The sequence below is a fragment of the Psittacula echo genome (genome assembly GCF_963264785.1).
Source record: "Psittacula echo genome assembly, chromosome: 18".
In the NCBI taxonomy this organism is placed as follows: Eukaryota; Metazoa; Chordata; class Aves; order Psittaciformes; family Psittacidae; genus Psittacula; species Psittacula echo.
Window position 1 is genome coordinate 5040114 of NC_137754.1, and position 119160 is coordinate 5159273.

The following is a 119160-nucleotide window of genomic DNA, read 5'->3' on the forward strand; positions in this document are numbered from 1 at the left end:
GCAGGATCTCTCTGCCATCTCCTTCTTCCAGTTCCAGCTACACAGGGAAGAAAGTCTATTGAGAAATATCCCAGCAGACAAACTTCTTGCACCTGATGAAAATGGCAACAGGTCTCCAATTTTTCTGTTGAAATATATTGATTCCTATTTCCTGGGGCACCTCTTGTCCTGAGGCTTCAGCTGCTAGTTTTGGACATACCCGTAGCAAAGGCTTCCTTGCTCATTGGGAAGCTCAAACTTGCCTCAGTACCCTCAGTTGTAGGCAGATAGTAAAAATAGAAAGATTCCTTATTCACAGTAGTATTGCCAAACTACAGCTGATATCAGGACAAATTCAAAGTGCTAACAATATTAAAGGCTGAGTTCTATATGTAGGTGTTCACAAGAAAATAGGAATCAAGCAAAACAAGTAACGGCTACTGAAAAAAAAGAAAGATATGCAAAAGAGATCTTTTCCATGATGCAGACACTCTCAGGATAATTACTTGTGTTATTAGTTGGTAATAAAAACGGGTGGGAGGATTACACCAAAACATACATATGCTGGTAGTCTAGAGCATAGACTTCCAAAGAACTAGGAGTGGCTGTTTTGATAGAAATGAAAGCAAAGGTTTTACTGATTCCATTCTCCCTAGAAGAGAAAATAGCTGTCCGTAAAAAATATATATATATATATATATATGCACACACACACTTAAATTTTTTATTAGGTTCCATGCAGTTCAGCCAGTTTGGGGAAGCTGGTACCAAATCAGGTTGACAGAAAGCATGACACAAACTATCCTAGTCTTGGTGGGAAAAAGATTAATTCCTGTTCCCATAGACAATCCTGTTTTCCCAATTTAATGTATTTACAACCAACCTAGGGAAGCTAAACACCGCATTGTCCTCTTCCATGAAGTACCACGTTTAATTCACAATCATTATTTTCAGTGCAATAATAAGATTAGAGACTTCACTTCAGCAGTAATGTAATAAAGTTACAATAAGCCACTCACTGCCATATTTCCTGCATGTTTTTAAGCAATACAGAAAAAAGATTCTCACACATGAACAAATTGAACCACAATTAAGAAGCTCAGACATTACTATTACCATGTTTATGTAATAGTCACATAAAACTTCCAGCAGCCCGCTTACCTTCATGAAATATTTAAACATCAGATTACATGCTCAAAAGAACATACAAAGGCAGGATAACACACCAAATAAGCTAATTTCATTTCTACTGGATGGTGAACGATATTAGTTACGTGTCAACATCCCCTCTCTTTTGGCCCCTTCGCCCCCCGCCCCCCCAAAAAATAGCAAACAGCAATAAGCATCAGTTATTCAGACTTACTCAAGGATACGCTACAAGACAAGGGAGAAATAAATACATAAAATCAATGCCTGCATTATGTTTTCTTCCAGGAGGAAAAGAAGACATGCCCAAATTTACAAGGAAGGGGGGGAATTAATCTTTTTCAGGATTAAATTCAGGAGAAACACTTGTAATATTTTGAGCAGTTCAGAGAGTCTGGATACATAGAAGATATTGAGCTGCCCTCCTCCCTTCTCTTGATTTTTCAGTATCTTATACTCTTTTCCCTGTACTGAAGGATGGTTTAAAAAAGGAGGAGGAAATAGAGGTTGTTAGCAAAAAGGAATAATACAGTCACTCATGGAGAGGAGAGGAATGGCATAATAGTAAGAAGGGAAGACCAAGAAATCTTGACAGATAAAATCAGCAACTCTGTTATTTATATAGAGACTAAACAAATCAAGCACTTAAATATCCCAAGATATTGGCATTTGCAAACCTTAACATTTCATGCCTTAAAATATATTCTCACTCTGATTTTGAAGTATTTTAACCACTGCTTTGTCTCCTATTCTTTTAAAACTCTGTTCTATTCCAGGCTGCTGCACAAGGCTGTTGCTCAGGGTAAAAGAGCTCTGACTTACGCACTTGCACAGAGATTTGCAACTCTAAATAAGATCAACGAGAAGGATGCAGAGAAACGGGTAGGATGCTAACTTGCCAAGACAGCGGCATTTTCTATCACATACAAACATCTTTCAAACCCCAGTCAAGCACCAAGCATCCTTTTGGACAGGGTGTGTCTACTGTCCTTGCAAAGACAGGAAAATAGGAACAGGGAGAAAGTACCCTGCAAATTTTTGCCTTTAACACTGATTTTCTCCCATTCTTCTCTTCTTAGACTGCATTACATCTTGCTGCAGAAAAGAACCAACATCTGATGGTGAGTGACCTGATATCCCTAGGAGCTGACGTCAACGAACGGGACAGTTTAGGGAAAACTCCACTCCACCTGTGTGCAGAGAACGGATATTTGAGAGTTCTAGAGGTAAGTTGGTAATTTCTGTTGTACAAATATATGTGAAAAGCCAGAGCAAAGACAACAAATGCATGTTCTTGTTTTAAAAATATACGAGGGTTTTCTGTGCCTGAAAATTAGCTTTGGGCTGATGTGATTAAAGTAAGATGGAGTTGGAGGAGGGGGTATTCTGGCACTGTCAAAGATGAGCACTTATCTCAGTCTTCTCCGTTTCAGGTTTTGAAAAACTGCAAAAACAATGGGGTGTGTGTGGAAGTGAATCTGACTGACCATTATGGTAAGACGAAAAGCTTAACTGCACAGATGATTAGTGCAGACTTCAAAAGTCTCAGATTACAGATTTTATCTGGGCCAAAGTATGTTCAAATTCATGTTTAAAACGGAAAGGTCTAGGAGCAGAGTCAATCAGTTTTAACAGAGCACTCCCTTATTATTAGCCCAGTGTGGAACAGTTTACTCTGGTGAGGTGCTCAAGCACGGGATGTTTTGACTTCTCTGTGGTCTGTTCTGTTCAGGTTTAACACCGCTGCACTGTGCTGCTCTTGCCCACACTGTCTTAGTAACCGAATCTCAAAAGACTGATACCGATACCGACATGGGAAGGTTTATCAGACTACGCAAAGATCAAATTCTGGAAGGAATTAACTGCTTATTACAAATGGGAGGAAAGCCTGAGTTACAGGTGAGGACCAGCAGCGGGCTGCTTGCTGTGGCCTTAAGTTTTCTTTTTTCTATAGCAATCACGGGTTTTGCTGTCATTTGCAGGTACTAAATTCATGTCAAATTACCACTTCCTATTTAAAAATTGAGGAGAATACAGAACTTATGTGTTTGCTTCAGAGTCATAAACCTAACGGGCAGAACATTCTTCAAAAGGTAACTATAGCTACTTTTACACAGGCTCTAGTATTTGTACCAAAGAAACTAAATGCAGTAGTGTAAGCTGTGCCACCTTATAAACACATTAGATGATGCTTCCAACTTTGCCTTATCTTGCATAGGGCAGGAAATCCCCTGGGAATTCCTGGGGAAAAAGCACTTATGAGCTCTTACTACATTTGGTTCCGTCACAGCTCTAGGGACTGCTATATTTGCTATTATTTAGAGCAATCTAGTTGCATGCAAGTGCTGCCAGCATACTGCTCACGCCTGTCCCCAGTCCAAACTCCTCCTAGCAACAATACCTTCATTTCCAACATTTTACAGCACACCAAGCCAGATAGAGGTCTCTCTGAAGCAACACCAGAGAAATTCTTCTCATGTTAATAAAGGAATGCTACAGGCCCAAGTATTGCCACTATATCCAATTACCTTCAGCAGCTTCTTAAAAGAGAAAGAGGTAATTTTCTCTGTCCCCTGGCACATACATTCAACACCAAAACTAACCAAAATCTGCATTACAGAGCCAAAAGTTAACCAGATTATCCAATGAGTATCAGCATTTCTTGCTAAAGTTTTGGTGGAGGAAACAAAACACAAACACTGAAAAGCAGAAGCTTCGAGTGCTTAACAGAGGACTAAGTTTCAAGGGTGAAATTTTGCTCTACTGAAATGTACTGAATGTATTATATGCCATAGATTCTGGTATTCTTGTTCAAGATCAAGCAAATATGCAGTGCTTAAAAGCTGCCGCCCTTCTACTTTTTCTAGGGTCTTTTTTCATTCTGTGAGATAAGAGTTCCCACCAGTGTACATATACAGACACCAATAGTATAATAAGACTTCGATTAGCAATACAAACTTAAAGCTACATTTCAAGTCATTTAGGAACTTATCTTCTTAACAGTTATGCTCTGTAGGAGATAAAACATAGTACAAACAAATAATTTCAATCCAGCTCATTACTGACTGGACTGCTAAGGTGCTACACTCTCCAATCTTATTTACGGTAAGGAGAAGAATCTAGGCTTCACATGTCAAAACCAGTACAAGTTCTTGACACAAAGCCTACATCACTGTTAATGCTGGAAGTTTACTATTCTGGTTTCCTTATCTGTATAGAGTTACGGTTTGCTGGATGCTCCAAGAAGAATGCCTAGTCCCTCGTCAGCAGATAACTTTTCTGAGCTTTTTTCCATACCATCTTTGGACCTCTGACATCATTCTTAAAGGTATTTCATGGTAGGAAATTCATTTATCTAGTTAGCATCTTTGCAACTCAACCACGGTAATACAGTAGCTAGCTCCACCACCTTCCCTGAATTGCTATATAACTATCATATGGAACTGATGGGAAAGATGCCCAGTGATTTATAATACACTTCAGACTAACTCCGGCATTCTGGTCAGAATCTCTTTTGCTTGCAAAACTCCTTACTCATCCAAAACCAAGTAGAAAATAGGGCAATAAATATGTGGCATTAAAGAAACACTTAGCATATAGATTGAGCTGAATATTTGTTGGTTTATTGCCTTCCAGGGAAATGCTGCCAAAGTTCATTATCTGCACCTTGTGGTCCGTGTGCTCCAACTGTTGCTGAAGTACAGACAGAGAACAGACATCAAAATTCTTCAAATGTATTATAGCTTAAATTGACTGTTGTATATATCTCTTCAGTGCCGAGAATTAAAGAGTAAACCAATAAATGGGGAAAACCCTTGAGCCAGGTTTCAGCAGTATTAGGCATTCAGTGTTAGATGCTCCAGTAAATGAATAGGTTGTAATTTTCTCACGAAGCTGATCACTTGCACTTCTCTTCTGAAGTTCATTTGAGTTGCAGGTGTTTTACATTGTGAAGCTCTAACAAATCGTTAATGCAGGTGCCTGGCTCAAAAAAACCCAATCAACTTGGATGGATTGATCCTAGTCTTAAAGGTACCAGTGTAAGATTATTCCTTACAGTCCACATTCAATGTTCAGATGTGCTGGAAATCACAGGCACTATGTAATTCTAAACATGAGCTATGGGAACACAGAATCTGATGGGCTAGCTTTAATACTTCTGGCAGACTGGCTCAATTTGTCCAGGGCTGAAGTTGTTACACTTTCAGGCAATCCTGCTGGGGAAAAAAAAAAAGTCCCTCCAAAAAACATACCCACACAATGTAACTGAGCATGTTCTCTCAACAAAAATTGAGCTCTTTATTTATACAATCAGAATTTGCCACCAATAATGGATTGTAGGTGAAGTCTGGGACAGAAAGTGTTTCGAATCAATTCCTTGCACTCTGGGTGATCTAACAAATGAATACACTTGCACAAAATTTAAGTATACAATGACAGTTTAAAAGGCCATTGTTTATATTAAGCAATATTGCAAGTTGAAAGGATAACAAGGAGCTAAAATTATTCCATGCTGCCAGATAGCCAAGTATTCAGTAGAATTCCTATAAATTAGATAATAATTGTCAAAAAATATCTTCCCAGACTTAATATCATTTTATTTTAACTTCTGATTGTGAATTAGCTGGTTTCTATGAAACTTCCCTGTTTGCTACATATGGAGCAATCTACATTTACATAACCTACAAAGTCACTGATCCAGCAGTCAGCCCACATGTGTACCTTCTGTTGAAGTAAATGGGAGATTTTTCATGTGTAGCCGATGCAGGATCCAGTATTGAGTACTCAGCATGTTTGGGGAATATTTTTTAATGAACCCTTTGCTTTTTCTTCTTGTAAAAAAGGTTACTTTCCTGTTATCGGATATCCTTAAGTGTTAAGCTCCACGAGCTATGTTGCACAGCAGAAATTAGCTTTTACTGAAAAATGACAGTGTTTTAGTTAATTCCACTGGGATTTGGGTCATATCCTATGATTCTTCTGCCCTGAACACCTAAATACCACTCTCCTCTCTAGTATTTTCTCTGGTCAGAATGAGACACGATACTTAAAAGCTTCCGAAGTATTTCATAAAATAAATATTATATTGTTATTCCCATGATGAATTACAGAACACTGCAGAATATTCAACCACCTCCTTCCATAGGTGCCTCCATGTTTTAATTATGTGAATTTTTCTTTTCTTCACTTTTTGTCCCAGGTTTTACTTGAAATAAAAACCTTTTCTTCTTCTCTAATGATTTTTTTCTGCTCTCCCCCGTCCCTTCATCACTGACTCTTCCTTCATGTTTGCATTTTAACTCACATCCGTGCTTACAGAACTTTCTATGCTTTTGAAGAGAATTAATGACAATCTTCCAGGTTACCCAGCTTCCATTCATGCGGTTTTAAGGATCAGATCGAACACCCACTGAAATTAAAGTCTCCCTATTTACAGTGAAAACCGACCAAGAAATTCCGCATCAATTACAGAACCAAGAATGAAGCAGTATGGTGAACTAATAGAGAAGTGTATCAATAAGCATTCTTAGTGAAGAATTTGCTTACAGGATATCTCAAAGTATAGAAAGCCATCATATAAGAATGAATTATTAATCAAATGGAAACCATTCAGGTAAAAGAACAGGAATCTTCAGCTATTAGTATGTATCATTTATTCAATATACTCAAAGCTGAACTAGCTTGTAAAGTATAATCTACAACAGTTATACATTTATCGCATTGACATTAGTAAGTATGCTTTACATTGTTTCATTGCTTCTTCCTGTCAATAAATGTATTATTTCATGCAGTATGTAACTTATTGATTTTTATGTACTAGTAATAGCCATGCTACACTCACAACAGAAACAACTATCATGAAAAAGAGCAAATTAAGCAGACTTTAGAAGCTGACAAGTAGGAAGGGTATTTTGCTGTTGCTTTGTCTTCAAGAGTCCAGAGGTGCCTGTGTAGAAGCACCAGCTTTACCACAGAAAGCTGGGGAAAAAGATGATTTCTTCAATAAAAGATAAAATCCCCTCCTTGTTTTCAAGGCCAGCACTGAAATTAGCTCTGGCCTTTATGTACAGTACTAGATAGGCCTAGAGATCTTGATGGCTCAGATGAAAGGCTGTTGCTTCACTTATCATGAAAGGAAAACCTTCTCTGGCAAAGCAGCTTCTTAACCTGGGCCTGTTACTAATTCAGGACCGCCTCAAAGAAATGAATAGCTTTTACCGAAGCATTAGTTTTACTTCCTTCAGTCCCACACACACTGTGCAAGTCTGCCCACAGATCTCTAGACAGTCCCAGCTCAACACTCCTCAGCTAACAGTGCTAACAGGATCTTAGCAGAAGATTTTACAATGTTCAGAATTAACTCCATAGCTTCACCCACAACTGTCTTTAAACTGAAGTTTTGAATATGTACACGTGAACACCAGCCTATCGTTATGGAAATACCCTTTTGTTCCCACGAAATCATCTTTCCCATTAATTATAGAAACTGGCTTCCATGGTCCTGGTGCCAAAAAGATTTCAGGTCACTGAACTCCAAGGAAAGACTTCTTGACCTCAAGACATGTCCTATGGTTTATTCACACAGGCTCTACCACCATACTTATAGCAGAGGGAAAAGAGTTACCATGCTGCACATGCAGCAGGACACGGCGGGAGCATTCCCAGGACTAAATCTGTCCAACACACAGCAGAGAGCAGACGTCTTCTGAGCAGCATTTACATTATCAGCCTGGCTCAAAACTACCCAACCCTGGGCCCTTTTTTAAATCAGCAACCACAGCAGCATAAGGTTCAGGGTGCACATCTATCCCTGGGACCTAAATGCTGTGCTTCTGACACTTCAGTACCAGTTATGGTGGCCAGGCTAGTAATTGTGGTATAACTCCTACAGCTAATTCATTCTAAATCAGATCACATGTGCTCCCCACAAGCTATAGTCATGCCTTTGAACTGTGGCACAAGCCATACTTAGAGAAGATGCTTGCCTTCTTCACCTCGCTTCTCGCCCCATATTACAAGATGAGTGCCATTCACTGGTTTATGCGGTTACTCAGGTTCCCTGCTCCTTCAAAGATACATGAGTATTGGCATGCATAATTGTTTTTGAAAGCAGTGTGAAAGCGTTGCCACTGAATTAATAGCAATTCAGCAAAGAAAGATAAGAATAAACAGATCAGATTCAGCACTTCCAGCAGTTCTGAGGGATGCTCCTGATCAGGAAAGAGGAAACTCATGAGATACCTGTTGCAGATTTGAAATGGCTTGAAGAAGGCCCTGACAAGGATGAAGGCTTTATTTTCCTGGCAGGACTCTGATGGATGCTGCATGTATTTGTTATCAGCGATAGTCACAAGGCCACAGACCCTGCACATTAAGTGAATGACCGAGCAACCGTGGACTTCAAATGGATGTACAGAATCCTATGGTATTCCTGCCAGTTTTCTAGGTTTTCCTCACTAAGAATTGAGTGAAAAGAAGTATCTGAACCAGAGCCCTAAAAGCTGAGGTTCACTAGGACTTCAGCTGAATATTAGATCTTTCTCCTGTAAGATCAACATCTTAAGGTTCTGGAAGGAAACACAAGCACAGATGCTTGGATGCTGCTACTACACAGTCAACAAGTAAGAGCAATCCTGAGAGGAAAGGCCTGCAATGATAAGTCATTGAGCTCTACTGGACAGCTTTTCTGGTGCACACAGATGTATTTCCACTTGCTGTCAGAAGGTATCGGCAACACAATTACTTAGTATAGGCTACTATAAAATGCTGTGACAAAACACAAGCCTAGCGACCAAGCAGCTCACCTGTATCTATGAAATGTACACAGAATAAATTGTAGGGCTGACAAACAGCATTGTAAGAGATGAAAAGATTACGGAAGACATGTTATGGATAAGCAAGAATTTTTAAGGCAATTAAGGCAAACACATGGAAACTCTTCTAGGTGTTATATAAACTGAAAGAATAGAAATAACACAGGAATCAGAGCAGAGGGGGTCTGGCCCAGATATTCAGCAGCACAAAAGTCTGCAAGCAGTGAGAAAACCTGTTACAGACCATTAACTGTGGAAGGTGTCTTAAGCAAACAGCTCCTCTGAGAGCTGCTTTCAGTAGCTAATGATGGGAGAAATGCTCCAGCATTCTTCTTTACTGCTTGTGCCAAATGGAACAACAGGACCAAAATTCTTTTTGGCATAAGTGTGTGAAAATCTGCAGGGATCCAACAGCTTTCTGACCCTGTCACCTCAGCTTGGTACCAACCAAGTCTGAGCACAGCAGAAAATTCACCTCCTGGTTTGTTTTTATCCCCTAAAATGTGTTCTTGAAATCATGCTTTGTTGCATATCCACAATTACTGCATCAAAGACTGCCTAAGGCTGCTGGATTTTGCTTAAACAAGCCATCATCTCCCAGATCCAAGAAAACTTAGCTGAGAAGCGTATGAACTGTTTGCTCACTTGAACAGAGAACAATGCCATGGCTGTAAGTAAAACACACAGAAGAAAATAAATTACATTAACAAAAATAAAAAATCCTCCTAGCACATAAACAAAATGAATTAAATGCTTTAGATGATGAAGCAAGAGAAGAGTCAGTGGGATGCTGGACACCAGACTCTCTCCACAGCCCATTTGAGGATATGGATCAACAGCTGCCATTCAAGAAAAAACATTGACATTTCCTGCACACCACTCTGCATCCTGTTTCCCATAACTCCCCATCTCTCTCCATGTGATGGCAAGCAGGCTGACTTGCAAGTAGAGCTGGAGGAGCCAAGTTTCTGAGCCAAACAAGAGGGAGAGGCTGAGCTCTCGGCTGATTCAGATTCTTTTAGCACAGTCTCACCCATCAAGTTTTATTTTTCCTACTTTCTTTGTGGCTAGAGAAACTTGGAAACCAAATGGTTTAATTTAAAACAAGACATGTTTCTGCAGCTGTGCTGAACAGGACAGATGAAATTCAATTTAGAGAAAGGAGTCCCACTAACCAAAAAATTGCGTGTCACAAGCACTTTGAAGAGGGATCGCAGAGGGGGAGGCAAGGAAAGAGGAAACTATACTGGCTTCCACTTAATCTGGAGAGGAGATCTCTCAAGCTGTAGCAATCACTATGACCCCCATTGTCCCAGCCACATATGGACAAAAGCTAGGACCTGCAGTTCAGTGTTGCTGCACGCTTCATCAGTCTGTTTACTCAGAAGTTTCACTTGTCCTGAGGATAAACATGCTATGCTCCTGAGCATCCGGAGATTGCAGAATTCCCTTCTGTCCTGAGACAGTCTACGTGGGCTGGAGTTTCAGGCACCCTACTTGCCCTAGTTACTTAAATCCATGAAGAGATGGTCATATGGCACCTGTGCCCGAAGTACCACACCATCATTTTCCTGACTTTTTTTTCCTCTATCCCCCATTCCATGTGGTTTCTAAGAGGAGAAAGGATTTTAAACTGAGGTTACCAGGAAGTGTTTTTCCTGAAGACAGACATTGAGGGGAAGGGGGTTCTTGTTGAGCTTCTTGCAATCCCCAGGAAATGATGCCTATTCCCTCTTCCCTCGGTTTCCATGTTACAGTTTTTTATTTGGCATCTGCTTTGAAGCCGCTTCACGTTTAATTGAGTCACACAGTTTGGGGGTTAGCTTAGATTAGCAGCAAGAGTTTGGGCTCCAGGGGATAAACCCCCACTTTTCAGGTATAAAAACCCAAGAAGGTGTTAACCAGTTGATATCAGGAAGGCTCCAGGCACTGCTCTGCTCCATGCTTAGACATACTTCACTGCTACACCCATAAGAAGCCAGTCTGGGTAGGTCCCAGCTCTTGATAATCTCTATTTGTTATCTCTACCTATCAGTGCTAGCCAAATAAGTTTACAGAAGTCTCATTTCTTGAGATATAACAAGATCTCTGAACACAAATACTGAAATGTGTGTGGTGTGATAAGTACATGTACAAATCATAACACTGAGTAACCAGAGGGTTGCTGTGTAACCCAGAACAAATACTCACTTCAGAAGTAAAGCAAAGGATGCAGCAGGAATTAATACAACAGAAATCTAGTGGCAGATTTTAAATATTAAGATTGCCTTGATTTTGTGTTGTTTTAAATAAACCCCTCTGGATCCCCTTGCTGCTGATGAGTAACCAGGTTTTGAATCCTTCACAATTACTTCTAGAAAGGTATTCACAGCTAATTGTTCGCTAGCGGCACAAAACACACAAGAACCTGCCTTCAAAGGTATACACAAAGGCCAAAAAATATTTCCATCCTCACAAACCCTGACACTTAACAAAGCATTTTAGAGTCCACAAAGTACAGCCCCTTAAAACTTCAGCTTTCATTTTCTTCACTAGATTCTTAGGCATCTTTCTGATCCTTTTCTTTAGGGAGCTGGAATAAAAGGTATGGTTACACCTCTACTCAAGCCATAATGAAATCACATCTCAATTAATCAAGAAATATCTTCCTGCTGGAACAACTCTAGGATATACCAATGAACAGAAATTAAATTACTAGGATTTTAAGTTCTTGGACAGTTTCTGGTTTCATTTTCTAATGCTTCCAAGTGTGTGCTTTGAGTCCTAGCTAGCACGACCTTTCCATTTCACTGGAATTATTACTCACACACAAAGGCAATCCCTTTCCTGATATTAAAAAAAGATAAGGTTCTACAGAACCCAGCAGTTTTTCAAGTTCACAGCCAAGTAGAACGCTTGCACAGCATGTACACTATTGAAGTCCACCTTGATGATATTTATGTACGTAATAGACATCATTTCAATAGTGGATTTTTATTTCCTATGCTCATTATTTCCAATGAAATACTTGTCTATTTGTATAGGAAGAAAATTAAAGCTGAAACAAGGGCAATATTGTAAAACAAAACCTCAGCTCCTTCTCTTACAGATTAAACTTTGTATTTTAATTCCCTGAGGAAGCAAAAGCCATGTGACACTATACTCCCTACATTACCTCCTCTCCCAGAATCAGAGCTCAGCTGCAGAGATGCTAATTTACATCCTCCAAGGTTTTAATCTACCTAGCTGTAAGACGTTGCTACTGCAAAATAGAAAGTCAAAGCAAAAAACCCTAGTCTCTGCATTGTCCCTGGGACATGAAAATGTTTGGGCTCTCTTGGGCCTGTATTTTCATTTGTTTAAATTACGATTCATCTGGTTTTTCAGGATTATCTCAGAATAACTAGTCTCCAAGTTTTTTGTTTTCCAACACTGCAGCTGGGTCCCAAGCACTCCAAGCCTTTTGCTCCTTTGACTACCCAGAAAGAACCAACTAGATGAGCAGTAAATAGGGAAGAATAAAGAGAAATACACCAAAGAAGGCATGGAAAGAGAAATGAAAATAAAATGAGAGCCTTCCATACATTGGATCACTTTCACTACTTCAATTTAATGGGTGGTGTTTGTTTTCTGAAGATGACAAATACCCCTAACAAAGCTCCGGGTTGTGCTGTCACATGCTTGTATTTTATGTGGGGAAAGATGCCTTCCTCTTTTGCAGGGATTAAGTACGTTGCAAACAAACAAACCCAAAACAGCCCAACAAATCACCTCACCTAACAAGACAACCCAAAACACAGCCAACAAAACACACACACACAAAATTAAAGACAACCATAAAACAAAGAAAACCCAAGCACAATAAAATAAATACATGTTGTATGTTACAACTCCTACTTCTTCAAGGAGGTCTGCAGGAACCAGTTGTAAGTCTTCTGACTTTTTCTCACATTGGGGTCATATAATTACCCTCACCCTCCTCTCCCCGTTCAGCCAGCTGTAAAACTGAAAGGGAGCACCATGAATACTGCAAGTTTGTCATTATGTCCTAACCCTGGAGCAAGGTGCAAAGGCTCAAGATAAGCCGTAGTTTTTAGAGTAATAAGTCCCCTGAGAATTAGTTATGGCTAATGCCCTCAAAAACTATCAGTACCTTGGTGTGCCAACTGCCACAGCCCAGCCTTTCACTGGAATTCTTTAAAGCTATTTCAGCATTTGCGTAAGTTTCTCTTCCAAGAACCCATGAGATTGTAGAGCAACCATTATCTAAAGGTAACTGGCCTCCTTTAGCAGAGTCACAGTCTACTGTAAACATTATCTGGAAATAAACTTTATGTGGAAAAGAAATAATCTGTGTAACTCTGGAGTATGTTGGTCAAATATTTGCAGAGGAACAACCACCACCCATGGCTGTGTGACCACAGCCTTCCCTTTGTTTAGAAACCTTTGCTCAACTGCACAGAGAAAAAAGCCCCAAATTTTTCCTGACTGCCTTACTATGATTCATAAAATCATATTAGTACCTACTTATTCTGATACCATGTAATTAACATACCAAATAATTCTCAAACACAGATGCCCAGGAAGAAAAATAGCTAGCAATAACATACAGCTTGAAAGATGAATCTGGAGTTTCTTAGATCAGAACCACCGATGATTAAGTTCACCGTATGTGCATCAGGGATGGTTTTACAAGTCCCATACCCGAAAAGTACAGTAAGAGACTGCTTTGCTCTCTTCAGAAGGTTTGAATCCTCCAATTTCCATCTTTGATATGATGCTTTTAAAGGCTATTTACCCAATAGGGTTTATTTTTCTATCTTATTAAAAAAATAAATAGAAAAACTGGAGTTTCCTGTGTTTGGCCTCCCCCTTTTTTTCTGTTCTTTTGCTGTACTGAAGAGTTAAGATAGGTAATGACTAAGGGTCATCATGTCGTCCAGGACTTCGAAAATGACTCAGGCACCTATTTTGGGGCTTTATTGCAGTCACGAAATGTTTTATGGGGATATTAAACTCCAACCCCCACCAGGAAAATGGCCGCTTGACACACACAGAGCAACACTGTATATCAGTTCTGTGGAAAAAGGAAGTTGTGCATCTGCTCATGACAGAGAGCAATCACTAACCCAAGATTCAATAGGGACAATGATACCACAACCTGTTTCCTTATTCCAGACCCATTACCATGGGATGCTGGTTTTGTAGCAAATCAGTCAGATACATGACTATAAAATACTTCCTATGTGAAGGAAAGCTACTAAACTTCCTCTCATATGCTTTACCTATGAAACCTAATGACTAAGGGAATTCCTGTGGTCATTTTCACAATGCTCTGAAAGCTGCATTCCCTCAATCTGAACTCTATCAGACCCAGGAATGGGATGTTTGCCCAACCTCATCTTCCCTAGAACTGAAAAAAAGAAAAAGGAATATTCCAGAGCTTTAGAGCAGCTGGTTGAAATACAGATGCACTGCTGGAAAGAAGGAGCTGAATATGAACGACTCCCTGCTTTCCCTAGACAACAACATTAGCAGACGCACAGAGCACCTAGATTAGGCAGTCATTCCTCTATTATCTCCCTTTTGCTTCCCACCCACTGCTCACAGATACCGATTGGCAGCAACGCACTAGCTTATGAGGTAAGAGATGTGGATTGAAACCTCTCTGGGAAAGAAAGGAACTGAAAGTACATTTCTGATTTCTGTGTGAGTGTTCCAGCTCCATGGATGCTGGCTGGCAGATGGCTCTGGCTTTATCTGTGATTTAAAGAGAGAGGCAGACAGACTACAAAGAAGAAGAAGAAATGGCTGCCCTTAATTCGGCAATTACCAGAATTTACTAGGTGTGCTCTGAGACTAGGCACCAAAGCAAAGCCCTGCAGGGACAGGAGAATAGGCAGAATCACAGCTAGTTCCTGCATTCCAATCTGTTTTAGGCAGACCTATGCACAGGATTTCTCCAATGGAGGCAATTCCAGGCATGCTCAGAGACAGAGATCTCTATGCTTGGGGAATGCAAACTCAAACAAGGAGGGAAGTTTAGGCACTTCCAGCATTAGGCAGCCACTGAATGGGAATGTTTTGGATTGTAATTTAAAGTGCAGGCAATTCATATCTAAATGAATCACGCTTTAAGAACCCAACGTTTTAGTGGATACTGTATCATACATTCCCCTATAAAGCACAACCTTTGGCTGGGGACTCCAGCCGTTACTACCCATATAAAACAAAACTGTATACCAAGTAACCCTTCATTGTAAAATCAGGTATTTATCAAAGGAACAGCAACAATTTCTGGCAACCCACACACTGGCAAGTAAGACACACTCCTAACTTCTGCAAAACCAGGAATAAACATCTCTTCTCTCTGAATGACCCTCTCTTCACATTTATTTTCACATTGAACAGTGACCGCCATTCCAAATATACCTGGAAATCACTCATTTATTGTATCCCTAGAAAGGCCAGCCCAAATACAGCTTTTCGAATGAGTAGTTGTGTGAAAGATCTTTAAGAAATGCGCGTGCATCTACTATTGCCACAGAAGGCACAAACCAAGGAGAGCAGCGGGAAGCATCATCCAGAAATGCTCTTGAATATTTGATTACACACTTCACAACAGAAGCCTCTGCTAGATATATGACACAGCCTTCATGACACATGGGGAGCTGCCTTTTACTGATTAAGAGGGCGAAGGCTTCAGAACTGCCTCCAATGCCCATTAATCCAAGACCCGACGCTACCTTCCCTCGCCCACAACTCACCGCACCGGGCGGCAGGAGGAGCCCGACTGCCCTCTGCTGTGGGACAGGGGTGCCTGCGGCAGGACGGAGCCCTGCGCTCCCGGTGGCGGGTTCACCGGTGCTTGCGGGTTTTCCCACCTTTTAAAACCCCCACGAAGAACGCAAAAAAGCGGAGCGCACTCCAAAGCGGGGCCCTGAACTGCATTCTAGGAGCTGCCACAGATCTTGAGAAACAGAGCCGTGCATCGTCACATTTTCTGCTGTAAACACGCAAAAGACACCAATTGCTTTGTAGTTTTTTGGTTTATGCCCATCATAAACTATGCAGCCTATCCCCAAAATAAAACCCCATGTACACCATACTAGCTGATGGTCCTTTCTGGTAAACACGGATTCACAGACTTTGAAAGATCACAGCTGCTGAAAACTTGATATCACAAAGTACAGTAGCAAATTTTCTATAGCCATAAATAAACCCTTATCTGTGCTGCAACAGTCATATTTCATGTAAATTCTTTATAGACTGGACAGAGTACAGCTTCTGTTATATGACCTGTAGGGGAGCACAATAGGCTCAAATAACTTCCATGAATATTTTACACCACTACATTAGCATGTTTTAACTCTCACTTACCATTAAATATTCAGTGGCTGAAAGGAAAACTCTCCTTATGCATGTTTGTTACTTACCCGCATTTGGCAAATCAAGCTAGTCAGTACGATAGATAAATGGCCTTCTGCCTGTTCATTTTCTCTGTTTTTTCAAGCTTGCCTTGTGGCAATGGGAAACTACAACTTCAAAATGATGACAACTGTCAAAGTGGACTTTATTGCAACAGAAGAGACGAGAATATGCCAATTTGCCCAGCAGGTATTTGTAGATAACAGAGATTATTAGCTTCTTTAGAATGCTTCTCAGTCATATTCTGCTCAATACAAATGCAGTCAGACTTCTATTTCGTTGAATGCTACAGGAGATCTTAGATAATAATTTGGTTCGCTGAAATTCCTATTATAAAAGGTAAGTAAGCTTAAACAACAAGAACAGAGCATGCAGGGTAATCAGATTTAGACATCAGAAGACTTCCCTTCTGTGCTGCATAGTAAAACAATAATGAAATGGACAAATGTTTTTGTTGAAGCAGGATTCATTTAACTGATTTAAGTGGTTTATGATGACATAAATAAGCTGCATTGTAGAAGAAAATTTGACAAGCATTTCTGTTGTTGTTCAAAGGCTTTTTCTGCCCTGAAGGAAGCATCGCACCAGTTCCATGCCCACCCGGAACTTTTCGTTCAGATAGAGTAGCACTGACATCGCACAGCTGCTTGGCATGCCCAGTGGATTTCTTCAATCCCATGCCCGGCCAAAATGCATGTCTTCCATGTGGCTCAGAGGCAATGCAGCCTGCAGAAGGGCAAGAGACATGTATCTGTCTTGGAAAAGGTCAGGTGTTTCAGGTACAGAAGCAGTCCTGCAAAAGCTTTTCAGCCTTCACACATATGAATTTCTGTATACTTTGTTCTTCATTTTCTTCAGCTCACCTGCACTGCTCTCTTCAGCCTCTTTCTCTCTTTAGCATTGACAATCTTTAATTCTACACCTCATTTACAATTATGTAGGGAAGGGGACACCAGGTCCCCATACGCTCCGAGTTTCTTCAGGGCTACATCAAACCTCCTCCCTTGCTGGAAGATAAAGTGTATGTGCATGGACATCCAAGTTTCCTCTGACCCTGGTCAGATAATGTGCAGTGCTTAACACAGCAAGGTGCAGAATAGTATCCGCATGAGACTGCAGGTTCCTAAGTAAATGCCTGCTTTTTCTTCCAGCCCCGTGATGCTCACTGCACATGCCCTCCAGGTTATTGGAGGTCCTTAAATGACGGAAGACACTGTGTCAGACAAGCTTATGATATTTGTCGAGATTCAGCTTCCCGAAATCAGGAAGGACAGTGTTTAACCAAGGAAGGATGGGTTCATTATTGCTCAGAGAAGGTATTTCAGTTTTTACGTTAGTTAAATCCACAGATCATGCAGAAACTACCCTAAAGGCTCAAACTCTTCCTTCAGAAGGCACAGAGAGCATGGCAACCAAGTGTTACTGGCATTTTCGCAGGAGGCTTTGCCTCTTCTCCAACCTGAAACAGGAAGCCCAGATTCCCTTCCTCACTTAAGCAACACCTGGACATTATGTGTACTGCTATTTTATCCCTTTTTTTCCTTCTGCAGGTTTGCACTGTCCCCAGAGATTATCAAGGATATGACAAGGTTCTTGGCCTCTGCATTTGTCAAACTGACAGTCTGGAGAGTGTGTGTAATTCTCAGTGCAGAAGACAACAAAGAGATATTCTGCAGGTCACCTGTACAGACAAAACTGCTCAGCTTTTTATCACTTATAGAAATGGGAGCAAGGTAAGAGATGCAGTCATTTTCACAATCCACCTATTTTGCTAGGCTTTCTAGACTTCTATTAATGCTTTAACCGAAGAACACCTCATTCCTTTTTTCTTGGGAAATTACAGAAAGCAAGAAACAAAACCCCCAGACACTGTTCTATGCATAGCATATTTCTGTATGTGATCTTATATTGCAGCTGTGTGCAAAATTAGTGTAAAAAAAGAAATCTTTGAACTCTTTTTCTATTAGACTGCTGTTTTCTTAGAAGAATTAAGAGGAGTTCTACTAAGACCGTATTTCTCTTTAAAAGACATCTGCACTTCCGAACAAAGCAAATATACCCATCCAACATTCATCGTGAAAATGAGTGGTAAGGGATAGGATAACAACAGCTGTAGTATTATCTGTATATTAAGTGGCTTTTATACACACAAGCCTTTCCATGACATTTATAACACAAACAATAAGAAATCTTGATGCATATAACCTGATAGCATGCAGCAATACAAACTAATTACTCCACTCAAAAATCATCCTTCTCAATCCCAGAATAATCACCTGAAATCTGTATATTTTGAAGAGTACAGGAAAGGACAGATAGTCACAAATTTCCTTCCATTCCCAAAATTATGATAAACAGATTTGCCTGAACTCCTTTCTCAGGTCCTTTGTCCATAAAGATTTTCCCTTGGGCTTCAGATTTCAATGGGTGTTTACCAAGTAGAATTAGAAGTAGCTAAACGCATTTTTCTCCTGAACAAAGCCATAATCCAAAAGCACTATTTGCACAACCATGTGAAAGTTTAGTAATAACAATAAGATGTAATAATTTGCTCAGTTTCATTGACTTCAGCCAAGGTAAACCAGCTGTTATTTAAGCAACAGGTCTTGCAATACCAAACAAAACCTAAAGGCTTTGAGTGAGGCCCAATCAAAGCGCTGCTCAAAAATAAGAGGAAAGAACTAAAAAGTATAACATTTGGGTTTAGATTTTTAAGTGTTATTTGGGGTCTTCGGTGAGCAGGTGCTCTATAAACTAGCAGGAAAAGCACTGCCCAGCATATTGAAAACAAGAAGTGACCAATGCTTTTTATACCACTTCAGGAAAAGGATTTTTAGGAGTGTATGATCCTGACCCACAACTATTTCACAACTTCATCATGCTAAATGAGGCTTCATCACATGACAAGAATAGGCCTTCTTCAGCAACAGATTCAGGTAAGTTCTCCCACAAAGCTCCAAAGCAAGTATTTATTACAGCTTCTCTAAGATTTAATTGTGCTTTGTCCCATCAACCATCTGCAGCACTGGCTTAACTAGAAAATAACAACGGTTAAATCAAACAGACCTCACCATCTTCAAATTCCTGGAGAAACTGTTCACATTGAGCAAAGTCAAACATAAAGCTTTACCTTCTCTGAACTGCAAGTCAGATCCTCTGCAGTCACAGCCCAAACCCACCGGTCAGCAGACTGCTTCTCTCTAGCTCCCTGCCTTTGCCCCAGGGGCAATGAGAAACAACTGTGTGGGCAAGAGTTGCCTCCACCTGTGTGTGCTACCACCACCACCTGGACAGTTACGCAGGGAGGGCAAAGCTCAGGAGCAACTAGCAGAGTTGAGCTTCCTTCATTTCCTCTTGCAATCCTCCTTTGGCTTAGTAGTCCCGATCCACAGTTTAGCTCTATTCTTCAGCTCTATACATCCTCTTTTTAGTTTTGGGCATGTGAGATCACTTCCTTATCATCCCTCCTTCCACTTGCATTCCTCTTGGAAAGCAGGACTTGAGTCCCTCTTTAGCAGTTGCAGAGATATCCTCAAATCTATAGCAAGCCAGCGGCATGTTTGCATGTTGTCCTGACAGTAAGCCTTATTTTTGAAACAAAATTTGAAGAACGTATAAAGCTTAGTCATATAAAGTAAAAGCAAATGCTATATCTTGCAGTTGTTCTGTAGACAGAATATGATCAGTAATGATCCAAACTTAAGGTTTGTCCTTTTACAGTTAAGTCTGGCCATGAAGAACATTCCCGGGTACAAAGTCTGAAACTTTCGAACTCCACATCAAAAATCATGTTTACTGGCATCTTAAATCCCATCACATGCATTAATGTTAATGTTACTATCATGTTCATTGTCTCCAAGGAGCATTATCCTGTTTATGATGTGTAAGTACAAATGATGAATGTAGAACATTTCTAATGCACTTAAGCTACAGAGAACAAGACTGAAGTTTTCTTGGTTTTCAACATAGAATTAAGAGAACATATGATTAGGAAGAGTGTAAATCTCATTAGTAAACATACTTTAATGTCTTTCGACAGAGAAGACATTGTGGCACAGTAGGAAACAGCAAGAAAGTTAAGAAAACAACTTTCACTTATTAAAATAAGAGAAATTAAATACATACATACTGATCTGTTGTCTTGCTGATGCTATTTCTGACCTCTGTTCACACTCCCTACAACTTGACTTTTCACTGACTTATGCTGTATAATCCCTCTAGTCGACCTTAAGTTCTCTTTCCTTTCTTGTAGTTACTGAGTTTTGTGATCTAATTGGAGCTATGGTTTAGGTTTTGGTAACTAACCCAAATGGAAACCAGTAAATCCTATTGCAATGAAAGCTTTCATTATTCCTTTGTGGCTTTTGTTTGGTTGGGTGGTTTTGTGGGTTTCTGCCCCTATAGGTTATTTTGATTTACTTTCTGCCATTCATCCAGTTTCAAAGTATACAAATAACACCAGGGACATGTAATCAATAACAAAACCTACATGTGGTTTCCATGTTCTCCATGTTGACATTGCAGTGATTAAACACATATAAGGGGTCCCAGTAACTGTCTCTTCACTGCTAAATAAATATTCATGCTGCTTAGGGCTAACTTCTACTGCACATTTTCCTGGGGAGAACCAGTTGGAGCAACCCAAAACAAAGCAGGGGGTCAATAAACAGTAGAGCTGTGTGAACAATCGTGGGTGCAGTGCCCAAGCTCACACTGATCCTCAGTTTTCTGATGGTATGGATGAACCTTAAGTGGCAACTATACCTTAGTAAATCTCTGCTGTAATTATGAGCCTACCCAAAAAAAGGCGGGTAGAGACAAGAACTGACTTTTTTACTTCTGCTCTTAGAAACAACCTGTACAACACGAATGCTGAATTTGACTGGGGAGACCTTCGAAGCCTCAGAGAGGAAGTTAGAGAGGCCCAACAATTCCTCCTCTTCCTTTTCCAGTTCCAGCACCCTGGTACCTATGTGCTACGGCTGAGTAGCAATCGGCACAAAAAAATGGTTTGTATCAAGGAATCCTGGCTTTGCATTTACAATGTCCCTCCTAGCAAAGAATTTTATATATTCCATACAAATGTTTGGAAACATGGGAAGGTTAAAAATTAATAGTTAGCATCTTTTAGTTTTTGTACATCACACAGTGCAGGTGAGTTTACATGTGTGCTACATATATGCATGTGTGCTGCTTATATGAGTGCAAAATGGTACAACTGCTGCTAAGCTTTGATTCAGTGTAACAGGCAAAGTAACATTTAATGTTTAAATCATCAAGCATATTTAAATCAGATGCAGTGACATGTGACCAGCCTTCCTTATGCTTATTTTATTAAGTACATTAGGGTCATGCCACTTGGAGGACAGTGTTACGAAGAGGGGCCATTCTTCCCTGCAACACCCAGATATGCTGTACAGGTGGGCATTGCAAAAAACCAAGACCTCCTACTGAAACCTGACTGGACAGCAATTACTGCAGTGATTACAGGATTTCTTGTACTGCTTATTGCCTCTGTGGTATTGACAGTAAGTAGTAGTTACATAAAATTCCAAACATTTGTATGGAATATGAAATGCTTTGCTAAGAGGGACACTGTAAATGCAAAGACAGGACTCCTTGATTAAATTTTGCACAACTAATCTGCAAGCTATCTGCTCCCTTAGGCATCATCTACAGGGCTGAAAATTAGGATAGACTGTAATTCAGGTTTTATATAGGAGGTAAAATTCATCTCTGTGAATCTATGCAGCAGTACCACCAAAGCCCCAATATATTGACCTGCTACATAGGTCGCTTAGAGACACTCAAGATATAGGTGAATTTCAGTCCTGTTTTCTGCCTCATTAGATCAAGCCACAATAAAATTCCTCACAACTCTTTGGGTACTCATAACCCACATCTCTTTGGGAAGGAACGAGATCAATGAGATGATAATTATATTTTCTTTAATGTCTTACCAAGCCTGCCTCAAAATAAAAGGACGTAGATAAGTCCTGGAAAGCCATTACAAAGAACTGTCAGTCATGAATAAGTTCTTCCAGTCGTCATTTATGAGACATTCAGTTTTGCACTCCTTATTCAGAAAAAAGTCCCATTGATCCCAATATACCTAAAATCAGATGTTCTGTTTCACAATTAAAAAACAAGTTGGTCCTTCAGAATGTTAAGTCCCCAGACAACCATTCTTTAATGTTTCTAGCATGTTCTGAAATGAACAGGCTTTTTCTGCAACCAGACCACTGAGGTAATGGCAGAAAATGTGATTTATCCATCCAGCAGATCCAAACAACAGATAACTACACTTCCTTCCCCTTGGTTTCAGCCTGATCTGCTGGGATTAGTAATTGTTCTGATTTAGAACAGATGACTTTAATGATGTACTTAGAAAATAAACTCTCATCAGGGTCCTTGCCTTACAGGTGATGATGCATCTTGCTTATTAAGTGAATAACATGTGAATCACATTAATAGAATGTGTCAAAATAAGAAAAGGAACTTCCTTGTTTTGTTTTGTTTTGCAGCTTCTTTGTCAGGGACTTAGCTGGTCACAGAAAGGCACTACCTGCCCTTCATATCGAAAGCAGCAGCTGAAGTATAACCTGGGCAACTATTCCTCCAATGTATCAACAGTCTTTTCCATTAAAAAATGTCACCCCTTGCTGCAGAACAAAGGTAGCATGGATCATGACTCTAGCAGCACTGATGGAACAGGTCAGAAAGCAAAAAGGCAAAACAACTGTGGGTCTACCTGGCTATTTGCATATAATGAAGCCAGTATCCCATGTTTAGCAATGTACAATGCCTGCTAAAGTGGTAAATGCTCCATCCTTGGCAGTGTTCAAGGCCAGACTGGACAGAGCCTATGCAACATGGCAGGGCGGTTGGAACTAGATGATCTTAAGGTCCCTTCCAACCCTAACTATTCTACTATTCTATGATTCCTTGTTCAAAAAAGTGTTAAATGAAAAAGATGCTAATTAATGAATGTCCATGTTTCAGCCCGCTTCCTGAAGAGGGGTGATGTTTGGGAGTCTGAAGAACAGATAGACCTTGAGTCATTTAATACCAATGTTTTCTTTGAACTTTTGCTGAGACAATCACTATCTGTCACAACCAAACTGGGCCATTTCAAAGAAGAGGTAAATTGTGTTCTGGGGCTACTTATTTTTATGTAGAAAGAGCCTAAAACTGGTAACTTTGTCTGTTACCGTTGTTTCATTAGGCTTTGGTTATTAGGAGCAGGCTTTGTTTCAACTTTCACCTTTTTAGAACATGAAACACAAATACGTACCTATATTCTTATGTTGTTCATACCATGTGACATAGTGCAAAGAGCAGCGACCTTAAGGCAGATCATTTTGGTTTCCTTGTGGCTCTGCCCTGAACTGTTACCATTTGTGGTTCAAAGGACAGTAGAGGGAGCTGGAATAACAGCCTGCAGTTAACAGATGAGTACTGTGGCAAAATCATCATACCCTAATCTGACACAAGCTAGCACTAATGTGTTTTGTACTGAAAATTCAGGCAGCAGCATGTGTTCTAGTTACGCAGAGGTATCTATTTTGAAGAGAGGCTTTACCATCTCTAAATCATCTCTTACAGTCCTAATGCAATCTTTTTCTTTTTCCACCAAAGGTAAAAACTATCTATCGCAAGCTCACAAGTGAAATATCTTCACTGAAAAACCTTTGGATAAAGACACTGAGCACCCCAGAAGAGATGGAGGTTTATGAGAGCCCAATGACAGAAGCCTACTTAAAAGCAAAACAGCAGGTAGAGCTCAGCTCAGCAACACTTACATAAGGAATAACAAATGAAATTCTCAGTACTCTCATAATTTTAGGCATGGCCACGTAAAACTTCACTTTTGGAACTGTAGACACTTAATGTTTCATAGGCTGCAAAACAACACTGCAATGTCTGTGAAACACAGACTCTTCTGCACCTTTAAAACATTTAAAGGTGTTGCTGCTCCTGCTTTGTGCTAACACAGAGATGAATCTCTGAGAGATTACTCTCTTTTTTTGTTTGATCTGTCTGATACATCTCTACATCCCATCTCTTCTTCTGGGAGCTCTTGTCTCTCTGCTTTGGTAGCAGAGGTTTCAGCTTTGAAAACAGCATGGATTCTTCTGCTTGAGTGTGTGTTGCAACTTCTTTTTCAACATTGGAACTGCAATGGTTCAGATTGTTACAAAAGTCCTAAGTGTGAAACAAAAATTATGTTAAATTTCTAATCTTTGCCACTTTATTAAAGGGCAGAAAAGTTTTACCTGTATCTTATATTCCACCTAGGCAGAAGAAGAGATGCAGCAAAGGAAGCGGTTGGCTGCTGAATATGAGGAAAATGTAAACCAACAGATACACTTATTACAGCATGATCTGAAATGTCAGGAAGAGCACTGTGTCATGTTCAATTCTGCCTTGCGAGAGGTGGTGAGATTGGCAGAGATGCTGACAAATAAGGTAGCTTGTAAAGGAAACCAAACAACAGGGCCTCACCCAGACTATTCAAGGTAATAAACATACTACAGAATTCTACTGCAGCTTTATTTTTGCTAGCTAGAAAGCATTCGTGGCAAGCAATTGGGTTGGCTTGTGATTGGCAGTACATACATCTGGAAGCCGAAAATGGATTCTTGATCCAAAAGATCACATTATAATTCTCATGTTTGTGTAAAGCAAGCCTAGAAAAATCTCAGAGATATAAACTGAAGAGACTCCCATCTTATTCTTGGGACAACAACATTTTGGAAGGTCTTTCTTGTGCTACCAACTAATTTGGCTCTGAGATATCACACTGGTTCAAGACAATATGCCACCCATGTTCTGACAGGTCCTATCACTGGCAGAATCAGAATGGTGTAACTAACATGAAAAGAGAGAAACAGGAAAGTGGTCTTTTCTGGTGCATTAGCCAAAGCAAATGCTCATCAAGCTCTCTGTCAAAGTGCAGGTATTATTTGCACATCCATCAAAATTCTTCCTTTACTGCTCCCTTCAAATTGTTTTACCTTATCTTCAAATGGCAAAATAATCATCTTTATATCTTGAATTTCAGCCTATTAGCCCAGATAGAGGTTGCAAGCAGCAAGATGTCAAGCATAATAATAAAGGAGAGTCATCGCCTCAAAGCATGGGGAGTGCTGGGTGAAGGAATGGGAGCTCATCTTCTTAATAAAGCTAAAAGCAGGATACTTACCAAGCAGGAGCTAGTGGGTAACTACAACCTCAAGAAATTCGTTTGAAAATGATGTGAATGGGTAAGGAATTGTAGGTGGGCCGGTGTAGCACAGGTGACGAAACACAGGTCATGAAAAAGAGCTAGATGTCAAAAGAACTAATAGCAAAGTCAGAAGAGACTGTATTTAGGAAACCAAGTCCTCATCCTCTAACAACTTGTGCATTAAGGGGTTGTTACAAGAACAAATTCATCAGCAGAACTCCTCTACATTGTTTCTTAGGAAGAATGTCAGATGTGCATTTATCAAAATCTTTGCTGGGTGCTTGCTAATTATCTCTTGGCAACAGAGAGGGAAATGAACTATTCTGTAGGCAAAGTCTCAGTAAGTTCAATCAGCATCGGAGTAATCCGAAGTGTTTGTCTGCTTTCTAATATCATTGCATGTAAAATCTTCTGTAAAAGGCAGTAGAAAGATCTGTTTCTTTATTCACACATCTGCCACTCTGCTCTTCTATTGTAATCTGCTTTTAGGCTCAAATGGCACTGCTGGAGCACCTGATGTTGTCTTCATGGATCCCATCACTGGACTGTTAAACCCCTACCCACAGTGCACCATGCTGCTGACCGGTCAGTGCTCTGGGCCAGTACCTAGTGATTGCTTTCTGCATCCTGAGACTGGAAAGATCCTTCCTGTGGCTGGTAACGTTGGTTATGATCCCATCATATCCAGGCTGGTCTGTGTTGTTGATTCTGCTTCGGGTAAGTGCCACAAAGCAATAATAATTATTCAAACTGCCTGTTTGTGGAGTTTTAGTGGGGCACTGGTTAAAATAAAACAAAAACCAAACAGAAAACCACAACGTGCTATACTTGCATGTACTTTTCCCATAACAAAACCTAAAGAAAATCTAAAAAAGCTTCTAATTAGCATGGCATTAGAACAGAAGTATTGTTTAGCTAGTATATAAGACTTACTGTGGATAAGACATATTAGAAGGCTTGTATACAGGGAAATGATAGGTATTCCTTGTTTCTGCCACTTTTCAGCCCCTCTGTTCATTAAACTGTACAAACCATTATATGTTGAGAAACTTGCAACTTTAAAGGAGTAGCCAAAGAAAAAATTAAATTAAAAACCCCATGCAATTGTTAGAAATTCATTAATTTCATTCTGGGCCTAAAGACAACAGACCTTTACTATCAGCATCCTCTGAAAGCTCCATAGTCTCCATTCTGAGCTCTAGAGCTTCCTTGTCATTAGCATTACTTTGCATAACCATGTTAAATTTCTTCTGGTTCTACACACAGGTAAGCGTCAGAAGCCTGAAGTGCCCATATTCCCTTACATTCCTTACCCAGTTTGTCCCAACACTGGCCTCCCTGTGAAGACAAAACTTCCAGTCCTGTGTTCTGAAAAACTGTTTGCTATGGGAGGACTGATGCTAGATCCAGTGACAGAAATAGAAGTTCCGGTGCTCGGGGTTACGATTCATCCTCACACTGGGAAAAAGCTGGCTGTTGGTGGGACGTACCTTAACCCGCTTACTGGCATGTTGACACCTCTGGAGATGGGGGGTCCTATGGCTGAGCCAAAGGGAGGCAAGATTGTCCCAATACTTGGAGTCGGTTTGGATAGTAACACTGGTAGGTGAATGCTCTTCACAAGTCAGTGAGTGAGGTATGCACTGTTCATAAGACCTATTTTGACTTCAGTTGAAGTGAATTATCACTGTGCCTTTTTCTGAATGGGAAGCACCAGACCATAATGACAAGTTGCCAGGTGATGTTCTGACTCTCATTTCCTGTTCCTTGACTGCAGGAGAAGTTATACCTCTAGGTGGGCTGGTGGGTCCTTCTGGAAACATAATGCTGCTTGGAGATACCTACACCGAACCTCTGAGTGGGAAAATCACCCGGGTACATGGAGCCCACCTCGGGCAAGAGGAGGTGCTGCCCCACAGTGGAAGTTACCAAGCAGTGCTGGAAGCTGACTGGCTGGTATCACAAACCCGTGTGATGAACGCTATAGAACAGTTTAAGGCATCGGTTTTGGAAGATACCCGTCTGGTAGCAGACAGATTAGCAGCACTAAAGGCTTCAGTAGAAGACACGAAGAAGTCTTTCACTACTAAGTTTTATCATGCAATACACTGCTTGCTAAGCCTGGAGAAAAAACAGCAAATAGCTTCAAGTCTCAAAAGTAACGGTGGTAAACTGGGTAGGTATAAAATAACCAGCCTGTTCTAAGGAGTAAACAGGTGTCATTACACTGAAGGCTACAGCAATGCACCCATTTACATCACAGGATTTGTCCAAGATACCAGCATTGTAAGCCTTTGAAAACAGTTCTTTTTTATCACAAGACTATTCAATGGTTTATGTTTCTCATCTTTTTTTTAACAAACTAGGTATGATCAAATATCCTAGCACAGAGATGTGGATCCCTGCAGTGTTCGGAATGAAAATCCCAGATCCTGGTGGGTCTGGTTTGATGGTGCCAGTTCTGGGAATAGACTGTGGCTGGAATAGTAGGCAGCCTTTTCCACTTGCAGGAACCATGGAAGATAGAAATGGAAAAGGTAGAGTATGAAACTGATTTGAATGATGTAAACAATAGAGAGACAAGGACGCATTGTTTTCAGAGTGAGGAAAACACCCTACCAAAATAGATGAGTTTCTACCTCAATACTGAATGGAAGATACCAATTTTCATGGTGTGTATATTCAGAACAAACACCACCAGGGTAACAGTGAAGGAGAGCTAGGACTGAGACCAAAACACACAGTGGCTTTCAGACCTTCAAACAATCTACTGTACTCTTTAGGAGAACTATTCTGATGTTATTCTCAGCAATGGGGCCATGAATTGATGCTATCTGAAGATGAAGGTCTGCAGTGCAGTGGTCCAACACCTTGTACATAGCATTTTCAGCTCAGGAAAATTCAGTTTATTTTTCATTGAGTGATTTGAAATCATTCTTAGTTCCTTTTGAACTTGAAAGCTGCCAGCTAGGGCTGCAGCTGGAATTCATGATCTAAATTCAAAGTATTATACTTAGTTTTCTTTAATTCACAGGCCTTGTCCCTATCACTATTGGTGCCAGAACCATAAGTCCAGTTACGGGTGAAACTGGGCCTGTTATAGGTGCCCAAACCAATCCCTGGACACACAATGTAATTCCTATTGTTCAGTCTCTTGGAGCTTTACCAAGAAGAGCTACAGATCCAGATCTGGTAATTATAGCTCTAGCAAACTATCCTTACTTACAGCTTTGAGATCTGTGGGAAATTCCTTGCTGATGCTTTTCCACTACAGAGAGGAAATTTTAGTTCTTTCTATGCCCCATAAGTAGCATTTTCTTATAGTGCAAGATGAACTGAAATACACGTATGTCATTTTACTTACATCTCCTCTTTTGATTATCAGCTTTTTCTTGCCCTATCTGTATCTTCTTCTGCTGATCCTTGTACTCTCTAGTTCACCCTACCCCAAAATAACACACAGAGACTTAGGACTGCAAAGCATTCATCCTCTGTGGCAACAAAGTTGGATATATGCTGCCAAAAGCATTGAATGCAGATTACATCACTAGCTTTAATGAAGTTTATAATCTATCAGCTTCCTGCAAATCTGAACTGTTATGTCTGTCTCTGCTTTACAGCTGGACTTTCTAGAAAAGGAAATAAATTCAAGGCATATATACTGGCATTGCAGAAGAAAAAAGGAAGAAGGGCTTCTTAAAAGGCTGAACTCACTGGTTTTTCATGTCCCTGATGCTGCAAAAGAGGGAAAAGCACAGAGGGTATGGTGCATTTATTTGGCAGATGGCTTCAGGAAAGTCCTTTAAAACTTTGTTAAGGCAGTCTCATTCGCACATATCTAATCAAATATCACTGATGCTGTACCCAGGGTGGTGGTGCTCTGAATCCAAGTCACTCTGCCCTCCAGTACGATGCAAACCAAAAATGTAAACGGAGGTGTTGCTACTTCAGTGCAACCATTCCCAGCTACACAAAGACAACACAATTCATAGTGGTTTATATCAGAAACAAGGGGATATGAAGTCAGTTTCTACACAATCAGGATAATTAAAAGGCTAGGAAAAAGCAATAACCAAATTCAGCAACCCTTTGCTCTCATCTGTCAGAGGAAAGAGTATCACATCAGGTCATTATCCCACAAGTTTGCAACATTATCTAAAATCCCCACTCCTCTTCCATTTCTTGCAGGCAAAATACAAGGAAAAAGTGAAAGGCATGGAGGAAATATGCCATTTTCTCGAAGAGTCCTCTCTGCAGGAAATTGAGAGACGAACTTCAATGTATTTTAGTAGCCAGCTGGCTACTGAACTATCCTTGCTATTCAAAGGTACAAAAGGGTAACTGCAACCAGAGGAGAGGGAGGCAGGCTTGTACATAGTTTTCGGTGATGTTTGCTCCTTCTAACAGGTTAGCTTAAGCCTTACAAACTACTGATGTCCTCCTGAAGGAAGACAACACAGACCAGTATCTGAAAACTGTGATTTTCTAAAAGATAAAGAATGCAGGTGCAGTGAAGCACATTGAAAAGGCATATTCAGATTTGCTCTGTGCATTTCCAGATCATCAGACGGGTGCTACTGCTAATATTTGCTGTTTGTAGCTGACAGAGATGAAAAAGAACAGGAAATACAGGTTCTGCTGGAGATCAGAAAGGCACTGGAAAAGCTGATGGAGTTTGCTGAAAAGATGCAACTAGAAGAAGAACGAATATACATGCAGCTGATAGAGACAGAAAAGCAAAGGAGCCACGTCTCAAGTACTGAGGCAGTAACAAACCTGAAGCTCAGAAAGGTGAGGCTACTGCTGGGTTGGGCTGAAGATCCCCAGTCTCAGTCCACAGAACACTCTGCTCTACCTATGAGAGGCACTGCTAGGAGCCGAGCGGTCACTGACAGAGAATAAAGGCAACCCACCATATAAAATCACAAATAAAATCTTTAAGGGCTGTCCAGACTAGTGCTCTAGAGTTGTTACATATACACCAGCTTGGTAGCTAGAGGTTTGCCATATTGTGTGTAAGAAAGAAAATGAAAGCCAGAATTTGCAATTCACTTGAAGCAGACTTACATTTTGTGTCATTTCTTCCAGGCCATACTTGCTCTTGCCTCTGAATCTCAGCAACATATCCTGAAACAACAAGCTAGTGTGGAGATTGCGTACACCAAACTGGAATATTTGAGGGACTTATCAAATATCCAAATGCAGCAGACAAAGGTACTGATTTCACCTTGAGGCAAATAAAACCCAATCATGTTACTTAGTTTCTAACAAAAGCATGAGCAGTTGCCATGTTCTGTGAATATCCATCCAAGAACGCTGCTGCAAGAAATCAGAGCCCTGTAAAATAACAAAAAACTAAAAATAGAATTCCAAAACGTGATTTATAAAGTAAATATCAAAGAATTTGACACTTGGAAATTCAATGAAATTCCACTTCAAAAGGCAGTTTTTCCAACAGCAGAGTTAGCTAGAAAAAAAGTTAGAATAGAATAACATAGCACAATTCACTTGGAAGGGACCTACAACGATCATCTAGTCCAACTGCCATGCTGTCAGTTTAACTATTTGCTGAGAGATTTTAAACAGCTGGACACCTGAAGTTCTGTATTTCCTAGGGAAGAAGCACCAGCTTGAAGGACACGGAAAAATCTGGGAGTTGGGAGCTATGGGACCATAACCATGGCAAAAGGCTTTTAACCTGCTGAGGCAAAGTGCTGTAGCATCTTCTTGAGTCACTGCACAATTCACATAGGCCTGGCTATGAACTGAAAATATAAGGTTTTCATGAGAACAGAAAGAATGCCAGGATGCTTTGTTCAATTATACCTTTGACAGGCATGAAATGGTGTTTGTCTGCTTTATGCTGTTTCAGGTGCTTTTCTCTGGGTCACAACAGTGTTTTGAAAACTATCAGACAACCAGATTCTATGGCATCTGTGGGATCTCACACAGTACACATGAGGTCATCCAACAAAACCTGATCCCGCTACTCAAGTCTACTGTTCGGATGCTGGAGGAAAACAGCAAAAGCAGTGTATCACCTGAGACATCAGGTAGGCTGCTTTAATCTTTGGGAATAAAGAAAATGCATTGGTTTTATGCACCTGAACTACCTCTATGTTTTTAGTTCCGCAGCTGCTGCCGAATGGAAAATCAAACCTCAGTTTGACAAGAGAAAACGCAGTACAAACCTAACAATAAATAGCAAAGCTTTTACTTCCCCTGCTGAGAATATTAAAATTGGAAATTACATTGTACAAGTCTGCCTGCCATATATGAGCAAATAGAAATGAAGAATACAAATTGCTTTTCCTTCTAGCCCAAGAGCGCTGCTACTTCAACTATTGAATACTGTACACTTAAGGGAAAAAAAATCCTAAGTGTGTAATAGGGTTTGACTGTACCCAAATAGTGATTCAGCAGTAAATATATTCTGTTGTGTTTCTTCTACAGGCTACTCATCAACCACTTTAAAAGCATCTGGTGCTCATTCAGAGGCATTAAGGGCTGAAACAAGTCAGGAAACTGCTTCAGTTTTCATAGCCTCACCTGTTCTGCCCACTTCACTTTCAGAAAGGACCAGCCACATACAAAAAGAAATCCAGACAAGGTGAGAAATCCTTGTTTAATTGCTTCTGCACTTTCAGTTGCAAAATATATGTATATTCTTTGCAAGTTTGAAAGCTTTCATCCTTAGCAGGCTTATATTTGGATTTTGTGCATGGCTCAACAGAAGATACCTGTTACAGCCTACTGCTTGTCCTCCAGGCAATGTACCTATGAATCTTAGAGGTCCCTCATAGTAATGACTACTTAAAATTAGCGATGTCTCCTCAGTCCTGTCTCATGCATATCTGGTTGTAGGTTTTTCTTTGAGAAGCATGCTTGTGAACTGGCACATATGGAACTGTCCTTATTGACAGAAGAAATAAACACTATCTTTGCCTTTTATGAATTATCCAAGGCTGAGGAAAAGGAATACCATAAAGGAAGTTGGGTAAGTTTGGCATTGCGTTAGAGTTCTCAGCTGATACACAGGAAAAGAAAGTTTTCCATTACCTTTTTGAATTCCTTTCAGTTTTCCCACATGACTTTAGAAAAGGAAATTGATGCAAAAGGGGATTTATTAAAGAAGAAAGAAATCTTCTGTTATGACTGCTGCAAGGCAAAACAGAAACTGAACTAGTTTTTCTTTCTCAACGTGAGGCAAAAGAAACAGTGGCCTTATTTTCAGTAACACTTGGGTAGTTAATTCCACAGTAAATCAGGCTACTTATGTTACTTAAACAAACATTGATGTCTCATTTTTGGCTATGATTTTTAGCACTCAGATTCAATATGACTCAATTCTCATTCCTTTGCTGCTCCTGATCATGAAGATGTTTCAGGTGGTGTGTCTATAATTTCAGGGGATGAAGAGCAGTAAAGGAACAGAAGCAACCAGCACAAAGGACTCACTTCTGAAAGAACTGTCAGAACACCACCACCACACTGAACAAAGCCTCCATCAGAAACAACTGGAAGAAATCAAGCATTCAGGTCTCAGCCCAAACTTAATATTGCCCAAACAGACCCTGCATTTCCTGGAAGAAATTCCACACCAGTTCTCATTTTGTCTTCTTGGTTTACAAATCCCAGATTCTAACTTCACTGAGCAGCAAGTGAGTCTAAAGCATTTGCTTATTTTTCTTTATGCTAGTCCTGCCATTGTCACCTCACTGCTTTGCAAGAACGAATGTAATCTTCACTGGGTGATACAAACACACATACTACGTTCAGGCACTACGTGACTGGCTGTACTATCAGAGCTCCCTTTTCTAATAACATTTTTTCCTCAATATATGTTGAGTTAGCATCTCATTACACTTCTTCACTTTCCAGAAGGGCCTGCTGCCATAAAGCAATCTGAGAACCCACCCATGGTGCGGCCTTTTAGCTTTTACTACTCCGCATACCCACAGACCTCCTGCTATGGTCTGAACAGGAAAACATTGTTAGAGAAAGCTTAAAAGATGTTTTGGCAACTTAAGGAAAGTACTATTACTGTTTACCCACTGTTGTGGGTAAATTCCACCTTTGAGATAACCCTGTTTATACAGGCAGCTTTTAATAATGCAGAGAGTCATCCTACAGTCTATAAACCTGCTCTGGGAGCAGATGTCTGCCTATCGCTTATTAAGCTAATGGCAAACTTTTTAATCCAATTCCTGATTTCACTTAACTTTGCAGGGGAATAGAGGACTTGGAAACTAAAGCACAGATTTTATGCAAATAAACAGGCAGGTAGAGGAGACATGCAGACCTTAAAAACCCCTATGAGAAAAACCTGCAGTGACTCCATGCCTTTGTAAGTAGGAAAAGCTTCCACTGGAGCCTCTAAGAACCTTAGAGAAAAGACTAGTCCAAACTGAATCACACTTCCCATCACAATTCTGTAGGAAACTGGATTTCACTAATCCTGGTGCCCACAGTGCTACTTGATGTGGAAAATCCCTGCCCTTTATTCTCTTTCACTTGATAGAAACTACATTCCTGGGAAGTCGAGCATTCGCCAGACTCTCTAACTCAAATCCTACAAGTTTCAGCAGCAAAGATAGTGAAGCTGGAAGCTCTGAAGCAAGCATGTCTGTACAGAGCCCTGGATGTCTACAGCAACCTTCAGGTAGAGGCATTTCATGATTTTCATGTTTCACCCCTCCCTGCACGAGCCTCTCAAAGGTAATTCACAAAGCCTGTGAGCACACAGATGTCCGTCCTGCCTGACAACCTACAGGATGTGTAGGGCACGCAGGCTGGAGCATATGTGTAGGCACATAGCAAAACCCTGCTGTCAAAAGCCTTGCTGATTACACCCACTACAAACCCAATGCTGGAAACAAGCTCATGTCTATAAAACAGAACTTATTTGCTCATATAACTGTGCTTACCTGCTCCAGATTCTGACTTGCCCAGGAGGTGTGATGAGGATCCTGAACAGTTTTGACTACAAAAATAATGGTGAAGAAGTAGCCCGAGAGGTTGCTCAGATTATAGAGAAACAGCAAGTAGCGAGAGCAGTGGCTTTTCTCCAGAAGCATCATCAGGAAGGGGATTTGCTTAAAGGTTTAAAGGAAGAGTCAGAAGCTGAACTGAGAAACATGCAGGCACAATTCAGACTGGAACTTCAAGCACAAACAGAAGAAAAGGTACATCAGCTAAAGCACCGTATTGTCATTTGCCAATAGCTATACAGAGGGATAAGACTTTAGTAAAATCTCTGGCCATGTGATTTTAGGTTCAGTAATGTTTTATGTGGTTCACAACTATCTGACTCATGCCATCAAAGGAAACGTTTTGAAGTCCCATTTTAAGTTGACAGATTTCATTGTTCTTCAGGGCACTTCATTCCCCCCCCGATTCCTATTTTCAAACCTGCAGTAAGAACTGGAACATTTCCACACTTAGGCATAAGTCTGCAACTATTCTGTAAGACTTTGTAATGTGTTCTTTCCAGATGCAAGCCAAAGAAATGCAAGTGATCCAGAAGACAGAAGGAGAGAAGTCAGGGAATCTCGTGGCGTATTTCATCCTATCTCAGAGACACCTGCGGCAAACAGTCATTATCCTACAAGACTGCTACAAGCTCAAGAAAATTGCCTTGAGGTCCCAGAAGGAGGGCACAGATATGGAACAGCTTGTTATAGAAGTAAAATTCTCTTGATAGTTTGGTTTAGAATGCAGAACTCCTCCAGTGTGTGGTCGCTCCACTTGGAAGTTTACAGACTTCTCAGGAATTGTGCCTATTTCTAGAGAAGGGGCAGCTAACTCCAGATTGCAGTATATTATACTTACTTTTCATGCCAAAAAGAACTGGAAATGCCTCGGACATAGCTACTAAAGATCAGATACTTCCGATCCACTTTTTAACACAGATTTACTTAGAACTCCTTTGAGAATCTTAACTTTTTCTAGAGGGTGCACAGGATTGTACAGTAGTTACCTGGCTTCCTTTGTGGCATTTGCAAAAACTCAGACTCTTAAACCTGTTCTCACTGTACTGCAGGGAAAGCGAGATAACCAAAGAAGCTTCACGAATTTCATGTTCTGTTTCTCATGACCGTTTTATGTTTCAGGAGTTATCGATCAGCGATGACACAAGAGACATTTCACATCTCCTGAAGGACAACACAGAGTATATATTTTTAGTGCTGGAATTCATACAAACTGTAAGGTTGTTACAACTGAGAGAGACACAGTTGAAGGAAATAGTCAGAAATCTAAAAGGCTGCATCCAGGACAAGGTAAAACTACAGATATATTACCTAGGAATTTTATTCAGAAAATGCCAAATAATTTGCATTGCTGCTGTTACTGCACAATAGACTTCGTTCTCCAAGTATCACTCTTGCCAAGATCTTACGGTTTGTTTTGTGACTTCTAGTTTCTGAATGAAGCTAACATCATAGCCAGTGAAGTGAAAGAATTCAGAGAGCAGAAAATGAGAAGGCTGGAGGAACAGCTGAAGCTCTTCCTGGAAAGTAAAAGAACAAAGATGACTATTCCAAGTCATTTTGATCCATTGCAGGTTAGAAAATAGCAAATCCCAAATTTTCTCTAATCCGACAGGCTGCGTCATATGCACAGTACATTAGTTTAATGGCATAATGGTAACGAGACATGACGCAGCTACATTGTGTGGATTACGTCCTGAATTCATGACGCATACATGAAGAAAATGGTTAAATGTAGAGATCAGGAATGCAAGACTAAGTAGCTGGAAAGGGATACGAGAAGCAGAGCTTTCAAAAGTAGCTGTGCCCCAAGTGAAAGTACAAGGGAACAAAGAAATAGATCTTAAGAGAGCTTTTTCTTCATTTCAGAACAAAAACATCACCTTGAAGCCCACACAGTTTGGTTCCACAGCATATGCTGAAGAGCACGATAGGGTACAGTGTGACTCCCTCCCTTCACACAGCTTCCCTCTTTTTTTACTGAAGGATTACAAAGACTGGTACTCCAGCAATGACGTATCTCATACAGAGTGCTAATCATTACGGAGTTTGAGAAATTTAACTGTAGAAAGCACACCTAGCAGCTAGTGTCTGCCCTACACAAAGCATGTACTGCCAGAAAACTTCCACTCCATAAGGTGACAGTTCGCTGGAGGTCTCTGTATTTGCTGCTTGATACTGTTTTCAGGCAATTGAATAATGCAAAGGAGTAGAAGCTTCTAAGATCCAGACCCCAGGTTTATGCAAGGGGAGAAATAAAGAAAAGCTCTCATAGAACCAAATATGAAATTTCCATTGTGCTTTTTATAGGTACTTACTTTTTTGTATCTCCTTTCTTTTCACTGTAGAACCTGATGAAAGAATGCACTGAAACGAAAGCTTTCTTTGGAAAGGATTTTCACCCAGATTTACCGACGTTGAGAATGAGACCAAAAGAAGCAAAAAAAGGAAAAGAGACTCAGGAAAGCAAGAGCCCTCTTGCTTTCACCAACTCTTACTGGGTCCCAGGGATACATCACAAGGCAGATGACCAGCTCCTATTGTTCTTGACTAAGAGTAAGTCAGGTTTGGCATAGGATTTTCAGCTCAGGTGATATCAGGGTTTCACCCTTTCAAGTAAAGGATATTATCAAAATTCAGATGTAAAACTAGATACTTACATAGGTGCTTGCTTTTTCTAGGACGTGAATAAAATTAAATCCCTTACCTAGATGATGTTTATGCATCTGCAGAGCTGAGTTTATTCCAGCCTTAGGGTTAGCAGTTCTGTAATGGTTTTCTTGAAACATCAGCAGCTACTTAGCAAGCAGCAGAACTTCCTCTTCTTTGAATTGAAAAGGCTCCACAGGGATCAGGTGCACTATCACATGGGATCAATTGCTTAATACTTCAGAGTCTTTTCCAGCAACTTTGCTATGAAGTGAACAGGCATTTATTTACTCATTAGCTGATGAAGTGGGATAGCACAGTCCTGGAATACCATTAAACACAGAAATATGGCCAAAAAAAAATAATCTGAAACTGATGAAAAGTAATTTCTTCATGCAGCAAAACTAAAATTAAAGAGAGCACACACTAAGTGCATCAAGCAGTCCAGTTGGCCTTGTTGCTTCCTTATCACCCTGTAAGCAATTCCCAGAACTTCCTGAGAAGCAAAAGGTTCAGAGTAACAAAATTATCAGAATGCCAGGGAAAGATTTCCTTATCTAGCCCCTTGAAGAGATTCCAACGTATTTCTGGTTTTAAGCCTCTTCCAAAAATTAAACATTTGGTCAAAAAGTACAACTTTTATTCCTAACATCTGATTCTTCAACTGATGCGTTAGGCCCAAATACTACGTTAAAAAGTCAAGGTTAGCATATTGAACAACGACAGGAATGGACAGAAACCTACCTGGAATTGTTTGCAGTAATTAACTAGTAAATACTGTTCTCACAGATATCAAGGTGCTGAAGCAGGCAGAACACCTGATGGCATCCAGAATCATTCTTCTGAATCCACAGTTCACAACACCTTCTCTGTATGGTAAAAACCTTAAGGTGCTTTATTGGCTACTTCCCCCCACACAGAGCTGTACAAAATGATCTCACAAGAGGCTTCTTATCACGCAAACTACCTCCTTTTTAGTAGCTTAACAATATGTAAGCCATATCTGATATCTGCGTAAGTAACTAGCCTATAACTGAATTAGCAATTATTCCTTTATATAATTTATATATTATAATATATAATATATTATATATATATAATATATAATATATAATTTATATATTCCAATATAATCCCTTATAGTAAGGCAAATACTGGGTTTAGAGAACTTAGGCAAATGTTGTATTTATTAGCTGGGGGAAAAAATAATATCAATTCTGATGAGAAGCAGAATTTGACATTTTGATAGAAAGTCACTATTTATAGAGTTTAAGGCAGACAATTTTTTTTCTCATTTGCATTGGTGACAAAGAACATTTTTAGTAACTATAGTGTGGGGGGGGGGGTATTCTGTCAACAGTCCAACAAGAACATGGGAATGAGAAGTGATTGGAGCTAAGGTCTTGTTTTGTTTGTTTGAGGTTTTTTTCTTTTAATTCAACATATCATTCTTCCTTTATAAGCAGACTTCCATCTAATATTTGAGATAGATGAAAAAAGATAAAACTAGTGCATTGGATAATGTAAAGAGTTTTGGTTAGAAAGATATTTTCTCTGCAACATTAACGTCTTTGCCCAGAGTTCAATGTCCTGTTCCAAGCAGCAAAACTACCTGTTTTGCCTTACTTGTCTAGGTAATTCCAGTGTGTGAAACATTCTCTAAAGAAAAAATACACTAAGAGATGGATTGCTTAGGAAAGCAATATTTCCATTTTTGTTTACACAGGTGCTGATAAAACTGAGTGTATAAAAACCTCTTTTCTTCTTGGTCTTCTGAAAGATGTGAACGATGAGCTCCAAAGTCACGCAGTGGCAGCTGGGCTATTAGAAAGCCAAAGGCTGGACAAAAGTAAAATTCAACTCTGTTCTTTTGTATCAGAAAGTAAGAACTTAAGTGTAATGTGAAGACTTCAGTTTCATCATTCAAGTAGCTGTTGGTTGTGTTTATTATGATAAGATTTTGCTGAACAAACATCATAAAGTTGCTCTCTTCTGAAAAGGTGTTCTACCATTGAATGAGAAAAAGTCAGAACGCAGAATGACCTTAACCATTAAGCACTAATGTGCTTAATGTCACTATTCGAGGCCTTAATTATGAGAAACTTCACCAGGAAAAGTGAAATGCTGGGATTTACATTCAACAATGTTGATATAAGATGAGAAATGCAGTACACTTGTATTGCAGCATTACTTCTTGGACAAAGGAAATAAAAGTATAAAACCAATTAATGAAATGCTACTGTTCTTGCAGAAGAAGCAAGTACTTGTCAAGGTATACAGGATGCCTTAATGACTCAAGAAGAACTAATAGTAGTTGACCCTGCAACCCTTTCTCCAAGAGAGTTTGTTGTATATCAGTACGGCATCTCCATCCTGCGGTTTCTCAGATTTCACATTGATGTAAGTTTTTAATATACTCACATATATATATTAAACTATCATGCTTCCCCATGATGGTTATAACAAAAATTCTTCAGCCAACAGGCTTCAAAGGATCTTACAAGGTAAGAGGAAATAAGAAATGACTAGCATGCAAGCATCAGGGATTGACTTTCATTTGTTTCCTCCACAATAGCGTAGGACTGTTTTGAAGTCAACCCTTTCTCACACACAATCCGTGACCACTTCTTATATTTATTGGGGCATCTTTCTTGAGCACATCACTTAATTCTTGCATTACCAAATCCCTGCATACTGCATAATATTGTGATAACATGTTTTCCTTTATAACTTGGAGCAAAGATTCTTTCATTTTCTTCATACAGTTTGCACACTATGGCTTTAGCCTAGGTAAACTCTCCAGGGTCTTTCATAAGAGTATCAAACAATAATAAAAATCATGGTGACTACAGCCAGAGCTCCAGGGCTTGAGTAGACTTTCATTTACTTAAACAGAAAACTGGCAAGATGAACTACTATGATTTGCTGATTCTTTTTAAACAGTCTCCATTTTCAGTTGTTGGCTCTGTGAACCCCCTGCAAATCAAAGCTGACGTTTAAATGAACTTTTAGCCCATTAATCCCATCTTACTTTGCAGATTTGATGTGCATGCACACTTTTTACAGAAGCATTTTTCCTTCTCTTTGCAGGCTCCAGAAATTAACCTGTGTCTTGCCTCCAGCATACCTCTTAGTAATGCCACCGGCAATGCTTTCAGAAACTCTTTCTTTTATCAGGTTTGTCAACTTCACATCTAGCTATTTCTCTCATTCTCATATCCATTAAGTTACAGGAATAAGAAGTAAAATGCAAAAATGTTTCATACTTTTCAATTTGTAATACACTTGATGCTTTCTAAGAAAAAATATTGATCTAAGAAATTCTGACATATTAGTGGTATACTCCAGATACATGTGAACACAAACTTAACAGAGCACTCCAGGATACCGGATTTGAATAGAAGTTTAGCAGGAAGATCATACCCAAAGCACATTTAATAAATCAGCTCTGCTTACCCTGTTTCTCATGTCCAAATTCTACCACTTCCATTTCTACCAAATTCTCTATAGTCAGCTTTATAGAGAGCACCAATGTATTGGCACTTTACTTGCTATAATTAAATTACAGAATCTGACTGTTTATAGTGTTATTTATTTCTATTACTCTGGGATGGTGAGAGAGAAGTTTTCTGAAGTTCAAAATATGTAAATATAAAACTGTCTAGAAACAGAATGCAAGAATGCTTTAGATTTGTGTCGTGGAGTCTTAAATGATGCTTTATGACAATGGTGCTCTCATGTCTATATGGCTGTCCCCAGGACTCTAATTTGAATCTTTTAATGTCACTAAAATTGAGACAAACCATTTGAAGATTTTCATCAGTTGAGCTGACTACTGCTGTGCTTGTCTCAGCTCTGGATATTTGTCATTTCTCAGAATTCAAAGCACAAGCTATTCATTTTAAAGGACTGCCTGAGCTCTGTAGGAAGTTTCCTTCTCCTCCTTGTGCACTGCTTCGCTCATATCACTGCTGCTGACTTGAGCCACGACACCAACCCACTCTTTCTGAGGCTTTTTCATCAGGTACGTTGACATGTTCCAAAAGGAATTACATTATAGCAGTGTTTGTGGAAAAAAAAAAGCCCATTTTAAAAGGGAGGGTTTAACATCTTTGTATAACTTCTAATAATAATTAAAAGGAGAGAAAAAAATATCTAAGTGTCACCTGAACTGCTATTACTGTTACACAATGGCTGTTCACCAGAAAGAATCATGTTCAACAACTAAAGAACACTGCTTCACCTTAGGTGTAAGCAGCCATCCAATAGAAAAATCCACCATATCATGTATTAACATCCCGCCTGAGTACAGATTTGGGGTTTTTGGTGGTGGTTTTTATTTTGTAGGCACTAAAGGCTTGTCTTACCGAAACATTCTCTCTGAGGCTCCAGCTGTCAGCAGTTCGCCAGGGTGATAAATGTTATGGAATAAATGAGCTGTTGCTAAAGGAAGAACCATTCTCCGAGGAGGAAGTAAGTCTCATCTCCCAACTCTTTGAGGTGAAAGTGAAAAGCCTCACAGACATGGAAGCCTTTGAGAAGGTAATAAGAAAGATCATGAGACCTGGTCTTGTTGAAAGTTCACCTTCCCTGAGAAATTAGATAAAGGCTTGTAAAAGTAACACTGATCTGCTTTCTTTACTTCTGTGCTTACTGCATAACACAAAGAACAACATCTCGCTCCATACAGAATTTCAGGAACCAGTAAATGACAAGTTGCTTGTGAAGAAAAGAGAGCATTTCCTTCATACCTCAAGCAGTTATGAAAAGGGCGGGTTTGGATGGAGGACACGGTAAGAGTGATTTAACATGTAGTATTATTAACTGTTGTATAAAGACAGCAACAAATGAACCATCTGGAGGGGCTGATACAAAACAAATCATGACACCTCTTCATCGTGACCTCTCTTTATACTATAAAGGAGAGCTTAGATTTGATGCCAGCCTGTGTCACAGAAAGAGTGATTACTTCTCTATGAGCTACCATCACTTCCACTGTAACAGAAAACTTTCCAGTGAAATCTGTCTTTCTGGTTGGCTCTTGCGGAGAGTCTAGAGGTGCCATTTTAAACAGTGGCATTTCTACTGTATGACTTTTAGCATTTTCTTCCATATATATTTATATACGCACTTTTTATTTTTTTAGCTTTCAAGAGGAAACACATTCTTACTTGTCCACATCAGAACTTGAGGATAAAGTGGATGCGTTAACTGAAGAGCTGCTGTGTATCATAGAGGATGAACACCACTTTTTAAACAGTAAAGGCAATGAAGACCTGCTTCTTTACTACCTTGAAATAACCGGTTTGGAGAAAGACTGTTTGGTAAAACAAATAAATGCATTGGAAGAGAAAATAGACCTAGGCAGAAAGTTGTAATGGTACACAAGAGAACACCCAGTGGTTTGGTTCTAACTTGGTCCTCTGAATCTGTCCTCAGCCTTTAAGGCAAAATAAAACTTGTACTTTTGCTTTACCTGTAGAGTATTTTCCTCCTTCATACTAAAGGTTCATTAAATCAGAAGTGAAAACAATGTAATCATTCATGTGACGATAAGTGGTATTTCTGGCTATATCCAAGTGGTAAAGAATCAAATGCTGCTGCAAAAGCTCCGACTGAGAGTTTCCAAAAACAGAAGAAAAATACACAATTGTTCATAAGACTACTTAATGTTAAAAAAATATTCTCAACTAATGCATCACTTCACTGCATGTTCTGAAGCCTCTGCAGACATCAGCTGACAGTTACACTTTTCTTCTGACATAATGAGACAGTGAAAGGTTAGGGTTTGTAAACAACACAACACAAACCAAAACACAAAAGCTAAGCAGACTTTTAAAAGGGCAAGCTCCATATGCCTGCAGTTATGGACCAGGTAGAAGACAGCTTGGGACAACTTGAGTCAAACTATGAGAACATCTTATGTGCCACCACATTGCAAACTGGTAGGCTAAACATCCTTAGAGATAACAGCTCCATCGTTCTACAAGGAGTGCTCTAACATCATGTATTCACCCCTTTCCTGCCCAAAAGGCTGTGTTCTTCTGACAGGTAAGTCTAGAGGCAAAAGCCCACCTGCATATACCGAAGCTTCACACTGAAGGGGGAGCAAAGAGGCGATCCTGCTTGTGACATGTAGATATTTTACTCACAATGTAGCTGTCTTTGCAACTTTCTCCAGAAGGAAGCAGACTATCATTCAGAGCAATTCTGAGGATGTAGCTATCATCCTTAATTTGCTTTTGTTTTCATCAAAAAGCGTTTTAACTCCCTTCTGGACACCGACAGCAGATCAGACAGCTTTTATAAAAAACATGAGCAGATTTATTGATATATGCATTTCCTTTTTAACTTACAAATAGAGTCTCACATTAATTTTAAATGTTGTTAACATCATAAAACATTTAAAAGGTACTATAATAAAACCCCAAAGTTTCAAATGCACAGAGTAAGAGATAAGTATTAGACAATAAGTGTTTTCTGTTTTTATCAAACTCTGCAGTGCTAGCCTTCATCCCATACCATAGCCCAATGTTTCAGCAGTCTATAATAGGGGCAACCACAGATCTACCGCTTGGGGTTGACCCAGTGGTATCTATCAACATACAGTCCTGTGAAAGCAGCTGTTGACCTGTAGAACTTGTGACCCCTGTGCTGGATATAGTTTGAGCCATCAGTCATATAGGTCTTCCTATGAAGATACTGAGACCAGGGCTGTATGGGTGCCTTGTAGTAGTCATTGAACTAAACAGCAAGAAATGAGATAATGTTAACATGTGTTTGTAAAAGAGGGGGGATTAGTCTGGTCATCAAGTGTTAAAGTCTATTGCATTTCTCCATGAGGGAACCTAGAGGGCAGATACTAGCTCTTACTTGAAAGCTACATACCATTACTATAAGCTTACCTGGTAAACGCTGTTAGGATTGCTGACAGTAGGGATAGCTTTCGGCTTCCTGTTGAAGCTCTCCTCATCTGAAGAAATGCCAGAATTATAGTCTAGTGCTGCTCTCTCAACAGCACAGCTGATCTGCTGAGGAAGTTCTGGGTTCTCCTCTCCCTCAAAGTGCGCAATTGTGAAGGGCCGATTCTTCTCTCCATATCTGAAAGTGATGTATTGGTATAACGCAGCTCTGCACTAGCAGTATGGACATCTATTACTAGTCAGCTGACATTAGTAAGTACATATACCCTCAGATACCGACTGCACTAACAACCCTGGAGTTGATCAAGTTTGTACAGGACACCTGGCATGCATTAGCCACAGCTTCCAACTCACCTGCAACACACCTCAAAAGGATCAACCCATAGAGTCATCTCTTTTGGCAAACCAAGCTTATTGAAGTCCACGTTACTCTCCACACAAGCTTGCTCCAGCAGTGGATCTCTTGTCTGATGCTTGTTTATTCTTATACACCTTGTAAGAACAAAATGCAGGTGGGTTTAAGATTTGACGGCAACTTTGCAAGTTCGGCACAACACATTCAGGCTGTTGATGCAAGTTCTCACTTACAGCACCAACCAGCAATTCAGCGTAATAAGCTGATTGATACATCCAATGTTTAGTTTGTTGTGAATACTTAATGTAGCAACTCACTTCATGGGTAATTTCCAGGAGGATTAAAAGCAGTTGCAATAGCTCCACAAGTCAGTTTTAGATGATGTGAATTTCTCATTTGAGAAGTCAAGAAGCCTGAGGACTACTTAAAACATTTCACGCATGTTGTCTTAAGATTTCCACCTCAGCTCTCGAGTCATACCTACACAGGCACACACTGAAATGACTTTCAAATAAGCGCATCTTTACCAATTTGATTCATTTCCTGAAGCTTAAGGGATAGCTAAGTGGTTCTCTTTCATTTTTATGTCACTGATTCCAATTTAAGAGCTCCAGCCACTGAAAGGGTACTCACTACATCTTGGATATCGTGCAAAGACTCCATTCCCCCTCCCCTTCTACTGAGAGTCCTCTTACCTGAAAGCTTGACCTCTGGATGGATTGTCCAAGTACCAGTGATTCTTATACTTCTCAAACAGCACTGCTGTCAGCTTAGCTGCAAATTTCTCTATTTTATGCTTGCTCAGCTTGTCTTCCTTTTTCACTAGCCTTGTGATGAAGAAGACCGTGGCAGCAATTTCATCTTTCATTTTACACTTAAGCATACAAGGTGCCTCAGCTGTTGGATAGTCATCAGCAGAGATGAGACACTACACTAAAGAGATTTAATAACATTAAGGTGCTATCAATTTCCAGAGAGATATATGGCATAACCTGCATAAGCCATGCCAGACAGAGAGTAGGAAGCCCAATTGCCAAACAACTGATAAATTCAGCTTTGGTTAACAAAACCAATTTAATGTCTTACTAGAAAGTACTTACACTAAAAATATTAACAGAGTACTAAAAAAAAAAGAGTTTAAAAGATGCACCCATTACATATCACAACAACCAGCAGTTCTTACAGCTATATAGCTCTTTCATAAAGAATAAAGAACACAAGCTTTACCTATATCAGAGTTATTGAGAACCTGAAATATACTTTATAAACAGCTTCAAATAGCTATCAATAAAATACATATAATGCCACAAGAATCTATAACACTTATACAGGAGCAAAGAGACCAACACACAAACACTGCCCACTCACTCTTCCTCTACTATAGCTTGCTTACGGTTTATATAGAACAGGAAACCATGTGGCTCTGGGGAATGTAACTATCTTCAGGTGTGCACCATTAGGTTAACTAGCATGCTGCTTTCAAAGCTATTTCCAGTTTACATGGTTTTATTCAAATAAGAGCTCCTTCTTTTAGGGTATAGTTAATTGATTTAGCACTGTTTTCTGCTGTGTCCATCAGTCTATCCCATAAGTATCTGTGAAATATTTGCGTGACATGTTTACCATGTGAAAAATAGTACAAGGCTTGTTAATTACTTATTAAAATTGCATTTGACTAATTCTAGCAGATTTTACTCAACACAGTTCCCTTAGAAAGCCCTCAGATTTTGTATTCTTTATCTTAAAAATTGCATGACACTGTATTTATCATAACATTAATCTTTCTTGTTCCACAAGAACAGATTGTAACTCCTCTAGGGATGATGCTGTCTTTCTTGCCAAAGCTTAGGAAGTTGTTATTTACTCTGGTTTCTTTGCCTTCACGTAATTTTTTCACAGTATCATATTATAATCTAATAAAAGATATGACTTCTTCCTATAAACCTTGCTTTTCTTTTATTCTTGAAATATCAAGGCTAAAATAACATTTCCACTGCAAATCAGCATGAGGCATCAAAGGGAATCCATCTTCTTCTGCCCTGGAGTCCATAACTTGATCATAGTTTCCATGTGGGATCTGACCCTGACACGGTTCAGTCCCGGGAATTATTCAGTTACTGTCTTTTCCTCAGTAAATGCCAAGCTGGTTTGGATCTATGGGATTGGCTCAAGGGACTTTGAACTGTCTCCTGCCTTCTTACTTTCTCCAACTTGTCCAGGCCTGCCCTGAGAATTCTCTGACAAAACAGTGAAGTGACTAGGTTCCACAAAGGCCAGTCAAGGAGATGTCTGAATCCCTACAACACCTCCTTTTGTTGGGTTAACTTGTTCCCATAGTTAACACATAAACAGCAAGTCAGCAGTAAACAAAGTCTTCACCTGAGAAACCAGATCACAGCGTTGCAATCCGTCAGGTAATAAGGTGCTAGCTCTTGAATGCTGGGAGGCAAAACCCAGGACAAACTGCACACATTTATACCAATAAACATAGGAATATGTAAGCAAAGTTCTTAGCAATTTATCCAGTTGGCTCTAATTACTGGGGCTGTCACTGATACAGAAGTAAGGTTCTGAAAACTTTTTAACTTGATATTTTTACTATCATGCAGGAGTTCAGAAGTGTTTCTGTTAATGGCACTGAAGCCACAATAGCAGAGAGTATATCTCTGGCTTCCCATTTCAATGACGAGAAAAATTGTCTCTTTTCATTAGGTAGATTCATCGAACTCACATCTTTCATAATGCTGTCAGTTGTCACTGACTTGAGGAAAATGTAGCCCTGGGTACTCTGTTTGGATAATAATCAGCCAAGAATCAAAATGCCAAAAGCAAACTGTGAACAGTCCATCCCAATGCGAGACCTGTTAAGTAACACTTGAAAAAATTATGCTCCCATCCCAGCAGATTTTCAAAATGAAAAATAAACCCCAAAGCACTAAAAAAACATTGCATTTACAGTATCTGGGCATTCATGGGACTGATCCGGAGCTCACTGAAATCAATGGAAATTTGTCCAAAGACTTCAGTGGGATTCAGATCAGGCCCCTAACTCCGCACAAGCATTCTTAGCCAGATTAAATTATGGGTCTCCTGGGTCACCAGGCAAGCCTAGGCATGAACTACAAAGGGAAAGAATCAGAGACAGTTTCTCTAGTAACTGCAGGCCAAACCAAAAGCAAACACTTCCCCTAAACACTACTGGCAAGGTCACTCCTGCAGAGGTTTTTGCAGTTTTCTTGCTTTAAAGGATTGAGTACATGGAACTAACAAAGTGCAGCTTGCTAGAGCAACCATCCTTCCACAAGCCATTTGATTCCTGTGGATGATGGATAACAGACAATTTGTCCAGGTAAGCAGCTGAAGCTCTTAACTACTGATACTTTATTTCCCTATGGCAAAGCAACCTAGATGACAATCCTCTTAGAGAAAAGCACTTTGCATTTGTTTTGTCATGCTACATACTGTCCTGATTGGATTCAAAAGTATCACGTAAGTGCATCATACAAACAATAGTAGTGCTGCATGAACACAGCACCAATTCAATTTACTATGCCATTAAGATGGAGGAAGAAGAAACCTCATGTCCGTGTATCAAAAACTTGCACATTTACTTAAATCACGCAGTCTCTGTGCAAAGAATTATTTTGGACTGAAGCAAGACAGAAACTGATTCCAAGCAAAGCCACGAACTAAAATGTTAACGTCTTGATTGCTCACAGGTTTTTTCCCTTTCAGCTTTCATAAGTAGACACTTTCTGGACCTGATGTGAAGGCTTCAGAATAGGCATTTCAGAAATGAAGCATGTTATGACTAAGGTTTTCATCTTTACTTGGTTATCTAGGTACTCAGCGGGTGTCCCATAAAAACCTAAGTAATAGGTACTTACAAATATTTTTTCTGGCTAAAGATTTTACCATGAGTTCTGTATTTTATTATGCAAAGCACATACGACAGTATGACCATGCTAATTACACTGATCAGGAGGAGCCTTCTGCCCAAGGAAAACACTCACTTGGGTAAAAGTGAAATAAGGTCTGTGAGAACACCCATATTGTGCAGGTAAGGCAGCAAAGCACAGTAGTGTGAAAACAGTGTTATGCAGGGCAGATGGGATGTAACTGCTAAGGTTGCATATTCCACAACTATAGAAGATGTTCAGGCTCACTACTCCATCTGTAACAGTTAACTTCAGGACCTGCTTTTATCCTCACTCTGTAAACTGTCATCTTCCTTTGCAGAAGAGAAAAACTGTGGTTTATGGGGCTAGGTAGCAATGTTTGGCACCTAATACTTTCAATTAATATTACAATATGAATACAATATTGAATACGAACAGGAACTGGGAAAAGCTTACATGTGCTTGAAGAGAATCTGAAGTGCTTGAGAACCTCATGTTGCTAGAATTTAGGATCATCAGTCTTCAGCAACTTAAGCAATAAAGTAAACTTAGAAACTGCTGCTGGTCGCTGCTGAGCTAGCATATTCTAAAATTAGGTAGCAAAGGAAAGGCTGCAAAGCTACCTGAGCTAATTTTATGCAGTCTAAGAGCTATTGCAGTAGCCTTGCAAATTTTTCTGCTAATGTAATCAAGGGTTGATTACTTTTGTCAGTTCGTTCTTCCTCGCTATCTGCATGCCATGGTTTTCAGAAATGACAAGGTATTTGAACCATCAAAAGATTGGACTCCTGGTATGAATGAAACCAGGCTAATGCCTGAGTATCCGTATGTCAGCCTAGAGGCATGGGCCTGGCCAGCCACGTGTGATACTAAAGCCTGGATAACCTTCGGCATCTGTGACACAACTGCAGCCATTTGTCCATAGGAGCAGGGTGGAAACTCTGCCTGTGCTCCCTATTGACCCTGCCCATAGAAACTTCTTCTGCAACAAAGCTTCCTATGGCAAGAGCCAGGTGGACGTTTCAAAGCAACGGTCCTGTCTCCATGCACAAGCCCCAGCTGAGTGACCATGACGACAGAGCGTACACAAAGGTTGCAGGCATGGGGCTGACCTGCAGCCTGGACTGGGGACACTCCAACCCAGGAGTCCCAGGGGAAGAGATGGGGCACACAGGGGCCACCTAGGGAACCATCTGCAGAGGCATGTCTACCAGGGAAAGACTGCTGGGTGATGAGTGAATAGGTTGCTGTGCTAGCCATGGAAAAGGGAAGGAAATGAAGAGTGAAGAAGCTCGCCATTTTCCCCTTTCCATTAAATCTTTTTAAGCATTTCATTATAAATGCGGTTCTTATCAGGAGTATTCCAAGGTAAGCTTCTTGAGAGTAAGTCCTGAATCCTTTTTATGCATTTTAACAATAACGTATTTATGGGTGAAAGCTAGCAAAACTGTTTAATTTGCAGACAAACTTATCCTTGTAATCTCACAGATTCTGTCACGTTTCTAATTAAGGAATAGCCTGATAAATCGATACAAAGTGGGTTTATCACATTATTAAATGCATACATATGTATTAGATAAATGCATACATATGCATTAGACACAAGGCACATTTGATTATAACTACTTATACACAGTCAGTTTTGTTCTGCAGAACAAATTTGCTAGTTTCTTTAGCTACCACAAACTACTGTAAAAGGTTTGAGCAGCCTGACATCTGACTACCAGCACTATCTGTGTGCCTGTATTTTTCTGGGAAATAAGTAAAATTGTACCATTCTTATTGTACCATTCTTACTGCTGCTGTAGTTACATGCACTTTCTTCTGAAATGGAAATTGCACATAACCTGTGCAGTAGAACATTAACTCAAATGCCCCAACTAGAGAACAAGGATAAGTAGGATCACTGTGACATAAGCACTAAGAGCTGATGTGCTGCAAACCAAGTAGAATGTTATTCATGTTGAACATATTCTCCTGGCTGAAATTTGCAGCTGCATTTCTACACATCTCTGAATGCAGCTACCACTTAGTCTACATTCATGCCGCAAGGACTGCATGCCAAAGCTTTACTCATTGCCCATTTCCATTGTGGTGTGTTATAATAATTTATATTTCAATATTTCATTGCTTTGTCTTTGTACTCCTGACATTATCTTTGTGATGCAGCCACTGCAGTTTTTAATTATTAAGAGCAATTAATTTGTGATAAAAAGACTTTGGATGTAGTAGAAAAACACTAAGGGTGGTATGACCAATACCCTCCATTATTGTCAATTGCTTGTTATAAGAACATTTGAGGGGATAGAGTATGTTAATGTAATTACTGGAAGTGCTTTCTTTTTCTTCTAGGTTTGAATGCCACGACCCCATCCTAAGAGTAGTGCTTGGTTTGTAGGCAGTGTAGTTAGCTGATTGTATCCATTACAATCACTAACTTCACTGCCATCAAAACAAGTCACAGGATTCCCTGCCACAACCTCAGTAAAGAAAACTGCATTACAAACTTCCTTACAACGTCCTTATTCCTACTGCAAAATCATTAATAATGTGTATTAATTTATGGCTCTATTTCCCGAATTTCATCTGTCCAACCGAAGTGGATGGTATTTGTTGGCAATATCAAATGAAATCTTGTATCTCTTGAAGTTGGTGTTACAATCCTTAGACACTTTCCTGGACCAAGAATGCTGCCTGTTGTGTTTAAATTGTTTAGCCACATGGAGATTTATTTTATACTTTATTGCTTATGCACCAAGATTGAACTAAGAAGTTTTTTGGTTGTACCCTTCAGTTTATCTGTCAGGTATTTAGGAAAATCATTTTCACTCAGCTTTCATGTCTTTTAACAAGCTACTAAGTGAGGGGGGTTTTGAGCAATGATTTTCAATATTAAACTCATTGCACGCTATAAACGTTTTTCACTCTGGCCACTTTGCTTACCATTCAAGAATTTTAATAATGGAGAAAATACTTAACAGTGCTAGAACCTGCTCTAAGAGGGTTTTGGCAAACCCCCAGACTTCATCAAAGTAAGAGTTGAAAAGGAACCGTCTCTTCTATCAGCCTAGTTACTAGGCAGTGTAGTTAGCTGATTGCCAAAAGTAACAATCACTAGCCACACAGCCAGGTAAAACGGTTTGGAAGATACCTCAGTGGAAATGAGACACACTGGAATGTTGACAACAGAAGGCAGACGGACTGCCCTCTTTGCAGAAGCATCCAATAGGCAAGACAGTGAAATAAAACAAGTGAAATGTACTAGATTGCCTGTCACACATGCAAGAGACATCATTTGTCAAGCCAGTTTAACTGCACCTTACTGTGTGACACACTTCATCACTTCATTCACAACTGTTTTGTATTCAGGACACTAAAAAACATGAGAAAAAAATGAAAGGTCTCTTTCTTCTCCCATTCTGATTGTGCTCATCTCAGCCTTACGCTGCTTGAGTCTTGCCTAGGCCCTCACTTGAGACATAAGGGAACCGTGCCCAGAAAGGGACCATACCCAGCGGGGACACCCTGCAGGGTGAGGGACCTGCCTGAAGCCTTGCATCGTTTCTGTGGCAGCACTTCCCTCCCTAGGATCCAGCAACGTGCCGGGGCCTCACGCTTCTCATGGGGCCCCTCTCTAAAGCCTTCTCACTCCTCTCCTTGCATCCCCACACCTTTTTCCTGAGCCCTGCACCCTTTGCAGATCCCCATACACCTCTTTGGTGACTTATTCCCTCCCTGCACCACCACCTCCCACCTTCCCAGGCACCCTTAGTATGATTTTACTTTCCAGGGAGAAATGCTGCTCTCCAGGGGCCACAACTTCCTACAAGTAAGTATGAAGTACTGCGTGCCCCCAGCTTGCTAAACCTTTGTTGCCTAGGTTTCTGGGAGGAATTCATTTTCAGGAATGAATAATGCCTCACGCCAATAAGCTCTGGGTGACAGAAGAGCCACAGCCCTTATTGTGCACAACTGAGATATTTCAGCCTACTACTTTGGGATCTAGACACTGGGATCACTAACTTTCTAAATGGCCCCAAAGTACACCATGGTCCAGCTGTCCTCTGTGAAGGACAGTCGTAGTAGGAGCACTTGCTTGTTCACCTCTCATTTGTCTTATTCAGAGAGTGAGAAAAACAGTGAGAAAGGTTTTCAGAAGCTCAATGCATGAGGAAAGCTAAAGTAAACCAAAAATATCTCCAGCAGGTAGGAACTCCTGGTCTCGACTCTTTTTCCATAAATATTTCCATTCACTGTGTGTCATCTGGTGGAATAGTGGAACTTTGAAATGAAATGATGATCAGCAATGTCACCTGGACCTGGTCCCCTGTGTGGTTTGAATGATGAAGCTCGTTTTTTGGTGGTTAGCTTAGACTTATTCCCAAGAAGGGCATGCTGGCTTGGGGCAGGGCTGAAAGCAGTAGGCTGAGTACTTAATTTCTTCATAGTAAGCACATGTCTGCTCTGATTTAGTACCTAAAAGCAGCCAACTGAGAGTGCTCAAATTCAAAAGTGGATAATTGTTTGGGAGAAAAAAACTCACCAGTGCTGCATACACTTTGACACACAAAACCTGGCATAGAGATAATGAAGCACAGCTCAAAGCATAAGTTTCTTTATTAGTTGTTTTAGTTATTAATAGATCTTCTCCATTAGCCTGTGCCCAGCAGCAGCTAGTGCCAAGAGTTGATTGAGTGAGAGATGCGGGAAATCTGGGAGTGGGTGATTATTAAATCAGCTTCCATAGAAATGCTTCTGCCTTCGCCTGTCCTTGGGGACAGGTTTAGATGTTATTTTTAGAGAGGTATAATTCAAGAACTGCTAGACCAAGCCATTTCAGATTTTGAAGAGACTACTTAGCTGCAGAACAAACTGTAGATTTTAGCAGACAACATCAAAACTGAGTTTATAGATGATGCTGTCATTCCAAAGGAAGGCATAACTGAGTATTGGAGTGCCTTTAAGGCTGGATCCTTCTGGACTGCACAGAGCTTTCTGATTTAGTGGAGTTTTACAAAAGCTAACAGCAATCTGACATGCATCTGCCCCCTCAGCACTTTAGTTAACAGTTCCTGTAGTCTGTAATTGATGGATCAGTAAGGTTTAGCATGCTATAAGGCATATACACATGTTTATGCAGTGACTCAAGCATTAAGTTGGTCATGAAAAGAAGTAAAATAAGTGACATGGTATTGAGATTACTGAGTTTCATCTCCTGCGAAATGACAGGACTGGACCAAGTATACAGAGCTTGGAGTGTCTCCTACTACTTTGCCAAGAAAAAGAAAATGCAGACAACAGTTGTGCTTGCTGTTGAGACACTAACATAAACTTCTACTAAAGCCCCTACTGAGCTAACTGGTAAATTAGTGTTCCATGTATGTATCATGAACAAAATTACTACAAGTAATGCAAACTAAGACAACTAGTATTAAATATTGTAATAGCATTGACTCTATAATTATTTTTTCCTCATTTTAGTAAAAAGTTCCACATTTTCACTGGAAAGCCTCTAGCCTGTATTTGGGAAGCAGGCCAGACAAGAGCAATTTGCAAGAAGTACAGAAAGGTGCTGAGGTCTGCAAGTCTCTCCTGCAAGTCAGCAACCCTCCTTTTCCAATTAATAATTCCAAAATGCATCTCATCCATTATCATCCATTAGCCATCCTTCTGAGTTCTGACTGAAGCTAGCAACAGTCCTCCGAATCTTCCCTTCCCTTCTCCTAAGTTCAGTAACAATAGATGATAGCAAGGTTTTGCAGCTTTGGGCATCTCGCAGCCATAAAGATGACTGATTAATTTCAATGAGTAAATTACTTTATACAACTACAGGTCATGCTATAAGCCTCACATCAGTCTAAGAGAATTAAAATTAATGCACTGAATGAAATAAGAATAATGTTCAAATCATGATCAGTCATAGGAGTCATCCGAGAGTCGTTCAGGAGTTGTAAGAGTTCAAATCCAGATTTCAGACTTGATTCAGGCATTCTGTTCCTGCAGCATGTCCCATGGGAGAGCAAAACCTGGAAGCTCTGTGTGTACATCTGGGAAGTGAATGTTGTCTCCACAGTGCTATAGGGATAGGGTTTTTTAGAAAGAAAGCTTATCTGCATTAACACTGCTATTTCACAAACTGACAGGGAATTCATGTATTAGAAATGCCTATTTTAATTAGTTGGCTCATTTTATATGAAATAGTAATGAGGTACATGGCAACAAAGCTGTTGTTTTCCGGATGTTTATTTCACTGGACTATTCTGTGATTCATTGATAGTTTGTTGTCAAAATTACAAACACTGCAAATCTGAGCTAACTGACATGCAGAAAAGTTTGCTTTATTCAACAAATTCCCTAAGCTAAGAGGATCCTGTAGTCTGGTCTGAAAGTCTCAGGCCAAACATTAGGAAGCAATAAACATAAAAGCGTAAGCAAGGAAGTTTAAGCAAGATAAATACGGTTATTGGACAATATCCAATCTGAAAACCTCAAGAAGACAATGACATTATAAATACATTAAAGTGTTTGAAAGTATAACTGGCAGATTCTTGATGCTAACATTTTATTTTGTATGGGTAGATCCCTAATTTAGTCAGCTACCACATGCTGGCCTTAATTTCCTTCTCCAAGACAACAGAGCAGAAAAGTCATAGAGAAAAGATTGTGTGTTTTGCAAATTATCTCAAATGCATGACTTGGTACAACAACATTTTCACAGAAAATGTGGAAATGCTTGTGGGAATAGGAGACAGGAACTGAAGTTGACCTCACTGGTGGAGGCAGGTAGGGAACAGGGCAAATATGAGAAAGTGTAGAAATCTTGCGTAGAAACTACAAGAACTTGGGACTGAGAAAGGAACTACAGCAGAAGCAGTGACTATATTGCTGTCTGAATGACAGTGAGGACTGTGGCAGCACTTTGCTGAAGCCCCTGTATTTTATAGGGAGATATATAACGAATGGATCTCAGTTACTTGAATTAAGCCTGTTTAAATACAACTATGTATTTCTCAGTTTAACATACCAAATGAATCTTCATAGCCTGTCCATTGTTAATTGCTTTATCTTTTTTTTTCATTGTTGTGTCTATTTTTCTTTCCACTGAAACACTAAAACTCAGTTTGTAACAAAGTTGTTAAACTGGATGCCGGTTTCACATGCTCTGCTCCCTAAAAAGCCCTCATAAACTAAATCTCAGCAATAAAAGGAAGAACTGCATTTAGCGATTTTTAGTAGTAGTAGTAGTAGTGAACTTTAGACTCACTGATTTATAATGGTTTTACTTGGGCTGGCCGGATTCAAGAATAAGAGGTCTGTATTATATTAAGGCACTTCTTTCCTTCAGTTGTAATTTACAAGACATAAAGCAGAGATGGATGAGTTTTTACCTCATATAAGGTTAAGCATCTGTCCTTCTGCAGAGCTACATATCCTAATTGATACAATTTCATTACTCAGTAGTAGAGAGTAGAACAGCAATTTAAAAGCTGATAAGTGCAGTGGTTTGAGAAGCAACTTGGAAAACAAGATTTCAAACAATACTTTCAGAAATTAGGTACTCAGACATAAAAGCCTCCTTTTTCTTCCTCCTCTTCTAAGCTTTTAAGTTGGTTCATATTAAGTACTTCCTCTTCTCAGAGTTTATTAAAATGCATAACCAAGTATATCTGCTTTGTCCAAACTCTATACATTAAAGATAGGCCTGAAACAAAACATGAGTCTCCTTTTTTCTGACACAATTGTGAGTTTTATACTCAGATACCATATTAGCGCATTTAAAAAACCAAACTCTTTGATATTGCTAGTGTTTTTTATAACCTTCTTGTTTTCCTCTTTTCTTGGCTCAAAATCACTCTGAATTCTGTTCTTTACTGACATCTTATACTAACGTACTGTGTGACAAACAGGGGGCTCAGTTTAGTGCCTTTTCAGTGTGCAGCAGGAAATGAAAATGCTTGTTTCATTTATGTGTTTTTTAAGTTGTCAGCATTAAAGGGCAATAAAGTGCAAGAGAGTCAATTAAGGATTTGGGATGCAAGGAATTCCAGAACAGGAAAGACATGCTTACATATTTCTACAGGAAGATGGATTGTGTATTTTCTTCAAGTTTGTGCCAGCTATAGTCTCTTCATATAATTTGCATCAGGAAAGCACATTTTCTATTCTGGTGCTCTCTCGCACATGTGCACCCCTCTATCTCAATTAAAGTACCAGGTCTCCTGGCTAACATTGGCATAAATGTTTATCAACAAAGTTGGCTTTTGAACTAATAATGGACAGCAGTAGTCCTGGGACGTTCGATTTGCAGGATTTGAAATCTTCTGAACTTACTGGACAGCTTTCAAATGCATTTCATAAGTGCTAAATTTACCAAAATCATAAACGGAGAGCAACAGCTTTGGCAATGTTGAGAAATTTCTTTGCAGAAGTAGAAACCATGTCAAAGGGAAGAGCCTGTGCCTACTAATATTAAGATTGCACAACAAAGACACTAAGTTTTATAGTTAAGTGTTATACATGGTGTTTGAATGCTTGCAGCTGATCTCTTTTAAAAAGAGATCAACGAAGACTTCTGTCAGCTACTGCCATTTTCATGTTGAAGTTAGCCAAATCTTTGGTAATCACTTTGCTGCTGTCACATTTCAGTGCATTCCTCAGTTGTGCTTTTGGTATGCGAGAATGTTGGCAGAATGTTTATTTGCCAGTAATTACAGAAAGCACTTTGACAACGCTGCTGCCATTAGACATACCGAAATGCTTTCCAGTGGATTTAGAATACAAATTATTTTGTGTACTTTTAATTATTTGGGTTAGTTTGGTCTATAAAACGAGGGGAAAAAACTTCCACAAATAAACGTAACTCACAAACAGGATTTCCTTAGTCAAAAGTTCTCCAAAGACTGAATGTACTAGTGGAGCTTCAGGATAATGAAGATCGGCTTGACAAAGGCTTGACTTCCGTCCTACAACTCAGGCTAGCCAGGTCAGATGCTTGGTTCTTGCATCCTTCCCTGTATTTGAAGCATTTCCAATTATATGACCTAACAGTTTGGAAATAGATGCATATGTCACTTACATGGACATGCCTCGTATCAAATTGCTTTGTTTTCTAAAATACATGAAATTAAATATAGAATTATCTCACCAAAATATTAGTCCTTATTCAAGTTCATGAAACCAGTTTTAATTGCTCATGGCTGTTAAGTTGCTCCAGCATCTTGTTATTTACTATACCCAAACTCTGTTCACCAAGGACTTAGGGAATGTAAAAGTTCAGTTCTAAAACACCACTGATGTCTGCATTTCACAGATGTGACACATGCTGCAAAGCCATAGCCTTAGTTCAGCTCCAGCACCTACCTCAGATTAGTTTCTCCAGCTGGATTCCCAACAGCTGGTAGAGGTTTTGAGGCTTTCATCCAATCGTTAATCTCCTCTTAAAATATCAACCCTAGCTAATATCTGTCTGAGAAAAACTCTAGCCCCTAAAGCTCCTGTATTCACTCATTTTGGTGCTCTACCCCTTTCTGCAACCTGCTAAAAGCTCTTAGAGACTGAGCCATTAAAGTCTTAACTGGAGAGCTACGGATCCCAGAAACAGATACACACCACCTCCCTAGCCACCGGGAATTAGGCTCAGCATTTATTTGTATTTGGAAGTTCCTCTGTTCTGTCTGAAGCAGTTTCTTAAAGGCTGCCCACCAGCGTGGGGAGGGTCTGCAAGTTTGAGGGTCTGCAGATTTGCTTTCTATGACTCACACGTGGTGGAGAGGGGAGGTGTATCCTGTGCTCACGCCTTATCATTTATGTGGTGGGAGAGGGAAATTACAAAGCTGGCGCGGGGGAAATCACGCAGAAGTAATGGGCTGTCTGAAGTGCGGCTGGCAACGGGTCAGCTTAAAGAGGTGCTGGCTTAGCATGTGCCCTGCAGCCGGAGAGGCGGATGCCTCCGGAGGAGAGATGCGCAGCGAGAGAGGCGGGTCCCGTTGCTGGGCTTTGGCCCCGAGCCCGGTGTGGGAGGGATGAGGCGGCGGCCTCTTCTCCGCCCTCCATCCCGTCTCTCCCGGACGCCGGGGCCGCGGGCCACTCGCATGGGGTCGCGCGGTGCAGCGCAGCGAGCCGGGCGCCCAGCGCTCGTTGGCGGAGCCGGGGACGATGCTGGCGGCAGCGGCCCTGTGCGCCGCCGCGTTGGGCTGGGCTGCGGGAGCGCGGCTGCTCAGCGGTACGTACGGGGTGGCGGGCCCCTCCGCTGAGCGGGGACGGCGCCGAGGGTCCGGGGAAGCGTGGGGTGCTGGGCACGGGGCTGGCGGCCGGTCGAGACTGGTCCCCTGGCCAGAGGTGGGCAAGGCAGCTCCGCTGGGTGGGGGATTGGCTGCCTGGGACAGCCGTCGCGGCATAGGCAACGTTACCTAGAGCAGTGATTTTTTTCTCTCCTAACTCCCAGCGGCAGCTAGCCCTGCCCAAGAGAGATCTCCACATCCTCTGCTCTGGGTGGGAGCAGCCCTTCGTTCCTAGCTGTAAAAGGGGTACGCTGTTAGTCCAGTTTCATTTTCCTCTTCCGATAAGAAACCCTTCTCTGCTGTATTTTTGCCTCGGCTCTAGGAATTTCCAATGACGCCCTGGCTAACGGAACTACTTTTGTCAGTGGTAACTACCAGCCTGGCTGAGTTTCCAGACAACACCAGATTGTCTTACTCTTCCTCTACAAAGTGTTCTTTGAGTCTAGTCTCCTGATTTTGTGCAAAGGAATGTTGCCTATTTAGATGCCTTTCATGGGAATAGATGACATACGGCAGCTCAAATTTCAACCAGCAGTCCTTTTTGGATGTAGTACCCAAACTAGGTAGTCTAGTCTGGTTTTAGGGTACAGAACAGCCAGTGTGCGGGAAGTTTCTGCGTGACGTGATAGGCTGGGACATATTCAGCAGAAAGCCTGAACACTGTCACCCATGAGATGTTTATGTTAATCCAACATAAGGCAAAAAGCTTTATTATATCTATAAATCCGTTTTTAATTCTGTGAAGCTCTTGTCTGCAGTAGGACTTTTGTGGGAGTGAGTTAAAGGGCTCTGCTGCCAGCTCTGGGGTTCAGGATGTATTTCTGTTCATGAAATTTATACTTCTCAGTATAATTGACTTATCCGTAGTCTTGAATTATCAAGGCTCAGCAGGCTTTGAGGCAGATCCCATCTAAACAATGAGTAGATAGCAGGAAAACATGAGGAACCTTTTCAGCATTGGTTAGAGCTACACATCCATTTGACCTCTGTTACATAAATTATACTTGGGAACCAACCTAGCACTGAAGTCTAGACAGTAATCAAGTACAATGAATTTTCCCCTAGTTGAAAGCAGTGGCAAGTTTGTCTGAGAAGGCAGATTTTCTGCCAGTTAATGCAGAAAAAATATGTTTGTGTATCAGAAAAGAAACCAAGTGCAGTTTGTGACACCATTTCTAGACAGTTGCTGCAGTTTTTTAATAACAATGTGATGTCTGTGTAACTTTCTTATGTCTCTCACAATAGCAGTGGACATATCCCTCAGAAGAGGTAAGCTCTTTTGCCTTTCTCAACAAGCCTGCGTGAGTGTTTCCGAGAGAAAAACAGGTTGTGCCTAAAGATGTGGTTTTAAATACTGCTTTTGCAGTACAGCCAGTTTTATGTGTAAAATGGTAGCAGATTCTGTGCTTCTGAGGACTTAACTGCTCAAAAATTCCAGTAAAAAAGCGTCTAAATTCCCACTTTCAGAATGGCCATAGAAGAATAAAGAAAAGGCAGCATACGGAGGGGTTCATAATGACCTGTCCTTGCATCCCATTTGTTCAGAGTATGGTGCAAATGTTGCTAAATGTTTCTCTGCTGTAAAAACATTTAGGGTAGCAGATTGTGTCTGCCCTGTGCTTGAACAGAAATATTTACTAAGTAAAACAAAACTGTTTGTTTGCACAGTCCAAATATTGGGACTCTTCTGCTGAGAAACATACAAGTGCATAATTTTAGATTATGTATCTTTTCACTTTGAGCTTTCCTTTCTTTGTAATCAAAATAAGCCACGCTGCTTCATGCACGAGAAAGTCCTTGGCTTACGACAGTCTGAAAACAGACATTGTTTACTTCCTGGGCAGTCAGTAACATTACAGTGCAGAGCAATGCTTACACTGTACTGTGTGAACACATCATAATACACTAAGTGTACACTCCACGAAAGTAGCACATAAACCCCAGAAGATAAATTATCTCTGCTTATGTAAGGGGATCTCTAATTTTAGCCAATTTAAGTCCTTAAAAATAATATTAATTTAAAAAAGCCTTCTTGAACCCTTGTATAATATATAAACTGTTATACAGTGCAAAACTCAAGCAAATGGAAGTACTAGCATTCAGGTTTGCTACTAACAGCCATAGTTCCCTTAACAGGTCTTTCCATTTCTGCAGGACAGACAATTTGTCGTCGTGGAACAGAGCCACCATGCTACAAAATAGTTTATTTTCATGATGCTTCACGCAGGATCAGCTATGAAGAAGCACAGCTTGCCTGCAGAACTGACGGTGGACATCTAGTCAGTATTGAAACAGAAGCAGAGCAAAGACTGATTGAAAGATTCATTGACAATCTCTTAGCTTCTGATGGAGACTTTTGGATAGGGCTTAGGAGGAAAAAGGAGGAGGTAGACAATAGTACAGACTGCCAGAACCTCTACTTCTGGTCAGATGGCAGCTCATCCAACTTCCGGTAGGTACCTATGGACAATACTGGGAAGCAAACTGGTCAGGGATTGTCAACTGCCTTTAGCAGTCAGAAAGGATTCTTTCAAGAGTCAACCAGTGTTGTCCTAGCTGTCCTCTGTGTTCCTTCTGCAGTCACTGACAAGTGGTGGTATCTCCAGAGAGCGACTCATCCCACCCACATGTAAGGGGCAGACAAATTACCCTCTATAGACCCTGCTCTCTCTTTGCTCTATATAAAGCACCTAGAGCGTCTAGCTTGGGCAAGATTGGTAGTTTCTGATTGCTAAAAGGAGGTGGACAAACAAGTGATTTGGTCTTAAAAATCTTTGATTAGGCATGAAGAAAATGTCTTTTGACCTGAAGGTTCCCATGCCTCAGATTCCCTGAAGTTTTGTCCCTGGTGTCCTGAGCAATGGGCCTGTCTCTTTCTCCTTGCTGAGAGAATAGCATTTTTTCCTGTTAGACAGTAAGACTGGAGAGCTTCAGTATTTATGGTAGACATGAGTCTTAAGGCAAGTGGAACTACAGCATTTGCTGTAGTTAAACTATAAATGCAACAACATTTAAAACCAATACAAGTTTACTGGAGCTGTTTTCGCTACTTTCACATTTCCGTTCAGCATAGAACCAAAATGTGTTTAGCCTCAAAAGTTCTGCTTTATTTGACACGTGTGGGGTTTATTTCCACGCTGAATACCTTGGTGTATCTGGAATTACTTCTATTGTCTTGATCAGCTTTCATAAAGTGTTCAGCACTCCTACTTTTACACAGTGGAAGTAGGGGGTGAGGGTGGGGTGTGCTGAGCTGTCATCCTCTTAGATTCTGCCCTTTGTGGTGCCCTGTATGCTATATTTCTATGTGAGCTTCTGCAGTACCATGGAAAGTGATGTCAAGTCTTACTTGACATGTTTGCTGTATTTTCTTAGGAACTGGTATGTAGATGAGCCATCCTGTGGGAGTGAAATCTGTGTTGTGATGTACTACCAGCCATCTGCCCCACCAGGTGTCGGAGGTCCTTATATGTTTCAATGGAACGATGACAGATGCAACATGAAAAATAACTTCATTTGCAAATATTCTCTTGGTAATGAGTCATTCTGTAGCTTTAAAAACCCAACCTGCTCACAGTCCCCAAGAGGAAGTATGAGAAAATTGCTGTAACTGATAGGGAAACCCTTTCTTAGATTTACTGGAAATATCTGGTGAGAGACAGATGTCTTTAAGTTCATGCAAGTCATGGGAAAACCATCTCTGTAGCTACTTGCTTTGTGACTTAAATGAATTCTCTGGGGATTTTATAAAGTATTTGATACCTCAAATGTGGCCTGAGGGGAAGAGAATGCTGAAGAAGGGTGCTCTTGTTATTAGACTATATTCAGTACACGTGGTCTCCCTAGTCAAGCTTACGAGGAAACTGCATATATTTTTCTCTTTTAGAGAAGACAACGAGAGCTCCAATAGAGAACTCCCAGAAAGGTAAGTTACAGCTTTGTGAGGCTGTTTTTTAATGACACACTAGCATACAGTAAAAAATACTCTGTGACATTCATTGTTAAGAACAATCACACACTGAAAAACTGCTACACAAGAAGTATCCCTGCCATTTCCTTGTGCTGTTCTATAACCCGTTCTGCAGGAACACAGTATTGCTGTTTGTTGATGCAGTATCTGGGACCGCTGGTCATGCTGCAGAAATTTAAGCAGACCAGTACACCTTACACATCTTTGCAGCTGAGAGTCTCTGAAATCTCCTCTCACCCTCACTTTTTGATTCTTAAACTGCTTCAAATAACATCCGAAATATTGCTTCTTTCCAGGTGTTGCAACAGAACCCTTAAACCCACTATTCCCAGAAGAGCACCATAGAAAAGATGCTAATGTAACGGTTGTGAAAGCCAAAGGTATGTTGTGTTTGTCGGCTTTTGAGCTTATTTTACTTTAACCTGCTTAAGTAGATGATTGGACTTCTAGACTTGCTGCCCTTGAAAAGTACATACTGCTAGATTAGGAGCAAAACTAGAAGCCCATTGAGCTGTGATGATGCTGCCTCTTGCAACTCTTAAGTTTTCTATGAAGTTCTGGGCATGTCAAATGCAACTGGAAGTGAATAAAAGCTGGAATCTCATTTTTACCCCTAGAACCCGTTCAGAGTCTTGCCTACATCCTTATTCCCAGCATTCCTGTACTGCTGCTCCTGATAGTTGTTACAGCCATCTTCTGGTTTTGGCTTGTTGTGAAGAGGTAAGTGACATTTTTTTTGTGTAACAAGTGAATATATGATGTCTTGTTCAGGCAATCATTGTACAGCTAACTTCAGAATCCTGTAAGATGCTCTGGAGAGGACTGTTTTCAGTCAAATGTTTAAACTGTGTCATCTTTCAGCCAAATAAATGTTTAAAAGGTGTTAGCTCCAGGCTAAGTTACTTGCAAAGTAAAAATTCAAGTAAATCACATTAGGCCATTTTACTATTTTCACATAGTAGTTAGGGAATAGTGTAAAACAAGATGATGATTTTGAATTGTTAGCACTGAAGTTTTCTTATTAAAGAAAATACTTGAATTATCAGATCCCCTTAAAAAGTGAAAAACATAATAGGAATAAAAGGACATACATTTGGAGCAAGTAACATTTCCCAGTTTCCTCTCCTTGCTTTCCTTGTGTGTATAGCACCTCTGATGGTGATGCTGGCTGTAGTTTTGGAAGTGTCAGTGTTGAGTTTTGCTGCCTCAGCATCTCAGCTGGCACCGGAATGCAAGGGCTATCTCAGCAGGTCCTGCCATAGGACATACCTGGAAGCAAGCAATAGCAAATGTCATACCGCGCCCAGGCTCCAAGTGTCAGCTTTCCCCAAGGGCCATCATTACATTACTGAGAGGTGTGGTACTGTTTTGTATTTGCCTCTGTAAAAAATCATACGACTTGTCCCCTTTCCTTCATCCCTAAGGAGACAGGAGCAAATTGATGCAAGTCCAAAGGAGGAAGATGCATGGCTGTCCAACCACAGCAGGAACAGTCCAAATCTGGATATTTACAAAGTCATCAAGAAGCAATCAGAAGCAGATCTGGCTGGAACCAGGCCTGACACTAAGAATTCTTCCTTTCGTAAGCAGGAAGATAAGGTGCTTGACAGTTTCCCCAGTGATTATGATGGTGCAGCAACGAATACATCGGGTGGCTTTGTGACATTGACCAGTACTGAAAGTGGCTTTGTGACCAATGATATCTATGAGATGTGTGGACATCATGTGGGAAGGAGCAAGGAATCAGCCTGGGTGGAGAATGAGATTTATGGATATTAAGGAAATGGACCAAAACAAATCCTGGGATATGGATGACAAAATGAATGTTGATACAAGCTCACCTGCCTTCCCTATGCACTTGTTTTAATAATAGTATACGTGAAGTTTATCCTGGTTTTGCATTGTCCCTATATTCTTCTCTTTTTCTGAAAGAATATGGGTTTTTAAAGATCCAAACTGAAAAGAATGTATATATTTTGCTCTGCACCAAGTCTCCTTTCCCCTGGGAATGGCTTGTTATTTCTCTTTATTCTTTTTTTATACTCCAAAGATATGCCTTTGAAACTAAAGTGCAATCAAAAATCTGTATTTATTTAACTGACCTTCAAAGGTGTTAAAAGTCACCAGTGACTATGGAGATACATAGATATATATAAACCTATGGTTTCTCATAGGTACTGATGGCAGCACTGTGGCCTCTGGAGTCTTTTTTTTCAGTACAGAGGTAGTTTGAGTTTGTGAATGGAGTCCGGCTGTTAATAAAGAAGTCATGAATATGGGGTTGCATTCAGAGCTGTACAGCTTTTTGCTAGGGATCTCAGCATGTTTGTAGCTGCATACGTGTAGAAAGCACTGCAAAGTCAGGCCATTAAGACTTATCTGTCCTGCCTGATCTTTCATCTCAACTGTTTCATACATTGATTTATAGACTCAAGGCAAATATGTTCAGCTTTGAGTAAACCAGCACTGTACTTGCTCTGTTTTCAATTATTCCAGCAATGGAATTGTTCTTTAAAAATGGAGTTTTGTTTGTATCCCTTTGAACTATAATAAGTGGGAGTGCAACATAAAGAACAAAGTATGCTGAATGTTGGGAAGCTGGATATTTGCACTGAAGAAAAGAAAGCATTTTGGACATCATCATGTATCTAGGGCCATTTGGTTTCAGCTCTGTACTCTGTCTTAGTCTGCTCTTAACTATGAATGCCCCAGTCCCATGTGAAAAACAGAAATAACAGCAATTCACAGGCTTACAGGGAAGCCTAAAATCTAATAATTGACTTTGAAGTGATTTTGGGACTACAATAATGAGGCCTTGTAATTGATAAAATTGATGTTATTAACCAGCAGATCTGTGCAGCAATTTCGAAGCATGTCTAGAAGCTGTATAAAAATTTATTTGATTAAAATATATGGTTTGGTTAAGCAGTTCTGGCATCTAACCCTGTATGTAGCAAGTACTGGCTTTTACTTATTCTGTTAGATCACATTTGATCTTTTCACAAGCTAAATAAAAATAGTAGATGCTTGTTTATCTCTCTGCCTGCATTTAAAAGCTTAAGTTTTGACACTCTCTATTGGTTAGAGCTAAAACAAAGGTGCAGGATAAGGCAATCTTGATTGAGACTGTAAAATGCTTACTGAAGCCATAACTCCTCAGCATGCATTTTTCAAATGACAAGTAATTACATCTTTGTTGTGTGGCTTTACGCTAGCAATTTGCTAATCTCCAGGTTTTGGATCCATCTGGGTTTTGGGTTTTTGGGTTTGGAGTTGTTTTTTCCTTTGATCAGAGACCAGGAAATGTAGGGAGAATGACCAAACAAATAAAGCATGCCAAACAGGAACACAAATATTACTCACCTATTGCTCTGCAGGTGAGTATTTCCGGCTCCAGGAGAGCAACATTTTGCTGCCAAACAAGTCTATGAAGCACCTGAAACGCATTCAGCTCTTGACAGCGTTCCCTAAAAGTTTGATCTTCTCCATTGCACAGGAATAAATAAATAGGAAAATGAAGCAAAACCAATTTACATAAACCACTGGGAAACAAAGTTGTGCTAAAGGCTTTGGCAGAAAGTGTTTAATGTGGGACGGAAACAACAGAAATGAGTGCAAGACATGGCCATGATTTGCTCTGCCAATGCAAATATGCAGGAAGTCCCTTCTGGATCTGTGTGCTGTTGCTGTCTATTGTAAACCTGGAAATATTTTGCTCAGTTGCCACAGCTGCATCTCTCATTTCCCAAACGTTACAGGTGAAATTGATGTGCACAATGGCTGTCATGCGTATCTGGGGGGTCACAGAATGTCCGCCGATCTCGCGCTGTTCCTCCCCAAGACTCAGTGGTGCAAGATGAAGCCCTGAAAAAAAGTAGTCCCTTAAAAAATAACCGAGATAAAAGTCTTCCGTTTTGAAAATGACCCCACGTTAGCAACCATTTCTCCTGCAGAGCAAAATGCTGGTTTAGGAGAACAGTCATTGCTGGATGCTTGCAGTGTCCAGGGTTTCTAATGCAGCAATTAGTGTTTTTATCAAGCAATTGTGTTTCTATCCACTTTGAGTCTTGTGCACTTGATCTCTTCTCTTTTTTCTTTTTTTTGGCAGACACTAAGCATCTTTTAGGCATTGAAAAATAGGAAATGAGATGAAAATGCTCGAGCCAGATGTTGGAGGTTAGGTATGTAAACATGTAAAGCTATATTTTGGCAACTAAGTGTTGAACTGCTGGCTTATTGAACTCAGGCAGAGTCAGCTGCATGTGCTCAGCATCTCTGGAACTTATTAGAAGGCAAGATAATTTTGTCATTTCTTTGCTATCTCCATTTAGCACAGCACCACAGCTGTAGTATTCTGTACATGAACATTGACCACAAGAGGGCATGTTTGCTTCACAGTTTGTGTCATTCAATCGTGTCTTGTAAAGGGCCTGGAATTGCTCCTCTGTACCACTGTGAGAAGCACTTGAACCGCTTTCCTTGAAGCACAGCAAAAGCCATCAATGGCCGTTAAAGGCTGCAAGACAAAGAACGGTTTTGTGACTGCAGTTCTGCTAGCAGCGTTATTAAGAACTGGTTTTGTAACCTGAACTTTCAGGCCAAAAATGGCAGTGGGGTGTGCAGCAGAATAAAGTTTCTGCAGAAGTTTTCTATTGCAAACACAAGATCTGACTTAATAATTGATTTTGCACCAGTCTGGCGAGATTTTACACGGATGAAAGTGGGCAGAAAGCAAGTAAGTGTTTTATTCCTATTTTTTTTTATTTATAATAAAGTGACTGTGAATGAATATGAGGCAACATTTTTGCACAGTGTAGAAAAATGTACTTTGACCACACCAAGTTTGCCTCATACTAGAATTATTGATGGCCAGTGCTTCAGATTTCTGAAAAAATGAAGCGTCCTATGGGTGAAACAGGGTGAAATCTCCTAAGTAGCAGTTTGGGATGACACCATTTTCTATTCAAGTAGGATTATGGTGAGCTTGCTCATGCACCTATCAATCATTTAAAAGGGTGGATGTCTGACTAACTCAAGTCATCAGTTAGTCATTGCTAGAGCTTCTTAAGGGGATAAATAGAACAGTAACAGCACAGTTATTATCCACAGCAGTCTAAGTCAGCAGCGTCATCTCAAAATGTCATTCCTTAGAGGAATCTCATGAACTGCAAGTGCAGTGAAGGACAAGCATTAACTTTTCACGGATGTCTTCAGTTCCCATTGCAGAACAGTCATTGCTGTTTTGACACGTAACAAATTTAACCAACTTTCCACGTGTATGAGGCAGCTTTATCTGCAAGATGTGGATACAAAGGGAAAGCAAGAGGCAGAAGTTTGTTTCTTGCATTCTTCCACTCACTTTTTGCGGCCACACTGTTTTCTGCTGTGTTTGCATGCACAGCACTCTGTGTTCATAAAAGGCCTGTGACTGCTGCTGAAAGTGCAGTTGATTCAGACACTTGTGCTCTTGTATCATCAGCTTTTAGACATGCTTCGTTTAGTCAGTGGAACTGAGCAAAGCCCCCAGGCACGATTCCTGCTATCCACATGTCAAAACGTACCAGTCTTCCAGCGTGAGATGGGTCAGGGGAGAGAGAGCGATGAGAGAGGGACAGGCATAAACCAGGAGGGGAAAGATTGCTGCAGAACTGAAATGAGCGTGGCATTTTCAAGATGAAAGCAAGCTCATGTGTAAGTATTGCAAACATAAAGCAGACTAGGTGGATGTAGTACTGGAAAGGAAATTCAGCGTAAAAGGCCTTAACTTTTTTCACTCTTACATTGTCAGCTCTGAAAGGCATCTAACCATTTCATGTCAAAGGGCCAAAAAAAGCTTCCAAATCTGTCTTTCCAGGTGTGTAGGAAATGAACAGATTATTTCAGTTGGAAGGGACCTACAATAATCATCTGGTCCAACCGCCTGACCATATTAGTGTAAAAGTTAAAGCACGTTATTAAGGGCATTATCCAAATACCTGTTAAACACTGACAGGCGTGGGGCATTGATCACCTCTCTAAGAAGACTGTTCCAGTGTTTGAGCACCTTCTCTGTTAAGAAATTCTTCCTAACATCCAGCCTCAACCTCCCCTGATGAGGGATTCCCTCACATCCTATCACCAGATCCCAGGGAGAAGAGTTTAACACTTCCCTCTCCACGTTCTCTCCTCAGGAAGCTGTAAGGTCACCCCTCAGCCTCCTTCTCTCCAAGCTAGACAAGCCCAATGTCCTCAGCTGCTCCTCACAGGATGTGTCTTCCAGCTCTTTCACCAGCTCTGCGTCCGCCCCTGGATGTATTCCAATACCTTCACATTCTTCTTAAACTGTGGGTCCCAGAACTGCACACAGTGCTCAAGATGAGTATTGCATAACGATAACCAGGATTTTGGCAGGCTGATGTACTAACAAAAGGCACTGTTCTGATCTGGAATAACCTGGCCCATTGAAAATGCCGCTCGCTGGTAAGGAGAAGGTGTTTCCCTCAGGATAATATACGCTCAAGGGTCCGTGACCCAGACGCAGCAGTTTAGGTTCTTACTGCATCCTGGGGCCATGGAGACCCTGATTGAAGACTCCATTGACAGCCACCTGGGTCTGGCTCGTTCCCCCTCCTCCTGCTAACGATGCGCTCGAGGTGCCTCCACCCCTCTGCAAAGAGCCACGCTGGGGGCGCAGCGGAGAGCAGGAGGAGAGCCGGGGCGAGGCTCACATCGCACCGCACCGCGGCGGGGTCGGGATCTCCGGCGGGGGCCCCGGGGCCGCCGGGAAGGGGAGCGCATCCCAGCCCGGTGCGGTCCAGCCCCGCCGCGGTGGCCGCGGTTGCCATGGCGAGGCTCCGCCCGCGCTGACGCGCGCTGTGACGCGCGGTTGGTGGAGGAGGGCTCCGGGGCGCCGCAGACAGACTCGAGCTGCTGCTGCCGCTGCTGCCCGCGCCGGAGCCGCCGCCGCCGCCCCCCGCGCCCAGCATGGTAATGGCCGAGCCCCGGCGGCCCCCCCCGCTGCTGCCCCGCGGGCTCGGGCCCGTCCGCGTCGGCTTCTACGACATCGAGGGCACGCTGGGCAAAGGCAACTTCGCGGTGGTCAAGCTGGCGCGGCACCGCATCACGCGCAGCGAGGTGAGCCCAAACCAGACGCGGCTGCGGGGGCCGCGGTCGCCTCCTGCCCCGGCCGGGCCCCTGCGGGGCTTCGCCGTGCCCGGCGTTGGGCGGTAGAGCGCGGGTGCCCGCGGGAGCTCACGGGGTTTGGAGCGAGGGGCGGCGGCCGTAGGGTTGCGGGGTTCTGGGGGAGCCGGCCGCGGGGGCTCCGCTCAGCGGGCGCGGAGCCGTGCGGTTATGCGGCTGTGCTCTGGGATGGGGAGCGGGGGGCTGGCAGCTGGCCTCGGGGTGTGCTCGGGAGCTAGGGTTTTATGGAGGGTGGCTCGGCGGGGCACGCAGCGGCGCCCTTCCAGGCTGCTTGCTCCTTTTGTCCCTTTCGGCACTGGAGCCTCCTTCTGTAAGGAGGGGGGATATCTCTTAGTTGAGGTGTTCGGCTGCAGGCAGGCTTTGGAGCAGGAGCCCTGGGCGCCGTTTGTGTTTGTTTTCTTGCTTTCATCTTCGTGGCAAGGGCAGTGATAATGCCGCCTGGTCTAGCTCTAGCGGGATGCCCCAAGTGGCTCAGGCCACAGGCGGTGTGTTGCTGTCACGGTAAGGATGCTCGGGTTGGGAGGGTGCAGGGGTCGGGCGACTGTTGGCTTAGTTCGTGACTATAACCATCAGATAGCGATAACTTTCTGTTAACAGGGAAGGTTCAAACCTTGTGTTGTACTCACTTTCATGTCCTGAATGTTTGACGGTTTCCTGACCTGGCCGGTACTTGCAGAGGAGCAGCCTTATGCCTCAGTAATCTGTTTTAGCAAAGGAATGTCTCTGCGTGTGCATCCCCTGATTTCTTCAACTCGTTCTTCATTCTTCAATTCATAATCCTGCCAGTTAACCGAATTCAACCATTTTTAGTCTTTGTTTAACCACCACCCCTCTCCCCCCTGTGCGTGTGTTACCTGGTGATTACTAGTCTGTGGATTGTTAATATCTTATGCTTTACCTAAAACAAATCACTGTAAGTCTGCATAGGTAAAATGTAGTCATGGTCACTTTTAAAAACCGGTATCTGATGAGAGTAATGGCTTTGAAAGATCAGTTTCCTCTTGTATTTTCTTTTTAGGTGGTTTTAGTCACAACACCTAGTGTTAAGCTTTTCATAAGGCTGTAATGGTTGCTTTCATTGTTTATTGAGGAAGAGTTTATTGTGCTGCTCTGTACCAGGCAAAAGGAAATAAAATACATCTGAAGTGCAAGGTAAAAAACCTGCAATTATTCAGCCTCTGTGGTCTTGTGTGGTAAAATCGTGCCTTGCAGGAATGAAAAATGCCCTTAGTTTGGGCTTCAGTTATGGAAAACGAACCTGCAATGCTAACATTGTTCTGGCCATGCAGTGATAGGTGAGCCTTGCATCCCCAAGTACTTAAATAAATTTCTCTTTTTGTCTTATTTCTCAGCTTTCAGAATAAACTGTTAATTACTGTTAACTCCTTCCTTGCTATTACTGAATAGCCAAGCAAAGGCCTTGCAATGCTACTGTTCTGTTCCCAAGTTTGATACCATATGCGAAACTAATAAACGCTTCACTCGACATTAGTGAGTTGTTGTCTATTTCTTAGTTTTCATTTCTGTGGCAGACTTTGTGACAGGGATGGAAACTTTAATTTTTGTCATTTTAGAAAGTGTATTTCTTTAGTGTTGTTCAAAATAACAAAGGCTACAGAAAACAGCACATAGCAGCTCCCAACTCCGGTATGATTTTTCCATCAGTGTCCCAAGAAATTGTATTAGAATTCAGCAGTCTTGAAATGTTTTAACCAGCTTTCCTTTCCTGAGGAACTCTGTGCCCAGTTTGAACCCTTTTTATCTTCTGCATGATCTTTACAGCAATTTTGCCTGGATTGAAGGTTTATGTCAAAGTCCTTCGCTTTTCAGTACAGCTACGCTGATTTCTGCAGTAAGAGATCCAAGAATATTTATCTGGAACTTAATTGCTGAGTTAGTTGCTGAAAGTTCTTAAGTGGCCTCCGAGGAAGGGGAAACCTATTATGATTACTTCTAGTAATGCCAGGGGAAATTAATTCTAGCCAAATGCTACTTTGAATTAGCACTTCAAGTTTGGACCCCTTAATTTCATTTAGTGTTAGTTCAGTATACATCTAACATGGAAATCCTGCTTATTAATGTTTGTATCTCAAGCTTGTTCTAAACTGTTGCTTATATTTCTAGAGTTGCTAATTTCTCGCGTTCATTTGTACCTTTACTAAACTTGCAGCCAAAGAATATTGAGCTTACTAGCTTCTGGGAAGGCTGTACTTGTGTCCCATCACATCTGTACTGCAGAAAGATCTGTGCTGTGTTGCTGTTGAGACTTGCTCAGAAAGCTCTTTTAAAAAGGACTTTCCTTATCTGAGTTTCTCGTGAATCTCCATATTTAAACCCTTTAAATTCAGAACCTGTTTGTTGTTGGGCTTTTTTAGCATCAGTACATTTGCTTGTGTAACTGACTAGCCAGTAACTCTCAAAAAAGATGGCCTCTTGTTGCCTGGAAAGGTCAGCACTTAGGGATTATGTACAAAATCCATTCTTTTTAAGGAAAACCTGCATATCGGAGTATAGAGTTTTAACTTGAACTGAAAATAGTAAGCATAGTTCCATAAAATGTTAGCAAAGTGTAGGTGAAAATAAAAAGAAACTAGGCATGAAGCAGAGGATACACATAAGACAGGGTAGTAGATGGTTATGCAAACTTGGAAATAACAACTTGAATCCTGTATTAAGGCAATACTAAAATTGCATGACTTAATGGTCAAACAAAAAGAAGAAAAATGGGGGGTTGATTCCTATTTGTGTAATAGAGGTAGCGCACGACACTAATGACAGTCCATAAAGAGTGCCCCAGAAGGGGCTGCAGGGTCGAATGTGGTCTTTGCTTTGCTGCTTGTTTGTGTGTTTGTTGCCATTCAGATTAATGACACGTGCTTTCCTGCCCTGCCTATTTATCCTGTTGTGGAGAAGTCCTGTGATCTCAGGGCAACTTTTGTTAATGAGGCACGCACAGATAAGCAAAATTTGTCCTCAGGAGGAGTCTAAAAGAGAGCAGAAGTATTTGCAAGCATGAAGTTGAAGAAGATGGGTATTTTCATCCGCTGAAATATGACATGTGAAGGAATGAACAGTAGTAAAAAGCTCTCGCCATAGATGAAGGTACTACTTAGGAAAAAGCAACGCACTCTAAGGATGAAGAAAAGCCTTTGTGAATAGGCTGTGAGAGAGTCATGGTCCCCACCCCCCAAAACTCTGTAACTAATATCCCCTAAGGATTAGTCATCTACAGAAGAATACTGGCCATTGCTCCTCAGATGAAAATGAAACCTTTCTGACTAGTACGGCCTTAATGGTTCGCAGTTAGGCTTTTAAACTGCCTGGTATGTTACAGGTGGCTTGCACTTCTCTTTGAAAATTACCAGCTCCTGATACAAGATGTGACACTAGTTTAGATGCGAATGTGTGCTTAGGTCTGTGTAAAAATGAAAGATACAGGCAGAGACAGCTGCTCCCTTTGCTATGTAGCATGAAGTTTGGGTTAGTGGAGTAATTCAGCAGGAAAATGACATAACTGCCAAAAAAACATATATATATATATGACATAACTGCCAAAAAACCATATAAATATATATATATATATATTTTTTGAGGGTGCTGATTTAGCTGTTTCCAGCTCTCTAGATCTCTTGGCAAGGGGGAGAGGAGGAACATATATCTGGAGGCAGAGGGTGTGAGCTCATAGGTTGAGCATAATGTGCTTCACCCTAAAGGAGGTTAATGCTTTTATAAATCTGTGATAGCCAAGCACTTTGCTGTTGCAATTTGGAGTAGCTCCAGATTGCAGGAAGTTGTGTTTATTAATTTTAATGCAGTTTATCTACTATTAGGATGCACTGGGTTAACAAGTCAAATATGAATTTCTGTAACCTGCATGAAACCTTCAAGCTTGCACTGACAGGGACAAACCTCTCTTTTATGTTGACTTGTTAGGCCAGTTCTCTAGGCCTTTAGTAAAAGAGGGAAGGAAATGTGTGCTGGTTTTAATATTTTTAAATTAAAAGCAATCATGGAAGTTGCAGCGATAGTTTGGAATACAAATTTAAGCACCAAAAACTAGTGATAGGGGAAGGAACAGGATCCCCTCTTTTATTTGAAGTACGTGCTAATACTATATATTGATGATTGGTTGGGATTTTTCCAGTTTGTTGTCTTTTATTATCCTTAGGAGAAGTGATAATTATCAAAAAGGCCAAAACTAGAGTCAGAAAACTTGTGTGATTGTCCTCAATTTGGTACATGTCAAATTAGAGTTAGTTTGCATGTGCTGTGGCAATGCTTGACCATGCTAGAGAAATGAGGATTCATTTGTGTGTGCAGTCTGTCTCTCTGCACTGCCTTCAAAAGATCAAAGTGATGTTCCAACATCTGTGCAAGATGCTAGTAGTTGTTAGCAAGCTCTATATTCAAGGACAAAACACTTTTCCGACAGGAAACTCTTCCCCATCTTGAAGCAGTTTCTCCACCTCTAAGAATTACTTCCCTTTTTCCTGTCATCATGACACAGCTGAGATCGTGGACAAAAGTGAGCTGTTGCTGTTGAATGCACTGTTCCTTCACATCATTATGAAGAAGTTGCTGGATTTCAAGTATTTCCAAGTGGGTTTTCTCTGTATCTTCTGCGGCCCTGGCAAGATGCATGAATGATAAAGATTCAGAATAAACTGAGATATGTAATCTGCATTTGACTGTAGAAGCAGTGGGAGCCAGCTGCTACTATGCTGTTTCTCCTGCAGAAGCCTGCCACCGTATGCATGTATATAATATGCGCATTAAGAGTTGTACAAGGACTGCAAATAGGAAATTCTTTTCCTTCGAGTAGGCACACGCTTTTATTCTGTTCAAAACCAACTGCTTAATAGTGCCAAATAATTCCACATTGTGAGACAAAATATGGTTTGATGTAACATGGTGGGGTTTTTAAATTGAAAACCTATTAAAAATAGAAATATAGCTTGTTCTTCATTAATTTATCTCTTCCTCTTGCATCTCAAACAAGATAATTAGTGGAGAGCTCTGCACAGAATTATATGAGATATGAGAGACTGTGAACTAATGTGGTTACACCACACACTTTGACTATATTAGTGATAGCTGTTAACTGAATGATCCAACTAAAGAAGTCTTCTTTGTCTTTTTTCTTGAACAGAGTACAGATGTAGCAGCCCAAAAGGCATCTCAACATGATGACAGAGGTAGCAAGTAGCCTGCTGAGACAGTGGCTCCTTTTGCAGTGTTCCAAACCAATTTGTTTTCCAATGTTTGCAAAGTCACATGTAACATCATTTTTCTAGCTCCATAGTTGCCTGCAGGAATTCAGTATTAATTGACTTAATAAAGAGCATTTTATCTCTGTCATTCTTGTCTGGTGGTGTCTTCATAAGAACGTTTTTGTGGACGGATCCAAGTCCTTGATACACTATTGTACCGCGGTGGCCAGGGTCTAAACAGAACAGGTCTTTTCAGACTCAAAAGCTGTAACTGTGTAATACTTCAGTCAGTGGTACATATTAGTCTTACCACTTCGTGTTTGTATAGACAATAAAGTACGTTACTGTGTGCTTCTGTGGAGTGTTAACCTTTTGTGGCTTCCTCCAAATCTATGATCACTTTTAACTTGTGGTATCGGGAGGTAAGGGAATGTTTCACAACTATTGAAAGAGGACTTTTCTGGAGTTACTCTGCTCCAAGAAGCATGCGACCTGAAGACTTGTTTTCTTGCTCCTACACTTCTACACTTTCAGGAGAAGGATTTGGCTTCAGTCTTGCAACAGTCTTTGGGAATTGTATTTCTAAATACAAGAGAGATAGGATAGGGAACTTCTGGAATCAGAAGAAAGTAGGAAATATTGGAACATGAAGCACTGTTCTTGGCCAGAAAGTGGAGTGAAGGTTATAGGAGGACTTGTAGCCATCCGTTCCGAATTTATGACCCTTTTATATTATTCTTTTTTTAAATGCTTTTTTTCCTCTATGAGGTTTCACTGGTTGTTGCTTCTTAGGAAATAAGATCTGTTCAAAAATTTTAACCTTATAACGATGAAAAATGCCTTCTACATCCCTTTATTTTATATAGAATTACTTTTTAGTAACTGAAGTTTTTATATAGCTGCATGGTCTTATTAACCTGGAAAAACATAAAACTACACTAGGCACTGATTATTAAATTGAAGTGAAAATGGAAGTAGTTAATCTTGAAAACTGAAGAAGGACAAATGAGTTACATAGGTTTTCCTGGGGAACTGGGTAATTTTGTTATGTGGGAAAACAAAGTTAAAAGACTTTTTTTTCCTCTTGGAACTTTTTGTGGATGTTAAAAGCTAGGAACTGCAGCGCTCAGAATAATGTCTATCTCTGGAGGAAGCTGGCAACACAGACACTTGTAGGTCAGTTTGGAAGTGGTAACAGGCTGCACATTTGAACTTCCAGGAAAAGGAATACTCAGACTTTAACAGCAAACTGTGGAAGTGCCAAACTATACTGGAAAAAACCACCAAGAGTCAGTGTACTTGTAGATTTTTCACTAGGAAAAAGTAGCACTAGCAAGCTGTACAGTTGCAGGCTTCTCCCCTTCCCCAGTAGGAGGAGGCAAGAAGTACAGGAGAAGGAAGTATAAATATTAGTGCTAATCGGTCTGATGATAGTGTGATGGACAGATGCACAAAGGTTCAGAGCAAGCTGCTGTGGTGCGGTTTTCCCTAAATTGTCCAAACCTCCCTCATTTAATCCTTTGTTGCAGTTTCACTTGTTTTGCTTTTCCTCTTCTAGGCTAGACTTCACCTCTTTTGCCTTGAAATCATGTATAGCTTTGCTTTTACTAGCTTTTCTGTACCGCACTCGTTTCCTGTATGAAAGATTAGTAAACAGGAGACAGTTACTGTATCTTTTTTTGCTTGTATTTGGAGAGCTTCCTAAAACACCTTACTATGGGGAAAAAATGCATGCAGCTGTAAGGTGAAATTCAAAGAACCAGAGCCAGGGAAGGAGGCAGCTTTAAAAGTTGAAAGTGAGGCAGGGTTTAGGTAATATTTATGCAGTGTGTGGATTAGGCGAAGAAAGAAGCCACTGTAAATACCTCAAGTTACTGAGAAGCTGATGCTGTGTCAATTACTATTTTAATTAGGTTGCCATTAAACATGAAATACAAAAAAACCCCACTGCAGCATGATTTTTTTGCACTACTCTACATCGATGAAGGAGGCGTTTAGACTTTCCTAAAGACCTGACCTACCCAAGATTGGAGATACCTTGTTGCTTGACTGCAAGCTGTATTGCTGTTTTGTGATAGGAATGCAAGATTGCTACAGATTAATCTTATTGATTTGTAAATAAGAGATAGCGAGCTCCGTTCTTAAATCTGGAGGTCACCCTAATAATGGGCGTAAACTGGATTAGATGTGGCGAATGAAGGAGAAATCAGCTTGTGGGTCTGTTGATTCCAGAGAGAGTATAAAATAGAGGAAGGGGAGAAACGTGACACATGGGTTGGTTTTAGTAAATATTTTCCTGCTGTACAAGAATTTTGTCTGGCTTTAGCACTTTGTTTTGATTACTTTGACGTTTTGGAACTTTCTAGTGAAGTGATTTCTTCTTAGACTACCAAATAGTGCCTACAAAACCAGCATAAACAGTAACCAGAAGTCATTTCATTAGGTGTGATTTTAAATTAGGCCAGGGAGGATTAAAGGTATGGGTTTTGTGTGGTGTTTTTTCTTAAGCTGCATGAATGATTGTTTGCATCCTCTGCTGCCACATGGCATATAATCAGACCAAATAAGGAAGCAGCTTGCTGTTCTGCCTTTATAAGTGAGCGAAAGGGGACCTGCTGAGAGAATGAGCAATTGCTGTAGGGAGTAGTTGAAGGGAGTGCAGATCTGGCAAGACCAAGTGGGAAGTCCAGTCCTGTGCATCTTACTGTTCTTTTTCCTGCCTTTATTCCTTGCATATGTGAAGCCAGGCCTTTATGATCAAGTTTTATACATATACCAAGTGTAAGACAGCAAATTAATATTGTAAGTGGAAAGAATGGGAATAGGATGAGGGGGGAACAAACAGGAGCAGAAACATGTTTCATTTGCATGGTTTAGAGAGTGTCTTCATAGTCAAAAATCAGAAACTTACAAAGGGAGACCTGCAATCATTTAGGACCCTGCCATTCACTGTTCCAAAATGTTTCTCAGTGCACGGTGTGATGTGACAGAGGGCAGAGATGCATTATGAAGAGAGCTGGAAATAAAAGCAAAAGACAACAGGGGAAAGCATCTTCTGAAAAGATCAGGTATCAGGATCCCCTGAATTGCTGTATGTTATCTAGGATATTGAGGTGCAGAGAGCTGGGGAGGACAGGAAGGCTGTGTGGAGTGGCTGAATGCCATTTTAGGTACCACTTCTTCCAAGGTATCCACTGTTACATTTTGAAGGATTCAGGCTATGGAGTTAACTCATGATTAAGGGTGAAAATGTTATGGGATGCAAGTCTTTTTTTCTTGTTTTCTATCTAATGGCTGCAATATCGTTATTCTTATCAGTGTGTACTGGTCTTCGATAAATCCAGCCTTAGTGAGTTCCACATTAATGGGACATTGGTTAAAAAAACCCAAGCAATATCCTATCTTTTGCAGAAAGTTTCAAAACCTGGTTTGCTTGCTTTGGAAAATAGCCCTGTTCTGCTTGAGCTCTGTAAGAGTGCATCCTGCCTCTTAAAAATCAAAATGACTTTTCACTGATTACAAGGCTGTACTAGTTTATTCACTCAGCATTGTCTTATTTTTCCGGTGGTTGGGGAAGACAGTGACTTTTGAAGAGGTTATCAAGCAAAAAGGTACTGAAATGAAGTCAATAAATAGTTAATTCTGAATTCAGGTGGGTCCGTAATCAGCCTTACTGCAGATAATGAGATTCCCCTCCTATGGATTTTTGTCTCCTGCATAGCAGCTGTCTCCCATAGTTCAATAGTTTGTGAAATGCAGTTATAATTGGAAGCATTTGTGTGACTTAGATATTGTTTGCTCCTGCTTCAGCATTAATAATGTGATATTCAGGATGAATAAACACCATTTATATATCGAATACTCCTTACTATTGTTATCCGTTCCATGGTTTTTATTCAGCTATATTTTTCTAAGTGTTGCACACTGAAATTCTTAGTCTCCAAAGCATGTGTAATTACTTGTAATTCATTTTGCAGGTACTGGCTAAAAAACAAGGTCAGTAGGATCAAGATGTGTTTTCTAAACTAATTCAGATCTGTTTTCAAGGTTTGACTGACAAACATCTGTACAGATTTTTTTCCCTGAACAGATGAACTGCAGATGTCCTTCTGTAGTAGCATATTAATTAGTTAAAATAAGCATCTAACAGTTGAAACTACATAGATCTACCATACTTTATTTGTGTTGAGCCAACAGGATTATTTTACATATAATTTAGCATTTTGGGGATTCAAATTGGTTACCTTGACTCCAGAAATGGATACCATTAAGTTTTTTAAGATGATCTTTGTCTTTACAACACTGCTTCATGAAGGGTCCTTGGCTGTTCCCACCTGCTACTGATAATAGCATTCTGCACCTGGGCTCATTGGAGCACTAGCCTTCATCACGGGTCCTGTGTCTTCCATTTCATGTAAAACCCTCTTTCTGATGTGCTGATGTAGGTGATAGTCCTGAAGCCACTTAATGGGACTACTGACATGTTTAATGTGGTGCTGCTGTAGTTTTAAGTGTGTGATGTGGATTTCTGAGCTAGAAGAAACCTCCCAGTTATCTGAGGTTGCATTATTCCCTCATTATAAAATGAGGGCAAACTAATGAAGAATACACCGGGGAGTTTTAATCTGACTTTTGCTGTTTGTCTGCAGGTGGCAATAAAAATCATTGACAAATCTCAGCTGGATGCTGTGAATCTGGAGAAGATCTACCGAGAAGTGCAGATAATGAAAATGCTTGATCACCCACACATTATAAAGCTTTACCAGGTATGGTTAGTGGTGTCTCTTTTCCTACTTCCCTCTCTTATTTGTTCCTGTATGAAAAGCTTGCTCTAGACCAATGACTTCTGGCAGATCACCAGACCATGACAAACTCTAGCTTTTCTGGAATTGATTTGCATTGGGTTAGCATTTAACTTCTTTGAAAGTACATCAGTTTTGGTCTTTTTTATTCTATGATATCAATTAGGCTGGCCATGTTGGATACTCCAGCGTACCTGCAATCTGCGTAAAATACACAGAAGGTTGTTAATTTTATGTTAGTGAAAGAACGGAGTTGGAAATACCTGGTGATGAAACTTTGCTGTCAGTTAGTACATAAGGTATTATGTAAACTAGGGCAGGATAGGGATATTCAGCATAACGTGTCTACATTGAGTACTAGCTGGGAGGATCTGTATGGATATAGTGGTTTTCTCTAGCCACGTCTTGACTCAGAGTGCAGATTGAGGAGTACTTTCAGCCTTTTTTCTCTCATCCAAAGATAAGACATGAGGACACGTAAATCCAGATTCTGCAGACGTACTTGTGATGTAGATGTACACGCTAGGCAACAGCTTCCCAAACACTTTATCTTGAAGTGTGTTTACTAGGAGGCAGATAACTAGTTCAACTTGGGATTTATTTTTGTGGAATCTTGCATTTCACTTCTGTTGTGGATACGGACAATTTGCTATTTCATCCTAAAGTGAATTACGTATGTGGTAGAATTGAATGCATCCCTTTATTACATAAAGGATTGATAATTACAATATAACAATGTGTATTTACGTAAGAGAGAAACCTTCACTTGTGATAAAGCAGACAATGAACACTTTTGCATGTTCTGTGACTTCTTTTAGTGTGCATAGTTTGTACAGTAAAATATAGGTTAGTTTTATATTGCTTCATTTTCTGTTCCTGTTAGCATATGGTAGAATGTTTGAGGCTGCTGGCATTTGTGCTTCAGTTAACCCTTGCTATTAAAGCTGATGTCTATAAAGATAATGTGAGCAGACTGATTTACCTGGACCTATAGTGTTGGAATTCTTCTACTGAATAAAGGTGAAGATCCTGGTTTAGACTTGTTTAGCTTCCATCTTTTGGGAAAGAGACTGTTGCTTCCTCTTAAAAATATCAATTTATTGAGTGGAGGTGGACTTTGGGGAGTTAAATCTCTAACCAGCTTCAGCAGCATCTGCCACAGTTCCTTCTGAATGAATGATAGATCACAAAAGTGGTAGAGTCTGAGAACAGTTAAACTAAGTCTGCAGATCAGCAAGATCACTTGAAGAGGAGGGTAACTGTATGTAATGCTTACCCCTTTACTATCCCTTTTACTAAGGGATTGGCTTGTTAGAAATGCATTTGGTAGATAGGTGAGTTTATTTTTACAATAGCCTTCAATCAAATTGTCTTAGTAGTTTGCTTGTATAATGTGCCTATTGCTGTACTGTGTCCACACGACAAGTTTCTGAATTGTCTCATGTCAAGGACTTACTGAGGATTGTCAAAGTCAGGTAATGAAGCTACTCATCTTGGCTCGATTAAGAATGATTCCATAAATATATATATGTATATATGCATAATCTATAGATAATATAATGTTGCAGCTTCCTGTCTCCAGATGTTAGTTTAAAACAGTCTTTCCAAAATGTTTTGCCTTCTCGACGCAGACACTTCAGTCGTTGCATGCCCAGCTGTTGTAGAATTAAACAAGGGTGCAGGAGAGACTGAAGAACTGCCATCTTGTTCTGTCAGCTGGCTTCTCAGTGACTTGCTAATTCTGCTTCTATTATAACTATGTATCTTTCAGGATTTTGGGGGTTTTGGGTTTGGGGCTTTTTTTTTTTAGCATTCCTCTAAAAAGAATAAGTTTTTGAGCCATGTTCCAGTATTTTAAAGCTTATGCATAAATAAAAATGCAAAAATCAAATTCAAGGTCTTGTCTGCAGACAGTTCAGATTGAACGATTTCACTGTGATTCTTGAAATAGGCCCAAAGTGTGTTGGGTGTTGAAACTGTAGAAATATACTGAAGGGAAGTCCTAAAGGACTTACTGTTTGGAAATAGAGGATTTTTTTCACTTTGGGTGTATATCTTGATGATTCTGTTTGTACAATGCATTCCTGACTAGCTGCTTAAGCAATTGAGGAGTAGGTCATTATGAAGAAAGCTGCAAGGTAACTGACCTGGCTGGCTTTTCACAGCTGATATCATGAAGTATGGAATTTTGCATTGTTGGGCGATATCTTTCTGTTCAAGGCCATGAACACTTAGCTGGCCAATTCCTTACAGGAAAGGCTTTAAACTAGCTGCTGAGGATATGATGATTTTGTTACTTGCTTGTGGCTAAGAATCCTATCCACCTCCTCTGTATGCTGCCTTTATGCAGTATATAAAGCTTATCCTTGTTCTTAGCATGGAAATGCTCCCCTTGAAATTGTTGAGGTAACTTGAAACATCCCAACTGAAAGATCGTGATAACTGTATGTGCAAGGCAAAGACTTTCATGTCCTTTACCAGAAGGCAACAATGAAAAGATGTACCCATTTGGGTGCTTGCTTGCTTTTTGCTCTTCCCACAAATCCTCTCATGTGATTTCTCTGTCAACAGGTGATGGAGACCAAAAGCATGTTGTACCTTGTGACAGAATTTGCCAAAAATGGAGAAATTTTTGGTAAGCAAGAGTATTTTCATGTTCAACGTTCTAATGTTAACTTCTGAAGTTTGTCAGCTATATTTATCTTGCCCAAGGATCCCTCTTACTATAGGATGTCATTTTCCTTTATTTGTCAAGAATAAAGTCAGTGTTTCTTATTTCAGGACTAATAACTTTAGGAAAAACTGCTACAATGTACACTAGTTAATTGTTAACTGATGTTCCTTTAGCAGAAGACAAAGGCTTGTTAAATGGAACAGTGCAGGGTAAACTCTCAGCTGACAGAATTGCCAGGTTTTCAGCATTGAGTTAGATGAAAAACTATTACTGAAACATTTAGCCTGATAACGAACATTACCCAAACAGTATTCATGTTAACAGAAGAATCTGTTTCTCGTGCAGTTATGTACGAATTTATCAGATGTGATGTTTTAATGTTTTCAGGAAGAACATGCTGGGCAGGAGAAGATGTCAGGTTAACATGCATAATAAAAATTTTAGGTTGTCTGTATGGACTTGCATGGTCAGATTCATATTAATTCTTGTTCTTTTTCTCAAACTTATCACTCAAGCAGGACTTCAGTGTTAAAATTTGTGTGAAAATCAGTATTTCTTTTTAGGTTTTCTTAGTTTTCTTTCTTTTTAGTATTTCTTTCCTTTATGCTTGATACCCAGGTACTTAAGACTTCTTACATGCATTTGAGTTCCAATAACAAAATTGGAGTTGCTGAGAAAGTTTCTCTGAAACCATTAGGCTGAATGAACTTAGAGGGCAATGGAGTAGAGTTCAGCATGTAAAGGGCCCTGGTAATTGGAGCACAGAAGAGGTGGAGTCTGGCTGATCTTTATTTTTTTACACTGGGGGGTGGGGGAATGGATTTCATGGAAACAGAACTCAAATGTTCAAAGTCCCTTCTTGTCTCAGTATTTGGTTTTGGTGGGTTTTTTCCCTCCTTTTAAGTCCTTATCATTGGATTGTTTGTGTCATAAGCAGGGTACCATGTCCATGGCAACTTTGATGTAACTGGAAAGTAGAGAAAAGTAGGGTAGTATCTTAAAAAAGCAGAAAATGACTACTCACATTGTATGAGCTCTTAATCCTTCCTGTCCTGGTTGTGCTTGGGGTGTATTGAATTTGCCATGTCAAGTCTAACAATGTGAGGAATAAAGTCTCCCTTTTATGCCATTAGTTTTCAAACCACACAAGTAGCGGGATGCTCTTCTGGAGTCCTGTATAACCCCTGTACTAACAGTCTTCATAGCTTCAGGGAAATTTTCTATATTCAACAGCAAATCTGAATTTGCCTTTTGCCAGTTAAAGTCATTGCAGTAAATAATGTGCTTAGCCTAGAGGCTTCAAATGCTGTTACAGTTTAGATTTGTTTTTTGAAAGGGTCTTCAGACTTAGTAAAACCTTTGAATTAAAAAGGTTTCAGTTGTGCTTAATGCTCTACAGATCTGTGAAATTTTCAACTAGCTGTTTCTGCTGTGTTTTTAAAAGTTCACAGCCACTGTCTTGTAACCTTCTTCAGCATCCCTCACCTGAAGTCTCTAAAACAGCTGAGAAGCAGATTATCTGTTAGCGAAACTAACTACAGTGAACCTGTTCTGAATGGCTAATTCTCCTCCGTGACTGCTTATATCACCAGAATCCAGGCTGCAGAGGGGAAAGAAAGTGAAGAATAAACTTGAAGTATATCCAGAAATGCTTCCACATGGAAGAGATATTCAAACATTTCTTTGATTTCTTAAAGTATTAGTATTTAATTATGTCTATACCTGTAAGAGCCTAGTTACACCTAGTAGTTTGTCCCGGATAATTTCATACATGCTTTGAGCAGAGATGCAGAAAGCTGGACTGGAATGGGCTTGAGCTGCTATTTGCCGTGTCCCAGCTTTGTCACAGCATCAGCTGCATCGTTCTTGGAAATCTCCCTAGAGAGAGATTCAGTAACCTTCCTAGACAAAGCTATTTAGGATCTGAGTTCTTTTAATTATAAAGATTCTTTCTGATGTTAAATGTAGATTTCCCTAGCTGAAATTCTAACCAATTATTACTGCTTCTGTTAATAGGCATTCTTAAGACTAGAAATACAGTGTGTCCCCTAATAAGAGATTATTTGTTCCTTACTAAGCTTGAACCAGATGAGTGATGTCTTGAGTGCCTAACACTGAACCCAGATCTCAGGAGAGTTGAGGTCAAAAGGGATTTGTAGGGAATGTCTAGTCCAGCCCTGCAGCTCAGAGCAGGGTCAACCAGAGCAGGTTGCTCAGGACCATGGATGGAGGCTACCATCTGTAGCCAAACCTGTTCCAGCATTTGACCACCTGGACAGAAACAGACTTTTTCTTGGGTTTAAATTAAATTTCCTGTTTCAGTTGGATACCTTTGCTGAGAAAAGTGGCTCAGTTGTCTTCCTTCTGTCAAGTATTTATGCACACAATAAGATTCCCTTCTACGCCTTGTCTTCCCCAGCCTGAACACCTACAGCTCTTTCAGCCTCCCCTTGTATGACAATCTCTCCAATCCCTTAATCATTGTCCTGGGTTGTGCATAAACCACAACAATCATCTTCATTATCTTCCATTGTGCTTGTTTTGGTATGTACTCTTTAAAAAAGCCTTAACATACCAAACTTAAGATGCGTACCACTGTCTACCTAAATGAAGAACCATACTTAGCGTTGACCACTGGGTTTGCCAGACAATGTCTCAGAGTCATGTGTTCTGAAGTAAATGCACCTTAAGCTTTTGATTGTCCAGTAAATTAATGTACTTTGGACTACTGAGGAGGCTGGACAGGAAGCTGCCTTGTCACAAAAGTCCTGTTGCTTTCTGCTGTGTATCCAGCGAATCTAAGATAGTGTCTGGTTTCTATTTAATTATAGAAAAATGGCAGACAAACCTACCATAGAAACACGTAGCCAGAGGGTATGACGTGAGCTTAAGGTTTGTCAAAAGATATCTTTATGAAAGCACAAGTAGCTTTGCTGTTTAAGTCTTTGCAAGGTAGAGGGTGCTTTGCTGTAGGTATCTGCAGTAAAAACTAAAGAATTGTGGCTCTTAGCTTCACAGGTATATATATACGCATGTTCAAACAGTGTCCAGATTCCAGCTCTGTGGCAGAATGTTTCTAGCAAACTTCAGCTGTCTTAAAGTGGATTCTGTCACCCAGAGGCTGCCATGATGCCTGCATCCCAGCCTTTCCTATTTGCAAGCTAGTTCATGTGCAAACAGTATCCTTGCACGTAGTGTCACATATTTAGATTGTGGTATGCTCTAGTTCTCCATGACAGAAGGAGGTGTATTTCAGACTAAATGACCTATTCTGTGAAGACTACTAGATTTGGTGCAATACTTAAGGCCAAAGTGGTTTGGAATCTTTAAATAAGTCCTGACTGACTGGATCCATAAAAGCAAATGACGAGCTTGGATTCATTAACTTGTTTGCTGCATTGCTAACAAATTACAGATTAACAGCTTAAGGAGCTGTCTTGCATTCATTGTAATTAAGTTTGTGCCTTTGATATCTGACTTCACCTTGATATCATATGATTTGTCAGTCACTTTATGACTGAATGATATTTAGCTTGTAAATATTATGATCTCCCCTTACCGCCAGGCTTTTATTTGTTCTTATGCTTTGCCAAGTTAAACCATCTGAAGTGTATTAAGACTTAGGTGGGTTAGAAGCTCTGAGGAGAGTTTTCAGATCTGCAGGATCCAGAGATCAGGTCTAATGTGCTTTGCTTAAAAATGGTTTTTGACGGATGCTGAGAGGAGTGTACTGCGACTGAGGTCCCTAGTCTGCCACTTCATATTGTTCAGGAACAGCCACCTCTGTGCTTGCAAGGCAGTAGCAGCAGTGCATGAAATCCTTTCAATCCTGCCACAAATTAAACAAAGTTGTTTCCTTGGTAATGGAGTACAGAACTTTTTCCTAAATGACCCTTCCATAAAATATCTTTGAAATAAGCCTGTTTTACTGAACATGCTAGGAAGATGATATGTTAATGATTGCATTTACTTATTTAAAGCCCGTGAGTGAAAAAATAATTCAGAATTCACTTTGATAATCAATATGACACTGTCTGAAGCACGTAATAGCAACGTAGTCTAGTGACCCGAGTGGCAGCAGAGAACTCAGGATGTATAATAATGCCGGGTCAGTAAAGTGGTTGGTTTTGTATGATCCAACAACAAATACCTTCTTTTCCACGTTTTCCTGAATAACCGCAAAAATCCTCGGGGTGTGCCAGTGGCTCTCTGCCCCCTCCTCCTGAACAGCGTATTTTTTTGTCTTTATCTGTAGGAACAATGAAGCAGAAGTGCACCATCAGCAAAGTTTTACTGGAAGCATATTGTCAGATTTAGAGTGTGTTTAAAGTGCAGTTTAAAGCTCAGGCCTTCTGTGCTTATTGTAAAGAAAGCAGAAAAGCTTAAATGAAAGTATTGCCAAGCATCTGTAAAGCCCGTAAATGATATTTTATTAACAGAACCCCTGCACCCTAACAAAGCCAGGATCACTGAGATTACATAACTAGCATAGAAGATAGGATTAATCATTTTACTTATGAAATTTTCAAGGATCCTTATGAACAAACAGAAGTAGGCTCAAAACCCCCATAACATCATGTTTTCTTTTCACCTTGCGGAAGCAGCTGTTTTAACCTGTTAACTGAACTCAGAGAGAAATGTTTGTGTCAGCTGGTCTGTAGATGATGATTCCTGTTCATGGGACCTTCTCTTTAATTGATAATTAGGAGGGGCTGGCAGCAGCTCTAGCTGTTTCGTTTTTGCTCACTGTTTTTTGTTTAACTTTAGTGCTAGTTGTGATGCAGCACGTGGTTGCAGATTGCTACGTGTATATATGCTCAGCCCTTGCCTGTGGTCACTGGGTACAGCATCTATATTGATTGTTTCACCTTGACCATTAACTGCATTCCTTGCAGGATGTTGAAGACAATTCTGAAACCATCCCAACAGTTCATTCTTTGATTTCATGCCTTGTAAAAGAATAGAACGAGCTATAGAAGCTCTTTCTGTCAAGACTCTCACAGCTGCTGCTTTGCTTGTTTTTGTTCCCGAGGATAAATGAAGTCTTCAGTTTCAGAGCTATCACTTGTTTCAGGGCTAACATTAGTTTTTACAACATAATTAAATACGAAAACAAAATGTTCTTTCTACTTGCGATGCAGTGAAGACAAGAGAGAGGTCAGGATGGATACCTTATAGATACTTGATTTATTTCCAGAGGAAAAAACTGTTGAGGCTTTAGAGGGAGAAGCATGGTGTGAAGCTTACATGAACTGACAGCGGCTAAAGCTTAAAGAACCTCATGATGGTAAAGCCAGTTATTCCAAGCATTCCCTGTTCCACAAGAGTACCATTTATAACATGTATTTCATATAACGTTAGTTACATGAAAATATTTATTGGAATACTTGGGTAACTATAAAAGAAGGAACTGAGAATAGAGTTTCATTACACAGCAGCTTTTTGTTATCCCTATTTCTACTCTTTTAGAGGGGAGGGTGAGAGAATAATGGCTGGGAAACTGGGATTGGCTGAGAGAGTTTTTGAGTTTCCTGGTGCTAATGACTGTAAGAGAAATAATTTCATTTCAGGGTTGTTGCTTACTGTCTTCACCATTTAAACCTGCTTTATTGTCACAGATTACCTCGCCAGCCACGGCCGTCTAAGCGAGGCTGAGGCCAGGCGCAAATTCTGGCAGATCCTCTCAGCGGTAGAGTATTGCCATGGTCGGAAGATTGTTCACCGTGACCTGAAGGCTGAAAACCTTTTGCTTGACAACAACATGAACATCAAAATAGCAGGTACTTAGAATGTAGATGACGCTTAATAACATTTTTACGAAGGCCGTGCCAGTAATATCTGGATAGCCCAAGATATCCTGCTGTGCTTAAGGTACAGAAAATTGGAGTGGTAACACATGTAATATTTTTGCATTATGGGTATCACAGTATATGTAGCTAAAATAATTCCTAGATTAGCTCTATTATACTTTCAGGAAAAAGGAAATAATTTTTAGAGTGATAGTCATTTATTGTGGGTGTCATAACATGTCTATAATGCTGCCAGATGTTCAGGTTAAAACAGAGTTAATCAAATAACTTCTTTCGACATTAGAAAAACTCAAAATGGAAGCTTATTGATTTTATTCTTTTTGCATGCATGATTTCATTTTAATTATAAATTTAGACACAGCAGATGTTGCTAGCAATGGAAATCATTTTGGTGGTTGTCAACTCATTACAATTCCATGAATCTTTCCATACTGACTTTAGCCTAGCGACACTTGGAATGCGAAAGCTAGATAACAGTTCGATTTGGAGGACTGTTGAACTTCAGTCATCAGTAATATGGGAGCAGGAAAGGAAGGCTAGCTACTGTTAGAAGCTAGTTTGTATAGGAGTAAGCTTGCTAGTTCTGAGAAAGAAGTGTGAATATATAGCCAATCAGGCTGAGAAGTCCCAACGCAAACTGTTCTATGATTTCTGAGTTGCAGATCACTGCTGGATTATTTTACCCTTGAACTTCCTCTCTGGTATCTCTGAAAAGGATGAACTGAAAATGTATCTCAATCTCTACTGCTTTTTCCATGAGGATAAAATTGCAGAAAAGCATTAAATGTGCCAGCAGCTCTCCAAAAGATTCACTCTTTTTTGTCTATGGGTTATGTAGACAGTGTCCTTAAAGATTTTAAAGGAAAAGTTAACACCTGTTTAACATCTCTGTCACAAAGATTCACCCCTTTCTCTGCAATACTACAGCAAACATGGGGAAGACTAAGCAATTAATTCTGGGGATTAACTTCACCCTCAGGAAAAATCTTTTAAATCCTTTCAAATCATCTTACCAGAATGTGAAATCTACAGTCTTCTCCGATAAGCACTCACCTTTCAGATTAAAAGTATTGTATATGTTTGTTGCTTTTGTATTGACCTTTGGTCTTACATGTACATTTAACACATTCATCTCTGTTCCTTTACCACCACATTTCTACCTCTAGCATCTTTTTCACATGGTTTAATAGTTTACAGAAAGGTTAGGTAATGCGTAAATTAAAACTGAGGAGAAGGAAAATACAGCTTTGTGATTACCAGAACCATGATTTTCATAGTGTTAGGCTACTGTTTGTTGTCAAATCTGAATGTAAGGTAGGGATTTTTGGGGGAGAAGGAAGAGTGTGGAACACAGTCTCTAAAGCTAGAGAGGGAAGCCTATTAATCTGCTCTTTGGCACGTTCTCTGTATTTCATGGCTCTTCAGCATCTCAGAGTGGGAATTTCACAGCAGCTTCATAAAAGCTGTAAAAATTATTTAATGCTTCATGTAAAGTAATAGCAGAGCCTTTGCAGTAGCCTCTTTTTCATTTCATTTGATATTAAACTGTTTATGGTTATCTTTTAATTTTCTCTATACTCTGCTGTAGGTTTTTGTATTAATGTTAAATTGTAAAAATACTAAAAGCTATCATCAGATGAAAAGGGTTTTGCAACTGTTATAGTGGGAAGATGCAGTTCTGGTATAAGTTCTTATTTAGGGCATTTTGATACCTGAAGAAAGCTAAAGAAACAGTTTGGGATGGAGATGATGTCTGGACCTTAAAACAAAGTGACCCAAGTACAATAACGAATAACAAAGGCATTGAATTGGTGGTGATGTCTCAGAATTCTGAGAACTAATAGGGCATTTAGGTACTTTGTTGATATTTAATATAGCTGGTTCATCAGCACTACCATTTATAGTGTATTTTTACTTTTCTCATTTCTGATAAACTTGCATTTATTTCTAGCAGCTACTGACAGTCACAGCACCTGCCATTTATCACTGACGTACAACTGTATTTACCAGGGCAATGGCATCAGTAAATACTGTGTCCAACGGCTGCAAGTCACATGGACCCCTTTACTAGGAGTAACTGAACTGAAGATAAGGGAACTTTTGTGCTACTTTTCATCTATGTATTCTTTCCCCACCTTCTGATCTGCCACTCATCACACCAGTTTCACCACCACATTCTATCCCTTCTAATTTCTCTTCCTCCACATCAGTGTTCTGCACCATAGCTTGTCACGTTCAGCCTGGCTAGATTTCAGAACCCCTCAGGTCTCAACTGCACTGGAGCAGGGCCGTATTCAGAAGTATTTCTTGCATGGATGTCCTTAGCACTGCAGGGATGCAGGTTCCCTGCCTCCCTGAACACTGCAGCGCAAGCATGACACAAGCTCACAAAAACACTGCTTCAAAGGCATCTCAGGAGACTCATTAACTAAAGAAAGGTTAGAGGCACGGACTGTTCCGTTGCAGGGAATTTCACTGTGCAGGTTCTCCAGGGACTCAAAGCATTGATAAATGTTAGTTACTAGATTCCATCAGCTGCTACGGTCTCTTTCCTCCTCTTAGTTCTTTTGTGCTCTACCTCTGTATTACAGAAAGTTAATTACAGGTGTCTGTATGTAAATGATCACATTAACTGGCAGTGATTTATATGGTCTGATTCTTTTGTGTATGTTTGTCAAGCTGTCTCAGGTTGATACAATTCCTGTGCCCAGCTTTGATGATAAAGTAGCTGGAGGACAGTTGCGACTGCTAGAAACTTCTGTAGTGATTTGTGCTGGGTTGTTTGTTTTATTTTTCTATGTAAAGGAGACAGATGATGAATTCCACAGAATGGTTTATCTGTGATTTTGGAGTTACCTGGTGCTGTGTAGGTCCCTGAGAACAGTCTCTTCCAGTGGTTCCTATTCCTCGTGGTTCCTATTCCTCATGGTTCCTTTATCAATCTGTGGAAGAACAAAGGATCACAACTCTGATAGCTAGAATTACACTCTAATTTGAATTAATGAAGCAATTGAAAAACAACACAGTAACTGATGAATTATTTTGATAGAAAGCTCTGGAGTGTCAATGTTTGCATTGGGCCCCAGCACTGTGCACGGGGCTGTCCCTTGCTGATGGCTCCAAGCAGCTATAAAGTTCACATAGATACTGCTGGCCATGCCAGGCTTTTCCTAACTTCCAGTGGACCTCTTGATTCATTCTGATGCTTCTAAGGTTTTTCTTGAAGCTTTTATTGTTTAAAACATTTTTTTTTAGTTAAATACAGAATAAAAAGAAGTCTTCCTAAAGCTGTCAGCTGATGAGACTACCACCTTTTATGCTTAAAGAGAAGGAGGCTGGACTGAAATAGTTTTGTGTTAATACTGTTCTATAAGGAAGAGAATAGATAGAATTCAAAGGATCTTTCAGTCTTAGTAAGAGGACAAGAAAGAGAGGATGCATAAAGATCTTGAGGGGAAGATACGAGGGAGCAAAAGCCTCAAACTTAAATTTATAACATAAAAGAAGGTATTAATCAAATAAAATGTCCACTGAGAAGGCTGCAGGTGAAGAATGCCATACCAAGCAGTCTCCATCAGGTTTGACATCAGATTTGTTTTTAGCACTAGCAAGGTAAACCTTCTTAGTTCTTCTCAAAGTTATTCCCTGTAGATAGCTGGATTGTTCCTGTATCCTTTTGGGGTTTTTAGAAGGGATCATACGGACTGGATTTCAGTTATCGGTCACTGTTGTTCTATGCTGTCATCAAATAAAACTCGCTCGTTGTCTGCACAGTGAAACTTCTGTGCACTTGTGAAAATTAAATCCAGCTTTGCATTGAGGGTGGAATAGTGAGCTTCTCTACGCTTCCAGCCCCACAAAACTGCCAGATTAAAATGACTTTATAGATGTCTGCAGAAATCATGCCATCTTGATGGTAAAGCTGTTGTGTTTGAACCAGATCAGGTAGGAGAGACTGTTATTTTGAAGTAGGTTGTAGTGCTGGTTTGTCTTGCTGGTGGACAGTAAAATATGCATTGACGTCAGAGCTGGCTGATCAGCATTCAGTTCATGAAGTGGGTCAGGTTTGTTTCTAACATACTCGTACCTTTCCTTTATCAGTACCTGTCTCCCGATAATGTCCTTTGCTCACATTATTATTACAACAAAAGATCCATAAGGCTCTATGAAGCCAGGCAGATTGAATTCTGTTGGTAATTTTAGAAGAATGGATTAATTACAGCTCTGAAGCTAGTATCCCTTCTAAAGGATTTTTAGAGGTACAAATTAGAGACTCCCTCATATTGCTAGATGTACAGCAGAAGTTGTAGTAGCTCTGGCAGGGAGCTTCCATTTCTCAAATTGCAAACGGATTTGAAATCTTAGTCTGTTTCCATTTTTAACGGGAAAGCAGATTCCATTGAAATGATGTATGTTCAAAAAATTATACCTTCTAAAATCAAGATTATTCTAAAGGGGGTAATGAGATTGAGAAAGAAAATACCACAAATGCTGGGAGCCAATATTTGCAGATTGCACAAACACAGAGTTTATTCAACTGAACACAATGCTGCAAATGATCTTATTTTTTTAACGTGCAGATTCAGGCAAATGTTAAGATGATCACTGCATTGTATAATCTCAGTCTTCTGGTAATGAGTCCAATTTCAGGCCTTTCAGAATTCTGTGGCTGGAGGGTGGTTTTTTGAGGGCTGGCATGTTTTTCCCTTAAACATCAGTAACGGTCTTAAAATCTGTTTCTCTGGAATGAGAAATCTTAATAGTGTTCTTAGGTTGAAAACAATTACCTTTGATCTAGAGTGATTACGGTAGATCACCAAGTGCAAAGTAGAAACAAGGTGAAAGGGGGGAGAGAATGAGAGACTGGTGATTGTTTTGTGCTTAATTGAATCCTGGCCATTCTAACACTCCAGAAAGTGGAACAACTAAACTGACAGTGCGATAATTAAAGATTGAGGAAGCCCAATGGACCAAGCATCCTGTATCCTATCTAAATCCTGAACTTCTTCTTTGAAATGGTTTTCATGGGTGTTACGAATTCTTGAGTTCTTAAAAAGTGACTTAATGTGCTTTGAAGATTAAATTGTAGAAAAGGTAATGGAAACAATAAAAGGTAACTGTAATAATTCATGTACCCTAACAAATAATGCTGATCTCCCAGCACAGGTAATTGTTTTGTCCGACAATAGAATATAATTTATTTTCTAAAGATAAGAGCAGATTCCTGAAATGTGCAACACTGTTTTTAGGTCCTATGTTACATGAAAAAGTCCAGTATGAATTAGGAGGTATCTGGCTCTTCCTGTGCTTTGTATCATCAATGCATGCTATTTTTTCAGCAGTTCATAACTGTAAGATCCTGGTGTTCCTTACCCATATAAAAGGGAAGAAATTAATGTTGTAGAATTGCAGATTAAAGACAGAATAAAGGAATTGTTTTCCAAGTTTATAAGATACATACTCCTAGACAAGCCACACAGACTCATGAGGAAGTCTGTACTGATCCACATAGCCGTGACAGGAAGAGTATACCAGGCTGGCCATTTTCTGCAGTCCGTGCTTGTCCCTACCCCCCAACCCCAGCAGCTGATATTGTTGTATTAGTGCTTATACAGAGTGCATCCTTGGCTGCTGCTTCTAGTATCAATGTATAGGCCTTTCATTCATGGATTTGCCTAATAAAATTTGATCGTCTATGGTGTCACAAGACCATCAGATGCAAGCCAATTGCTGTTCCAGTCAAGCGTTGTCTCAGCAGTGTAAGTCCTGTAGTTCTGTTGCTCAGATAGGGAGCAGCCTTGCAGGGATGATGCCATTCAGTTCCAAGATGTCCTTGCTCTTGAGCAACTTTTGGTAACCATGAATAAAACTACTACGGGTTATGAAATTAAAGCCTGTAAAGATAATACTAAAAAACAAAAAGCCAAATCCTAATTGTGGCATAAACCTGAACTTTCTCTTCCATTCATCAGCCATACTTCAAGACTGTTCTGTCTTTTGCTGTTCGGATTTGTTCACTTTCTTTTTGAAGTGGTTTCCATGTGTCATGCTCACCAAACCACTAACTTTAGTCTGGATAGTTTCACTTTCTTAGGAATTGATATCTTGTGAATTTCCAAGCAGGTCATGCTTTCTATAGCTGTGCTTGTACATGGACTTGTGAATCTGATACAAAGATTTATGGGGGTGGCACCTGAGTAGGAGCTGCTGTTCAGAGGTATTGATATTTATCTGCAGTACTAAGAGGATGTTGAAAATCTGGCAAATTTAAGGTAAGTGAAAGGAGAGATCAGATTTAATGACACTTACGCAGATGGCAAAATGCTTCTGAGAGACGAAATTGCTTTGTGTCTCCTGAAGTATTGTCAAGGTTGCCAAGCCAATTATATGTGAAGAAAAACCTCCTCAAAGAGAATAAAAAACCCCTCACAACAAAAGTCTAGCTGTGATAGGAAAAAGGCAGGTGACATACAGTGATTGGGGGGATTTTTGGTAGAAGATTTTGTAGTTTCCCCCCTCTGTTACTACAGCTGAAGGAGGATGGAAATGGAAGGATGGAATGAATGTGTTTTCTATGTTGACTTAAAATCTGAGCTGACCTTGGCCGTTTGCACCTCCAGAGTATGGTGACGTGCCAGGATGCCATTGCGTAACTGTTCATGCAACTGTTGGGTATTCTGTGTGCTTGCAGAGCATGACACTGTTATGGTTGTCATGTTTCTGACCTTCAGATAGTCTTTCTGGCATTGGAGCCTTCTTACTCATAAGCAAATGGGGTTCCTCTTTATGAATGAACTCAAAAGTTCATTGCTCTGAGATGAGGTATCTGATTTTCTGACTTCGAGCTAATACAGAGACCTTGGGCTTCTGTTGGACGTTTAACTTGTTGAGGGTGCCACGTGTACCAGATATCAGTGTCGCACTGTATTAACGTGCCTCTGAGGTATTCAGCACTTGATAATACTAAATCAACAGCCTGCTTGCTGTTTATCAACACTGTTGACTTTCACATGATTCCTCGAGTCACACCAGCCTGCAGTACTACTCTGCAGGAGCCTGGTTACCTACAAGGGTAAAGTCATGATTATCTTAAGAAAAAGAAACACCTTCTCCATTGCTTTACTATTACCAGCATTTGTTGTCACAGAGAATATACAGGGTGGCCTTCACTGCAAGTGGAATAGGGGACTAAGCAGTACAGGGTGGTAATGCTGATTTCATTGAATTCCATGAGAAAACACTAGACTTCAGCAGAGCAATTACTTTGATTCATGGTATGAACAGGTGTATCCAAACACTGCTCCAAAGGCTTTTGTTCAAAGCCTGATGAATAAGAGCCTTGTGTATAAATACTGAGGATTGTCATGGAAGGAGTGTATTCAGAATGGGTATCTGCAGTGGGTGCCTGCAGGAAGAATAAACAATGCTGAAGAAAAGGATGTATGAATCAAGCAAAGGGAGCAAGAATGATGAGAGGATGTACGAGGAACTGGAGGATATGGGCACGAGGGAGTGGCAATAGCCACCTGAAACTCTCTGCATGTGGAAGATGGCTGGTTTCAGTTCAGTCATTAAGCCAGCTTCCTCAACATTAATGTTGTTTGCTGTATTGTTCTGTGGGGGGTGGAAAGGGCAACCTGGGAGAGCAGCAACAGGGGAAGTTAAAAAAACAGACTATCTGACTTCATGTCTCTATGCAATAGTCGCTGTCATTTTGCGTTTCACTATTGGATTATTGCAAATGGTGACTAATGCTGAAGTCCTATGGGACCCATGTCTGGTCCCACATTAAGCCATAAAAAGCAACATTGAAAAGAACTGCTTAGTTGTGAGATGGTAAATTTCAGTTGTATATTGAAAGGGCTGAGACAATTCCAGTAGCAGTTTCCTTCGTAGCAAAAGGCTTTGTTTTCCCATGCTTGTTGCTTTTGGCAGAGTTCCTTTCTCCCATCTCCAACGTTGATGCTTTTGTTGTCAGAAGTTGTTGTGTATTCAAGGCTAGAGAGCACCGAACGAAAACTCAGGAGATCTCTGATTCAGTACTGAATCTCAGATACCTCTTGGCAAGTAAATAAGCTCATATGTATGCATGATTGTCAGTTTGTTGAATTCTAGTGATAGCTGTTTATAAACTTGGATTTAGCAAACTGGTAGAAGTTTCCTCAGAACTCCTACAGGTGGTGAAGTTCTGCAGAGTGCTGTATTAATTACATAGCTGTCATGAAAATAGCAGTATGGGGCATTCAGCATCCCAATAAGTATTTTCAGGGGGAGTACGGCTAAAAGGAGTTGTGATGGAGCCTTTCATGAATGAAAGCGGGCTTTAAGGCCTAGTGCATGTCATTATTCCTTGTCATGTAGCAGGCGTTTGGAATGACTTTCCCTTTAATTTCTCAACAGATTTTGGCTTTGGAAATTTCTATAAGAGTGGTGAGCCTCTGACGACATGGTGCGGAAGCCCACCGTATGCAGCCCCGGAAGTCTTTGAAGGCCAGCAATACGAGGGACCCCAGCTGGATATCTGGGTATCATTATTCTTTTTTTAACTGGATTCACATAAACTTTTAGGAAACCAGAACAAAGGAATCATTCTTTCTATTGCTTAAGCTGCAGACAAGCTGTTCCACTTCAGCTTTCTTTCTTGGGTGTCATAAAATGCCTCTTAACATAGAATGGAAATGAAGTTACCTTTCTAGGTGTCTATTAAATGTACACTCTAGGTATATGTTAGGCTACTAGATGAAAAGCTATAACTCCTCCAAAAGGTCTCCTGACTTTTCTCAGTGCATTTAGTATCTTCTGTGCTAAGTGGGAATTGAATTTGTAAGCTTGTAAGTTCTTCATGAGGTTAAAAGGATTCTGAGCCACTGAAACACAGGCGAGAGAACAACTGCTTTGCTCTTTGAGCTGGAAACAAGCATATTTGTGTCACAAACATTTCTACTGAGGCAACTGCATGGTTTTGAATCAGTGTGTCTCCATGCGTACTGCTCTAATGGAAGAGGATAGAGAGCACAACCCACATTCTTATGAAATGGAAAGGGACTGAAATGAACTGGAGAAGTGCTGTGCACCTTTCATGCATTCTCAGAGACTGGCTTTCATTCCTACTCTGGTTTTGTTTGGGATTGCTTTTTTGTTCGGCTGAAGGGGGGGAGGTTGTTGGTTTTAGTATTCTCGTACTTGCAATGATAGATTCATATCCTAAAGCAACCAGAGCCAGTTCAATTTGGCAATCCCTGCTTTGGCATCAGGTTTGCAGTGAGAATATTGCACACAGCATTACAACACAGGCACTGACGTTTTGACCAGAGCCTGTTACACAAACATGGAAAGTCACCTTTCAGCTGCTAATCAGATTTCAATTAATCTAATTGTATTAACAGGATAAATAAGAACCGTGCTTTTAGGTACATACGATGGTGTGTATGCATGAATCACGTGTGCACACACATATATATGTAGGTAGTTTTAAAAAATGCTAGTCTTTCTGAACCTTTAGTAACTGGTAAATAAGCATACAGCAGACCTCAGCTACACTTTCAAGTAGCACAGGCACTGTTTGAATCACAAGTGAATCTCTGAATTCTGGTAGATGTTCTTTAAATATATAAGATTCTAAACTGTTAACAGAATCTGCCTGCCCATGAAGAGAAGCACACATGTGTTTAGCATAAAAAGAATAGTCTTCTTCACTCATTTTCTGAGATGACTTAAGGATTCTTTCTCTCTTTACAACATCCAATCACAGAGTAAGTCTGCTGAAGGTACGAAGCTTGCAGGAAGAATGCAACAATCCACAATGCAGTTTTTGGCAGGTTAAGGAAGGAAGAAAAATGACTTTTTAAAACAAATTTTTCATTTTAAGACTTCTCCTTATTTACAAAGTTTTAAGTGAACACTTGCTTTTTTCCCCTTGAGAAATCCAGTGCTGTGGCTATCTTATGCCATCCGATGGGCATGAGGGTCTGGTGTGGTTATTTCATCTAGTGTGGTGCTGTATTTTTCTGGCATATACTTTAAGACTATTTCCACTTGCAGTGCCAATTAACTTGCATCCTTTCAAAAGTTAGCCTGGCAATTGGAGGAGAGCTCTTGCCCAGATTGTCTCCTTTGGCTCATATTAAATAATCCCTCATGCTCAGCCCTGCACACAGCAGTGCAGAATTACTGCGTTCTCCTGAAGCTGACTGTTCAGTTACCTGTGTGCCTTGCCCAGGCTTTTGCAAACTGGTAAATGGGAAAGGTTACAGTTTCCTATTTCAAGCAGCTCCTGTCTGAGGCTTGGTTTTGTTTCAGCAACACTGAGGTTAATAAAAAGTATCTCTAATTCTCACCTGAAGTTGGGACTCACTTTTCAGGTATCATTCAGTCATCTGCGTGGAGCTTCCTGCTAGCAGCCAGAGTCTCTAACCCATTACCCTTCAGCTTACCTGCTTATCAGCACAAGGTACTGCAAGGCTAGCCATTTTGGGTTAGCTGAGTGTTCTTAATGTTTAGGGAACCTTTGGAAATCCAACTCCTTTTTGTATAAATGTCCTGTTTCTGCAGAATAGTTTGATTTTTTTTTTCTGTGACAGGATTTGGCTAGCCAACCTCAGAAACTTAACTTGTAGCTTGGAAAATGAAAGCCATATTCTCTTTCTTACAGAGCATGGGTGTAGTTCTTTATGTTTTGGTCTGTGGAGCGTTACCTTTTGATGGACCAACGCTCCCCATACTGAGGCAACGAGTTCTTGAAGGAAGGTTCAGGATCCCTTACTTTATGTCAGAAGGTAACAATGCTCTTGGTGTGGTAAATCTTGAGTAAATTCTAGAATAATCTCTGTTGCAATACAGCAAAAGGTGGTGCATCTGCACGCTGGATTATGGTATGGCAGACTGTTCCTGTTCGAAAGAAACACAAATAAGCCTAGGTGAGCTGTATGCCTCTGCAGTTAGCCTGCTGGTAGGCAAATCAACACATATTTCCCTGCACAAGGTTTGGAGATTGCAGTGTGGCTGTACCCATGGGCAGAGAGAGAGTTTAAATGGAAGCTGAAGGAAATCTCATCCTACAGTGAACAGAAATATGGGGATGTGGGGGAAAGGCGTACCTGTGTGTAGCAATTAGCTTTCGGCCTACGACGCCATAGACATTTTAATGTGGAAAGACAATATGCTGAGAGCAGTATTGCTGTAAAACCTCAGTTGTGTATTGGGTGTTTCCTGGGTTTTGACAGTGTCTGCTAAACAAAGGCAAAAAGTGCACAACCAGTTCATATGGCAGGATCTCACTGTCATGTATCTGGCCCTTTATATGCGACAGATATCTCTCCCTCACTTAGTTGCCCCATCTATTGAGTTTCACTTTCCCTCATGCCTGTTCAGATAAGAACAAGTAGGGGCATTTTTCACAGGGCTTGATGGTGTCCTTCAGCTTCCCTATATTAAAGGGTCTCTAAACCAAATTACTTCAAAACAATCTTCCTGAATCAGATCCTCTTTTGATATGCTACTTCTGTGCTTTTCTTCAAAGTGAATTAAATATCTGTTTTTCAGCCCTGTTGTTAAGGATTCTGTAGTATAAGACATTATGGTCTTCCCTGTTTTCTTTCTGGTGACATGTACTCCTGCGTACCACCTTGGAAAACAGCCACTGCTGTGTAGCTATAGTGCATTTGGTTGCTTTTAGCAATGCCATTATGGAATCATGGCAACCCTTCAGCATCCTAGGCACATTTATGGCCAGTGCTGAACAGTATTGTGTTTCTGTGACTTTGCTGACATGGGTGTGCAAGCTAGATCCCGGTATCTTTGTGTGAGTTGCAGTCATTGCTGTGACTGCAGTGTAGATCAGCTGTTTCACAGGCTGTTTGCTGTTCCCCTTGCTGATCACATGGTGATGCAGGGAGTGGGGAAGGGTGTGAAAACAGGAGAGAGAAACAGGAATAAATAGCCAGAAATCTCTCTCTAAACTATTTGTTATAACTACCTGAATGGACTGACTTTTAACTGCTGTACTGTAGCCGTATCATTGTCAGCTAGAAATGCATGGCAGATTGATAAGCTCCCTTAAAGGAACTTACATTGACCTCCTATCACATACAAACTGCATGTTCATCTGTCATGCCCTCATCTTCCAAAAACCAACTGAGATCTGAAGAAAAATGTATGGGTTTAGTGCTGCCCAGCATGCAGTAGCAGAAAGCAGCAATGGTTTGGTGTGCTTCGAATTATTCTGGCACCTAAAGCTACTGATTGTACTTTGGTCCTAAAATGAAAACAGATAAGGCTGCAGATCCACCAGCTCCTATTCACAGCCACAGGGACATTATTTTTACCTTTGCTTTTGTAACCACTAGGGTGGAATTAAATAAATGCAGACACTAACCCTAGTTTTGCCAATCCCTTGTTTTATAAGCCTGGACAAGCTAGGTCAAACTGCTGGAGAAGGATGCTAAGTAGTCCCCACCACACTTCACAGAGATTATTTGAAGCTTTATTGGTTAATGTTAGCTCTGTACTTAAAACAGCACAAGGAGCTTCAAAGAGGCATAAAATATTACTATTACAGTCATATGAGAGCTGTGTAGGAGGAATGGCGCTGTTAGCCGTATCATGCATTTAAAGAAGTTGGGGTTTTGTCCTTCTGAATGTGACTTTTAACCTTGTTTTGAGAGACTGTCTTAAGGAAATGTGTTTCGCAGAGAAGTCAGGTAGAAGCAAGGCAGTTTCCTCTTGTCATGCTGTTATGGTAGCAGGTTGGTAATTTTCTTTTTTTCCCAATAGAGTGTGAACATCTGATTAGAAGAATGTTGGTCCTAGACCCATCCAAACGGTTAACTATTGCTCAGATTAAGGAGCATAAGTGGATGCTTATAGAAGTTCCTGCCCAAAGACCTATTCTTTATCCACCAGGAGAGGAGAATGAGCCTTCCATTGGAGAGTATAATGAACAGGTTTTACGGCTAATGCACAGCCTTGGAATAGACCAACAGAAAACTGTTGAGGTAAAGTAAACTCAAACAGACACTTGTCCCTAGGTGGAAGGTTTCCTGGTTTGTTTTTATCACTAGAATTTATTACCCGAGTTGCTTGCAACATTCTTTATTTCAACAGTTGGTGGTAAGAGGGGGGGCAAACACAAAACACCAAAACTGGAGCTATATTTTCCTTGGTGAGACTCTAGTAAGGGCAGACATTTCAAACATGCTGTGCTGCTGCCCTTCTGTCCTCCTGCTGTCTGTGCCAGCAGGCTAATCGGAAAGAGGAGGCATGTCCCTCCAGAAGAATAATCCCTAGCAGAGAGGAGGCTTCTGTGTTACTCAGACATTGTGCAGTGGGCCCACAGACAACTTCACCTGTGTACCTTATGCTGACTTGCACTAAACGAAGCTTGATGCTTTTCTTTGACATGGCACCCTGGTTTGAAAAAACTTTCACAAATGGGAAGATCTGCTCACCCACTGCCTCTTAAATAGCCTCTGTTCATCACACACACCCCGGCAATTGTCTTCTCCCTGGTCTCATAGAACATAAAAGATAATACATATTTGGCTGTACTCACACTTTTGTGCTTCTCTTTTTCAGTCTCTGCAGAACAAGAGTTATAACCACTTTGCTGCTATTTATTACTTGTTAGTGGAACGACTCAAATCACATCGGAGTAGCTTCCCTGTGGAACAGAGAGTTGATGCTCGTCAGCGTCGGCCAAGCACAATTGCTGAGCAGACAGTAGCCAAGGTAAGGTCTCATTACTAGCAGAGATGGGCTTAAGGCTGTGCAAGACAATTCTTCTTTTTCAAAACGGTGTCTCTCCATAGATTCACTTAGAATCCATTGCTGGTTTCTGGTTCTGTAGTATGTAGACTCCCTTTGTTTCTTTGTTGGTTTCTGTAGTACGTAGACTCATTTTGTAACGACTGTTTTGGATTCACCTCCTGTCAGAGCTGTTTGATGACAAATCACCACCAGTTGTTTGGCATGCCTCCTACAGCTGCTGCTGCCTCCTCCCCACCCTGGGATGGCGCAGGGAGCAGAAAGGAGGTCTGAGGGAAATCACAGAATCCCAAGGGTTGGAAGGGACCTCAAAAGCTCATCTAGTCCAACCCCCCTGCAAGAGCAGGGTAACCCAGAGTACATCACACAGGAACTTGTCCAGCCAGGCCTTGAATATCTCCAACGCAGGAGACTCCACAACCGCCCTGGGCAACCTGTTCCAGTGCTCTGTCACTCTCACAGTAAAGAAGTTTTTCCTGGTGTTCACATGGAACCTCTTATGCTCCACTTTACACCCATTGCCCCTTGTCCTATCACTGGACATCACTGAGAAAAGCCTAGCTCCATCATCCTGACACTCACCCTTTACATATTTGTAAACATCGATGAGGTCACCCCTCAGTCTCCTCTTCTCCAAGCTAAAGAGACCCAGCTCCCTCAGCCTCTCCTCATAAGGGAGATGCTCCACTCCCTTCATCATCTTAGCTGCCCTGCGCTGGACTCTCTCCAGCAGGTCCCTGTCCTTCTTGAACTTGAGGGGCCCAGAACTGGACACAATATTCCAGATGCGGCCTCACCAAGGCAGAGTAGAGGGGGAGGAGAACCTCTCTTGACCTACTGACCACAGCCTTTCTAATGCACCCTAGGATGCCACTGGCCTTCTTGGCCACAAGGGCACATTGCTGGCTCATGGTCATCCTCCTGTCCACCAGGACCCCCAGGTCCCTTTCGCCTTCACTACTTTCCAGCAGGTCAACCTCCAACCTTTTAAATGAGAAATGGAGCTTGACTGTATTTTTAAGTCCAGAATCAAACTATGGGTTTAGCTTTTTGGGTATTCACTTGGTTTAACCTTAATTCCCAGGTTCAGTACTTGTGCTTCTAATTGGAACACTTCCATTTCTGAGAATCTTAAGCCTATTGCTGGGAAGTCACAGGTTAAAATGTTAGAGAAATACCCTTTCTGGAGACTGTACAACACTTGGAGTATCTTCAGCATGATTGACAAACAAGCTGTTAAATTTATGGAGAGCTGTGCTAGCATGGGGGCTAAAAGCATGCAGGCTCTACTTCGTGTTATAAACATTGTCGCTCTAAAGGGACCTGTTGAAAATGAAATTACTTTCTCCCCTGCTGTTCTCTAGCTACACTGACTCCCATGAAATGAAGTGTGGCAAAGAATAACAAGAGGTACCCAAAAGAAAATATTAAGAACAACCTATCAGGTTAAGATGCCAATTCATTGTAGTATCTTAAGTACCTGATAAAAATATCATCATCATGAGAGTCTTAATGGCTCAAGGCTCAGATTTGTTCCTAAATGATGTCCTTTCTCTTAAGGTTTGCATCACTTTTTCCTCCTGTGACCCAGCAATAGTCCAATTTCATGGGAGACTTTGCAGCATGGCTGCAAAACCTCTGTGTGCATAGAGCCAATGCGATGACTCATTTATTTTAAGACTTAAGGATGTTACATTTATTTTATCAAGAGCAATTCTGGGTGCTCCTTACATCTGGTACCAGCCCTTGTATTGCAGAAGACTGTCTATTTAGTATCCTCTTTGATTACAGTGCCTGATTGAGCACAGGCTCCAGAGCTATTCAGTCTACTTTTCCCTTCACAAAGGTCATATACAGTTTATTATGTCTTACTCCCATAATTCCCAGATTATTTTTTTTCACATGTTCTTTTATTTCATTAAGATACACAGAAAAATACAGCTTTTGATTTCTATTAATACGTAGCTGGAAACGTGAAAGACTTGGCCTAAGATGACACACATTTATTGTGGTCTCAAGTAAATATTCTTTCAAGTTCACAGCCTCCTAGGTCCTCTATTGCTGCTGTATAGAACAAGTGCCCAGATCACTGCCAGGAGAAATCACAACCATGCTGCTCCTTTTCACTTGAGATGGCAAGACACTATTTGGTTTTGGATTCTGATGAAATGAAAGCCAAATGACTTCAGCTGTGAAAACACAGGTCCAAAAATAAAATGGCTGACAAAGATAAAAACCAGCTATTTTCTTCGATAGTAGTTCTAATGATAGAAAGATGGTATTAAAAAGATTATTAATCATAAGATTTATTAAAAGCAGGTGGACACAGATAAACAAGGAGGAAAAAACCAACCTCCTAGACGGTAGTTTCTTACTGTACTAAATTCCTGTATTTTATAGCCATATTAGCACATTTTCCTTAGGACTGCAAGCAATCTTGCAGTTATCCTAATAAGATAATTTGTTTTCACACATGGTGGCACCACAGGCTCCAGTATAAGGCTACTGTTTCCTTTTGGACAGGCAAGTTGTATGCATGCTGCACTTCAGGAAATGAAGGTTAAAAAACAGCGAAAGCCACTCTTTTCCTAACTGTGCCGTGCTTGCCTTCCCTGAGGCACACCTCTCCCTTCAACAGTGCTCCCTCTTCTAAAGTATCTTCTTTCACATCCAGCCTGCTCCATTCTTTCTCATACTTTTTCCTGCAGGCATGTTAGAAAAGTCCCTGAGACTAGGTAATATTAATGGGTTTTGTATTGAGTATAAGAAGCATTTCTAGTGTTTCAGAAGTTGGAGGGCACCAGAGGGTCCCTTACATTGTCCTTACTGCTTGTAAGTGCACAGCTTCAATAAGTAGCTAGCTTAATGATGTTTGGGGCTTGGTGTTTGTGTGTTTTGCAGGGGGTGGTGCTTCTTTTAAAGTCTAAAGACTAAGAAGGTAATTCATCAAGAATATGGAAATAAGTCTTATACTTCTCCTTCTTTGGAAATGGTCTAGTTATTGTATATTTTTAATTTGTGACCTTGTATGTTGTTTTCTACCTAAAATCATTCTGGTTTGGGATTTCTTAAAATCTTTTCCAGGCACAAGCTGTGGTACCCTCTGTTAACTTGCATTCACAAAACACAAGGTTGTTGCAGTCTCCAGGCCTTCCCTCAGCTTCAGGAGCAGAAGCCTTTTCGTTCCCTCCATCCAGCTGCCAGGGAGACACAGCGTTTATGGAGGAAGAAAGAGTTGAGACACCAAAGGTACAGCTTAAAATCACCCTACTGTTTTGTCAGAAATCATTAAGACTAAAAAAGATTGTTCTCCTTTAAATGACTGCCCAGTAAAAACACAGGTAGTAGTAGTAGCTGTAGCTCTTCAATAACTAATGGAAGATCAGTTCCTTCTGACAAGGTTCAGAGTTCATCATCCTGGAACAAAGCACTGAAGAGTCAGGGCCAGAGCATTTGCTGATCCAAGCTAATGACACTTAATTGACCTTAGTATACCTTGAGTATCTTGATGCTTGCGGGCAGCTGAGCTGGAGAACCCTGCTGCTTCTCTCTGTTTTCAGGAGCCTTTTGCTCAAAGACCCAATGTTCTCAATCTGCTCCAAGGTACTTTTAAGCATTGGCTGTCCACAATACTGTTGCCGGGTAAACTCTCAGGATAGACAGCAAGTCAAATACAAAGACCTTTCATATCTACATACTTGACTGTACTAAACACATTTCTTGTACTAGCTGGACAGAACACACTGTGCTGGTTTGCCTAAATTAAAATACTCTCTTCGTGTCAGAGTTCTAAGTATTCCAGATTCTTTTCCTACTTCTCTTTTGCATATAACTTTCAACAGCTGTGACTTTTTCTGATCATTAGTCTGCCTCTTGTATTCTTTGCTTACATTGCAATGTTACCACACTGACATTTGCAAAAGAAAAATCAACCTAGTGGTTGGGTTTTATTTCTTCTCATGTATTTTTAAGAGCCCTGAAGATTCCTCATCTATAGCTTCTAATACAAATGGTTCACTGCTGGTTATCTATAGTAAATTATCCAAAAGTTCAGACAGATGAGAACAGGAAGGCATAATGTAACCTTAACTGGAAGCTTCCATTGCTAATTAAAGCAATTAAAATACCATGCACTTAAAATTCCTTATCTCTGCCAATTCCATAATAAGCCAGCCAAAAGTGGTACATTTTTATTGATTTTTATGCTGAATAGTAAATAGCCAGCAGGACCTTCTGACTGTCAGAAACTATTAAAACTGCAGCATCTCAAATAGGCTGTAGGAGTTCTCAGCTAGGCCATTTCTGTAACTAGGAGCACCTGTAAAACCTTCACTGGAGACCATGTAAAAACAGCAGCTCCATCTAATGGGTTTTGTTGCCTGTAATCAGACTGGAAGACTTTGTGTAGGCTTTCCACACCTCCACAGTTAACAGACTTAACTGAACTCTAATAGGATATGATGGCTCCACAGCCCTACAATGTAGGTTACAGCTTAAGTCTCTGAAGGGAGCTGTAGTCTGATCCATTTTGCCATTCAACTCTGAATACTCCGCAGGGTAGCAAAGACTAAGTGTAATACATGGGAGTTAGTAGTTAGAGCTTTTGTGAGGAAGGGGAAATAACTTAAAATAACTACATTTGTGAAAAATATTACTATTCTCATTAAACTTTTGTTGTTCCCTCTCATATGACATGTTGTTATAACTTTTAATTTCAGCATATTGTGTTTTGCTTTGTGCCAGCTAGGGGCTTGATTTCACACTTGCCACTTTGAAGCTTTTATTGCTCACTCACTGGTTAGTTACCAACACTAGGAGCATGGCCCTGGTTCTCATCACTGTTTTAAGTAACTCCTTGTGTGGTCTCTTGGAGCTACAAAGCAAAAAGCTGTTCAAAGACATTTGGAAATTAACATTTGAGACTTTATTTTGCATCCCCCTTTACTTTTGTAGATGCAGTTTGGCCAGAGTAGATCAACAAATGGTTACTACTGTAAGTGTCAAGGTGTCATTCAGTATCTTAAGTATTACAGAACGAAGGCTTCCAAGCTCTGATCCATATGCCATGGTAAACTGCAGAGAGCCAACTGCTCACATGGTATTGGTTCTCTCTTGCCTTTCTAGCAGTTCGCTAAAAATCCTTTCCAGTGCTTTTGCTGCTGGATCAATAGAAGGCATTTGAATGAGAAAGTCACAAGTGGAAAATAATGTGTGCAAGAAATTAAGCTTAAAGATACAATCCATTAAATTAAAATAGAGGCAGCAAGATCCAGAATTTTCCTGTGCAAGCATCATCATTTTACTGATGCTCAAAACTTTTTATAGCTATTTCTTAATACTGCTTTAAATATTTTCCCAGAGTACTACCAGTAGCTATGACAGTGTCAGGTTTTATGCTAAATGTGTTGTTTTGTCCATATTTTACCCAACCTGATCCTACCAAAACCTTAGGAGTGACTTCTGCAGTGAGAAACTTATTAGAGCTGCTAAGGTATGAGAGAAGACAATACCCACCCCAAAACTGCACCACATGCAGGCCACAGTCCTCAAAACCCAAGTAGTTGTATATGGCAAATAATTAATTAAAGTACAGAAAGAGTCAGGACAAACTGATTTGGAGAATAAAAAGAGAACTAAAGTCCTAGAAGTATTCTAGGTTGGAAAGGCACCTCCTAAAGGACCTGTAGTCCAACCTGCTGCTAAATGCACATCTCACTTCAAAGCTAGATGAGGTTGCTCAGTGCTGTATAAATTTGACTGAATCCAAGGAGGGGAATTCCACAGCCTCTCTAGGCAACTTTTGTTTGCAGAGGAGCACCATGAACCAAATGGACTTTTGCTGGAAAGGGTGCATTTATCGTATTATTCTGGAACAAATCTTTGCAGCTCTGCAAGAATACTGCAGAATTAAATACACTACTATTTTTTCTTAGTGCTTACCTAAGCATGGTAAAGGAGCACATTAGGTATAGTAAGGGGAAACAGCAATATTGTGCACTCCATAAATATTATATATTTGTGACTAAGCTGGCAAAGGTTTTTAATAACTCTTTAAAAAAGCCCCAAACAAACAAAACCACGCAAACACCACAAAGAGAACATAATACTGTGGAAATGAAAGTACTTAGATTTAGGGAGTTGAGTACTAAGATGTCAGTGGTGAGCCTACCTGGAGGGAATTGTCTGTCACATTCAATTCTTAACAAGTCTCACTTAACTCAGTAGATTATAGGGAGGTTTACACATTTTAAATACCCAGGCTGCCTTCAGTCTACATGATAGGCAGAGATTTCCAGCACTTAGAGGTAATGTTCTCTGTGTGTAATTGAAAACTGCACATCTTTTCCCTGTACCATTTAGGTAAATGGCTGCCTGTTGGATCCTGTACCTCCCGTGACGATTAGGAAAGGATGCCAATCGTTGCCTACCAGCATGATGGAAACTTCTATTGATGAAGGAATAGAGACAGAAGGCGAGTCAGAAGATGACCCTGCACAGTCATTTGCAGCCCTACAAGCAGCTCGCTGTGGGAAGCGGCGTCACACTCTGGCAGAGGTTACCAACCAGCTGGTGATGATGCCAGGCACAGGTACAGAAGTTAGCGCAGACATCTCAAACCTCATTTCCTGCTCCCAGCACTCAATCTAATAAGCCCAGGATGAAAACCAGTAGGTTTTAAGAGTGACAAGCACAAGTCAGAGCTTTTCGGTTTCGTTACTTAGTATTTGCTATAAAAAAGGCCAAAGGGGGAAAAAAACCACAAAAACCACCCCAAAACCTGCTGTGCAGACAGGATAAAACCAAAGCAGCAAATATACAGCTTGCTACAGTCATGTGCAACCCCACTGGCAACTAGTAAAGTCTGGCAAATTGGTTTGGTTCTTTTTTCACATAGCTAAATGCCCCAAATCGTTCGTCCCCTAAGGGTGTGCTGGCAGAGGAGGACATTGGGGAAACTAAAACCTCTGAATTCTCAGGTATTCCAAAGTCAGCAAGATGACCAAGCCTTTCAGCTCAGGCTACAGTCTTAAAAGAATTATCAGGGAGAGGCAGGCAAACACAAAAAATGAGCAAACCCAAAACTGGACGCTCTCCAAGCAAGCCAGTGAACATCATCTGCGTAGTGTCTTACTGCTGCAGTAATGTAAAAACCAGTAGCAAATCCCCGTTCCGGTCCTGCAAATGTTAAATGACAATTGCTTTATGAACCTTGATTATCTGTTTTGTTTCCTCTAAGACAGTCGCTGTTGGCAGGAATAACGGGAGCCTGTAGCACTTCTTCTGCTTTGCTAAATTATTGCTGCACTTTTACTTTTATTCTGGCTTTTGTTTTTTGTCTCAGGGAAAGTCTACTCATTGGATGAAAACTCATCTCTGGGCAGTATTGATTCAGAGTATGACATGGGATCCGTTCAGAGAGATACTAAATTCCTGGAAGACACCCCTTCCTTGAAAGAAATGGTATTAACTAACCAACAAGCACCCGGAATGACAAGACCTTTCTTGGGTCTGAGACCTGCCAATCCAGCCATGCAGGCACTTGCCTCTCAAAAGCGAGAGACCCACAACCGCTCTCCAGTCAGCTTCCGAGAGGGGCGCAGAGCTTCAGACACATCCCTCACACAAGGTAATTACAACCATTGTCATAACACATTATGTCTAGACATGGTAGTACATGTGCTCCATACACAAGAAGCACCAAGCCACCTTGTAACTTGGTTGTTATTCAGCTTATCTCACATTTGTTGTGCCAGCCAGGTCCGAATCAACTCATTTTCTGACACGGGTTTTTGCCCAACTCTTTTCCAGGAATTGTAGCATTTAGACAACATCTCCAGAACCTGGCACGAACCAAAGGAATCCTGGAACTAAACAAAGTCCAGTTGCTGTATGAACAGATGGGATCAGAAGAACCTTCTCTCACATCAACTGCCACCCAGTTGCAGGACCTCATTAATAGTCCTTCCCAGGTACAGAAATCAAGCTCCATCTTTCAGATGCTAATGCTTTGGGACAGACAAGGAGAGGATAAGGTGTTCTAGAGATCTGCCAAGAGCTAATTTACAGATAAAGTTCTCTCTTTTCCTTTCTGTCTTCTGCAGAATAGAGAATGGCCATTTGCAGGCTAGCCTCTACCATCCTCATGATGTCACAGTGCAATGGCCTTGTGAGCTTTCCGAATCCAACATTTTATTGTATGGATGCCTACTCCATGCATATCCTCTCGACCATTATTGAAAGCTTTTCACCTTCCATGCTGAAGGTGTGAAATGACAGCTGCACAAAAACATTTTCAGAGTTCAGACAGTTTTCTAACCATGTACATTTACTATTTCAGAGGGCAAGTGAGAAAATTCATTATATATAATATATTATCATTTTAGTTACAGGTATAACTGCTATCTTGCAGCAGAGATTGTTCAAAGCTTTGTAACTTAAGCTCCCTCACCATGCAGTCAAAGCGGGGAGTGACACCAAAGACCAGTCCTTATAGCAACTGTGAAACCTCTGCCAGGGAAAATCCTTACAGGATTGAGGGAGAAAAGCTTTTTCTGGGGATGAAACTTGTTCCTCTTCTCTCTGCAGGAGGAAGCATCTCAGCAGCAGCAGGAAGCTGCATCTGCTTTCCCTAATGGTGCACATCCCCCATTATTACCCAGAAGACAGAGCTTAGAAACACAGTACTTACAACACAGGCTCCAGGTACCATACCTTCCCTCCACTGAATGAAACCCTCTGCTGTTACTAGACAGCAAACTAGCCTTTTAGATTTTGCTACTCAAGAAAATCTGTCAAAGGCTAAATTAGTGGAGAACAGCTGAATTTCCAATTACACTGAATTTCCGCCAGACACTAACCCTCATTATGCAAAAAGTATATTACTGCTGTTTTCTTACTCAGTCTCTTAACTGTATAGTGTTATTAAAGCAATTTGAAGTTAACTGCTAGTGAATACCTGTTATCAGTGTTGCACCTCATAAAGGTTATGCATCAGCATCTGAGGAGCCACCTCTGACCCCCTGGGCGGCTCTTACTGTCTGCCCCCCCCCCCTTTCTTTTTAGACCAATTTTCATATAGCTTTAGTTTTAAAAGGAACTTTTTTTCCCTAGCTTGCAGCTTCTCTTTCACTTGGGAAGAAATCCATCATTAGGTTTTTATCATGCCATCTATCAGGCAAAGATATTCTTTGTCTAAGAGTTAGAAGCCAATAAACAGTAGTGGCTGAGGTTTTAGGTGGTTTTAGCTCTACTGACAGCTTCTGAAAAACGGAGCTTGGGCAGTTACACTGTCTTAAGGATTCTTTCACTTGCGTTCTGGACTAATGCATTAAAATCAAATGCAATTTAAAACAGCATTGCTTTTCTTGCAGAAACCTACTTTACTATCAAAAGCTCAGAATACTTGCCAGCTATACTGCAAAGAATTGCCCCGGAGTCTGGAACAGCAGTTACAAGAGCACAGGTAAGAGGCTTTCAAACTATGCAGATATGTTATTTATTCTAACTCTCCAGAGAAATAAAGGAACTGGAACAATCTTTGTCCAATTATAAATTCTTTCAGAAAGGAAAGCTTCACTTTAAAATGTGTAAGGAAACAGCCCTCCTCTTAAAAGAGGGGCAACAGTCCTGCCATGTGTTTACAAATATCTGTGCTAGGAGCTCTTTATGAGCTAACACTGCTGCGATGCAGGTAAACAGCAAATACCTGCCTACTCCAGTTAGTGCTAATGGGTGTATAGAAGCATAGGCAGAAGCTACCCTACTACTAACATGGTCATACTTAATTGCACCCTCATCCTCCAAACCACCCCGTGTTTATAACCTACATATTGCAGTATATATCGTAAGTCGGAACATGGATGATGTATTTCTGCCTGCTGGGAAGCCCTGCAGTCACTGAGGTATTTCCTGTCTCATACCCATGATGCAATAACTTTACAGTAGAGGAAACCAGCTTTTTCTTGTTGTATAACATCAGTTTAGAAAAGACACTCCTCTGAAAACCTTGAATGGATTATAGCCAAGATTTTAATTGCCAGTTCAGTAGGTGATTAAAAAGCTTATCAAAAGGAGGTCTGAAAACTCACCCTCTGTGTATTTGCTGAAAGGTTCTGGCCTGCTGTAAAATTTAATCAACAAGATTGTCCAGAGATTGTCCCATTCTGTACTTCACTCCCTGCTAAACTGTTTGAGTGACTAGCATGCAGGACTCATGCTAGTGGCTTAACACTTCAAAAGGCAAAAATAATTGCTGTTTATGTCCTTGATTCAGGCTGCATCAGAAGCGACTCTTTCTCCAGAAGCAGTCCCAGCTGCAGGCCTATTTTAACCAGATGCAAATAGCTGAGAGCTCATACCCAAGGTCAAGTCAACTGCCACTTTCATGCCAGGAGGAGCAGCAGCAGCAGCAATCAACCCAGTTCAGCTTGCAGCAGCCTCTGAGCCCTGTGATGGAGCCCTCCTCAGAACAAATGCAATATGACCCCTTCCTCAGTCAATACCAGAAAGTACAGCTGGATCCACTGCCATCATCCCAAATCACCAGCTCATCACGGTTGTCGTCACCAGTTCAGGTGCAGCAGCCACCACAGTCCTTACCCTATTCATATCAGACTTGTGAATTGCCTGTTGTCACCTCTTCTGAGCCAGACTACCCAGACCAGTGCCAGTATTCCATGGACCCAGCACAACAGAGCAGTGTAGCATTGCCCGACAGCCAGAGCAGCTCTGCATCTCCTGAGTCCCAGTCAAACTATGATGCATTAGCCCTATCGGAATTGCCTGGACTCTTTGATTGTGAAATGATGGAGACTGTAGATCCCCAGCACAGTGGCTATGTCCTGGTGAATTAACACCATGGGGTGACTAACATGAGTGGAAGACAAGACAAATGGAGAAGCATGTGAATTTTTTGGGTTTGTTTTTTTTTTGTTTTACCCCAAAATTCATGGTAATTTTCCAACCCTTGAATTAACAGGGGAACTAAAAATCCACCTGACTGGAGAAAGAAAAGCAGGAGGTGGCAAGAAGTGTTTGGCCACTGGCCCCTCTGGCTGATGGCAGGGGCTAGAGAGCAGATAGTGCAGTTTCATCCCACAAAGAACTAGTTTGCATAGGAGGAGGCAAAAAAGGTGCATTTTAGAGCCCCTTATGATTCTATGACATTCACTTGGAGAAATGAGAATGAGTGCACATTGTATTGTACTTCTTGGCAATAAAAAGCAATAGTTTTCCTTGAAATTCAGGGTAGGTTTGGGTCTGCACTGATGGCAACTGTAATATTCTTGAAACAGTAGCGTGAGGTGGAATTAAAGGAGAGTTGCACTTCGGCATCCAGCTGCTGGTTAAGCTACTGATCGGGAACTACTCGATGGTAAGTCTCCAAGATCACCAGGCATCTCAGGCAGTCTCCACTTCCTCCTGCTAGCAAGTAAACAGTATTTCCCAAGCCTGCCAAGGAACTCTTAATTGCCCACTAAGGGAAGCTTCTGGATCCTCTGCTAAGTGACATGTTGACTTTGTCAAAAGATAACCTGGAACTGACACAGGGCACCACAGTGGTTTGTAGAGACCTCTGGGTGGGGATCAGAATACTGAAGTATAAAGGATTAGCTAACAGGGAGATAGAAGGTTAAGAAGTACCCTGACAAAAATCAAGAGCTCCAGCCAATGACATTTAAAACAAAAATATCCACCTGGGTGGCTTTTGAAATCAACCTGTTTTGCAGGCAGGCCTTTGTGGAAGGCTCTGTCTTGGAGAAGTTCTGATCACTGGAAAGGATCCATCTGTCCTTCGGTTGCATTTTAAAAGCAAGCAAGCAAACGAACTGTATTTTGAATTAGCAGTATGTGTTACTGGTGGTTTATTGAGCTTTGTATATTTGGACAATTATTTAGGGGTTTAGAACTTAAGGATAAAAACAATGAGCTTACAAAAACAACCCTGTGAAGTGATAGTGCTGTGCCTTTTTCAGTTCTTTATCAGCCTATATGCTTTTTTCTGAAGAAAGTAGACAATGCCCCATTTATATCATTGCTATAGCCAAAGTCCCTTCAGAGCACACGTTCCACCATGTGGAATGTGTTTAACTTTCTTAGTGTTTTGATTGCTCATGTGTATATAACATTGAAAGTATTGCAGCAATATTTAGCATCACAAACTGTTGATGTATCAACCATTTCAAGAAATACTCGACAAGCAGTTGTGTCTTCAGAGCTTTCAGTCATGAAATGCAAGTCACAGGAGGAGCATTGATTAGGAATCGGCAGAAAGTTTAGATCTCTAATTTGGGTTTTGTCTGTAGCCTTTAATTATTGTGGGACATTACAGGACTATAGACAAACAAGGCTCACAGCTGGACAGTTCAGCCCTTTTCTAAGCAAACATTAAGCACAATTGCAGATTCATTAAAGCACAAAGAATGGCAGAGAAACTGTGCTGATCGTGTAGGAAACATCACTGTTTGCTGGAAAGTTTGGTGAGCTAAGGTCTTTGATACTACAAATGAGAGCATAGCAAGGTGGATAATCAGCCAGCGTTTACAGCAATAAGACTGCATTTAAAGGTGGAATAGTAGGATCTAGTCACTGCATTGTAGGCTGTGTGAAGGAAGGAAGGGTTTAACAACTGACAGAAGCACCTTGCTTCATATATACTACAATTAGAGAGGCAACTTCTGTTGCTATGTAGCCTGCTCTGGTATCGGTCCAGTTGTGCTGGACTCAATCCGTAAGTGCTCAGCTTCTACCTCTGATATCACAGTGATTCTCAAGGCATCAGCAAAGGAGAATTTAAAGGGTTATACACTACTTCTGCAATGCAAGATAAAGAGGGCAAGAAAAGCTTTACTTTAAATAGCCAAGATAAAAAAGTTTTTGTTTGTGTGGTTTTCCTTCAAAAGGAAACTTCTCTGACACAGCTATCCCACAGCAATCCCTATGACACCTTAAGTGACTAACAAAGGGAAGGGGAACAGCTTGACAAATACTGCAGCATAACAGACCAGGCATTTCACTACTGCAAAAAGACAAGAAGAGGCAACAAAGAGTCCTGTCCTTTCATTCCTCCTTCCCTACCCACAGCATAATAAACATTTTCTGGAATATTAATATCAGACCAACCACTCAAGGAGCTGTATGGAGAGAACTGCTAACAGGACACACACCACCTATGGAGTCAGGCCCAATTCTGCTCCAGGAGCTGGGTTACTGCCATAACTATAACCTCTTCCTTCCCCATGCAAGTCCAGGACACTGAACATTTCAGTAGTCAAATATAAAAATAATACTGTTACTGAGTTCTGTGATTCATTTATCAGGATGTGCCAATTAGTCTAAGCTCATTTGAGCTTTGCAGTGCTGGTAAGGGGAAAGCTACAGTATTTCTTTAATACAGTTTAGCCTGACTCTTCCCCTCAACCAAACGCATATTTAACATTTCATGTAATTTCCTTCAAGCCAATTAGACTAAAAGGCTTCTAATACAGCAGAGTATCCATTGGGCACCACTTTGTACTACTTTGAAGTGGCTTTTTGTTCAAGTCTGTTACATCTAACATTAGAGAACTGTGTACACTACTGTTAAAAGTAATTATTAGCTTTATTATCTTGTATTACAGACTCCTTTGAAGAGACTTTGGTGTGATGTATATGGGGTAAAAATTTCATATGGAGAAAAGTGCAATATGTGTGTGTGTGGTACGTTCTTTAATGTATTTTTTTAAGGAGTTAGAGGGTTTAGTCTCTGCTTTGGGAAAAATGCACTAGTTTTGTGAGCTCCAGTTTGGCAAGTTCATCTGTAGTATTTACATGCAACTGATATGCTGGACTCTGTAAAGCAGTTACAGTGTATTAATACAAAATAAAGAATATGTGCATTTCATTTTTAAATATCTAGTGAGCTAAAGCAGCCCCTGCCCCTCTTCTGTTCTTAGCAGCCTCTATGTAGTGTATTGAGGTTATTTTCTCTCTGGGGCACCAAGCTACAAATGGCAAAAAAAGAAAACCAATGTCTACTGCAAAGACTGGATTTTCTAGACCGAAGTTTGCTTCCTATCATTTTGACGTACTTGGGGTAGTTGATACTACTGATTTCTGAAGGCACACGTGAACAGACAAAGCATTCTAATAGCTTCAACAACAACAACAAAAATCATTACTGCCTGCGATGCCAGGGAATGACAAAACACTTCAGGAGCACGTCTCCAACACAGGCGAGGTCATGTGTCAGTCTTTAAGGCAGACCAAAGAATCGTGGGTCACTGCAGTCTTTTGTAGAGAGTGGAAAACTTTGTGCCGCAAGATTTTTAAAGCATTTTCCACCTTCATTAATAGCTGATTCCTTCAAAATTACTTAAGGTGAGGTAAAAAAATTCTGGCAAAACTGGGGGAATTTTTTTCCTGTAGAATCAGAAATGATTAGCCTTGGTTTCTGCTCTCCCCCTTCTCTGCTCAGAGAGCAAGTTTGAACTGGCCTATAAGAGACCTCCTGAGATGCAAAGCCCCACTCTCAAGACTAGAATAAGACACAGATATTGATGAGTTGCATCCTGATAACTGCTTAAAACCTTTTACCCTGATCTGGAACGTAATAGACTTATTTTGCCTTTGCTCTTAGAAGAGAGGCCTCTTTCCTCAAGTGAAAAACTCATCTTGCTCTGTTGCTTGAAGCACTCCTGTCCTGTTGAGGGTGAATGTCAGAAACGTTTAGGTTGGAAAAGACCTTTAAGATCATCAAGTCTACCTGATAGCCTAGCACTGCCAAGTCCACCACTAAACCGTGTCCCTAAGTGGACCATGTCTGCTCTCTGGTAGTTTAGGTAGAAAGCTTACATTCGCAGAGAGAATAGGCAATTCCAGAAGAGGCTCCACGGAGAAGCAGAATACCATCCTGTTCACAGGGGGAGCATCATCAGAGAGCAGAAGGCTGCTAACACAGGGAAACAGTTACAGTTCTTTGATAGGACTGCAACAATAGTTACATGACACAAAAGCCCATGCTGCATGCGTATGTGTGAAAAACCTCTCGACAGCCCTTTCCTCAGTATCACTAGCACCATTGCTGTGGCCCTCAGCCATGTTGAGCAAAAATGAGCACAGTATCCAGCAGATTCACCTATACTGAAACTGCAATAGCATTTGTGTAGCAACCTCAGCTACAACTTGGACATGAACAGCTGCAGCCCAGCAGTTCGTATGACAGACTGGGACACAAAACACTTCGCAACAGATTTAGTAGCTTGGTTTGTAACAGTACTGACCGACTGACTGATCATCTTCCACATTCCCATGAATCAGAAGTACCAAGAAGCCTTTGGACTGTGCACCCGGACAGGACACCAGTAACACCATGCCTTAACTTTACACCAAGCTTGACACATTCAACATATCCCTTACGGCTGCTTTCTCTGCTGACTCCTAAAACTTCCGTGTTGGGCAATGATCCAAGCGAGGGGTGAAGCGCAGTGTGTGCCTGCATGCCCCGCTTCAGCAGAGACGTCAGCTGGAGATCGCAGCATGACTCAAGCTGTACAGAGACAGGGACTGTTAGTCACTCCTTCCCCAGCAGCACCACAAGCAGGCTACATAGGGACAGGAAAAAACGAACTTTCCCATGCAGACATAGCCATTCACTGCTAGCAGAGCAGAACCGGAGAAGGTCACACTTTGCGGGGTTGCCTCAACTAACCTTAAAAGCTGCCTGGAAAAGACTCACCTCCCCACCCCCCAGCCCCAAAATGCAAAGGCTAAATCCTTATTCCAGTGGAGACAGGATAAAGCCCTCCCCCTCACTGAGATAAATTCTGACTTACAGACTAGGTCAGAGCCTTTAAATCCTTTGCAGAGTTGCAGAACACAGCATTTCCCCGCTGGGCCTCAGGCCAGCAGAGCTTTCCTTTTCACTGTTATCTGGCTGACCATGCTCATTTAAGTCCCTGGCAGATGGGTCAGCAGCAAAGCTGTCACCGGAACACAATACACATGAGGTAGCATCCAACCATCACCACAGTTTATGCATGGGGTGAAAGCAGAATGCATACACATCTCTTCTGCTGATCAGGCTTTTACAATCCGAGCGTAGCTTTAAAACTGTGTCTGGATTTGGTGCACGGCATCTGTACGAGTTTGTTCACCTTGCACCAGTGTCAAGGAAGACATAAGAAAGAAACTGGAGCAGGACAATCAGCAGGGAGGTAAAAAACATGTAGGGAGGAAGGAAGGGGAAAAAAAGAGAACAATGAGATCCAATTTGAAAGCTTCACCAATCAAGGGAAGCACTCTCTCTCAGTGGGGAATGCTATGCCTCTTAATGGCAGCTGCAAAGCAAGGAATGTTTCTGCTTTCACTGCTTCAAGGTGGTGATTGCAAAGCACCTGTACTATTGCTTACACCTCAAGATACAGAGAATAACACAGTGACACAAAGGTTTCAGAGCCTAAAGGAATATACTCTGTGTGGACCAAACATTATATTAACCAGATGTGGACAGGTTATTCTGATTCTCAGTGGCTGAAAATTAGTAGAAGAAAGAGTAATTATAACAGAGCATGGACATCCAGACAGACTAAGAGATTTTCGGTTAATCTGAGTGCAAAATCCCAATATAGAGTGGAAACTGAAACCAGGAAAGACACCTGCAGCTCGCAGTATGTTCTAATTTAAAAGGCTCCTAATGAAAAGTCACACTTCCAGTTTCAGCAACAGAGAAAACCATTTAGTGCCAATAATTTACTATCCACAAGCTGACACCAAACAGGAAAACTGTGTATTATATTAGAAAACCACCCAATAAATACAAAGGATGAGAAGTTAATGCTAGGGCCTCACAGAGTAAGCGGTTGGGGCCAGACGGGGGTAAATATTAAGAAACTGAACCTTTCCAGCTCCTAAAGGGGTCAAAAGGCATATCCAAAACCTGACCATCACCACCAGTCTAAGAATAACCAGAGACACAAGCAGGATATCCTAGGGCACCATCCCTGTCCTCAGCATCATGGTAAGGAATCCCAAACAGACCCCATGGATACACACACATCACACCAACATGCTCATCAACATGTGGGTACAAGGGTGTAAGCAACTC

The 119160-nt window shown here is 40.7% G+C and overlaps 4 protein-coding genes across 4 annotated transcripts in view; 3 read left to right on the plus strand and 1 right to left on the minus strand.

Annotated features, from left to right (window-relative positions):
- LOC308228447 (uncharacterized protein) overlaps positions 1-4439 on the plus strand; it is a gene marked incomplete at both ends in the record, with an annotated part of 12082 nt that extends 7643 nt beyond the window's left edge. The window contains 7 exons of the mRNA XM_080631786.1: positions 1-111; positions 1902-2007; positions 2205-2351; positions 2559-2619; positions 2858-3024; positions 3108-3218; positions 4344-4439. The exon at positions 1-111 is cut by the window's left edge and continues 548 nt beyond it. Of these exons, the coding sequence (XP_080487912.1) occupies positions 1-111; positions 1902-2007; positions 2205-2351; positions 2559-2619; positions 2858-3024; positions 3108-3218; positions 4344-4439 (799 nt within the window). The remainder of the gene's footprint in view (positions 112-1901; positions 2008-2204; positions 2352-2558; positions 2620-2857; positions 3025-3107; positions 3219-4343) is intronic.
- A 39342-nt stretch (positions 4440-43781) lies between these two features.
- Positions 43782-45360, minus strand: BTG4 (BTG anti-proliferation factor 4; the record flags this gene model as incomplete). Its single annotated transcript, XM_080631561.1, has 4 exons — positions 43782-43958; positions 44120-44315; positions 44492-44629; positions 45188-45360. The coding sequence occupies 4 exons, from the start codon at positions 45358-45360 to the stop codon at positions 43782-43784; spliced, it is 684 nt and encodes a 227-aa protein (XP_080487687.1).
- A 12974-nt stretch (positions 45361-58334) lies between these two features.
- On the plus strand, positions 58335-64420 carry LAYN (layilin; the record flags this gene model as incomplete). Its single annotated transcript, XM_080631589.1, is given in 9 exon segments — positions 58335-58499; positions 58502-58613; positions 59917-59940; positions 60826-61123; positions 62047-62204; positions 62558-62596; positions 62938-63021; positions 63259-63361; positions 64066-64420. Coding segments are annotated over 9 exon segments (1338 nt in total).
- Positions 64421-69604: 5184 nt separating this feature from the next.
- Positions 69605-112930, plus strand: SIK2 (salt inducible kinase 2; the record flags this gene model as incomplete). Its single annotated transcript, XM_080631595.1, has 15 exons — positions 69605-69754; positions 79680-79796; positions 82404-82467; positions 88125-88286; positions 96717-96841; positions 98968-99091; positions 101088-101308; positions 101889-102041; positions 105162-105326; positions 108438-108666; positions 109420-109704; positions 109887-110047; positions 110664-110780; positions 111449-111540; positions 112351-112930. 15 exons carry the CDS (start codon positions 69605-69607, stop codon positions 112928-112930), a joined length of 2745 nt encoding a protein of 914 aa, XP_080487721.1.
- Between the last annotated feature and the right edge of the window lie 6230 nt (positions 112931-119160).